General features: G+C 39.7%; 4 protein-coding genes and 1 non-coding gene across 8 annotated transcripts in view; 1 reads left to right on the top strand and 4 right to left on the bottom strand.

The window, feature by feature from the left end:
* ADAMTSL1 (ADAMTS like 1) overlaps positions 1–72,696 on the top strand; it is a 352,419-nt gene extending 279,723 nt beyond the window's left edge. For both annotated transcript variants that reach the window (XM_052701099.1, XM_052701100.1), the window contains 16 exons: positions 1–78; positions 3,802–3,931; positions 17,209–17,419; positions 23,808–23,987; positions 25,352–25,505; positions 26,785–27,925; positions 33,993–34,120; positions 37,277–37,405; positions 43,630–43,809; positions 46,356–46,490; positions 58,140–58,340; positions 60,119–60,299; positions 64,173–64,380; positions 65,620–65,729; positions 66,635–66,855; positions 68,200–72,696. The exon at positions 1–78 is cut by the window's left edge and continues 224 nt beyond it. In XM_052701099.1, coding sequence (XP_052557059.1) covers positions 1–78; positions 3,802–3,931; positions 17,209–17,419; positions 23,808–23,987; positions 25,352–25,505; positions 26,785–27,925; positions 33,993–34,120; positions 37,277–37,405; positions 43,630–43,809; positions 46,356–46,490; positions 58,140–58,340; positions 60,119–60,299; positions 64,173–64,380; positions 65,620–65,729; positions 66,635–66,855; positions 68,200–68,306 — 3,494 coding nt within the window. In that variant the 3' untranslated portion in view covers positions 68,307–72,696. The remainder of the gene's footprint in view (positions 79–3,801; positions 3,932–17,208; positions 17,420–23,807; positions 23,988–25,351; positions 25,506–26,784; positions 27,926–33,992; positions 34,121–37,276; positions 37,406–43,629; positions 43,810–46,355; positions 46,491–58,139; positions 58,341–60,118; positions 60,300–64,172; positions 64,381–65,619; positions 65,730–66,634; positions 66,856–68,199) is intronic.
* An 8,295-nt stretch (positions 72,697–80,991) lies between these two features.
* On the bottom strand, positions 80,992–99,907 carry SAXO1 (stabilizer of axonemal microtubules 1). Its single transcript, XM_052700329.1, has 4 exons — positions 99,720–99,907; positions 89,532–89,711; positions 86,331–86,533; positions 80,992–82,139 (listed from the first exon to the last, which is right to left on the bottom strand). Exons 1-4 carry the CDS (start codon positions 99,905–99,907, stop codon positions 81,190–81,192), a joined length of 1,521 nt encoding a protein of 506 aa, XP_052556289.1. The 3' UTR covers positions 80,992–81,189.
* An 8,117-nt stretch (positions 99,908–108,024) lies between these two features.
* On the bottom strand, positions 108,025–127,688 carry HAUS6 (HAUS augmin like complex subunit 6). Of its 2 annotated transcripts, XM_052700948.1 has the most exons (17): positions 127,422–127,687; positions 127,117–127,212; positions 126,379–126,457; positions 125,362–125,494; positions 124,669–124,816; positions 122,013–122,078; positions 121,836–121,887; positions 121,416–121,589; positions 120,560–120,744; positions 119,894–120,011; positions 119,182–119,266; positions 118,551–118,632; positions 117,194–117,257; positions 116,342–116,527; positions 115,336–115,471; positions 113,357–114,367; positions 108,025–109,807 (listed from the first exon to the last, which is right to left on the bottom strand). In XM_052700948.1, the coding sequence occupies exons 1-17, from the start codon at positions 127,556–127,558 to the stop codon at positions 109,743–109,745; spliced, it is 2,817 nt and encodes a 938-aa protein (XP_052556908.1). In that variant the 5' UTR covers positions 127,559–127,687; the 3' UTR covers positions 108,025–109,742. The 2 variants fall into 2 exon arrangements, with proteins under 2 accessions (XP_052556908.1, XP_052556907.1); XM_052700947.1 differs by lacking the exon at positions 108,025–109,807 and having other exon boundaries at positions 112,547–114,367; positions 127,422–127,688.
* Positions 117,346–117,475, bottom strand: LOC128089824 (small Cajal body-specific RNA 8). Its single transcript, XR_008210696.1, has one exon. It is a non-coding gene; the product is annotated as a small Cajal body-specific RNA 8 (non-coding RNA).
* An 813-nt stretch (positions 127,689–128,501) lies between the features above and the next one.
* PLIN2 (perilipin 2) lies at positions 128,502–141,460 on the bottom strand. Of its 2 annotated transcripts, XM_052700827.1 has the most exons (9): positions 141,324–141,460; positions 139,083–139,139; positions 138,784–138,979; positions 138,073–138,155; positions 137,371–137,656; positions 136,888–137,072; positions 136,058–136,192; positions 135,092–135,382; positions 128,502–129,174 (listed from the first exon to the last, which is right to left on the bottom strand). In XM_052700827.1, the coding sequence occupies exons 2-9, from the start codon at positions 139,110–139,112 to the stop codon at positions 129,040–129,042; spliced, it is 1,341 nt and encodes a 446-aa protein (XP_052556787.1). In that variant the 5' UTR covers positions 139,113–139,139; positions 141,324–141,460; the 3' UTR covers positions 128,502–129,039. The 2 variants fall into 2 exon arrangements, with proteins under 2 accessions (XP_052556787.1, XP_052556788.1); XM_052700828.1 differs by lacking the exon at positions 128,502–129,174 and having other exon boundaries at positions 134,367–135,382.
* Between the last annotated feature and the right edge of the window lie 2,719 nt (positions 141,461–144,179).

Here is a 144,179-nt window from a genome sequence, read left to right as displayed (position 1 = left end):
GTAGATTGCAGGAATTCGACGAGCTCTATGACTGGGAATATGAGGGCTTCACTGAGTGTTCAGAGTCTTGTGGAGGAGGTAAGTGCAATGTTTTAGTGATGCGTGTGCTTTCCCTCTTCAAGCGTGTGTTTTGTTGTGAACACTGATGGACTTGCTGCTTTGCTACATCTATGTGGAAAGCTTGTCTGAAAACTGTAAAACTCTCTTTGCACAACGTATTTTTTACTCAGGACTTTCAGGCTCCCCTTTCAGATCAACACTTAGAACAATTGGTGTACTCGTATCTCTGTTTTCCGGTATCATCTAGTCTCACAGAATGTGCTTACACAAAAACAGCTGAATGTTACAGTGGTCTCATGATACAGGCAGGAATCAAATGTCAGTTTTAGTTTTTATTTCTTGGCTTCTGCTTCGCAAGTATAAATATGTGGAAACAAATAGTACTACCATAGCAGATGCATTTGGTTACTGATATTTTAAGGGCTCAGCTGATTCTTGAACTCTTGTCATTAAGTGCCACTAGCTCTGATCCTCCTGCTAAAGATAACATATGGTAAAAAGTACTAATGGTGTGATTGCCTGAAGCTAGCAGCTTGGCACTTGGAGCATCTCAAAGTTAATTAAGGTTGCAGGTTCTACATATTATAAAATACTAATACACAGTTCCCTGATATTCTTTTTTAATAAGCTAGTTTTTTTGTTTTTGTTTTTTCTAGCTAGTTCTGAAAAATATGCTTCATCCAGTTTTTTGGGTTTTTTTTTTTTTTTTTTTTTAATTAAACCTAGATTTCTACAACTGCTGTCTTTTTACATGAGAAGTTTCTGGCTATTTAAAAAAAAAAAAAAAAAAAAAAAGTTTACTGTAGATAAATGCAGAATACATATTATAAAACTGGAAGCCACTTAGTGATTCATGAATGCTTAACAGATAGCTCTGTAATCACTTACAGACTTAAAGAAAACAACAACAACAACAAAACGAATAGAAAATAATACAAAGGATTTCTGAGCTTACTTTTATCTTGCTGATGGTAGCGTTAAGAGCAATTCTCAAAGAGTTGTCATACAATTACCCCAATTGCTTTGATTCCTACATAGAAAATAATAGATGTTAATCTTTGCTAAGTGGTGATGAGCACTGACTATAGAGTAGCACTTGTCATGAAATGAGTATACTAATGACATTAATGTTTGCCACATTTGCCTTGTGAATACTGAAACATGAGTAACTTGTAGGAATTTCTCTTGAATTTAAGTCATTTATTTGAATACAGTGATTATGTGCATATTTTTAAAATACATTTCACATAGGCTGAACTAACAGAGACATTTTTCTTTATAAACTCAATCTTTCAATTCTCAGCAAAAATTGGTAGCTTTTGTTTTTCTGATGTCAACTCCAAAATTTCCAGATTAGCAGATGCTAAGTCTGATACTTCTGTAGTGTAGGTGCAAGACAGGTCAAACTAATTTTATTGTTTTGGGAGTCTCGAGAGAAGAAATTGGATAGATGCAGAAGTAACCTTTCACCTTGTAGAGGTTGCAACCAGAAGGAATTAGTCATTTAGTCTGCTGTTAGTGGCTGCATATTCCAGGGCTGTCATCAAATATTATGTAACAATTGTTTTGTTCTGGTAGATATAAACACAGAAAAATCTGAGTTGATGGTATTTTGAACGTGAACTTAAACTGCTTAGATTCGTGTCCCACCATTATACCCTTTTGTATTACAATTTTCCATTCAGAACTGGTTTCTTATTTCAAGGAAAGCAATTATGAAGAGGACAGCTCTTGTTCTAATAATGTTGTGCAGTAAATAGTGCTTAGAACTCATTTACTTGAATGAGAAGCAAAATTTATGAAGTTCACACACTTATTTAATAAAGATAACAGAAGTTCTGACAGATAATAGACAGTCCATATAGTCTTTAAAGATTCAGTGATCCATTTGTTGATTTAAAGCTTGTAGCCAATCACTGCATTGACCAATCAAAAACAGAGGGACAGATGTAAAAATTATTTGGAGCGTGTTTTTTTCCTGCTGGAGCAAGCTAGAATATATTTAAGTCATTAGCCCGAACTGTTCAAGCCAGGAATCTCTGGCAATACCCAATCTAATACACTACAGATTATCTAAATTCAGGGGGAGCCTTTTTCTTCAATATCAAGGCTGACAATATTATAGTTTATAATGGAATCTTTAAAATGTAAAAAGTTACAAGAATCTCTGAAAGATAATTCTATTTAGCAGAGTAGAATGCCAGTATAAAAGACCAAAACTGTTGAAAATACAGTCAGAGGTCATGTATGTGGCAGGAATAACTATGGGTAATATAAGTTCTGGGCAAGTTGTATACTAAAAGCTGAAAACAGTATTATCAGAGCTTGGCTATGTGAGCTTGGTAATGCAAAGTCATCTGGTTTGGATGGAGAAATGGAAGAAAAGCTGAATTCAAGACCATCACTTTGGAATAGTCAGCTCTAAAACAGGCAAATGTGTTGAGATAATTTGATAATTATTGGTCAGCAGCTCATTAGTAACACACTTCAGAGACGAGAAATTGAAGCTGTGGAAATACAATTTAAAAATTCTGATCTGAAAAAACAGACTCTTGTACATAAGAGGTGGTAAATTAGCCTTATCTCTAGCAGACACAATGAAGTCACCAGTATGTGTAGGACTCAACGGTTTCTTTCCACGCAGGTAAAAAAAAAGTACTTTCCAAGGTTTCATTGTATCTGGACGAGCTGTTGTTTTCCTTTGTCTTTTTCAATTTGACCTTGCTGTGAGGCTGCACAGGTGATCACTGCAAAGCAGAAAGCAGTGACTTCAAAACAGCGTCATATCTGACTGAGCTGCAATACTTTGGTCCTGTTGGGTAATATGATATCACTGTTTGCATGATGTGCTCTGGCATTAGAAATGGCAAAAGGTGTGGACAGCTCTATTATATTATTCTCAGAGCTCTTGGACTTTCTTCCTATTTTTTTTCACCATTTTGACTTCAAAAGATTCTAAGATATTCTGAAAAACTTAATGTTGATTTTAAAAGAGATGGTGCATTTATGAGTTCAACTGATCTTTTCCTAAATCAGGAAATTGAGGTGAATGTAAAGAGCACATTTCCATCTTGCATGTGATCCAAAGCATCTTAATATGCCTATCTTACTCTCAGGAACAATAAGACAGAGTACCTGGTATGTGCAAGCGTACGTCTTCTGAGTTATAGCCTATTCACCAAATCTTCCAGCTTCTCTCTCATTCCCCACAGCTACCTCTCTCATATCCCAGCTCTCAGATATACCTGGCAGTTTTGCATCTCCAGTGTAGTAGCTAGCCCGTGGAGGCAGAAAAGCAGCCAAGACCTGAAATTGCTTTGTTTTACATTTGCAATTAAAGTAATCTTACAGTTACTTGAAACGTAGTGTCAGGGCCTTCTTCACACCCTTGCCTACCATGCTGCACTCCCAATGAACAGAGGAGTCACTGAAGTGCACTGGTCCTTTCTTTGTCCAGGCAAGATAAAGGGTGAATGAACCTATGGAGTTTTTACTGCTGTCAAGACATCCAATGAAGCTGAGAGCAAAAGCAACTGAAAGCTCAGCATCCCATGCGGAGTTCTGATTAGGCCATCTCTACAGAGACTGGGAAACAAAATACAAAAGAAAGCAGTGTGTGACTGTGTCTGGAAAATTGCAAAAGTAACAACAGAGAGGGAAAAATGAGCAGTGGGGCTCTCTCTCCCTTGGATGTCCTCTCTGTGCTGGGAGCTGGCTGTGACTGTGCATTACTGTGTGCAGGTGTCCAGGAGGCTGTGGTGACCTGCCTGAACAAGCAAACCAGGGAGACTGCAGATGAGACTCAGTGTGTAATAAGCCGCCGTCCTCCACAGCTGCTGAAAGCCTGTAGTCTGGACCCCTGCCCTCCAAGGTATGCTTCCTGTATCTTATCACCAGGTGTGTACGTCTGGGGAATGTAGGAGAAGTGTGGTTATTGGTGGAGCTGGAAAACTAATCTGCAAAGTCTCCGTGAAACTAAAGCACTCAAGAAGGTCCATCTGACTAGAATGCTTGGCTCTGGTCATTAATGAAAAACTGGAACGTGCAAGCACAATGTGTAGATAAGAGCCTGAGATGCTCTCTAGGTTTTAGTACTGCAGACTGGGATATCTGGGCTCAGCAGATCAGCTTAACTCCCTCAGGATTCTTTGTGGTGGGCATAAAGTGAGAAAAGGTAATAAAGGTGAGAAAGACTGAATAATGCAGTTCAGTCCCCTGTGGCCATGAAGGCTGTGTAATGTTGTTAGCCTAGGTGAGGATATCCAGGCTGGAGGCCTTCAGTTCTACTTGGACCTTGGATAGTGGATTTTGAGAATTCCATGGAAATAGCAAAAAAATTACCCAAGTGTGAGGTAACTGTAGTCTGGTATGTTGTCCAAAACCATTTAAACTATGCTGTTTAAACAAAAAAAAACAAAACAAAACAAAACAAAACAAAAAAAAAAAAACAGTAATTATATAAGCTGTGACCCCAAACCAAATGGCCTTTCAGTCTGGAGGCATGGACTGCCTCACACATGCTCTTTCTCAGATTACAGGGGCTTGCAGCCTCTTCAGGCCTTAGAATTATTAACTGGGAAGTGCAAAGCAGCGGTGAAAACAAAGGGCAAATTTCAGACTGCTTGCATATTCAGGTCTTGCTGCCAGATATTTTATGGATTAGCTTAACTTTACTCAGAGTCAAAAAAAAGTTCAGGGACATTTCTGCAACTTCCACTTTCACAGAAGGCTTTCACAACCTGTTCCTTCCAGATCTCAGATTGCTTCCACAATCCTTACCCTAAAAATAGCAATTCTTTGTCTGCAAAGATCCACATCTGTACCTTCTACAACAGAAAATAGCTGTCATGAGGTTCCCCTGGTTTATTTAAGTAGAACGAGGGCTGTCAGATCTTGAAAATATACTGCATACATATTGTCTTATTCCCAGCTGCACACAGGTGCATTTACTCTCTCGTGGTAGTGTGACAGATTTGAAAGAGACTTATTTATAACTTTGGACTGTTTAAAACAGTCAGTGTTGTCCAGGTGATATTTTTTTCTTAGACTACATGTTGGTGGCTGTATGTATTCTTTTTATGAAAACAGGTTATTTCAAAGTGTATCATTATGTGGACTAGTAGACTTTGCTACACAGAGACTGCTGAATCAAATATGGCCAGCATCCAAGAATGATAAGAGACAAAAATAATTGTTTAATTGGGTGGGAAGTATTTGAATACAGTACAAGCGTAGACACATATTTTGATATAATTCACAAAACCATTACAAAAGTTACTTAGCAGGATACGGCAACCCTGAGTTGGTTAAATTGTCTGTGTTGCTGGTGCTAAAACATAAGCAAAAAGTATCTTTGTAGTTGTAAATCTGTAACTGACAGGCAGCAATGTCAATTGAATGAGAGTGCATGGTGACAGACTGACCATCCATCTGTTCTGGCTTGGAAAATAAATATGTACTGTTTAAAAAAGAAGAGAAAAAAGATACATTGACATAGGCTAGTACTTTGGTGATTTCTGTTCAAAAGTCTTTTGAGAATTTTGATGAGTGTTTGCTGAATTATTCTGAGTGTTATTCCATACCATTGTGATAATCATGCTACTGGCATAGAGGTAGTTTAAAACTGCCTTGGATATGTGTTTTACCTCTCCAACTACAAGGTGATTGTGATGAGGATCATGACATGGAGCAATAGCTAAAGCAGGATGAGGAATAAAGGGGGCACAGATTAAGAAGCTTTCAGTTACGCCTAGAGTTGCAACTGAGAAAAGGAGAAAAAGCTCCATTTCTAGTATATGCAAATCCTGTCCTGCAGACCCCTAAGTCTGAAAGAAATTGCCTATCTGCAGAGATTTAAGCAGCACAGGGAGCAAATCAGCATGTGATCTCCAAAATGGTTCTTCTGGTAAGATCAAGAAGACCTAAAAATTAAGATTGCAGACCACAGGCAGTGTGACTAATAGAAAGGGAGGCAAGAAGAAAGGTTGATGTGTTTCCATGTAGCTCCTGGCAAGTCTGCAACCTTCTGAAGTTCTATATATACTAATAGCACTGCATTAAATGCAATTGCATATTAATACTCATTAAGCCAATAGCATTTAGTATGTAAAAATTATTGCTTTATAGCTATTAATTAAAATAATCTTAGGGTTTCTAAAGAGACGAAGTGGAAAGAAAACGGATTTTAGAATTTTCCTCTTTGTTTTAATCATAAGAAGGTGCTTCAGGATTCTAATTCAGGAAATCCTGACCTGGGAATCAGGCACAAATTTAGGCTAAAATCCTGTCCTTATGAATGATAGATACTGCTATTGACTGACAAGTCCATATCTTGAGAAGTAGCTTAGATCCCTGTCACAGAAATTCCCAAAATGTGATCTGTGAACCACTGATACTTCACACTTTTGCTGATGGCTTATAGAAAGAGATGGCAGGTCTCAGTGTTGGCTCTTCCCTCTGTTTTCCAGCTGCTAAACTACATTAACTAAAATATAAGCTAAAAATATAAAAAAAACACACTTTCCTAAAATGGCTGCGATATGCATGTGACTGTTGGGGCATGCAGTTGTTGCATGTAGGAGAGGCAGTGTGCTGAAAAGGCAACTGTTGTGGTGAAGAATGCCATAGAAGACAAGGCACAGTTGTCCATACCATGAGAAAAAGCTCAGAAATCTTGCTCAAGGGAACAAAAATTCCTTCCTAGTTTATTTAGAGAAAGTGGCACTTCTCTACCAGAACAACAGGACGTACTGAACCAGAACATTAAATTCTGTGGCTAGAATTTAATACAATTCAAGACTTCATTTAGTTTAAAAGCGAAAACATTAAAAACTGGATCCCCCAAGCTTAAAATTGCTTCAGTTGGAAATATTTTTGCTTATATAGGGTATTCTTCATATCCTCTCAAAGATTTAGCTCTGTAAGTCTTTCCTGGTCAACAATTCCTTGTGTTAGTTTAATGTACATAAGCAAAAGCATTGAACAACAGAAACTAATCACACTTTCTTAAGTATAAGAATGTTCATACCTCAAGACAGATAACATATGAGTAACCAGTGAAGAGTAATGATTTCTTTTTCATTGTTTTTATCATTCTTTTTGGACACTTAGGATGAATTATGCTAAACAGATCTTCACTGTTACTGTTCTTTTTGCTCCACACTGAGAACAAAAATGTGTAGACTAAAAGACTTGAATACTCACTTAATGTTTCACTTTGATAACATTCTGTGGTATCCTTGTCTTCTTTAATTCCTAATTGTTCTAGACCCTCCTGGAACAAAATATGCTAAAAAACTACAATATACTGACAATATTTTGCATTTATAAAAACTGAAACATGAGTGCAGGTTTAGCACCTGAGATATTATACACTTTATAATTTCCATTGAAATTCTGGCTTAGTATCTTAACACATTTCTGTTCTGACTGAACAGAGACAGAAAAACTAAACTGCAGAAGTCTGTGATCAGATATTTACAGCTATATATAGTCAGCAAAGTCTCATGCCCTATATTTTTTTAGAAGTTTTCCTAAACCGGGATGAGTTTCATACAAAAATTGGAAGACTTCATTTATATACAAACCCGAAAGTAGCTGAACTTCCTGTGGTTTCAGACTTTACTGAGAGGTTTTTGTGTTTTGCTTCATGAACAATGGCAGAAAACGATGAGTCTCTTTTCTCCTGGAAAACACTGAAGCAGAATGTCCCATTCCATATTGAACAGAAAAATAGTGAAGCACCTTGAAGCTGATTCCTAAGTTAATAGCTGAACACAAGCATAAAATTCCACCTTAATTAATTGGTATAGGCTTGTTTGATATTGCTAAAAATATATACATAGTCTGATTCAAAGTATTAGGAGATTCAGAGTGATTTCTCCCAGAAGGAGAGGAAATAAGACATTTTAATTCAGTCATTCAAAAAATCACAGAGTGGTTTAGGTTAGAAGGGGCCTTAAAGATTATCTAATTCCAACCCAATTTACATGGGCAGGGTTTCCCCTCACACCATCAGGCTGCCCAAGACCCCCTCCAACCTGGCCTTGAACACTTGCAGGGATGGGGCATCCAAAGCTTGGATTTTTCTCCGAAAAGAACCAGAAAAACTCTGTCGCAATGTTAGTTTTACTGTTTTCAACAATAAATTGACTCGAGTCCAAAGAGTGACTTTTCTTCAGCATCCACAACCCAAAATTCAGAGATGGTCATCATCTAATCAGATATAATTGCTCTTATTTATAACAGCATCAATATGAGCAGCTTTTGGTGAGCCAAATGACCTACCAAAGGGGGGAATGAGAATGCTGTAATTGTGTTATTAATTATAACTACTCAATAACTTGGTCAATGCATGTTGAAAGGATTTAGTAAACATGTATGGAGGAGTGAAGAGAGAAGCTAAGCAATGAAAGCCAGATGGTTGAAAATGGAGGAAATTCCAGGCAATTTCTAAAGCTTTGTTCTTGCATATTTTCAAAACTGAACTTATATTCCTTTGGAACAAAGAACAGCTGAATGCTAAAGAACTGATAAATAGAAGAAAAAGCAGATGGTTCTAGGAGGAATAGCACAATATTTCACCCCAGCACACTCCCTCTACTTCTTCAAGTCTCTGTATTTAGCCAGGCAACTCAAATACATCTGAGTGGTCCTAATATCTGATTGAGGGGTTAAAATATGTGAGGCTGGGCTTCAGCTCATTGCACGGTATTTTAGTTTTCTTTTCTTTTTTTTTCCTTTGCATCTGCTTGTTTTGTTTTTGTTTAATAAATTACCAGTTATTATTTGAATGTTTCTTTGAAGAATGCAGTATTTCCCATCTGTCTTGTTCTATTTCTCAGATGAAATCAAACTACAAAGGAGAAAAAAATCAACATGTTTTTCTGTTCATTTGGAGATGGGAGGCATTAGGTTGCTGGTAGGTCAAACGTGGTGCAAGATATGCTCCCATCCAAAATATGAAATTAATTTAATATGTGTGGAAGGGATGAAGTTTTCTCTAATGCCTTGGAGGTGACCTCTGTGTGTGGTAGCGTGTCACATGCGTATGTGTTTTGCATCACTTTGCATCAAATATTAAAGCATCTCTGTCTAGTTCATGAAAAAGATTAAAAGATTTACAAGTCATTAGGTTAGCTGATACTGCAGTATAGCCTTACTGGCAGGAGATACCAGTCCCTCTTTTGTTGGAGTCTTTTCTCAGAGTTAAACTCGGCATTAGCAAGGCAGTGGTAGTGTTACTGTCTTTCTTCTTGCCACTAAGAAATTTTCAATCTTTCACAGACTCCTGACTTTTTTTTCCAGTGAGGTGTATTTGAATCTATTTTGAGCTGAAGTGTATTGAGAATGTATTTTATAGCCTCTTGTAAAGTAGTCCAGAGAACCCCCTGGGATCTGCAGTCTGCAACTTGAACCATTGACACAGTAGGTTGGAGGATCAGACATAAGTAATACGCTGCTGAACATGACAGGTAAACCTTTATTTGAAGCCTTAAGGTCAAGAAGCAGCTTAAATGGAAGTTAGTTAGAGAATCATAATTGCACTGTTAAGGCTTGCTTTGCTAAAGACAATGCAGTAGAAAGATATCTAAACATGCTGCTGTTCTGAGATCACATTCTGTAATGCTGTGCCTGCATCACCTGCACATCTACTCTGCACTACTGTGGTAGCTCCCGAGACATAAAACGTGTTAATATGACCTAAAAACATTTGTGTTTTCCCTACTTTTATTTTTTTTTAATTTTTCTTTTTTTTTTAACTCTTCCTTTTGTACTCTCTGTAGTTGTTAAGAGATCGTCCAAGATATTCTTGATGGGCCACCATTCTCTGCACTGTCTGGATGCATTGGGTGTGGTGGAGCAATAACTGCATGTTCCTTGATGTCTGTCACTCAGCAGTTGCAGTGAAGTCCCCAACTGGGCCCACAGGGAGTTCCTCTTTTCAGCACCTCCTCAGCACATTTAAACAGGAAAAATGAAGGAACTTACCAGTTGTTAGGATCAGCAGAATCACTCTGGAGTCTCCATCACAATTTTTTCTCAAATTCAGTTCATTCATTAGATAGGGCTTCATTCATAGGTATTTTCCTCCATTTTAGCTCATAAAATATTAGACTGCAACTTTAAATATTTAGTTACTTATCATGTTTATTTCTTACACTGAAGAGCTTTGAGACCAATTTATCAATTTCTGTTTTAAGTTTATTTTCTTCATAAAGTTGAAGAGCAGCAGTAAACAGATTTTTCTTTGACTATGAGAATAAAGTAAAATTCTTTGAAGAACTAAGGGACAGTGACCCATAATGGTATTATCTGACCCTCTGTAGTTTGTGAGCCAGATATTCCTAGCAATGAGTTCTTGTACCAAGTTAAAATAAAGCACAGTATAACTGATCATACTATTTACAACTATTCTTAGATGCACACATGCAAATACATATGCACCCACATTATCACCCTCATGCACTTATGCTGTATGTTCAAGTAAAACGGGGTGATATTAATCCTCAGCAAGTTTGCAGATGACACTAAGCTGGGTGGTGCAGTTGATAGAACAGAAGGAAGGAATGCCACTGAGAGGGACCTTGACAAACTCTAAAGCTAGGCCCATGTGAACTCAATTAGGTTCAACAAGGCCAAGCGCAAGGTGTTTCCCTCGGGTCGGGGTAATTTCAGATGCATGTACAGACTGAGAGAACTTGAGAGTAGGCCTGCTGGGAAAGATTTAGGGTCCTGGTAGATGAAAAACTTAATGTGTGCTTGCAGTGTGGGCTTGCAGTCCAGACTTCCAATGGTACCCTGAGCTGCATCAAAAGAGGGAAGGCCAACAAAGCAAGGAAGATGACTGTCCCTCTCTGCTCTGCCCATGTGAGGCCTCATCTGGAGTACTGTGCAAAGTCCAGGGCCCTCAGCAGAGGAAAGATGTGTAACTTTTGGAGAGAGAATCCAGAGGAGGACTAGGAAGATGATGAGATGGCTGGAGCTGGGCTTGTGGGTTCAGTCTGGAGAAGTCTGTGGGGAGACATCATTATGGCCTTCCAATTTTTGAAAGGGATTATACATTTGAAGATTATAAACAGGAGGGAAATCAACTTTTTACATGGGTGAATAGTGATAGGACAAGAGGCTACAATTCTGTGATTCTGTGTCTTGGCTTCAGACTTGCGAAGTCTTAACAATACTTTGTGTTCTCTTTGGTTTAATCCCTGTTATCTGCTAAGGCCCTAGCTGTGTAACAGGGATGATCTCTTTGGCTTCATCTACTGCCTAGAACAATGGGACGGGAGCCTCTAGCCATTAGTGCATTACAAACAATAACAGTGACAGTGTACTGTTTCCTTCGTTCTGAAAGAATTATTCACCTGTGTGGAAAGAGGTTTGTGCTTATTGAACTTGCAGAACCTGCCTGAATACAGATGTTCCTCAGTGAACGACGACAGGGCGGCAGCTGTGTATTCACATGCAACAAACTAAGTCAATCACATGCCACGTCAATAATGGCTTCTCGTCACATCTCAACTTGTGTATCCTACATTGGACAGCAAGAACTCTAATTGGAGCACATTATTTCTCCCTTTCTTCACTGCTTTTATCTGGAGCTCTGTCTGTGGTAAAGCTTCCATACAAAAGTATAAAAAGCTTTCTTGAGACTCCCTTAGTAGATTTTTTTGGGGTTGAGTAAGTATACTCAGTGTCAGCTCTTAAATACTGGATGGGAAGAATTGTTTCCTGTGCGGCTATAGGATTGCGATGAGGACTTCAAGGTCAGTTTCTGGCTTTATAGTCATTCTAGTTTTAAAGAAAGGGGTCTAAAAGGTAAGAATTTAACGATAGCTTATTTTTCATTCAGCTGTTAAATCACTTACTGTAAAATCAGATTCCTCCTTTGAAGTGAAGTGTGAGATTGAAAACCTCCACCTGGACATTAAAACATGGATCTATGTCTCTAGGAAGTAATTTACTCACTTTCATGACTCAGTCTGTAATTAGAGAAAACATTACAAATGCATGCAAATTATGCACATATCTCAGAGGAAGTGTGAGATTTAACTAATATTTGAAAAAGGAAGTGCTTGATTCAGTTAATAAATAACTGAAGGAAATAAAGGAAATTAAAATTAAAAGGCAAAGTATTTTTTAATTGGCAGCAGCAACAGAAAAATAAAGCTCAGGTTGGAATAGACCTTAAAGATCAGCAAGTCCAACCACGACCTAACCATACTACCCTAACTCTAACAACCAACTGCTAAATCGTGTCCCTGAGCACCACATCCAAATGGTTTTTAAATACATCCAGGGATGGTGACTCAACCACTTCCCTAGGGAGCCCATTCCAGTGTTTAATAACACCTTCTGTAAACAAGTGACACTTAGTTGTTGTTCAGGGCTAGAGTGACAAAATCCTGTAGTTTTATTTTCAGTATTTCTAGTACAATAAGGGATCAGAACTGTTCTGTGCAACAGGCAGGGAAAGATTCAAAGAATCTCTGCGTTCAGAGAAGAGAAAGATGTTTTTCTTCAAGGGGACACTTTTCACTTGCAAATGAAAGTAATCCATTAGAAGAGGAGCCCATGCAGTCAACACACGTAAGCAGATCAAAGGCCCAATGAAAGTGCTCTGGGAGATGACAGAAGTGGCCTGCATTCACTCGGTAGACTTATCTGTATTAATGAATATTGCAGCTCATTATAGCTGAAATTGGGTGGGAGCCAGTATTTGTATAACAGAGCCAAATGGAGGAAAATAGAGGAGGAACTCAGAGGTCAATGAAGAGTAGAGAATGGAGTATGCAACAATACTGCAAATGGCAATTTTGGTTGCATTAGTTATTTTCTGATATACTTCAAGTAACAGATATATATTCTTAACAGTAAACAACTCTTGCTATCTCTTGAGCTGAAGGAGAGACTGTCTGCCATTAGATCAGGTCAACAAAGAAGATTGGTGGTTTTACACCAGTACTCTGAGCAGTGGGAGGCTGTTCTGTGGGAGGTTGAACAGTGGGAAGCTGTCCAGAGGGACTTTGGAGGGACTACAGCAGACACAGAATGTGTGAAATGTGTGAACCACAGAGGAACATGAAAGATAACTTCAAGTAAGTGAATTCATTCAGCAGAGCGCTGAGAGATAAGCAGACTTGCTGAGTATAGAAAAGTATCTCACAAGAGAATTTCACTTTGTGTGGTAATTGAAACACTGAGATAAATGACAGCAGTGGCCATCTTTGATACAGCTACATTGACCAGATCAGGCCTGATAGACAAATGAGTTGGGTTTTGGCTCATATTTAGATTTGGGCTCGTGCTCAGAGCAGTGACTTCTTACACGAAGGTTGATCAGTGTTTAATGTAAAATACATCAGATCTGTCCTCTGTAATCCCTTTGAAAAATGAAGACAGGAAACTGTTGTAGAGCGGAATATATAATAAAAAGGGGGAAGTCCGGTTAAGAAGTAATACGGGAAGATCTGAGGAATGGGACAGAAATTGCACACATAAATTGCACTCATAATGGCAGACTATGAATAAGTAGTATAGGAAGGAACACACATTTTCAGAACCACTGTGGAGTGCGGTATAATATCCCTTGCCCTTCACCAAAGTAATGCAAAATGATACGCATTTTCATGAATAAATTCTACTCTCAGTCTACAAAGCACTCTCACTCTCTGCTTTCTGTTGTGAAGAAGCAGGGGGAGAGGTTAATACTCTGCTGCCCAGGCCAGAGTTGCTTTGTGCCCAGTCTTCTGTGGCTCTATTCTCCATGGTCCTGCATTTTGGTCACAACAAACCCAGGCAACCCTACAGTCTTGGGAAGGAGTGGTTGGAAAGCTGCCTGATGGAAAGGGACCTTGGAGTACTGCTGGACAGTGAGTTGAATATGAGCCAGCAGTGTGCCCAGGTGGCCAAGAAGGCCAATGGCATCCTGGCTTGTATCAGGAATGGTGTGGTGAGCAGGACCAGGGAAGTCATCCTGCCCCTGTACTCAGCCTCACCTCGAGTACTGTGTTCAGTTTTGGGCACTTCAGTACAGAAGGGACATTGAGGTGCTGGAGCAGGTCCAGAGAAGGGCAACAAGGCTTATGAAAGACTTGGAGAATGTGCCCTACAAGGAGAGACTGAAAGAAATGGGTCTGTTTAGACTGGGGAAAAGAAGGCTTGGAACCTGCTGATCCTTGAGGTCCCTTCCAACCGAAGCCATTCTATGATTCTGTGATTTTTGACTGGGCAAACGGCAAGAATGAAGATTTTTCCTGAAGTCTATACCTTAACAACAACCACAGACAGTTCACAGAGGTTCCAATTCTACTTGCATAACCTTTTTTCTTGGAACTTATTTGCCTTTTGAAGTATAGGATTATATTCTGCTTGAATTTTAATTCTGACATTGGGAACTGCATGCAGAATATCATGTTATTATTCTTTTTTGTATGCCACATTCACTGGAGGAATTAGTTCAGTAAAACAAACGAAAAACCCCAAACCCACCAAAAACAAACAAAAAAACAATAACAGCAACAATAACAATGACTAGAACAGAAGAGCATGCAAATAATGACTGTGTGAAATGAAAGATGAATTATTTGAGCTCCCATTTCATACCACTCTGCATCTCATAACACTCTACAAATAAAACTAACACTCTACAAATAAAACTTATTACATAAAGACTGTATTTAAAAATGGGTTATTATCTTCTACCATACAAGTAGATCTAGAAGTACTGGTACTAATACTAATACTGTCTAGGTAGTGCAATCGCCTTCAGCTATTATAAAATAATCCTACAACCCTGTAACTCTATTCTGTAGGGTCATAGCTGATCTTTTCTGTATTTTTCTAGGGCTGTGTAGTTTTGCCAACCATGTGCAACACCTGTGAGTTCGGTTATTTGAATATCTCTGTGTTACTTGGCACATCCCTACTCTACTTTCTATTCTTTGCTTTGTATCTGTGAAACTCCATAAAAGTCATGGTAAGAGGGAATTTGACCCCACGTTCCCTGAGCACAAGGACTGTCCTATTAAGAGCAGTTGCAAGGGGTTGTGAACAAACTGATATATATGATAGGGCAACAAGTGTAACCCACAGCAGAAAACTAAAACATTATGAAAAAAAAATAAAATCCTTTCTCTTTATTGAAACAAAGCATTTCTTCCTAGAAAAGGAAACACTCTTCTACAGAAACTAAGATCTCCAAAGAGTGTATGCAGACTACTAGCCACTGAGATGTGAACTGCCAACAGAAACGTGCTCTTATACCAACTCATTAGCAAACAATGTGTTGCTGGAGGCAACATCTATTACCATCACTTGAATACATGAAACTTTGGCAACTACCCATGTATGAAAATAGATTCTGAAATAAGAAAATGCTTTCCTTTCAGCACCTACTCAAATGTCTTAGTTTAGATTGTGCTGAAACTAAAGGGTAGCTGATATCCACATTAACTCTGACTGACAATTTTATGGGAAAATCTGGGAAGACCTCTCCTCCAAGATCATTCATATGGAGAACATATTCTAGATTAGCCAGATTGGCTGCCAGATGTCTGGAAAAGTGGCCATGGAAACTTCTAGCTTGGTATGCAGAGTTTGTTCATTGTTAGAAAGGGTTAAACACTTTTTTGTGCTAAAAGCACAATAGTGCTGTGGCACTTAAGGAAGAGAGGGTAAGTTTCACTACCAAGGCTGTTTTTGAGACCAGAGTGTCATTATTGCATAATGCTAATGCTCAGAGCACATCCTGTCATACAATAAAATCAGGCAATGTAATCAGCAGATGGAGTACAGAAGGGGAATAATGTGGCTTTTTGGTCCATTTGCATTATCATCTAGTAAGGAAGAAGTTATTTCTTACCTACAAACTTCTCCATTTGTTCAAATTTATTTTAAAAAAAAATCCATGTTAATTATGTGACAGTAGGTTATTAGGTGTTTTTCCCTAAAGTATTTACTAACATGGTATATCTGAAACATGCTGAACTTCTGACTGTAGACTGTCAGAGTTTTTCCCCTTAACTCTTTTGCAGATTCTGCTTCATGTTGCTGACAAATTTCACAATTTTCATTCATTGTCTATCCCTATCCTGCTTGGAGCCTGAGGGTGTCTTTCATCATAATCACTCTTTTTAGTTTCTGCCTAGTTTTACTGTGTTCAAGGGCATGTTCACTGAGCCTTCCTTATCCTGAATGTTTAGTTTACTTCCCCGGCAGTTTTGGTGACATCATGCAGGAAGGGAAGCTATTCTTCAGGATTAGAGAAAGTGTCAGTATCTGCCTTTTGTACTTTCATTCTGGATGTGGGAGTATGCCCATGTCAGTCTAGTGTTTTGTCTAAAGTTGATGAGAAGACTATTCTCTTTTTTGTTCACTCTGAAAATAGGATTTCTTTGTGAATGTGTTCTTTATATCTCTGAATTGCCTTCTAGTAGAGTACGAAAGAGAGACCTGACACTTCAAGCAATTTTCAATGTGTCAGTGACAGAATTAATGAGTATTTTCAGTACAGCTCAGAACTTAGAAATCTAGCTTTAATGTGATGAACACTGAAATTCAGGCATCAGCAACTCTGTTGATGCAGGATTTGTGCAGCTAGGACAAAAGGGTTGACTCAGTAACAGCTTTTTACTTAGAAATTTAAGAAGGTCTTGCTGCTATTCTGTTGCATCTCTCAAGGCCTTATCTCTCCTTACCTCCCCAACAGGGGAAAATCTGTCTGGAGCCCCACATCTAGATCTTCTGGAAGAAATTGCTGCTCAGGAATTCACCAGTCCTCTCATAAATGTTGCTACTAGGGTTTTTGTCTTTTGGCTAAAGACAGAAAAGAACCATTAAATCAAGTCCATTCACTCTTGAAATACATTAGCCAGGCTCTGGCTCATCAAAGACTTTTAATTTAGGACACAAAACTAATCTTACAGTATTACAGACTGAAAGTCCAAGGGCTTTTGACAAAACTAAAATGCAGGGGAACAGTTAATACTCTTTTTAACCTCATCCAGCAGCTACCAGAAGGTTCACCTTGGTCAAAGGAGGAATCTCTTTCATGCACTGCTTCTTCACTCCATCTCCTATTATAAAAAGATAAAAGATCAAGGATACATTATTTTGCGCTGAAGTTTTTCTCTCCTGACCCCTTCACAGATGGGAAATTGGGAAATGGAACACCTGCAGTCTTACGTGTGGGGTCGGATTGCAGACACGAGATGTCTTCTGTTCTCACCTACTATCAAGAGAAAGTAACGAGACTGTGATTTTAGCAGATGAATTGTGCCATAAACCTAAGCCATCGCTTGTACAAGCCTGTAATCGCTTTGACTGCCCGCCTTCCTGGTATACTACAGAATGGCAAGAGGTAAGAATGTATGAGGTAATCTCATTAATTACTGTCAAAAGCAGTCACTGAATGCATTATCAGTGAGTTGTTTTTTATTAGCCTATCAAGAAAATTCATTTTCTGTGCTGATAAACTAGTTAAAAAATTAGAAGTGTGTCTTTTTGCTTTTCAGTGAAAACTAAATCAAGGTTTTAATTGGCAAATAATGATTGTTGCTACTTCTGAAGCAAAATTAAGTGATAACATTTAATAGCCGACCATAGATACCAGATGTGTTCTGTGATTAATGTGATTAATGGTCAGCTGGATTTGGATGAGTAATGCCAGGATTTCTAAGAATACAAAGCTACAGGGATCAGGAAGGAGAGAATCTCTAGATCTTGCTGACTATTCCTTTTATTCTCATATAATTTATTTTAGAGCAATAATCTCTCCTCATCCCTCAAAGTCACAAATGAATCTTGGGTACTTCACTTTATGAAATTCATTCCTTTTTACACTATTACTGAAAATTCCTATCTACACAGTGGATGTGCACAAAGCTCTTCACTAGGCAGCCTGAAATGAATTTATTTGCTGCCATTTGGTTGCAAAAGAAAACACTTAAGCAATTCAAAAGACCTAAGGGTGTTTATGTTGGATATAATCTTCATAGGAAGAAATTACTCTGTCCTGCCGAAGAGAAAAAAGGGAAAAATCACTGCACAGAGGAGGTATAAGCAAAAGGCTTATTTAAACCTTCAATTCTACTGATGTAAAGATTCATTCCCTTCTATTCAGAAAACCACAAGCACTTGGCACTGTATTTACATGTGACTCCCAGTCTCCATCTATAAAATCTACCATTAACTGAGCAGCCAGGGAGATGTTAATGTAATAATCTAATGAAGCTGTTAAATTTGTGAAACTGGACTTCACAGGAGATCTCTGGATTTGGGCCATCCCAGCAACCAAAATTTATGCCAGCCTGATGTTCTGTCAAAGCTAGATGACTAGCCTATGGTTTTAGTCCATTGTTTAAAACAATTGAGCAATATTTCTTACTTTATTGCTAATTTGTCTATCAATATTCACATACACATATTTGCTTAGTTGTACTTTTAAATATTACTAGACTTTACTCACACATAAATGCTGCATTTCTAAATAGCAAGTCATTTTTTACTAACGCATAACAAAATAAAGATATACTGTAAGGTGTGCCTGTGTTTGTTAAAAAGCCTATAGTTGGCGGCAGTCCTTAGAGAAAACAGTTTTCTGCAAGTTTATTTGAACAGTCAGAAGAAACATTCATTATAGTACACTGAAAAATTGATGCTCTGCTAAAAATGGCCATTGGCTGTAGGCCAGTCTGGAATGTACAAAAATAGCTTCTGCGAGAAATATTTCCAGATAGACTTTTTTTTCAGGATTTGAATGTCTTCTTCAGCAGCGTAAACATACACATGTCTGCCTGTCTAAAGCTATGTTTGAGGCTTATTTTATATTTTCTTGGGGACTCTCAAATAACCAGCCTTTTTGCAGGAGATGTAGCAGATCTTAGGAGCCCAATTAAATATAAAGGCTTTAACAAACATATCAAGCAGGAATTAAATTAGACAGTTCAGGTTGCATTTTATGCGTTAACCGCTGACTTCTCTGGACTGGGTGAAGACAGAGGATCTGTACTGCAGTTCACTGCTGTGGCTTAACAAAGGCCACATTATAGCTCCTCTGCACTTTCTTCCACATGCTTTGCAGGATGCTCAGCTCTTTAGATAGTACCTCACCATACGGGTACTGAATATTTCTTGTAATTAACTTTCATTAGGAGAAAATGGCATAAACAGTGCAATTCTGGACTGAAAATAGTCATCTGCCTCTGACAGGAAGAATATAGAGCAAGAAAATGCATCAAAACGAATTTCCATCCTCTCATTTTCTTAAAGGTCTTCTGTCTTCTTTCTCTGCACCACCATCTTCTGTACTGTAATTTCCACCCTGTAACAAGACCAGGCCTGGAAGTTCTGTCAAACAAGTTTCCCATGGATTACCTCCATGTGAAAACCTGCATCATCAGGACAGTGCATTGCACTGTATGATTATTACAACCACTTGACCCCTGGGACAAGCCAGGAACATCTCTGGATGTTGATAGCCAAAACTTGACCTGGAGGTGAACTCTGGCTGTACAGCAGGCATACCAAGGCAGGAGGCTGCTGAAGAGGCCTGCAAATCTTGCAAAGAACTCGCATTGCCCCGGGTCCCTGAAAGATGTTTCTACATGTGTGGAGGGTCGTGCAGAAAGGTGCTTTCCCATAATAAGAAAGGTCCAATGAAGTTTAGAAATAGACAATAGAAAGCAACATCTGTTCTCCTCATGGCACAGATTGAAGACATTTATTTGGTCTCATCTATGGAGCTCATCCTTCTTTTCCAAGCACTCTCTCAAAATAGATTTTAAGCAAACAAATAAACAGGAGATTAAAACTGCAATACACAGTATTTTCTCTTCTAAGGCTCATTATGCTTGTTGAGGAAGGATTCTTTGAATTAAATGCCTTTAAAAGCCCTAGTGTTTCTGGCAGATAAACACAGGATAATTATCAGTGTAGTAACATTACAAGTGATTTTTAAAATATCTCTTTGCAGATCCAAGACTATGTATTTTTAAACAGTTTTATTTCTCAGCTAAGTGCATTAGGATGTTTATCTTGTTTTCAGTAGTGTGTTGCTGCAGGAAAGTGGATGTGAGCTTTCATTTTTACAAGCCTTTGGAAATATCTGTTCTTCAGACCACAAATGGGAGACATCCATTAATAAATCTTCGTCTTTCGTTATTTTATTAGTAAGTGTCACAGTCTGAGTTTTTTTGTCTTGCTCAGTGCTGTCTTCACTCCAAAGATAGTAAGAACAATAGCTTCACAGCAGAGCTAGCATGGGAAATCTCTTATCCTTTTCAGATATTTTCCTAGCTGTTTCTCTCTGTATTGTAAGATGTCCTTTCTAAATATACTAGTGATAGTCCTTAGAAACCAACTGAGAGAAATGCATGTTTTCCCTATTTAGATGCTATATCTCACTGTAGAAACATAGACAGAAAATTGATTTTTGAGAGTAAAATCATAGCTTGTGCTGTTGTAGACCCATCATAAAGGGATGAGCAAAGGGCAGTGTGAAATTAAACAGCTCACTCCTCACCTCTGTGTGTAAGTAGGACTGGCCATAACATTACACCCTTTCAAAGATTCGGCCATTGCCAAAGGCACCTGGAGGGGAGACCATCTTCCCTGACTCCTAAACTTTGAAACCGGTATCTTTGCCTAAATTCTGTGCAGTAAATGCATGTGAGAAGATGCACATAGACACATGCTGAGACTCAGAGATGGTTGGCTTTTCATCTCTACTTTTAGTGGTAACTATGTTAATTGTAATTTTTGCAGGCTGTTACATGAGCAGAATAGATCAAAGCAATGATTGTTTTTGGAGAAGCCGAGGTTACAGTTCTGTCAGCAGTTTAGAATGAAATGAGTCAGTACTTCTACCAAAGGAGATCATAGCTTCTGTGGAGGGCTCTTTCTTGCCCTCACAGTGCCTATTCCTTTGCAATCTCTGGAAGTGTTGTGCAGTCAACACGATGATCTGGCAAAAGCTAGGCAAAAGTATAATTGACTTTAAGCCTAGACTAACCTTCCACTTTGGCTCATTGTGCAACTGCACAAATACTTCGCTGGCATATGGGAAAAGGCAGCAAACACCAGCTATGAGTGGCTAGCAGAACAGGATATATAGATCATCTTCTCTGGCATCAGCCTTATGTTTTATTAAGCTAATTGTTGAACTAGGCAAAATTGTGTATCAGTGTGGGTAGATGCAGTTCTCAACAGATCTCCTCTGAAAGGGATATAGGAACTGGGTCTGCTCAGACACTGTGGAAGGTAGGAGGGAGACACAGTACAAACACTTTACCTACCTGGATAGGTGAGGTGAAGCCATGGTGCACCTCTCCTTCCTGTGACACAAACACACTTCTCTATCATAATAGTGCTGTGAGATCTTTCTGACAGCAGAGAAAGAGAGAGAAAGAGCACATTGTTCAGATGGGATGTGTCTAAATAAGGATCCTCTCAAGAATTACTGCTTCATACTATCTGTACATCCAAACAGACATCGTAGACATTGCTCTCATTGGTCTACTCCCTTTCAAGAAGTAATGTGAGAGCTGGAAGCCTCCACTAGAGAAAAGACAGCAAAGATCACAGACAAATGAAAAGGTTCCAGGAGTGAAAGATGGGCACATGCACAGCTCCAGAGCAGTAATCCAGTACTGTCCTAGAAGAGCATTCCTGAAGACCGAGAGGAATCTTGTTACAGTATTTGGCTCTCTCTGTCATTTGGCATGGAGTTTGGTATTGAGTAGCTAGTTATTCTTCAGAGAACAAAGAAGTGTGCGTGACTGAAGTGCAAGAAGCAAGAAAAGATCTGCTTTGTCTTAATTTTTTTTATATCTTAGAAATGGAAGGGCAGGGAGACTTCCTGGGATTTGTTTGACTGACAGAGGGAACATGCTTTTGTTGTGTTTATACAGTGCCTAACATATTTTGGCTCTAGTGTATGGCTGCAGTTCTTAGGCAATCTTGCAATAATATTTTTAATCATAAATCATATTTTTCTTGATCTATTCTCTCCTCAGAATGAATTGTCCTTGAATGAAATGCTGATAAATGTTTTCTTTTGCTGAAAATTGAAATACTGTCTTACTTGTTTTAATTTTTTGAAGCTTTTGAGCTTTATAGCATTCTCAGTAGAATAAAAGCTTTTTTTTACCATTAAAGGGCAAACTAAAGATAAATATATTTTTCTTCATGGTGTTCAAGTTTGCATTTCCATTCTGTCTTTCAAGGAAAATGTATATCCTAAAAAAAGAGGTTTGTGTTGAAGTTTATGCAGCTCTCTCAGAGAGGGATCTTTCATAGATTTTTTAAATAATTCCTGTCATCGATCATAAATCATAGAATCATAGAATGGGCTGGGTTGAAAAGGACCACAGTGATCATCTAGTTTCAACCCCCATTCTATGTGCAGGGTCACCAATCACTAGACCAGGCTGCCCAGAGCCACATCCAGCCTGGCTAGATGTCTTTGTTTATCTTTTAATTTTTCTTCATCTGGCTTACTACTTCTTGGACATAATTCCTATGTTGTGAACTATAAGCAACTTCTGGTAATTTCAGCATAGTGCAAGCTCTTCCTCCTCCTCTGACTGGAAAAGAGATAAACTGCCTGGAATGCACAGAAGACTCATGAGCCTCCTGCCATCCACAGCAAAAAGTTAGTCAGAAAAAAGGGCTGAGCCACCAAGCTTACAAAAATGATTCAGGAAATCTATTAAATCTGCTTGTTCAAAATTTCCTGCCCTGCATGAGTAGAAAATGGATACAGAGGGGGGATATTTACATTAAAGAGAGAGGGGAGGTGGGTTCTCTGGATATTAATCAGCCAGATTTAGTTTTACTCAAATAAACCTTCCTCCTTACCTTTTGAAAAGAGCACGCACTGCTGTCATGACAGCCATAAATATAAAAGGGCTGCGTGGTTATTTAATCGTTTATTATACTAACCTTATAAACCAATTGTTGAGGCCAACAGCAGATTGCAGCTGGAATACAGCTTTCACATGATTTAGAAATGAGAGAAATGCTGCTCTGCAAGAAGTCTTCAAAGACAGGAATTCAAGTCTGGACAGTTTAGTTTTGACCTGCACTGGTAATAGACCTCATGACATTCAGAAATGAAAAATAAGAAAATTACAAACAGAAGAAAAGGCGAAGTGATGAACTAGGGAAACTTACTTATCACACTCAGATTTCCATTTGTTTTTCTCACTAATGTGAACTCTTTTTTAATAAGCTGAATTTGAATAAATATTTAGATCATAGCTATTATTATCTAATATACATAATAAAATCCTGGAAATGAATAAGGTCTTGAATTGACTTCTTCTGGAGGAGACATTTCCATATTCTCTCACCCTGCCAATAGCACAGTTGGAGCTCAGACACAAATGCTTGAATCTAGATCCTCTGCATCCTGTGCAAGTACCTGATTTTCCAGTTGACAGAGAAAAGGGCAATTTTTCCTTCTCCATGTTGCATTTCTGTACAAATTTCTGAAAACAAATCTTTCAGAAATGCTGATGCAGGTTTTGTTTGCTTGTTTTTCATTTTATCAAAATATATTTTTTCCACTTCCCAAAATACTTTTGGCATTTTAAAAAGAAATCTGCTGTGACATCTCTTATATTTTTTGTTCTATTTTCTGCTTGTCTATAACTAGGTATTGATCTCTACAGAAACTCACTACTAATTTTTGCTGCAATTTGACATAGTGCAAATGTGATGCAAGGTGACTGACTCTTTTCTCCCAGTGTTCACAGACATGTGGAGGCGGTGTCCAGAAGCGAGATATACTTTGCAAGCAGCGTCTGGCAGATGGAAGCTTGTTAGAGCTGCCAGAAACCTTCTGCTCCATGCCGAAGCTGGTTTCCCAGCAAACCTGCAAAAATGAGGACTGTCCTAATGAGTGGCTTCTTTCTGACTGGTCACAGGTATGCTGTTTGTATGCATTAATATTGTGCTGGGTTTTGTGATTATGTTTCTCAGTCACATGGGATGAAGGAGCCAAAAGTGTTCAGACTGCACAAGGCCTGTTGTGCCTAGTTTTGTCCTGTAATCTGTACTTAATACTCTAGCAGGTGACATAATAATCAACAGCTTGGTGGTTATTACCTCATCTCTACTACAGATGCAATTAAGCCTTCCAGCCAGAACAATTTATGCCTTCTTTCTGGCATAAACACAATCCATGCTCAAAACAGTAAGTTCCTGCCTCTGTACATATACAGCCTTTTCATCTGTTCATCCAAGACACCCATGAAGTGTAATCTTCACTTCCTCAGGCTTAGTGTTCTTCCTTCCAAAAGGAAGGGAAAGGTAAAGGAATTATTTCAGTCTTTTGTAGGTATACCACTACCATCTCTGTCAGGCCTGTCACTCTTGGACACTAATTTTGTAATGTTAGCTGGTTCCTTCCTTCCTTCAATTTAAGGATGGCCAAAAAATTCTTTCTACCAAAGCCTTGCATTCCCAGGCTTCCTTTCCAGTTCCATATGGCTTAAGAAAAAATTTCTTTACATATATGAAAAACATGAAAAACACTCCCCCTCTTGCAATCTAATCTCTATTCTCCTTCATGCAAAGAGGTAGAGAATACCTTAATCCTGAAAGAAACACCAGTCACCTCATAGAGCCTACCTGTAGCCTTAATATGATCATCTATCTTGACATTTTATTCAAATAAGCAGTTTAACTCATGAAGTCTGCATTAAGACACACTCATTCAGGCAGTGAAGATGGCAATTCTATTCCTAATCATCTTTCCTTCACGCAACATGGTTTATGTTTACATTCATACAACTCACATTTCTGTATGTTGGTACACTTCAAAATGAAATCTGACTTCACTCTCTTTGCCATTTGTCTTAAAGACTGCCTTTTTGCTCTTTTCATCCTCTGTTTCTTTTCTCTCTCTCACTCCATCTCCAGTGTGGTTCACAAGGATGTGTTACCTTGTAGATACAGGATCTAAAGCAGTGGGTTTGTATCCCTTACAGGCTTTTCCCCGGCTTGCCAGCACTTTTACATGTGGACATCCCTGTGCAACCCAGTTTATTCTCAATTATTATGATGCTGTACAAGTAGGAAATAAAATAAGCCTGCTCAAATTTTCCCAAGCTATAGCACACATATGCATTGAGCACTACTGTCTAATATTAAAGGGTTTGAACTCTTTTCTGTGGATCATAACTGATAACCACCAGATTGAAGTAACTCATTAATATCTGAAACACGCATTCATGATTTCTACTACATCTGTAAACATCATCCCTAATGTTTGTCATTCTGTTTGCAGTGTTCAGTGAGCTGTGGAGAGGGAACGCAGAGTCGAAATGCTATTTGCAGAAAGATGCTGAAAACTGGGGGTTCTATCATCATCAATTCCTCCCTTTGCCCACCTCTGCCATTCTCATCCTTGATCAGGCCCTGTGCACTAGCAACCTGTGCAAGTAAGTGAAGAATAAACTTAGGAGTGTGTGGGGAAAAGGGGCTTGAATATCCATCACCAGGAAATTCATGCTGTCACATGCTTCATAACATTCTTTTGCACTAGTGTTGCTCAATATTCGTGGAGTGGCTATTGCAGCTCAGTTTTTCTATAAGCCACAATATTCTTTTTAACAATTATACAAATCACTGGATAAAATTTATAAATCTTAGTGTGGAGCTGACTCTGAACCAATTGCTAGAAAGGAACTAGTCCTTTCTGGAAGAACCGGCTCAAAATTTTGTTCCAAATCTAGATCTAAATTTCACAACTGCAATGTAGAGGCTTAGCAATGCTGGATAGCAGCCTGAGCTACAAACAAACACTTGGTAAGGGATGCTTTTTTAAGATAATTTAAAATAAGTATTTTTCATTTTGTCATTCAGAAGCCTACGTGACTTGGAATTCCTAAGTAATCATGCAGCATAGGTTGGATGTATTTCATGTTGGTATTCCATGCCTTTTCTGTTGTCCTTTACAAGAAGTGAAAGGTCTCCCTGTCTGATCTTCCCTAGCTTGCAATAAGACAGCTGAGTATGTGAAAGATTGAATGGCAACCCTGCTTCAGCTTGGAGCAGACTATGAACTCTGAAACCTATTAAATGTTGATTATGTCAGGGAGAAAAAAAGAATTCAGGATTCACATTCAGAACAAATGATAAGGCCAAATGTGGTATGGTATTAACTAGCAGGACACATATGCTATTTTGTTTAGTGCTTTGTAACACAAATATCTGTCATAAAGATCTGGAAACAGAATTAAAGCACTTTGATAGTATCTCCCCAGTATTTTTAATCTTATTCCATAGATTTTTGTTCTGTTCAGTGTTGTTCCTTGAGTTAGCAGTACTTTCAGTCCTCTTTACTCATGTGATCTGCAAGATTGTGTTGTGTTTCCAATCTGGGATGATAAACATTTATCTTTTTTTATTTGTTTATTAAACAATAGTCATCACTGAAATACGTTAACAACAAGAACTATCTTTACACTGGATTTTTCTCCTTTTCATAAAGTTCTTGGTCCTCGTGCGTAGGTTTCTGCATGCATCATGGGCAAGACTACTTTTGCATTCCTGAAGTGAGTCTTGTTCTTCTTACTGTGACTGTCCCAGCTTAATGCTCAGCAGCTGGTGGCCAGTTTCTCCTATTGTCATCTAATGGGTCAAATGCTGCCAGCACCAAAGTAAACTGCTTGTTTTGCTTAATGGTACCACATACTAATAGTATTAATGATATTTCAGGGCACAACAGGCCAGCTCATAAGCAAAGTCCTCATATTGTGGCTGTAAAGAAAGTTTACATCCAGACAAGGAAGCAGAAGAAGCTACACTTTATTGTGGGTGGGTATGCCTACCTGTTGCCCAAAACCTCCGTTATTCTGCGATGCCCCACAAGGAGGTTCCGGAAGTCAATGATCTTCTGGGAGAAGGATAATAAGAGACTCATCAGCACAGCTCACATCACCATTGCACCCTATGGGTACATGAAAATCCATCGTTTGAAGCCTTCAGACACTGGGATATATACCTGTATAGCAGGGCCAGCCCGGGAGCATTTTGTAATTAAACTAATAGGAAGCAACAAAAATCTCGTTGCTGGGCAGCCAGCTGGCATTAGGGAGGAAGAGACCATGAGAAAGGCCAGTCTGAATGAAGCCTTGCGAACACAGGAGAAACATATCAATGGTATTCTCTTCAATGGGAGCAAGACTGAAAAGCGAGGGCATCCTGCTGACCCTAGTGGCTGGTATGACAATATTGTCTCAAGGTTGCTACAGCACAAGAGCTGGCCAGGGGGAAATCTGGAATTCTGGGAAGCCCAGGAGTCCACAGAGAGAAATGTGTCCTCAGAGGAAGACCAGAGCCAGGAGTATAGCCTGCCATATACTATGGTCACAGAGCAGAAACGGTTGGATGATATCATAAGGAATTTGTCTCAGCAGCCTGAGGAGCTTAAAGATATTTACACTGAGCAGCTTGTTGTACAGCTGGCCCATGAGATTTTCAAGAGCCACTTGGAGCATCAGGAATCTGTCCTCAAAGCATCAAGACGAAGAGTTGATTCAGCTTCCATGGAATACCCTTTCCACAGACATGTTTCTGGATTTACCAGCTCCCTGAGGACATCATCTGCTGAAGCATTTCTTCCCACACCTATGAACCCAACGAATGGCTTGCACAGCCCTCATCAAAAGCCTGCCATCCTCCGAAAGATTTCAGCAGCACAACAGCTTTCTGCTTCAGAGGTTGTCACCCACCTGGGACAGACAGTGGTTCTAGCCAGTGGCACACTGAGTGTGCTGCTTCACTGCGAAGCAGTGGGAAACCCAAAGCCCACCATCAGCTGGGCTAAGAATGGAGAGGAGGTGAAATACAATGATAGGTAAAATAAATTATTTAACTTTTCAGAAAACAGTTAATATTTTTACTCTTCAGTTTCCATGTCTTAAGGCCAGTCAGTCCTATGGGCAAAATCAGTTTTTGCTATAGTCTGATTTCATAGCTGGAAGAAAGGCTTATATATGTAGTGGCAAGCAGGGCAGTGTAACTGCAGCAAGGTCTGGATGCTGAATCAATCTGGTATGGCAATCCAGACTTACTTTTGTTTCAGTAAATAAAGTTATTTTAAAGTATGGAAATAAGTAAGTTCTTAGTGCAGTCAAAAAAACTCTCCAAGTCTGGAGGCTGAGAGCTTTGCTGTGCTTTCCTATGTGAAGGTAGAAATTTCTGATACGAAGATTGGTTCTGGTGCACACTGATGAATGATATCTGGTTTATTTTCAGATTTCAGAGCTAATCCACAGGATAGATAGGGCTGTTTTGTGACTCTCTCTGGCATTGTTTTAGACTGGTTCCAAATTCAGAAGGATATTTTTGAAGTATACATTTTCATTGCTGATCACAGAGGTACTTGAAAATAAATCTGGAATTTAATTTTCTGTCAAGCATCATGCGGTATTATTCCCTGGGGAAGGGTTCATCCTCTGTTAGAAGTGCATTTCTCACAGTGTTCCAGCAAGGTCTCTCCAACATGGAGGTAGTGAGGCATCTGTCTTCCACACGTGTATCCGTGTGTAAAATTTCCCCAGGATAAAACTCAGTGGGCACTATAATCACCATCCCCTGTGGATGTTCTGATAGAAGGTGAAAAGCATTCTAAAGGACATAAAGGGAATTTAATACCATTAGAGAGTGGCCAGGTAGAAGGCAGCAAAGATGATAAAGAGCCTAAAGGTGAAGACGTACGAGTAGCTGCTGGGGTCCCTCACCTTGTTCAGCCCAAAGAGGCAGAGAGGCAGCACTGAGCCCTGCCCTCTGGTGATAGTGATGTGGAATGAGGGAATGACATGAATTGTGTCAGGGAAGGTCAGGTTGGGGATTAGCCTGTTCCCTGAACAGGCTCCTCATGGCAGTGATCACTCCTATCAGCTGCCAGAGTCCAGGAAGCATTTGTACAACTCTTAGAAATATAGTTTGAATTTTGTACAGTCCAGAGTGGATCCAGGAGATGAATCCTCTATGATCCTTGTGGTTCCCTTCCAAGTTGTCATATTCAATGATTCTATGATAGAGTAGGGAAGCATCTTTTGAATTTGAGGATGGTTTCAGATAAACACAATTGGAATTGTATTAAAGGACAAAACATAAGCTGGCTACTTCATCTGAAAATAAACACTAGTCCACATCAGTGGTTAATAGTGTGGAACCATACTCTATGGCTATTTTCAGCTTTCACTGTTATCTCAACATACTTACGTATATGCATTACTATTCTGATATGAGTTAGTGCATCCTCACCTGTACAAACTTTCTGTGTATAGCTGCCACTGAGGTTTAGTTTGAAAACCTGAGTAATAAAGTACTTCTATTTAAGTACCTCAAAAATTAGTACCTTTTTCCTGCAGATAGCCTTTATCTTCAGATCACCCCAATTCATCTGCAAGAGCACACAAAAAGAGACTTTCAATTCTAGTTGTATACTTATCTGTGTTCATACCATACATTTCGCTCATGTATATGCTTCAGATTTTTCTACGTTTGTGCTGTTCTGTGAGGAGGTGGTATGTAAGTATAGAAAGGTAAAGTGTGGATGAAGCAGTGGTATTAACTGACATGATTACAGTGAAACAGTCCAAGGAAAATTGCTAGGAGCAATTTCTGCACAGGATGGTAATCTCTGTTAAGACATCTGAGTGGGTTATCTTCAGAAATGAGGAGAGACAGAGTCAAGGTAAAAATTAGTTCACATTGCAGTGCTTATGATTTGTCAGTGCAATCTTGATTTAGTGAAGATAAATTGCTTCTTCTGCATAGTTACATGATTAGTTTACTAGTTTCTTTCTCACTTTGGCAGCCTAGCAATTCCATAATCACTGCTTTCTCTAATGTACTGAATGTTTTGGTTCTTTTCTCTCTTTCTATGTCTATTCAGTATAATAGGATTCACATTAAAAAATTGAAACTTTTGCAGGGGAAAGGGAGACAAAGAGCAGGAATGTATGTCTTAGAGAAATCACATGCAATCTTGATTGAGACTTGGGCCTATCATATCACTTTATTTGGCCATAGTCCTGTAAAAATATATTCTTGGCCCCCCAAAAGTTGCATATATAAACTTTCATTGCCACTGATTACATCCTGTTGGAACAGTGCCATTAAGGGATTTTTTTTTTCTCTATTTGAAATGATTGAAAGGGAAGTGAGGTTACATAAAGTCCGTGTGTTGTTAATTCTGGACACTGTGCTCATGAGGAAATTGCATGTTCATCTCACAGCATATAAGCAGCCACAGCTACATAGCTACAGAGTTATTTTTGTTCAGTTGGTGATAAAACACTCTTATGATTTCTGAATGTTTAGTTTGAATTATATATTTTTTTATTTTATATTGCCTTTCTTTTCCATTCAGTTTGGCTGATATAAGATTAAGCTTCATGAATATTCTGAATAACCAGTCAACTATGTTAGCTTACATTTTCTATCATAAAGACTCAGTAAAGCATGGTTTATTTGCAGTTTAGTTGCATTAACTATTGACCCCTCTTCTTTAATGATTGAGACAGAAGGATTTTATCAAATTCTTTATTTACCAGTTATATTTCCCCCAGTTTGGTGGGTAGGAGAAGAAATGAGCAGTGCTCTGAGCTTCAGAGATATTCAGCATCTTAGAGTTAACCTTACAATTAATGCAAGTTTAGAAATTATAGTGCATATAAAAATTGGTTTATGAATGTTTTTCTGGGTTCTTCACAGCTGTGATCTGGCTTTGGTTCAGAATGCTTTTACTGGTTGCCAATCAGCTGTGTAAATGAAAGCCACAGTATAAGCAGTCTCCCACTGTACAGCGGTAAGCTACAAGGTCATCTGTGTGTGGTGGTGCATAGTAAGCTTGAGCTGTCTGTCAGCTCTGCAGTTTGTCTTCTTTGTGCTCTGCCATCCACTGCCTGAAAAAAAAGAACTCAAGATCCATTGAGACTCTGGCTGTTTATGTTTTGTGCTGTGATTTTTAGAGTATAAGCTACCATTTTTAGGGTAGATGATGACAATCTGCAGTGTGTATTATCTCATATGAGATGAAGACACTGTCACAAATCGCAGTGGATGTTGTCTTGACATGGCAAGGTGTCACAGAAATGAATGACTGTCCATTGCTTGTTTCAATGAGCAGTGCAATCCACCCTAAAAGTATTTATGACTCCTATTACGTTGCTCCACTTGCAAAAAATGAATTTGTTTAGCTTTAGTCTCTGCACAGTCCCAACAAAAATGTTCCCTTTCACTTTTCAGTAAAGCTATGTGGTTCCAGTTAATCTTTGACTTCAGTCTGTGTATTCCATGTGAATGCATAAATAAGACCTCTTTTTAGATCAAAATTTCAGGTGAATAACAGCATCTACTTTGAGTGCAGATTCAGAGCATGCTAGTATCTATCCCAAAGCCTGGACAATTCTATAAATGCTGGAAAATGTTTCATTTCAAAAAGAATCAGATTACTTTCCTTAGAAAACTATTCTAAATGTGAAAATATTTGGGGGATTTGTATTTTTTTCAGTGAGCATGGTAAGACATATCTCTTCCTTTCTTCCATGAATGCTGCAGTTTCCATCAGCGGTGACCCTTTGATATTTGGTAACTCAACATTTCTAAAAGAATGTATTTTCTTAGTACACGCGAGAAGAATCTAAATAACAGATGGTACAGAGTCTGAGCTAGGTGCTTGCTAGATGCTCTCTGAATTTGTCACTGATCTAGGTAATGTAGAACATAATTTTTGTCTTGAAGACAATGCAATGTGGAGAAACTGAGATGAGACTGATTAAACATTAAGCTGTATTATTTTAAGTCCATAAATTAGATTCTGAAGACACAGTGGTGACAGAAAGAATTGCTGCAGCTGGTATTTTTGACACTGCTGACAAGCAACTGAAAACCTAACAAAAATAGCAGTCTATGAGCAAATAGGGAAACCAGCCAAAAATCATTCTATACAAAGGGAGACAACAAAGGATCTACTTTCAAGAAAAGCAGCTATGCCAAATTGTGACACACAAATAACAGAATTATTGAAAAGAAGAGGACCTTTATTTTCTAGAGAAGGACATTAAAAGTAGATTGAGAAAATGATAAGTTGGGTCTGGTTTGGAGTTTTTATTTTTAAAACCTGTTGTCTATATGGCCCATTTCTATTCCTAAAAAAAAAAAAAAAAAGGCTGAATTTTGGAGTAACTTAAAGTACCAGAGATTTACATCAGCAGCACTGATTAATGGCAAATAAATAATCTTTTGTGTTTTTCATGGACTAATACTAAGAATCCTCTTTTCTCAATTGAGAGAAACTTTCCTAAATGTATTTTTAGTTGTTTATGTTTATTTGATATAGGATGGACTGGTCAGCCCTGGCAGTATATTTGCAGATATGCAGACAGCACATGCACAGTTATAACTATTATAAACAAGTATAATATAACTGGGGTAGATTCTGAAATTCTGTGTAGAGACAGGACAAGTAAATACAATACCAGAAAATTTACATTGGAGATACTGATGCATGCTAACAGAAGATTTGTGAGTAAAGAAACGTGCTGGCTACTAGCATTGTGAGCTAGCAAAAAAAGCAAAAAAAAAAAAAATTAAAATTAAAAAAGAGCCCTGATATAAGAGGTGTGCAGGTGATTATTTCCACCTCTGTGGCATTTTTGCTATGCAAGCAAAGATGCAATCTTAGAATTGATTAATGTTTGTACTGTAAATGTGCATTTTACTTCTTGCAAAACTTGATTGACATAAGGCAGCTCTCTCCTCTTATTATTATTTATTATTATTATTATTATTATTACTCAGAAAAGGGTGAAAAAAGAATTTCAACTAAATTCCTTTTCTATAATATATTTTGATGGATGGCCCTAATCTGGTTAGCTACCACCCACAGTATTTTGCAAGTATCTCCTGTTTTTCTAGACTAGAAGACAACAGCTTTTATTTAAGGAGACTTGGGAAAGAAGCTGATCAGTTCCAATATCTGAAAGTGGATTTTTTTTTTTTGCTTGTGTTTGGTAGACATATTACCCCCACTCTTATCACTGTCAATCACAGCTGTAGCTAAGAAGGTCAGTGTATAAACATGGAGCAACTGTTTAAAATTTCTGATGAGAAATTTAATTTATCTTTATGATTTAGCAACAGTTTCAGCTACAGATTAAAAGCAATAATCACAATATATCTAACATAAAAGTATGTGAACATTGATGAGAGCCCCCAGCCTGAATTCTTGCTTATACATCAAGAACTCATGAAGTTACATCACCATAAATACTGTGAACAGAAACACTTCATCATATCACTAAGTCTGTATTCACTAAGGCAGAGACAGTTGGTTCAGCCCAAGGAGGTGATGAGTATTATTTTCTGTCTTCACTACAATAGTAACAAAGCTACTAAGTTTGAACAAACTGCCTAGCAATCTAAGAACCTGGAGCGTATTTCAGATTTTGATACTAACTTGTAACTTATGAAACTTTATTCTGCCCAGCTTTAGGAGGTTGTATAACTTTTTCTTTTGCAATGTGATGTCTTTTTGTTTACTATTGCTAATCCTGCTTTGCCAAACTGGAAGACAGAGAGGCTAAGCAACTTGACTGATGCCACATATGAAGTAACACAGCAGAGGAGGAGGTCTCACATGCCACAGCAGATGTCCTAGGCACTGAGCAATCTTTCTCAAATACATACAGTAACAGTAGCAATAGTAGGAATTAGGCTAAAATATAGTTTTAGTAATCACAACTCACAGCTGCAATGTAGGATTTTGAATTAATTAATTGTATTTTAAGTATAGTTCTAAGGCTTGACCCTGTAAAAAAGATAAAATCATGTAAATATGTAAAAATCCAACTAAATATATTAATTCTCGCACAAACTGAGACCTTTACCTCCTTTCTGCTTTACCCCAGGATGCTGCTTCAGCCTGATGACTCCTTGCAGATTCTAGCACCTGTGGAAGCTGATGTTGGTTTCTATGCTTGCAACGCATCTAATACTCTGGGATCTGACTCTGTGTCCATTGCTGTCACTCTAGCAGGTAATAATTCACTCATTTTGACTCATTGGTGCCTGCCACTTGTGTGATTCTGGACAGAGATAGTTTGCTGGGAAATAGACGGGTCTGGAAGATGAGTGGGGAAAGTGAATTGACAGAGTTACATAGTTGTAAAAACAAAACCCTGAGTCAAAATCTAACATTCACAGACAGTTCATGAGATCTGTGCTCCTACAAGAGATCGATGCTTTTTCTCACTTGCTAAGTCGGAAGTGCACTCTCAAGACAGTGCGCTTATCCTTATAAGAGCTTATCCTCTTTATTCTCAATTACGAGCAGTGCATTCCGAGATGTCCAATTTGTATGCTTTGTTTTAGACCTGTTGCTGGTCTTTTCAAGTTTGACAGACTGTCCCAAAAACTTAGTAAGATGTAAGTTTAGGAAACTAGCAAAGTACTAATGCTGAAGAACTAGCCCTATGTCAGATCATGCCCTATATTGTGGCAAAAACATGACTAACGCCCTCAGTTGCTGGTTAACAAAATGCTAATTTCTGTGTTTATATTTCACTAGTAACAGTTCCTTTCTACTAAAGATAAATAGCCTTTGTTAGTTTAGATGGCAGTGCTAAGGAAACCCCACCCAAATAAAAGACAGCAGAAAATGGAAGTAGTGCATATATCCAACTTCTAAAAAAGCAGGTTATTAGGCATTTGTCAGCAGCCTCACAACCACCAGGAACACAGCAGCAAACATGAATTAGAAGCTATTGGGTAAAGACAAAGGGATAAATGAGAGTTGCAGTTAAGGACTGTGACAAGACAGATTGCAAAGAAGCAAGATCCTACTTATCACAAAGACAAAAGGAAACATGTTAGGAATGCTAGAAAACTAATTGATTTTTCATACCTTCCCATTTAATTGTACCCACCCCTGAATGGGGAAGCAGTTGGAGGCCTCCACTGTATATATACATATGGGTTTTTTTACACCAAACACAGAATTTCAGACTGGACAAACATGAAGAAAATCTAAGTATGCAGCTACAGATAGCACTGAAGTTCTCGCAATTAGTAAACCAACCAGAAAGAGGCCAGAAGGTGGCCCATAGAAGGAAAACATCAGAATCACTCAAGGCAGAAAAGGGAGAGATATTTATTACATATAGACAAAACAAGAAACAAATCTTTTTGCACTATTGCAGATCAGGAATAGCTTTATTGAAGCCAGGATAGCAGGGCATTGCTGCTGTTGCTGCTAAGCTATTGCAGTGATATACTAGGAGCAAGTGACAATTTCTTTTTCAACCTTGATGATTCTAAGATTCTGTTTCATCTGAAAATACAGCACTGAGATGAAAACACCCCAACCCTACACCATTTAAAGCAATGTTGTCATATTATGCCCATTCTGCCAACATATAATCATAGAATCACAGAATGACCGAGATTAAATAAGACATCCAAGATCATCCAGTCCAGCTGTTCACATATCATCAATATTTCCCACTGAACCATGTCCGTCTGTACAGCATCTAAATGATTCTCGAATACAGCCAAGGTCAGTGACTCCACCACCTCTCTGTGAAGCCCATTCCAGCACCTGGCCACTCTTTTGCATAAGAAGTTTTTCCTAACATCCAATCTGAATCTCCTCTGGTGCAACTTGAGGCTATTCCCTTTAGTCCTATCATAGTTACATGGCACTAGAGGCTTGACCCCCACCTCACCACAACCACTCTTCAGGTAGTTGTAGAGAGCAGTATCATCCCTGAGCCTCCACTCTTCCAGACTAAAGACTCCAGCTCCCTCAGCTGCTTCTCGTAAAGTTTATGCTCCAGACTCTTCACCAGCTTTGTTGCCCTTCTCTGAACACACTCCAGGACCTCAGAGTCTTTTTTGAAGTGAGGGGCCCAAAACTGAATGTATTACTCAAGGTACAGCCTCACCAGGGCTGAGTTCAGAGGGGCGATCACTTCGCTGATCCTGCTGGCAGCACTATTTCTGATACAAGCCAGATGGTTTTCTTGGCCACCTGAGCACACCGCTGGCTCACGTTCAGCCAAGTGTCAACCAACACCCCCAGGTACATTTCTTCTACACAGTCTTTCATCCACTCTGCCCCAAGCCTGTAGCATTGCATGGGCTGTTGTGGCAAATATGCAGCAGCTGGCATTGGTCTTATTGAACTTCAAACCACTGACCCCAGCCCAGCTGTCCAACCTGCCCAGATACCTCTTCAGGGCCTTCCTACTCCCAGGCAGATCAGTACTTCTGGACAACTTGGTGTCAATTCTTGTCTTGCCTGCAGAGCATTTTGGCTGGAACAGAGGGATGCCTTAGCATAAGTATGCCACCTCTACTACTATATTTCTTCTCTTTAAGGTAAACTTGAGTGTCTCTGAACTGTTTGTTCATGCCTCTACAATGCCCTTTCAGTATAAGTTGCAGAAGACCACTAGAACTGGTGATGGTTCATGGTTCCATAGCTAACTCCATGCAAACAGGCACAATAGTGTGGGAAAGCCTTGACCCACTTGTTCACCATCATCAGTTTTGGAAGCGCACTGAAACAGCCTGAATGGTTTGTTGCATATGAATTTATCTTTGTTGAAGATGGTGATTAAAACATTCACTAACAGCTTTAGATAAAGCAAAACTGGTTATCTGGTAGACATGAGCTTTCTCAACTTATTATTATGAGAAAACTTTTCATTTATGGTCAAGTCTTCCCAATTTCACTCTTTCATCATAAGTTAAAGAAAACATGATTGATGTGTAGAAATAGTCCATGTGTTTCTCTACACCTTCTGCACTGCTAAGGGAACATCAGTCACCTCTCAATATTCTTTGTCATCCTATGTTTGGCCTTTGGCAAATGGTGAAATATTAGTTGCAGCATCAGGCAAACGTCTTATTACAGTTCCAATTGTACAGATGTTTATTGATTCAGCTGGTTCTCACATGTCCGCGTGTCTTTAATGCTCTTCTTCCTCTGCACTATTCATTTTCTTTTTTTCCTTCTCTCAAAACAGGTTTTCTGATGGAATTCAATGCTTACATATTTTAAAGAGTAGGTAGGCTTATACTCCAGCATTGTCCAATATCCATCCTGTCCTGTGCAGCTGTTTTCATAGAGTGTACTGACCCTCTGTCCTCTGTGTTCAGTCTGCTAAACCTTGGTCCTTCTTTTATACAGGAAAGCCACTAATAAAGGCATCAAGAACTACTGTGATCAATACTGAATTACCTGCTGTCACTGCTGATATTGGAAGCACAGTGAAAACAATCCAGAGAACAAATGTTACCATTAGCTGCCAGGTTGCAGGTGAGAAATTACTTGGTCTTGTGTGCCGTGCTTTCGGTTATGAGTTTCTATGCAGATCTTTGCTGAATTGGTGTCTCCACATGCAACACAAGCTGTGTTAAATCACAAGGTCTTTGTAGGACTCAGACAAATTTCTCTGCTTCCAATAACTCATATCATAGAAATTGCCCTCCTTCTTACCAATTCCATCAAGACAAGTGTAGAAAGACTCCTAAGAAAATTGATGTGGGACAGAATGGCAAGTCTCTTCATCAGAGTTACATAGTTTCTTGTGGTTGCAACAAAGCAGATTGGCCTTCTTACCTGTTGGGAGTATCTGGGGAGAACATAGAATCAAGTCTGATTTATTTCCTCATTGATTGGACTCTCCAAGTAAACTGAGAGACCTGGTAAAAGACCCAGGGTCAGATCCTTCATTCATTACACTTTCATGTATAGTACACTCAGAGAAAGGAGAAGCAGGCAGCTTACAAAACACAAAGGGAGCCATGCTCAGTGTTGCACAAACATCTGCTGTGTATGACTGCATGAAGTTTCATGCTTTAGTTTCTCATCTAGCATCTACTTCAGATGATTGCAAATGAACATCTGCACTACAAATGTACAAATATCCTGCTTTCTTTATGGCACCAAACTACTTTCTTTATGGTGCGCTTGACACAGTGGAAGGAAGGGATGCCATTCAGAGGAACCTCAACAGGCTAGAAAGGTGGGTCCAGGTGAACCTGATGAGGTTCAGCACAGCAAAGTGCAAGGTTTTGCACTTGGACCAGAGGAATCCCAGGCATCCATACAGACTGGAAGGAGTGGTCCTGGAGAGCAGCCCTGCACAGAAGGACCTGGGGGTCTGGATAGATGAAAAACTTAACATGAGCCAGCAGTGTGCTCTTGCAGCTTGGAAGGCAAATGGTATCCTGGGCTCCATCAGAAGAGGGGTGGCCAGCAGGGACAGGGAGGCTGTGGGGGTGACTTCATTGCAGCCCGTACTACCTAAAGGGAGCCTACAAACAGGAGGGGAATCAACTCTTTGAAAGGGTAGATAACTGCAGGACAAGGGGGAATTGGTTTTAAGTTGAGGCAGGGAAGATTTAAGTTGAACGTCAGAGGGAAGTTCTTCACAGAGAGAGTGGTGGGGTGCCGGAACAGGCTGCCCAGAGAGGTTGTGGGTGCCCCATCCCTGCAGGCGTTCAAGGCCAGACTGGATGGGGCCCACAGCAGCCTGGTCAGTATTAAATGTGGAGGTTGGTGGCCCTGCATGTGGCAGGGGGGTTGGAGATTCATGATCCTTGAGGTCCCTTCCAACCCTGGCCACTCTGTGATTCTGTGGTTCTTTACACTTTCTGCTTACTTTAACAGAGTGGTTGTGAGTTTCTCTTCATCAGGTGCTGCCAAAAACGCCATTACCCACATTCTTATGTACAAGGAGTATTTGATAATCCCTCCTTCAGCGAAGTATGCATGACAACCGCGCGAGCAGGCTAGGATCTCAAGCGTTCATTTCTTTCAGTGATGAAATAAAAGTACAGGATTATTTTTGCAGTGGTTCATAAAGAAATAATTGCAGTAGTCCTGTTGTCCTCTGTTCATAAATGCTCCAGACTGATTTCAGCATTCAGACTGATTTCCATTTTCTTTCAAGGAAGAAGAAAGTTAAAGTAGTGTAAACAGTTTCCCTCAGCCTCAGTTTCCCACCCATGTATAATGGAAGGGGTAGGGAAACTTCCATAAGGTCACAGTGTTCGTGGCAAAGCCTAGAATAGAACTTGTATTCCCTGTCTCCCAGTTGAATATCTTGTTTTTCACATAGTTAAACTAATTTATCTTAAATATTAAGCAATATGATTCATAATAATGTATGTAATCTGGGACAGATTGCCCTGGGAGGTTGTGGATGCCCCATCTCTGGAAGCATTCAAGGCCAGGGCTGGATGTGGCTCTGGGCAGCCTGGTCTGGTGATTGGCAACCCTGCATGTAGCATGGAAGTTGAAACTAGGTAATCATTATGGTCCTTTTCAACCCAGGCCATCCTGTGACTCTATGATTCTGTTATTCTGTTATTTTAAGTTTAATGCTTTTTATTGAGATCTCTGCATGGCCACTTTCACTGACAATGGGCATTACCAGAATGCAGGGAAAAATTTTGTATTGCTCTTTAACTTCTTATGAATGGCATATGCATTGTCAAAATCTATGTTTTGGACTGAGACCTATAGATATTAGTTGTAAATCAAGGGAAAGCAAAATTATCAGATTAATTTGCCTCTGATCTGAATTATCTTGGACTTAAACTCTTCCCTCATTATATAAGGAAAATGGTGTGGTTTTCTCCAAGCTTGAAAAATCAATCTTGTTTCATTTATCATGACTTTGCCACTTCACCTATGGAGGTGAAATGTTATTTTTAAAACATAACTCAGTGATATCTTGAGGTACCTTCTAACTCCTGCTATTCTGTCATAAGTGACTGTGGTAAAGCTCAGACTTCTGCAAAACTCAGGCTCTAATGGTGCACCCATCAGAGTTGTCATCACAGGCAACTCTGCAGCTGCCTGACTTCTAGCTTTAGAATTTTCCCTAGTTTTCATAAAAACAACTGTCTTACTGGAGTAATTCAAATGCAATAGTTAGTCTTACTTCCAAATAGGATGCAGGAGCAATTTGGATCATACCAGTGTCACTAGGAAGCTTTTTGTTGACTTCAGTACTTACAGCATGGAGATACTCACTTGGACACCAGAAACTTCAATCAGCCAGGTCCTAGTTGTTATTGACTGTGGAATTAGATGTGAAAAGATAATTTTGTTTAAAAAAATCTTATTCTTAGGGCATTTCTCCATGGTATCTTTCAAGGCATGAAACTTCTAATAGAGGCACAAATCTGTAAAGTATCATGTACCATTAGCTTTTTTGAGACAGAATAGATTTTCAGGAGTGAATTAAAATCCTTTCGTGTGTATCCTTCAGGTTTTTCATCTCTCCTATTTCTTCTGTGTTTCATCTACATGCTGGAACCTGTATTTTTCCAGTTCTTTCCTTGCTTTATGGTCCATATTTGTTCCTCAGCTGTACTAGAATCTAATATCTGTCATAATGTTGTTGCATGGAAAACAAGTTATCACTGCTAGATTGTGTCATTATTCCTTTCCCCAGAAGGTCGTGTTTTAGCAGAATCATCCTGATTGATATGCATGTTTCTACTTGATGCATACTCCAGGTAGCCTTTGTTGTGCTGTATGTGTGTACAGTGATAGAAGGAAAATCTGAAGAAAAATAAATGTTGGGAAATTATTAACTATTTAATATCTTACTTGCCCAGCAAAGTAAGGCTTGCTTCCATCTGGCATCTCTCAGGCTTTCAGTCTCTGTGATTATTTCTGCAAAGCAGATGCACTCAGTCTTCTTTCCTCTCTCTTGTTTACCATTACCCAGCAAAAATGATTGAAATGCTCTTGCTACCCCTTGTGGCAATGCAATGTAAAAATGTATTTGCTTGTGCCTTTGCTGGCTGCCTCTAATTCTTGTCTTGAAATATTTGAGGCTTATATGTTATCAGAAATGGAAGCACAATGGAAAATGAGTCTGCTGCTCCCTGACATAAAGGGTGACTCATATTCTTGAAATCACACTGTAGGAAGATGGTACAGGTTGATTTCAAGACATCTTTGTTTAGCATAGGAGCTTCACATTAAAGACAGAGGAAGAAAACCCTTTGTACTTTGGCAGTCAGAGAAGGGTTACTTTAGATGTGGTAGACATCGTGTAAGTATAATGCATCTTTTATAAACTGGACAGAAATACACTGGTCTTTACTCTTAACCCCTTGTTGGTTCTTCTAAAGTAGTAAATACGAGAAGACTCTGCCTTTCTGGATTAAGATTGTCTGAGCGGCTGTCTCTGAGATTAATTTTTTTGTTTCTCTGACTTGACTTATTTACTTTAGCTCTCTGCTCCTGAGGACTGTAATCTTGAGTTTTCATTGTTCCTTCCCCTTCTACTTTACAACTTGCAGCATTCCTCATCCCCCTTGTTTTTCCACTGTTTCCACTTACTTTCCTTTACTTTCAAGCACATAAAATCTCTACCCAAATCTTCAAGTTGGAAAAAAAGAAAAAAAAGCTCTGGGTTGAATTGAAGAAATCTCAGTTTTATAAACATGGTACTGATTCATTATACTTCTATGCCAAAGTTTGTTAACAGTCATAATATGAAACTGTGTACCATAACAAGTTCAAACTGTGAGAAAGAGTGATTCATCCCTTCTCTAGTGTGGCACTGGGAAGGAGTGCTGGGATGTGAGTGTTTTTCCAACTTGGGCTGCAGAACTGGAAGAGTCTCCATTTTCTTTCCTTGTCTCTCTAGAACACACCTCTTAAACTTCCTTTGCATGCAGTGGAAACACAATAAACACGTGGGCTTGAAAAAAACTCAAGGTTTGGTGTTGTTTGCTATCTAGCAGTTGTCTGAACTCCCCTGAGGACTCTGCCTGGATGCTCTGGAATTAATCAGAGCATGATTTTAAGTGGTGGTCTGCCCACCCATGCCACGTAGGTCAAAGAGTAGCAAACAGATGGAGAGCTGCGTTCTGGTCCTTTCCCAGCTGAGAGTTCAGAAACAGGCCAACAGAACAGCCTTTTTAAAAAGTTGTGTTACAGAACCATAAACAAGGGTAAGCATTTGGAAAACTGCATCGCAGACAGAAATTATTAATACCTTTGAAGAGTCCAGATTACTTTGTGTTATGCACCCTCAAACAAAGGTGAGAAAAATTCTGCAGTTTTTTACAATCTATTTCCTGCTACTTTCTGAATGTGGATGAGACTCTCTGCCCTTCAGACCTTCCTGACTGCCAAGCTCAGATGTACTCATTCCAGATGTCTTGGCAGAGTCCACAGGTAATTCTGGGAGAGGTGGAAAAAAGGCCGGAATGCTTTGATGTGGAGGAACAGGGAAAACCTCTCTTTCCCACTTCCATCTGCACATGCTTAGTGAGGAACCTCCAATCATCCGGTCACTACAAATGCAGACAAATGGGTGTCGTTCATAGTGAGCACAGACAAAAGTATTTTTGGTGCCAGACCCAGTGCCAGAGCCACAGAACTGACAAACAGATTGGCTTTTGGTTTGTGATGTGGATGTACAACCAGTAAGCTACTGGCAGTGCACAGAAGAATGTGTTGCTGTAAATAAGGCAGGAAGAGATTTAGGTGGGCAATATATATTTAGGAATAGTTGCCTATAAGCATGCCCTTACTCTACAGTAAACACAAAGAAACTACACATTCATGTATAAGAGGTTAAGTGCCTACTACTTATGGAAGATGCAGCAAATGGGAAACTGCTCCAGCATTTAATGGGGTTAGTGATACGCTGCTCCTCACAGCCATGGGTCCATAAGGTAAATGCTTCCTCCCAGGCACTACTACACACATCTATCCCACCTACTAAAATTTCCAGTTCTATTCATGTAAACCAGTTGTTTACACTGAATTACCCAATCTAGTACACATGTAAGTTGATGGAGCTATCCCTATACCAAGGAAATACTTTTCATTTCAAGACCAGCAGCCTTGCTAGCTTGTGTCAGAGTACTTTCCTCCAAGAAGGTGCCCAATAGAGATGAGCCTTAGATCAAAGCACATTAAAGAAAGCAGTTTTTCCTGTAGTGGGTTATGAATCTGCAAAAATCTGTTGTCTGGACACTCCTGGCTAGACCAGTGAAACTGCATTTCTGAAGATGTAAATGCTAGTTTTTTGCCTTAGTTCAGAAAGGAAGATTGGAAGAATTCGTAGAAGAGCAGTCTATGGAGGGTTCCTGAATGCACAAAAATGCCTTCTGGCTGAGGAAGTTCCTAAGCTGAAAGTAGCTGGAGGCTGGAAGAGCAATAGCAGGAAGCATTGTGAATACTTGTCCTGCTCTTAGTCTTCCTGAGGGACTAGGTTAAGTCTGCTGTTGGAGACAGGATTGTAGGCTAGATACTAGGCTTTGTTATCATCCAATACTGACTTGCTTTTAAGAGTGATGAGTTCAGAGTGTACTTTAACAACTTTAGAGTATTAATAACGAAGACAATGATAAAGTTGACTAAACAGTTCTGAGCTGCAAAAAATATCAGTTGAAAGTCATGTTAAGAGCTTATTTTAATGGCTCTGTCTTAAACATTTTGTCTGTATGACAGCAACCTCTATGTCTTATATGTGTTATGTGTTGTCAATGTTTTTCCAGGTGTTCCTGAAGCGGAAGTTACTTGGTTTAAAAATAAGGTCAAGCTGTCCCCTGCTCACCACCTGCGCGATGGGTTGCTGCTAATTGCGAATGTTTCTCTGTCAGATCAGGGGTTATATTCCTGCAGGGCAGCCAATCTACGTGGGGAGGTAACTGAAAGCTCCCAGCTGTTGGTTCTTGGTAAGTACAGAGTATTTTGCTTGTGAAGCTGTAGGAATATAGCTGATGGCCTAATTAGCCTTCAGAATTAATCAGAGGATGTGAAAAGAGGGAATGACATAGAAGCAAGATGTTTCAGGCTAAGGACTACCCCTTCCAGGGTGGAGATATTCAGTTTCATTATTTCACACATTGATGGTGAAGAAAATGATTTATTAATTAAGTGACTCTCTTGAAATGAGAATGATGCGGCTTTTTTTGCTGTGTTTTGCTTCACTGAGCGCAGCATTTCTTGTACATAGCTGTGTGGTACTGACCCATTTTATACCAAACAGGTGCATAAACACAGTGCATTTTTGAAAAGTGCTTCCCAGGCTCAGTAAAGGGTGAAGTTTACTTTTTCTTGAGTTTCTAAATAACAAGCATAAAGCCATTCTTGGTGATTTGAAAAGACAATGTCAGCTGTGAAGTATGGGTAGAAGTGTTACCTGGTGGTAAATGAGTGTGTGGGAAAGGGCTTTCCTCTCCTAGTAACTCATCTCTATCATTTCTCCCTGTCTGCCAGACGAATGGTCCAGCCAGACACGTAAATGCATACATTTGATGTACGTTTCACAGTGAAGTAACAAACTGTGAAACATACTCCATGCTACCACTACAAAACCGTTAAAGCATCAGTGCAGCTCTTGTCTTTTGTGACTAGAGTGAGCATAGGTCTTGCAGATGAGGTAGCTTACAGATTGAAAGTGAGTTTTCTGACAGTTTCACAGGTAACAGTAAAACTTTAAAGTATTGTGGGATTTCACTATGAATCCAGATTGGCTCTAGAAACTCAGACTGAAAAATTCTGGAAAAAAAAAAAAGGTCAGCTAGGTTTCAGATTATAGATCAGAATTCCTATATGAATTAAATTAAATACTTTTCTAATCTTTATAAATGTCATAGTTTTTAAAGACGCAAAGTTACTCTGAGTTATGCAACCTGCTTATGTTTCAGGTAAATCTCATTTTTAGTTTCTTGATGGAAAGAAATTGTTCAGGTGGAAAGAAATTGTTCGGACATCCACAGTTCATAATTCTGATGTTGAATGTGCTCAGTAGCAGAAATCTTGCTCAGTTTGTGCTGTGGTCTTGTTGAAAAGCAGTGAAGCCATTACTCACTTAAATATTCTGTAATTTCTATGACAAAAAAGAATTGGGAATCAAAAGCAACACAGTCATGTTTTTGAATAGTATTATAGCTAGTAGAATGACAAAATCCTGCAATTCTCAGTGTAGAGTGATCCTCTTGAGCTCTTTGAGCTTTTAGTCCTTCGGAGCTCTGCCTAAGTATACCACAGGATTTGGCAGTATTTGGCACTGTATTTAATCAAGGCTTGATCCGGTTTGTAGCAGACATTAAAAAGTTTTGCACTGACTGCCATGGACATTGGTGTGGTTTCTATTCTGTATAAATTTGCTCTTTCTTCCAAGCTGCTGTATCTCCTGATACACTCATTACATTTGAAAAAGGACAGTCAAATGGAATGCAGTGGTAGCCTTTAGACAGACTTTTTTCTTGTTTTGTAGTCATATTGATGAAGATGCTACTTTAATACTTTCTCTTGTGTTTTACCTAATATCAGTATTTTAGTTTTTCTAGCAGTTTCCCAAAGTTGCTTTTTGCTATTTGAAATAATATGGCAGCATGGCCACTAGCATAGCAGTCTGTAGTGGCAGTTTTTCTTATGTCCTTAAGATGTAAGATGTAATTAAGATGATAACCCCAGGCGACGCTACAGGCTTGGGGCGGTGTGGCTGGAGGACTGCGTAGAGGAAATGGACCTGGGGGTATTGATTGATGCTCGGCTGAACATGAGCCGACAGTGTGCCCAGGTGGCCAAGAAGGCCAATGGCATCCTGGCTTGCATCAGAAACAGCGTTGCAAGCAGGAGCAGAGAGGAGATTGTTCCCCTGTATTCAGCACTGGTGAGGCCGCACCTCGAGTACTGTGTCCAGTTTTGGGCCCCTCACTGCAAGAAAGATATTGAGGCCCTGGAACGTGTTCAAAGGAGGGCAACAGAGCTGGTGAGGGGTCTGGAACACAGGCTATATGAGGAGAGGCTGAAGGAGTTGGGAATGTTCAGCCTGGAGAAGAGGAGGCTCAGGGGAGACCTCATTGCTCTCTATAACTTCCTGAAGGGAGGTTGTAGTGAGCTGGGGGTCGGCCTCTTCTCTCGTGTCATCAGTGATAGGACCAGGGGGAATGGTTTCAAGCTACGGCAGGGGAGATTCAGGCTGGACATCAGGAAGTATTACTTTTCAGAAAGGGTGGTCAGGCACTGGAATGGATGCCCAGGGAGGTGGTGGAGTCACTGACCCTGGGGATGTTCAAGGAGAGACTGGATGTTGTGTTGAGGGACATGGTTTAGTGGGAGCTGTTGGGAATAGGTGACCGGTTGGACTGGGTGATCTTTTAGGTCTTTTCCAACCTTGGTGATTCTGTGATTCTATGATTCTATGTTTTCTGCACTTAGCTTTCTGCTAAGTGATGTTGCTCATCACTTCATTATCCTAATCTGTTACCAGAGCCTCCACGACCCCTTCCTTACCTAGAAAATTTGACAGCAGTGCTTTCCAGCATTGGGACCAGCCTTCCTTCAGTGTTGACCTCTCCTTCAGGAACAAAAATGACTATCAGTCCAGGGAGCTCTGCTCTAATAGGTAAGTTTTATTATTATTTTTTTAGATTAAAGAAGGCCTTTTATATTACAGGGTTAGATTATTTATGCAGCCAGCTGGCTGTCTGGCGATGGAGTCCATTGGCAGTCATAATCATTGCCAACTTGTTTCAGAACTCAGAAAGTCTTTGTTTAAAATTCATTTAAAAATGGCATTCCTCTTATTAGTGTTATCCCCCAAAGCTGCCTGCAGAATAAGGTCTCCACTGTGCCACACTTAATAACATTCTGTAAGAAGAATCTGATCTGAGAGGCTGGCAATCTTGCTCAACACAGTACATGGAAAACTGATGTATCAGTTGATCTAAGAGAATAAATATTTGTGGTTCTAGTTTTCCTTCTGCATCTATGCACCGTTTTTTCAGTCTGTCTGCTATTCATACTCTGTATTACTGTATGTCCTTCTTTTCCAGAGCGTTATCTGTAGCTTTGCCTTTGTTTTTTCTCTTACAAACTCTTTTATGTCCTGTTCATTTTATTCTTCTTTGTTATACCACCTAACCCATGTGTGCACAGAGCCATGTAAGGAAGTAATCCCTGGTGAAATGCTTTTCTTCTTTTCTCCATTTTCTTCTGCCTTCCATGTAGCTTTCTCATCCCTGTCTCCATGATAAGCGTAGTAAACTCTTTTCATATCAATGGACACTGTTTGTTTGCAAAGAGAACTTTATCCTCTTTTAAAGTTCAGAGCATGTTTATTTTAAAATTTATTTTCTCCCACTGATCTTCAGCCCCTGCTGTCAGGCTCAGACAAGCAAAGACCTTCTTCAATAGCTTTGTTAATACACGTTCTGAAATCTTGTCAAATCCTGTGGTTTCAGTACAATCTTATACTTTTTGAGATAAGAGTACAAGTCCTCCAGCAAAGGATCTGTAGCTGACTTCAGAGTTTAAAGCTCTGATATCTGTACCTTCCCAACCATCTTAACTAACATTTAGTAGCAATTTTAAGATTTTCTTTTCACAGTAGAGGCTTTCTATTTATGTTTTCAGTTTTGTAGTGTTTTCTTTTCCCCACTGCTGACATCTGCATACATTTGCAATTGCTTGTAGTGTATAGCTCTGTATTACATTTCTACATGTACAAAAACTGGAGCAAAATAGCCCTTACTGGGGGGAAATATCTGAAGTTATTAGCATTGAATAAAGCAGTTTGAGTAAGTTTTATTGTATTCGTTATTTTAAAACTGGGTCCTACTCCCATTTCATCCATTTCCTCTCACATTTGCAGAGAAATCTTTAGTAGTTGTGGGGATTTTTTTACTGTGTGAAAGCTGTGCTTGAACTGTCAAGGGTGTCCTGCACTGCCTGTATATAACCTCATTTGTCCATGTTGCCCTGTACCCTGCCCTTCTGCTTCAGAGGCAAAAGACTCCATGAATCTTTAAAGCAAGATATCTAGCTAATTTCCTTCTCGATGCATATCTCTCACCTTCATTAAAGATTTATTGAGCTGAATTTAAGGCCAGGTGTTTATTAAAATCTGTTGAAAGTTTCTGAGATTTTTTCTGTTGGAAAACTCAGCATGGAGTGGGCTATCCAATCAGTTAGAAAGCTACAGACTAGTGTGCTGTACCAAGTTATATCATCAAAACAAGGCCATGTCTGAGGAGGCCAACTCTTCATTTCCATGTACTAGAAGGGTACACTCTTCTTCACCTGTCTGTTCTGCCCAATGTATCTAAAGAATGTCGGTTGTTTTTCACATCTCTTGCCAAGTTCAATTCAAGTTGCACCTTGGCTTTTTGACTCCATCCTTGCGTACCCAGACTGCATCCCTGTATTCTTCCTAGACCAACAATCCCCACTTCCACTGCTAATACTTTTCCTTCTTATCTCTCAATTGGACAAGCAGATCCATGCAAAGACATGCTGGTATCTGCCTCCTGTGCCTGATTTTATTCTGGGGGATGGAGAGCTCTTGCACTCTCAGAAAGATGTCCTTGAAGTGCTGTCAGCTCTATTCTGTTCCTTTGTCCCAAAGGACAGTTTCCCAGATCTCTTCTAACAATTCCTTATAAAGACAGGAGTTTTTACTCCTGTAGTTTAGAGTCTGACTCCACTCTTTACCCAGCCCACATTCCTCAAGATCACAGACTCAACCAAGACATGCAGCCCAGGCTGCCTCCAATCTTAACTTCTTTTATTATCTCTCTCTTCCACATTGGTGTGCACCAGGTGCAGCAGTGCTTCACCTCTATTGGGTCTGTCCAAAACCTGAACCAGAAAGTTTTCATCAATGGATAACAGAAGTCTCAAGGACTACTTGCAGCTTATCATATTGTTTTCCCAGCAAGTATCCAGGTGGTTGATATCCCTCCATCAGAATGAAAGCCCGAGAGTATGATGCCTCTTGCAGCTGAAGCAAGAAGGCTTCATCAACAGGCTCCCCTTGATCAGGCAGCCTGTAGTAGACTCTGACCATTAGCTGTCCTTTTTTGGCCCTGCCCCTAATTTTAACACACAAGCTCTCTATCTGTTCATGGCTGTTTCTCAGGAGCAGCTCTTCCAAGTCTATCTGCTGCTTAAAGTAAAGAGCAACTCCCCTACCTCTCCTAGCTCGCCCATCTCACTTATAAAGCTCACAGCCCTCAGTCATGGTATTCCAGTTACGCAAATCATGCCACCATGTTTACGTGACAGCAATAAGACTGTAGTTCTCCAATTGCACTATGGTTTCCAGTTTACTGTGGTTATTTCCTATGCTGCATGCATTGGTATAGAGGCACTTCAGATGGGCTTTTGGCAGCATTACCATCTTTGAGAAACCCTCTCAAAATCCTCTGGAAAAAATCTGGGGCTTTCCACCACTGCATCCTAAAGCAACAGAGTTCCCCAATTCTTCTGTGTTACTCAGCAGCATATTCCCTTCCTCTGTCAGATCTGTTTTAAAGCCCTGGTGATGGGCCCTGACAGCTTGCTGCTCAGTACATTCATCATAAGATGCAGCAGGTTGAGGACCCCTATTTACACCTTGTTCCTCTAACTTAGCTATGCTATCTCACACCTTGTCACGGGCAGGCTTGCTATCACCTCTTCCCCCCTTAAAGCCCTGTCCATGAGCCCTGGGCCAGAATTCTTTTCGCCCTATGACCTTGGTGGATCCCATCAGCAGCCATCAGCCCAGGTGTTGAATAAATCGCCCCATAGTTGAAAAAGCCAAAATTGCTGTTGAGGCACCGGTCTCTCAGATATGTATTTATCAGATGGGTTTTCCTGGTCCTCTCTGTATCCTTCCCTGCCACTGAAGGGATAGAGGAAAATACGACCTGTACTCCCTCTCCATCCACCAACTGCTCAGTCTCACAAAGTCTTTTGTGATAGCCCTCAGTCTTCTCTCAGTGACTTCATTGCTGCCACCCTGAATTATGAGTAAGGGACAAGAATTAGAGGGGCAAACCAAACTAAGGAGTCTCCTGGTAATGGCCCTCACCCAGGCACGAGGGAGGCAGCGCTCTTTCCTAATAGTAGAGTCTGGCCAGCATGTAGGGGCCCTCTGTTCCTTTCAGAAGGAGTTACCCTTCTTTCCTTTTTGGCAGAGGCAGTCTTGAGGTGTGAAGATGACTGCCTCATCCTAGATAATCTCCTGGGTGGATCTTCCATCACATCTTCACTTACTTGTCCCTTGAGTTCCAGAGCCCCACATGTATGTGCACCTGAAGAGGCAAGGTAGGCAGGGAGGCAGTTTTCCTGTGATGACAAGATGCTACCGTTATGTAAATTCTTAGCCTTTGTTCTGTTTTTATTCTTTGGATAAAATGAACGTGTTGCCAGTCCTAGTACACAATGGCTATTCTAATAGTATGAGGATGTGACTGAACCTACAAAAAAAGCCAACGTGTTTAGCTGATAAACAGATTCTAATCCCTTTTTTTTTGCATAGGCTTCTTGGAATCTGAGCTGTGCTTTTGTACCTCTGAACACGAGCAGTAACATTTCTCTACCTTACAGAGACATTAGGATGGTGAAAACACCAAAAGATACTGATCCTGTCAGCTATTCCAATACTGGGAATGCATAGTTTTCACATTCCCCATGCTGTATCTATCCAAACAGGAAAAAAATTAAGTCCCTATAGTTAGGATATATTGAAAATCAGATTGAAGTTGGATGATAAAGTGTACTTTTTTATGAACCAAAAAGTATAATCAACTGTAAAAAAGGAAATTCTTTTATTCATTGTGTTCTCCTTGGTGACTTACATACCAAATCTGCTCAATGCACAAATCAGAACACAGCTTTACCGACAGCCAGGACTGCAAATACAATCTTGAAAAGCAGATTTCTTTCCGGTTTTATGCATTATCCCCAGTGACCAGACAGTTAACTGTTATTTCACTGCTGTTTCAGAAGGCAGAAAAGCTGGACTACAAATTCTTGTCTTGCAGATATCTACACTGCTTAGTAGTGAAGCTATTCTTAAAACAAAAGCTACATTTTATTTAAAAAATACAGAGGATTCCAGTCACTAGGAACAGTATTTCCTTCTCATTTCCTTTTCCAACAATAGTTTATTTCCCTATTTTCTAGCATTGTCACTTAAAAGCTCATAAAAGGCCCCAGAAAGCAGAATAATTTTAGTAGCCATCTTACTTTCAACAGCCAGATTTTTATTAAGAATAAATGGTTTACTCTGAAAGGACCAACTGCATTAGAGATAAGGAAATGAAGTTCACGAGGGTTTTCAATCTAGTCCTCTAGATTCTGTGCTGAACAGAAGAACTGATTTAGAACTGGCACACGTGGCCTGAGAAGAACATAATGATGTTGTCCATACATGCAGAGATGAGAGCAGGAAAGCCAAGGCACGAATGGAAGTGCACTTGGAAAGGAATGTGAAAAATAACAATAGGGGGTTCTACAGGTACGTTGGCCAGAAGAGAAAGGCAAAATAGAGTGAACCCTGTTCAATAAATTACAAGTGAGAACTGGCAACAACAGTTATAGAGAAGGCTGAGGTACTCAACAAGTTCTTTGTCTCAGTCTTCACTGACAGCTAGGCTTCCCATCTCTTATATCCCTGAACATCTGAGTAGGAGCTGGGTAATCCTTCACACTGTAAGAGCAGAACAAGTCAGAGACCACTTCATAAAACTAAACGTGTCTTGAAGCTAAACTAAATGTCTGTGGGGCCTGATGACATGCATCCCCTGGCCCCAAAGGAATTGGCTAACGTGGTTGCCAAAACTCTCTCCATCATATTCAAACATCATAGCCATCAGGCAAAGTCCCTTGTATCCAGGAAAAGAGAAACATCACTCCCATTTTGAAGAAAGGGAGTAAGGAAGACACGGGGATCTATAGGTGGGTGACCCTCACCCCTGTGCCTGGGAAGATCATGGAACAGATCCTTCAGGAAGGTATTCTAAAGCACGCATGTAAGGTGACAAGGTAATCTGAGACATCCAGCACTACTTCAGTGAGGGCAGTTCATGCCTGACCGATCTTGTGGCCTTTTGTGATGGCGTGATAGTAGCATGCAGGCTCTTGTTCATAGCTGGAGAAAATTCATAGCTAATTGTGCTGACTGTGTAGACAAATAGCTTATTGTAGCTGAGAATGTACTGTGTCAAATAGTGTTATTGTTCTCTTTGTACCTGCTGTAGTTTCATGGAAATAAATTGGAGGCATTATTTCAGACTGACCTACGAATGATCCTATGATTTCGACTCTTTTGTCAGAGAACTGCTGTGCAGCTGGCTAGTTTAGAAGGAACAGCTCAAATAGTGCCACACTCACAACTAAACTCTTACCACAGTGCCAAAAAATGTTAGTGCTTCTATTTACTACTGTGTGTCTTGCTCTTGAGCCATAACATCTGTAAACATAACACTTATTTTTATTCAAAATCAGTTTGAAAAGCAGTAAGTTAACCAGATTAACATTAACTGATCTCACCAGTATGAATCTCCTGCAATATTTTATTTTGCTTTAGTCAAGCAAGAATATCTGTTTGAAACATTAGTAATTTCTCTTTGCTCCTTTTTCTCCATCCTCTCCCTACCTTGAACCTCTTCTAAATTTTCCTAGGTTTTTGGAATTACTGCTACAGTTGGAAATTGTATGTAGTAATCCAAAATAAGTTGCGATCTGCGTAAAATGTCAGTAAATAGAAAACCAATGTTTGTGCTCCCCTAAGGAAAGAGGCAGCTGCAGAAGTTGTGCAATAAGAGTCAGATAAAATTATGACAATCTATGAAGTTATTATGCCACAATATCATTTTTCCCTTCTCCTCTCCCTCTGTGATAAAGTGGATGTCGTGTTTGAAAAGGGATTCTAACACTACAGGATATTTTTCGGGGGAAACTTTAGTTTATATTAATCAGATTTCCACTGTGCTGAAGTACCACATATATCCATGGAGTAATTTGCCCAGTTAATTTTGTTTTCCACCGCCTTCCATTTTATATCCATGGAAACACTGCTTCCTTACGCTCTGAAAATTCCTGGGTAAGTTACGTTTATATAAAGGTAATAATGAAAATGCTGCTTCATGTGTAACAGTCTTCCCTGCACCTGACTGTCCTCCACTTCCTCTTCTCTGTGCTTATTACTTTCTTTGCAACACAGGAAGTTTCCCGAGCTTCTGAAATCTCCAAATGCAGCAAGTTATCAGCTCAATAAAATAGCAGCTTGGACTGGTAGCTGTGTTGTTCTGTCTCCTTGATGGATTCTTTGTGCTACACTGCTGTTTCTCGGTACCTGCTTCATGTGACTGTTTTAAGTGTCCTTTTTCTCCTGCAACTGTAGTTGTGCAGTTAGCCTGGAGTAGTACCAGCAGCGGACAATTTAATCTGAAGTATATTCCTTTTCAGTTGGATAAACACATTAGTTAGCTGAGGAGGCTACTTCTGCAGGCTGTGTTCACTCTCATAGGTTTTGTTTCATCATTTACCATTTCTAATTTTTTTTCACCCAAATCCTTAGTGCTACAAGATTCTTAATGTGTACAGTTCCACTTTTCAGAGCTTTTTAGAAAACAAGTTGTTTTACTAGAGCTTGAAAACTCTTTTGTTTTTTTAATGGGCCCACCATGTAGTTGTATATTTGGGAATATTTTTACAACTTCTCTTGGGTTGGGAATGGGCCTAGCTCAATTTCTATTGAATACAGAGTAAATTTACAATGCTATGTAAACGATATCTAATAACAGCAACATGTGTGGCACCGGGTAACTAATTTAGATGTTTTGAAAACAGTATGAAAGCCATGTCAAATGTTTAATATAGTAAGATTCAACTGCTCCTTTGGAGCCCTAGATGGTTATTTAAAATACCTTCTTTTTTTTTTTTTTAATGCTACTGTCATCAGTTGAATTGGCTTATTTCTAAATACATGCCTTTCTTTATAACATATGAATTAATCTCATTTCTCTGTCTTTGTTAAAAATTAGGGCTATGCTTGTATTAACATTAATCCTTTTTTGGGTGATTTCTAGGATCACATTACCCTTTGTGAGTTTTATTTTACCCACTGTATGAAAGCACTGAGAAGTAAAGTAATATGCATAAAACCTGAGCAAACAGTGTTAGTCAGAATTTACACTGTCTACTGTTGGGAAAAATCTTTACCCTTTAAGAAAAATTGCAAAGGTTTATCTCTTAATTTTGCCACTTCAGCAAATCAGGTTTCGCACAGGTATTTGAAGACTTCCAGACATGATCTTACCTTACCTGTATTTGCTTCGTTACCATTTTTAAAAGTTCATAGAATCCAGGAATGTCCCAAGTTGAAAGAAACCCACAGGGATCATCCAGTCCAACTCTGGTTCCACACAGGACCACCCAAACTGAGACTGTATGTCTGAAAGCACTGTTCAAATGCTCCCTGAACTCCAGCAGCTCTGTGCTGTGACCACTGCCCTTTGGAGCCTAGGCCTTGACCACCTTCGAGTGAAGGACCTTCTAATGAGTCCTGTCAAATTTTGTCCTATATGCTAGGTACAAAAAGGAATTAAATTTAGATTTAGTGGTTTAAATTTGGGTTTAATACCATAGGTTTAATATGCATTTCTCATTTCAGTCAACCAAGTTAAATCAGGTGTGACTTTCATCATTGAATCAAATTATTCCAAAGTAATGTAGATCAAACGTCCCAAGTTGCATGGAGATGCAATGAAGAATGAATGAAGAGCAATGAATATAAAACTGGACTTTAATGTACAACCATGTATTGAATGTTAATACTGATGAATTCAGACTGCATGTTACAGTGTGTGTTCATGTCCGGGCTTTTCTAACTAAGCCTGTCTCTTAAATAGGAAATAATATCCAAAGATGAAAGTCTAGATTTGAGAAGCTAGAATTCGATTTTCAGCTCCACTGCTGGCACTTGATTTGGCCCTAAGTAAGAAAGTATGCATGCATTTTGGTGTCACACTGGAACAGATTGCCTAAGGAGGTTGTGGATGCCCCATCCCTGGAGGCATTCAAGGCCAGGGGGGATGTGGCTCTGGGCAGCCTGGTCTGGTGGTTGGTGACCCTGCACATAGCAGGGGGTTGAAACTAAATGTTCATTGTGGTCCTTTTCAAACCAGACCATTTTGTGATTCTGTAATTCTACGATTCTCCATGCACCTGAGTCAGATGCAGGCAGAAAGGAAAATGTACCAGACAGCAGCTTCAGGGCTGCAATTGGAAAGCTAACCAGAGCCCAGACTGCAGGTCTGTTTCGTTTAAAGAAATTTCAAATTTCAAAGAATATTCCTCATCCCACGTCTTCACTCAGAGTCCATCTTTAATAAATTTTGGAAGGACTGTGATTGGTGAGCAGGTCAGTAGTAAAATAGAGAATTGTTTGTCAGACAAGTACGAAAACGTGGGAATAAATGTTAAGAATTTTAGGGATTTTGAAACACAGTTCTGTATTCTTTTTCCTTCTATTACAAACTTTATTTAGTAACTGCATTATTTATTTGACACTTTCACCATTGTTCCCATTCAATTCTGCTGACTTAAGAATTCCTTCCTTATAGAAAGAATTCTAGAGTCAGTAGCATTAACATATGCTACTATTGTTCTGTAATTTAAGCCTGCAAATGAAAAATGAGTGTATACATGCTACAGATTTTCTTCACTTAGCATTAGCAAAGTACCCCAGAATCTTTCTACGACTATAGTCATACAGTGAGCGTTGCAGAGGTATAACAGGTCTTGAATTTCATCTGCACTGTGCGTTTACTGTTTCCTCTCAATAAATGATTTGCAATGTTGTGAAATGTTCTTCCTTTCCCAAATATCCTTCTGTTGTCCTCAAAATAATAAGACTTTTCCAACTAAATTATGTAACTCATATTAGATTTCTGTTTTTTTTCTCCAGCTTTTGCACATTTGTGACTGCTTCATCCTGGCTTTGAATTAGTTCAGAGTCATGGAAGACTTTGAAAGGGAGGCTAAAGCAGTATTTTCTTTCTCTAAGAAGAGCTGAAGAAGGTCCCTATCATGCCACAAGTTTAGCTACTCAGAATTAGTCCTCCCAGATTTTTTCTCCCTACTTCCCCAAGGGCTCTGATGTACTAACAGTCTGCAACAGTTTGTCTGTTTAGAAATAAAGCCAGTTGTTTTTTTCCTCAGGCTGTTTGTTAAGCTTTGGAAGGAAAAAGCCATCAGTATTGATGGGGATGGGTAGGAATAGAGAATTAGGTGTTGTGAATATGCATTAAATTGCATTAAAATTATTACTGGGAAAAGGATATTAATGGAAAATTTTTTTTTATTATACTCTTACTGGATATGCATAAAACATTATCCCGTTTCTAATGTGTCCATACATGTGGGAAACATGTAGGAAATCTCGCTTGCAAAATGTGATTGATTCTTGTTCTGCATACAAAAATCAGGAGTATCTATTGCATATGAGTCTCACAGGTGTTAGTAAAGTTTTATTGTCAAGGAAAAAAATGTAATAATTACTCACTGGTGTAACATATTTAGACACTCTTAGTTTTTTCCTTTCCTCCTTCTCATATTATTGATTACTGGCTGTTGCTTTAGCTAGTATCGCCGTATGCTTATCATGAAAGAAGAAACAATATGAAAACAAGGGAAATAGTATCAGGAAAACTACACTGATCTGACTGGCAACAACATTTTTAGAAGACAAACAGGCATGAGCTACAACTAGTTGCATACTGAGGTTGATTTCAGTTGCTCTGCATTTAACATCAAATTGATCTTTCTGCTTTCTTCACTTATCCTGTGTAGACTGTTTGCAAATGCCAACAATAAAACTGAATTCACAGCAGCCCTTTGTCAGTTGTCATGGCTATGTGCTGACCTGAGGAAATCTCTGCAATTCTCTTAGAAGACATGCAAACTATAAAAAATTACGGTACCGTAGGGAAAATCATGCAGCCACTTATTGTTAAGTTTGTCCATTTCCTAAGTATTCCTTTATTTTCCTTTCCTTTTAACATAGGCACCCTTAAACCAGTAAATCAGTTAGGCTGATACCTTTCACATCACTCATTTTGTTAAGAATGAATATCTCCTGGAAACTGGATGACTTGCTTCTCTGAACAAGAGCAGGAAAAGGTTTAAGTATTCAGAAAGGACAAAAGAAATAAGGTAAAATGAAGCATAACAGGAATAAATAGCTTACAAAAAAAGTAAGAAGGAAGTCAGCAAAGAAAGCTGTGTCTTTGTGGTCAGGAAGTGCAGCATTAGGAAGAGAACTGCCAATAGTGAAATTGCATTAGACCTTGCCAAGGAAACTAAAACAAATAGCAAAGACTCTTTATCCTTTTAAATAAAAAGAGAACAAGGCAAGAGAAGTGACCACTGTGACCAATGAGCACTCTCTCCATCTTCCTTTTTCTTCTTTCATTTCTTTTCTTTTTTTTTTTTTCTTTCTTTTTTTTTTTTTCTTTCTTTTTTTTTTTCTTTTTTTTTTTTTTAAGATTTTGCTGCATTAGTTAGTTCTTTGCCAGGGAAACATTGCCACTGTAACTGTGTGTATTCCACACCTGCTGGGGACTCCTTGCCCTTGGTAGTATGCATTTAATTCAGAGTGAACAAGCTCCACACAGCAGTTTCATCTGGCCAGCACCCTGCGTTACTGTGGATGCAGACCAGTGGTGTCAGCAAGAGGGAAGAGAGCTAAGCTGCATATGGCTAGTTGCCAGTGGGAGATCCAGTACGTATCCTTCTGATGGAAGTCAGCCTAAGATGTAGATCCAGGTATTATAGATGCTCCCTTTGCCTCTCAGCATGCAAACTTCTGATTTTTAATTTATTACAATAAAAAAAAAGAAAAAAAGGTGGTTAAAATAGGGTTGCTGGAGAATGAGTTCTATTTGAGGTATTTTTCAAACACACAGCTTATGATAAGTGTGCAGCCTCACTATCCCATTTTTCTCAATAATGCAATGAGGATGTTCTAAAATTATGGGAGTCTTAGAAGGCTGACTAAATAAATATTTCCAAACTGATCCAGTATTTTCATGTGACTGATTAGCTTTTTGGAGGTGTGGGGTTTTTTTTCAGCTGAAAAGAAGGAATATTATTCATGTTTTTCATTCTAGGAAAATGAGAGTGAATTTGAATGCAAGTGACTCCTTTATTTTGACCACGTCAAGTAATTTTGCAGTATGTTCAGTCCTCAGCAGGGTTATGTCATGTTCTTTTATTTTAGGTTGTGCCGTGGATGGCCATCCAACTCCAAATATCACCTGGCTTTACTCTGGAAAGCCTCTCACTCTAAGGCATCGCTTCCTAGCAGCAGGACAAATTCTTCAGATACTCAACATCAGTGATGCTCCTGAAGGAGAATTCAGCTGCCTTGCTCAGAATGAGGCTGGTTCACTCTTACAAAAAACTTCCCTGGCAATACAAGGTAACTGTCCAATTTCTGTGCTTCTCCCCTGCGAAGCTTTTGACATTGACTTCCCTGTGTTGCCTTTCTTGTCCTAAATTTCTTGGCTCTAAAGCCAAGACTGTGATGCAAAGCAGGAAATTAATGTTTTGATATTCCACCACTATGGATATAAATTTGCAGGCCTAGCAAGAAACTTGCAGCATCTTCGGTTTCACTTGCTGTGTCATTTTCCCAAAATGACAGTTGATACTTCTGGCCTGCTCGGCAAATAGCATGCTTTGCTGATTCAAGTTATACCCATGGCTGCTGCATTAGCCTAAAATTCCAGACAGAAGTGTCACAGGTCAAACCTCTAAGATTAGAAACCCCTCTGTTAATCTTCTAAAGTCAGCATTACACAGTGCTCAAAAACCCTTTGCTTGTAAAACTGCTGTAAAAATAAACTGTGTTATTTTTACCCTAGAAATTAACTTAAGGTGACGAATCCACTGAACTGAGCAGTGTGAATGGGTTGGAACAGAATATACGTCTCTCATTTTTTGCAGTTGACAGGGGTGGAGTGGAGAAGAATTTAACTTTTCCTTAATTTTTACAATAAAACTTCTCAGAAGTGCTGCAAATCCCTTGTTTGCCATAGGACCAATGATCTCTGTGATTTGCTTGTTGAGATACACACTGTTGTAAGATAAGACTATTAACTGCAGCTAGCCATGACTTCTCTAAGTCATACTCCTTTACAAATATAAATGATTAAGAATTAGTCCTGTGAATTGTTGCTGTAAAAGTATGCACACTGTATTTTTGAATACATGGATTTGAGCTTGAAAGTGTGCTTTACACATGTTGAAGCAGATTAATTTTATAAATCCACTTCCTTTCTTTTATTCTCCTACTTTGGGGTGATCCAGTCTTTCCAATGGCAGGATCTAAGGACTTCCCAGAAGACTCACACAGTCCTTCACAGACATGTGAGAGCAAGAATGGGTCTTTTTAATACTTGGCAGTATCTGCTGAAGGGGGATCTTCAGCCTCAAAGCTCTCACAGAGTGAAAGGCAAGGTGGGATTGTGTCATCCTTACAGCCCTTGTATTCTCCCACCACAGTTTTGATATTTGAGTTTGTTTTAATTTTATTTTAACTGACCTTCTGAAAAATCATGACAAGATGTAGTGCCAGGAGGATTAATAACACCTTTTTCATGAACCAAATGGAAAATCTGGCTGAATATAATAGGAAGAAATCCCTAGGCACTCTAAACTCAATTTAAGGGGGGAAAAAATCCTCATCATTTGCATTTGAGATGTGTACTGTACATACCAACTTTTGAGGGTTTCTGCAGTATCATATGTATGTTTGGTTGCATACCAGGAGCTTACATGTTTGCCAGTGTCATGGTGCCTGCTCTCATTTTCCCAATGGCTTTCTGAAGTTCCTGAATCTATTCCACAGATAGCTAACAGATAGCTAATTACCCACCTAAGTTTGTATAAATGCCAGGATTTGTAATGCCCCACATCCCTGTCATTTGGTATCACTGACTGCCCTAGAATGTCATTCACCTTCTATGTCTTGTGCTTCTGAACACAAAAAAAACAAGGGGGGATTTGTCAGAAGATATGGTCAGTGCCTTATATAAGCTGGAATTCTGCTTTGTCCATTGCCTGGTGTCTTGCAAGCGTAGTTCCTTTCACGAGACACTGAGTCTAAACTTTTCATCCTGGAGAACAGCTATCTTTTTTCTAAGGATTTCTCACTGGCAGTTTTTAAATGTTAACATGACTCTCGCTCTTTGGCAGACTACCAGTGGTCAGTGGACAAGCTGATGTCTTGTTCTGCTTCCTGTGGCCACAAAGGAATACAGGTGCCCCAACTGAGGTGCTTACTGGATGGGATTGAAGTCAATATATCCAACTGCAAAAAGAAGCCCAAGCCAACCCTGCAGCCCATCGCATGCAATAGGAGAGACTGCCCTTCACGGTTTGCCTTTATTATACTAAAATGTCATATATGCTTTTAAGATGTACTTCAAGAGTTCTTTGCAATGGACAGCGTGCCCTTATAGCTTGCTGCTGCCTATCTAGGACAAAGTCATGGCTGAACGAGAATTTATGAGTGCTTAACATAGACATTGGGAATTTTTACCAAGATTTGTGAAAAATGTTGACAGTACATAGTATATAAGGAGTGGAGGGTTGGACTCGATGATCTCTGGAGGTCCCTTCCAACCCCTACAATTCTGTGATTCTGTGATTCTGTTTATCCCTGCAGTAATTCGGTTAGAAAAGAATGAAGGAGATGTTGCCTACTGTTTATTAGCAAAGGTCACAGCTTCATGGTACTTTTGAATTTTCTCTGATAGTGTGAATAGTCAAGAATGCTTTTCAGCATTTTTACACTAAGGTAGAAAACTGGATTTCCATCTCACTAGTCATTTAAACTTATAAGCTTAACTATCAGCTGATGTTACCTAGGCAGGAAGAGGTGGGGAACAGTGCCTTCTGCTTATTGCAGTACTTCATGAAAGAAAAGACTTCACCCTAAATGAAGCCTTCAAATATTGTTGTATGTTGCAATAGTAATGTAAAGAAAGTCATGTGCTTATAGTCCTCCTCCTACTAAGAAGCAGCAGATTTTTAGGCCCTTAAAGGTTAGTTCCTCACTGGAGAAAAAGCAGTGACATAGTATCTTTGTATTTTAGTAGCATAAATTAAATACTCTTCACTTAGCAATGACTGAAAAATGAACGGAAGAAAGTAAGCCTTAGAATTAATAATCTGGACCATTGGAAACAAATCTGGGCCTGGGTCCCATACCTGTCCTGTTTATCATCTCAGTCAGTGACCTGGAGCTGGGGACAAATTACACTTGTATGAATTCTGCAGGTGAATTCTGCAAGCATGGGAGAGCACTCAGTATATCTAAGAGTGCAGCTTGCTATCAGGAGAAGCTTGAAAGAAGTGGGCCAACAAGAACATTAACAGGGACATACACTGAGCACTCAGAAGGATACTATTTGCTACCGCCATTTAGGTGGAGTAAAATCAATAAACCATCACTCCATGAGCCTCATCATTCTCCCCATTCAACTCACCCAGACTATTAACACTGCACCTTGGATATTAGACTACTGAGGGAGACAGTCTCAAATGCTTTGAGGTGGACTGGGCAAATGACTTCCACTGCCCTCTTCTTGTACTCTGGTCTGGTCATTCTTTCCCTGTAGTCAGTCAGGTACCCTCAGAATTTTCTTAGGGATCAAAGTAAAATCAACTAACTTCTAGTTCCTTTTATATCTTCCTTATGGCATTTTTTTTTTTGAAAATAAGGGAAACATTTGTCTTTCTGCAATTGTCAGGACCTCTCCAATGTCCATAACCTTTCAAAGGTTATAGTGAGCAGCCTTGTAGAAACATTGCCCTGCTCTCTCAGCATCCTCACCCATCTAGCCCTAACACATACACTTGTACAGTCTAAGTTCTCTTGGGTAATTTCAGCCTTATCCTGTGTCAGATGTAAATGTTACGCCTGTTCTGAGCTCTGCACACAAGAACTGCAGGATCATAAGATCACCCAAGAACTGCAGGATCATAAGATTTTTCTGTCCCACACGGCTTCATACCACTGTATTCCAACAGCAAAACAGGCAAAAAGCTAGAGTTAAAAGCTCCTCTGGGATTCTTGTTTTCCCTGAGCTTCTGTGTTGCCTGAATATCAAAACAAGCAGGACTGCAGCTGCAGCTATAAAGCTGAGAGTTCCCTTAGCACAGTGGAAATGTCTTTTGCAAATCCCATTGGACTTGGTGGGTATGAAGGGGGTCAGACTGAGTTCTGCCTCCTTTTAGATACATGGTTTCCCTGTAATTCACTGCCCATGTAATCCCTCACTTTTCAGTTACTTGTAAACAGAGTTACAACAGCTTGAAAGACTTTTGACTGTGTTAACATCTTTCCCCTCTTCTGCTGCATCCACCCCACAGAACGCACTGACACTTTCCTCCTTTCACACCCTTTGGTGTAAAGAAGACTACATCCCAAGATGTCTGATCTGAAAATCAGTTTAGTGCTCGACTCTCACATGTTTAAAATGCCCAAGTTCTGCAAATCAGTGACTCCTTAGTAGAGATTTGTATAAGTGGGTTTTTTTTTCAATTTTTCTGGTTTTTCAGTTTCTCCTCTCCCTTGTTTTCACAGTGGACATAGTGTGTTTGAGTAAACAAATACTTACAAAGTGGTCAGGATCTCAAGAGACATTTGGTACAACTTCTCATTCAGCAGAGTTATTTGAGACTGGCATTTATATTAAAGAACAGTCTAATCTGATGTCAGGAGAGGTGCTAAGCAACCTGATGAGAACTGAGCGGTCAGATTTACCAGTCTGGTTGCGTCTTGGGTATATGGCAAGGTTCTGTTTAATTACCTTTTCTATATATATTCCTACCCATTTTTGCAGGCAACTGTTTTTTGAGCTGCCAGCTGAGTCATAAGAAGGAAACCAAAAGAGATTTGGTGAAATATAAAACACGCTCATTAACAGCAGTTTGCATTAGTGATGGCAGTAAATTCCATGGAAATAGTTTATGTCCTTTTATACCTTTCCTGAACTGTAATGTGACCCATACTCCTGTCTCAGTTCCTGAAAAAACGTTGAGACGTATGCTTGGAAATTGAAGTTGATTGAAATGCAGAGCAGAGCTTTACAATGGAGGGATGGGAAAACTTCAATTTCAACCTCACCAAACAGCAAGAAAATAGTAGTTGTGTCTTTATTTTCTTTGTCAGAAGTTTATCTGTTTATATACTTGTTTCTGAAACTACAGGAGTTAATTGCTTGCAGAACACTGAGGAATAGTAACGGATGCCTTTCCATAGGCCTAGAGAATACCTATTGCCTGTTTTGTGAAGTAATCATAAACATTGCATAGGAGGATGAGATGGACACTATCTTCCTCCCAGTAATACAACACTTTTGCTGGGAATCCTGAAACTTAATGACTGCTGACTTAACCATAAATCTCCTCAGGGAACAAATAATCAGTTGTGTCAGTCATGTTCCTATCAATACCTTCCAAGTATAGTGAGTCTTCCAACTAATGATAAATTGTCAAGATTGTGTTAAGAATTTGTGCGTTTGGACATAATAGTTTGGACAAATAATTTGGGTAATTATTTTCTGTCATTAGAAGTTTTTTATTAGTTATACTGGATTTTTTAAACCCCTGATAATACGGAGTTGACAAACGCACAGTCTGAGCTCAACAGGAAAGTCAAAACATATCCTTTTTGTTTTCTGTACACCAACTCCATCCTTGCACAACCTTCGGGCTTTCCTGGATTATCTCAGCTGTCGGGGAGATAACAGAGCAGGCCAACAGGCCTTAGAAACTTCTTGGCTCCTCCTCTGCCAGCAGTGAGTTCAAAGTGCCCTGAGAGCTACTCCATCAATTTTACAGGGACAGTTTTTCCTGCCAAGGAGTGGAAATGGGCCATAGCCAGTGACTGCAACTTGTTGTGAAGGCCCCTGTTGTGCAGTGGTGTGAGAGCAGCCATGCCAAACCACCGTGACTGGACAAAAAATATTTACTAAGCTTTTAAAAACAACATTAAGAGGAAAAAGTGGATTCTGGGCCCAGAGAACCCTCAGAGAGATACTTAAATAAAAAATGTGCTCTTTTCTCAGCTTTCATCTTATAACCAGTTTTCAATGGCCATTACAGAGGTCTGAGTACAGTACTGTGATGCAAGTCATTGTTAGCTTACTTTGGGCCAATACATTAAGTCCTGTTGACACTGATGATACTGCAGACAGTGCACTTATTTGCACATTAGTGCATATTTGCCTTTCTCTCACAGGTGGATGGTAACATCATGGTCTCCATGCACACGGAGCTGCGGTGGAGGAATCCAAATGCGACGAGTGACATGCCAACAACTGACAGCAAAAGGCAATTCTGTCCCAATGTCAAATGAAGCCTGTGCTCAAGCGTCCAAGCGCCCGGTGGACACACAGAACTGTAACAGGCAGCCTTGTGTTGAGTGGGTGGCCTCCTCCTGGGGCCAGGTAAGGAGCATGCTAGCAGTCTGAAAACAGATTCATTCTGTGGGTGAGGAAGAGATGACAGAAGACGAGAATCTGTGGTCTGCATGCTGTACTCTGCAGGCTTTTGAGAAGGCAATTAATTTGCTTAGTGCTTTCAACTTTGTATTCGATACAGTGCATGTTTGAGTCTCTGTACCTTCAGGCAGTCCCCAAAAGAACCACATGTGAACAGGATTTCCACTGCAGACTCCTCTTTTGTCCCAAGTGGAAAGGTCTGTCCCCAGACAGGTTACAGATAGGTTACAAGTCTGGAAAATAGCATACTGCCTTCTCTAATTCTACAGGTGCTCTTTGAACCTATGGAATGTGTTTCAGTTTAAGTTTTCAGGAGTCAGATCTGATGGCTGTGGTAGATTCGGTGGAGCGTTTACAAGAAAACAGTTCTAAAAGATTCTAATGTTGTCTGAGAAACTTATAAAATAGAAGAATTCACTTTGTAACGAAATGCAGGAGAGATCATGAACCTCCCCCTTCCAAAACTTCCTTCTTCCTCACATTAAAGCCCCTTTCTTCAAATCCCTTGTCTGTTCTGGAATATAATGGCCAGATACGCATCAAGCAAACTGTTCACTGACTGTTGATTTAACTTAAAACAATAGAAACACATGCTTAATATCCAGAATTAACTGTGATTTAATTGAAGGAGAAGATTAGAAGAAATAAACAGCAAGTGTGAAACTGATATGCTTGAATAGATTAGGATGGCTTCATTGCTGAAACATACTTTCAGATATGCTGCTTTCGACATGGTTTCCTTTCTTGTCCTGCAATATTTTTTTTTTCCAGTGGAATATTTTTTTGGTTCAATACGTTCTTTGTTATTAACAATTTGCTCATAAATTGTGGTAGTACAAGCTGCAAAATGCACAGTAAAAGGAATGTATTGAGATTTCCTGTATGGATCATTGGCTCTTGGCTAATGATGTGAGAGCATTTGATTTGCCCTACAGATGTATTTAAGATTGAACTATTGAAGAGGAGAGGGTAATGAACCTAGAGAGCAGATACAGAAATGCTGTTTCAGTATAGCTGGAGGGGGTGAAGTAGGACAAATGATAATTGTGTGCTTACCTCCAAAGTGTGCAGAACTGCAGGAAATTCTTGAAAGCTGCACAGTTACTGCATGGGAGTATGCACTTTATTTCACCAGCAGTCCTATGAAACTTTTTACTTCCATTAAGCGGTTTTCTGTTTTCACAGTGTAATGGGCCTTGCATTGGGCCACGACTCGCTGTACAACACAGACAGATATTTTGCCAGACAAAAGATGGGACTTCTGTGTCATCTGATCAGTGCAGTGCCTTACCGAGGTAGGACAGAAATATCGTACACCACTGTTCTTTGAGAGATTTTGAATAACCTGGAGGTTTAGCAAACATCTTTTGGGTTTTCCCTATGCAGCAAAGTGGTCATGCTGCAACCTGTTAAATTATGCAGCATAAACCTCAGCAGGCTTAAGCCAAGACTTCATTCATATCAGCTCCAGAGGTAATAAATACATAAATAAAAATAAAATTAAGAAAATAATTTTAGAAAAATGCACAAGAGCAGGCTAACAATTGAAGAACTGGCATAATAAAACCTAACTAAAGCACTGTGCTATCTCTGAGAGCAGGAGCACATTCATTATCTGTTAGTGATGAACTTCCAAAGCTTCCAGTCTCCCTATCTCGCAATTCAACACGAGTGCTAACTGGATAAGAATGACACAGCATTTATTTTTCTTCAAATAAATTCCACTGACTTTATAGAAACATACTTATTTTCCATTAGACTGCGCTGAAGGAAAAAAGAGATTATATAAGAACATTTTTTGTCTCCTGTTGATCGCAGACATCAAAAAGTAACAAACCTTTGATGTGTTTGAACGGGTGCTACTTCATTCATTACACCTTTTTTAGTGGCATTCTGCTGCAGCATTTATGGGCTGGTGATATTTAGGTCAAACACTCCAGCAGTTCAAATTTTTGTTTAACTCCAGTTGTCCCATACTAGTTGACGATATCTGAGGGTCTAGCCTGTGAGTGCAGTTGAAAATTGCTTTTCAGTGCACTGAGCTTATTTCTGCTTGCACACAGTGAAGATAGGGCTCAGAATAAGTAATATTTGGGGCATGCAAGGCTTGCAGTACCCAGGGCTTGCACAGTGCCAGGAGTGGCACACACTTCTCGCACAGTGCAGTAAGTGACTTTTGTCCCTTCTCTTTTGCTCACAGGCCTTTGAGCACTCAGAACTGCTGGACTGACATCTGTGGCGTGCATTGGAGGGTCAGCTTGTGGACAGTGTGTACAGCTACCTGTGGAAACTATGGCTTCCAGTCCCGGCGTGTGGACTGTGTGCACATCCGCACCAACAAACCCGTGCTCGAGCACTACTGCTCCTGGAGACCACGGCCAGTCAACTGGCAGCGCTGCAACATCACGCCTTGTGAGAACAGTACGTTTATGAGCAGAGGGGTGGGTGTGAGGAGGGGGGCAAGCCTCTGGGTCCTCCATGTGGAGTCATGTCTCCGAAATGCAGTTCTGGGCATCGCAGCTCAGCTTTCTGGAGAACCTCTAGCTTGAACACATGCAAAACACATTGTCCAAAGCTCAGCATCTTGGTGGGAGGGCATGGTGCCTGCTGTGGTTTGTTGGCAGCAGTGCTGACACCAGGGTTGCATGCCCTTGCTAACCATTTAAGACGGCTATGCAACCTTAGCTTTCTGTTGATGCTACAGCTAGGAGAAAAAATAAAAGTCACAAACAGTGTTCACTGTATTTTAAATAAGTCTAAATCCACTGTGTAGGTTAATGCTGGGAATTGTTGACATGGAAGCTGCTTGCTTTCAGGTGACAAGCAACAAATTGTGCCTGCAAGAGGAAAAGAGAAGTTAAAAATATATATTTTTTTTATAAAAAAATAATTAAAAAGAAGAAGCAGCAGAACAGATGCTTTAGTTGTTGCTGAGCCATGCTGCACAGAGCCCAGGTTGTTTGAGCTTCTCACACTGCCCTGTTAACAAGGTGGCTGGAGGTGCATAAGGAGCTGGGAGGAGCCAGAACCAGGACAGGGACCCAAATTGGCCAATATTCCCATACCATGTGGTGTCATACAAAAAAGTATGAAACACTGGAAAGTTGGCTGCAGAGACAGCCACTGCTCAGAGACTGTCTGCATCATTCAGCAGATGGTGAACAAGTGTGTTGTGTATCACTTGTTTTGCAAGTATGCATGTATAATAATATCATTACAGTTATTTTCATTTTCCATCTTAGTAAATAGATTTTATCTCAACCCACAAGTTCTACTTTGTTTTTTTCCCAATTCTCTTTCCCATCTCACTGGGAATAGGAGGAGTGGTGCTAGTGGGTGTCATGCTAAGCTGCCTGCTGGCTTAAAGCACAAAGAGTTAGAAGGGAGTTTCAGTGATCATCTATTCCAGCTGCCTGACTTGAGGTTTTTAGAGCTGCCCTGCTGAAATGAATTTCCAGTTTCATTTACTACTTCATCTTCTGTTTAACAACTGTTACAAAACTCTAGAGCATCAGATGGCAAACTGTGCTGAGTGCTGGAGCAGCTTCAAAAGCCATTCTCACACTCTGAAAGCCATAGCTGCCCACTGCATTCCCCTTTGATCCTTTAGTGGCTCACAGTCCCCACTCAGTGTCTGCAGCAAGTCAAGGTCGTGCTCACAGTGAGACCTCCCAGCATTAAAACTGTTTTGAATTGCTCTCAAGTGAGAAAATCTTTCTTTCACTGCTTCATCACCATCTCTCCTTTTTGTTTCCCCTTTGGCAGTGGAGTGCAGAGACACCACAAGGTACTGTGAGAAAGTGAAGCAGCTCAAACTCTGCCAGCTCACCCAGTTCAAATCACGCTGCTGTGGGACTTGTGGAAAAGCTTGAAGGTGAATGCGATGAAAATGGAGGAACAAGGGGATCTCAGCTTTTGCTTCACTGAGGCAAAGACTTCTGCAGAAAATAGAACCAGAATGGAATTCTTTTTTTGTTTTTTTTGTTTTGTTTTGTTTTGGGTTTTTTTTGTTTTTCTCCATTTTATTTATTTATTTCCCTTTAAAAAGGAAAAAAGAGAAGAAAAAATGGAAAAAGAATATCCTTTACCAAATTGTTGTTGTAAAGGGACATGACAAATTTTCCCTTTTAGATATCTGGGAGATAGAATGCAGCAAAACATGGTCATGGAGGATAGATCACAAAGATTCAATGAATCCCAAGCCACTGGGCCTGAGAGGAGTGGGGTTGCCCCATAGTCCATGTATACACTTGGGAATACACCATCAGATAAATGGAGAAGTGGATCAAAATCAAAATATAGCATCACATTCAACCACCAAATCAAACAAATCAAACAGTCTGATACATGGTGGGGCAAACAAAACAAAGACTAGACATTCATCAGTGCAGTATACAGACCCTACGTTTGTCTTAGACTAATTTGGGTATATAAGCATATGATACTGCTTTATAAATCTATCAGTTACACCCAACATTGGATTTATTTTTTCCTTTCCATGTCCTTCTCATCACAGGCCTTCAAATGATCAGTGGGAGATCTTGTTAATCTTTGAGAATCAAGTCTGGTGTCTGAGAAAGTTGAGCAATGTTTTGTAATGTGAGTGAGTCTAGAAGACATCTGAAAATGTTCACAAGTTGCATTTGTGTGAGGGGGTTGGAGAAAAGAGTGTTGCCTTCAGCATAAAGGTGATGATGTCAGATATTATCTAGGAGAAGGAAAGAAAGTATGATCTGCTACAGGCAGGCTGTAACACAAACCTGCAAAAGCTGTCTTGTACAGAACACAGGCAGGAAAGATGTGGAAAAGAGAGCTGCTTCGCATCCTAATTCCTACTAATGCTTACTAAGAATAGGTAGGAGTACCAGTACCCAGAGTTAAGAAACTTTCAGAGGTGGCATTTTGATAAGAAATTTGAGGAACTGGGTTTTTCTTTTCTGCTAACATGGATATTTTCTGTCCTGATGGCCAACCCTTTCAGAAAAGTAGTAGATATTTTCTGAAATTGCTGGCTGTTCCTACTCAGTAGGACCAGAATAGATTCAGCATCAGCCCCAGAGGACTAACACTAAGAAGATTTTTAAAATTTGCTCCTCTATGGCTGTTACACAACAAAATGAATGCTGTAAAGCTGCACATTTATAACCCAGGTACTAGACTCTAAAGAGATTTTCTAAAAAGTGAGCCTCAAACATCACATATTGCATGCTGTCTGTGAACCTTTCTCCCTGGTCAGTTGCAGTGGTTATTCATCCAGTGAAGTGCTTCATCCTTTTAGTTCCTGGACAATCCTTTCTCTACTCTGAATAGAGCCTTAAAATTAGAAGAGATTTGCAAAGGAGGAAGTTTGAGCATCATAAAAAATCTAAAGGAGATCTGTCTGGATGTGAGGTCTTGGTTCAAGACCATTTCTAAATTAAAGGCTTGGTTGTGCCTCATCCCCCGTGGGGCTCAGGCCTTGTGATGCATTATTGAAATGCTGTTCAAGTGCTGCTGTGTTACAGCTTCCATGATGTGGCTTTTTCAGCAAAACTGGAGTTCTCAGGTCAGTGTCATGTTCAAGACACTGACCTGTCTCTGGTTGCTTTGGAACACATATGTCAGTGGTAGCTCTCACTACAAATGGGTCTTCAAGAAATAGTGTTGCTAAGCTTCAGTGTAACTTTTTATTTAAAAAAAGAAGAATGTCTTTCTATGTATGTAAATGTATATCTTTTCTGTATATTTATTAGGATTTCTTGTATAAAAAGTGCAATATTAATAATTGTACATTATTTTGTCCAGATAAAACTATTTGTTTGGGTTTTTTTTTTAAATCTCCCCAGAATTTTGTTCCTCTAAAATCTACGGTAGTAGGGAAATTCTCACTTGCTTTTAATTGAGGATCTGCTTCACTGTGCACAGAGTGCTTTCTAAAATATGACATGAGGAAAGGATGATATTTTTAAAGGATAAAAAAAAGGATTAAAGGATGATAGTTATGCATGGAATGAAGGACAATTCCTTAATACTAATAGTAACAATAATAACAAGAAGAACAATAAGAATGTGGTGGATATTTCTAATACAGTAGTTAACAAAAAGCAGCACAGGGAAGTACTGACATTTGTTTGACTGCAAAGCATATTTATATTCATGTTGAATGGCAGCTGTGTAACTGTGCCCAGGATAAACAAGGTGATTAGATCCGGAAGAGCAGTTGTGTCATCTCTGCACAGTATGAATTTAATTTCATATATTTGTTCTGTGAATTGTGACTTGGCAGCATCTCAATAATATAAGATTTATGGATTATTTTACAAAAGGAATTTTTCTTTCTCTAACAAGAAGGCAAACCAGCAAATTTGTATTTATATAATTTTTGTACAGGTAATGCAGGTTACTTACTTAACTACTGCTGTCTGATATGCTGTTAATATTAAGTTTAAAAACAAAAGCCAAACAAGGAGCATGCTGTCCTTATCCTGTATTATAGTGGTAGCAAACAGCTGTTACATTAAACATATATGATTACCATCACCCTCTTTCCCCACAGCAGGAGCTACCCTGTTAATGTCTCCAGACATTAACATTCTGCACCCAGTCTTGGAGAACTTTTTGAATTCTTCATCACCCTTGCTTTACTCTTTTCCATCTCTACAGCTCTTTTAGGAGTAGATGGCCTTCGCTGGTCCTAGGTTCATGGAAATCAGTAGAAGTGATTTTTCATATACAGGAACTCTCAAAGACATTTTGTAACTCTCCTCAGTAATATCTGGTGTGAAGCAATCCCCACAACCTAATATTCAGTTTTTTCTTATAGATCTCTGCTGCCTTCAGTAACTGAGCTTACAACTTCTTGAAGCATCAGGAATACGCTTAGAAGAAAACCTAGTCATGATCAAAATTACTGGGGGGCGTTAGGGAGGGTGGGAATAGGAATAAAGCAAAGACATTTTCTCTTAGAAAAGACAAACACAAGTTTTGAAAACTAAGTTGATTCTTCCATCTCCGTTTTCAAACAAACTTTATAATGTATCTTCTAAAAAGGAACAATGAATTTGTTTTGATTTACTGAGAATTTACCCAATATGATGTTCCTAGCTGTACCTGTTGAGATACCTGCACTGCAACGAAATAATACCTCACCGAAGCACACATACAATTTTAGGCCGAAGACAAGCCCTGAGACTTTCAAGTGACAGAACTGAATGAAATGAGAATTTGTAATGGGAATTGGTCATTCATTTTGAGTAAAGCAAGTTGAAAAGCTGGTGTTGATGTAAAATGAAAAGCAGACCAGCTTAGATTCTCCAGAGAACAATTATTCCCTTTTTATACATATGGCTCTTGTTACTAGTCAAGTCTGAATGCTTTCCGAACCTTCAAAGCAAGCTTCCAGTTTTGTTCTCCCTACTAATTTTCACTGAAAAAGAAAAACAATTGTGCAACAAGCAGAGAAATGCAGTGCTGAAAAGTTCCTGACAGGAGACTTTTCCCAGTCTCCTGTTCTGTGGAAAAGTAAGCACATCTAAGCTACTCCTTTAAAGCCACAGAAACCATGGGGAGAGCTTTCTGAAGTAATCTTGGAATGTTTTTTCCTACTATCTTCCATCTTGTAGGGTGAAACTTACTGGTTCAGCTTCTTTCAGAATTTTGACTCTCTGGCCTTCCCTTCCCATTGCTTAAGCTAGTTTATCTGCACCCTCTCTCATTTTTTGGTTCTTGTAGTTGGGCACTCACTCCAATGCATAAATAGCACCAATAGCTGGAAAGTAGTCTTGAATGATTTGCATCCCCACTTCATATTGAGGCTTCCGCTTGCAATAGCTTCACATTTTGGCTTGTCCACTTCATAGCAGTATTGCTGCTGGCATACCTCGTCTATTAATATTAGCAAGATTAGAACCCTGATTTTTGCCACTGGAAATACTGTTGTATCACCAGTGTGGTATAACTCACAGAGCTCTTCAGTGCGTTCTTTATTTCAGCTTTTAAGTACTAGATGTAGGGGAGGAACTATGGAGTGACATTAACATTTGAAATAGCTATTACAACTTGTCAGCTTCTTTTTAGAGACACCGACTTGGTTAGTGAAATATAGATTACTGAATCACGATGTGCTCTAAGAATGACATGTGTCAACATTATTACTGATTTCTATCTACTGCTTCCATCTCACCCTCTTTCCAAGTTATCCTATTAAAGATAAAGTTAATGATCACCATACTATATGTTCTGTACCCAAACACTGATTCATAAATAAATTTGTTTCTGTACCCATGTAATCTGAAACCTAAATCTGTATAACAAACAGGTGAGCCAAGCACTAGCTGTATTCCAGACTTTCAGGACCATCAAAGTCCTCCTAACATCTTAACAACTGTCAGTGAGTCACTAATCATTTCAGCTAGTTCATACAAAGTTAACTTTATTCATTCGGTTTCAAACTGTTTGAATGCCAGATTTTCACACAGAGTACCAGTGTAAACAGATGGGAAAATCAGAATCACAAATGCTTGCTATTGCCCTGCATATCAGCAGACCACAGTACAGGAATCAACATTTTTCTTTATCCTCTCATTTAAAAGTATACATGAATTTATCAGTGATCTTATGTATTGACTGTCACGCTCAGTATTTATTTATGAATACAAATTTTTTTTTGGCTTGTTAGCATTTTCACCCACATTGTTTTCCACTTCCACCCAACTTTTTCCATTTTTTTTAGATTTGATCAAAATCAAATCTAAGACCTAGTCATATGCCTAGCCATTTTTCACCACATCTTGCTATAAGACTCTTACTTTACATATGTATTTATACTTCTATAGGTAGATCATAGAAATTATGTTCAGTAATTTGTAACCTAAAGTGTTATTTGTCTACATTTATAAGAGGAAAAGCAAAGGCACAGCATTTCAATTACATGTTCCTATGCTCCCCTACTTTTTCAGAGATACAATTTACTTATTCTCAACTTCATACATTGAGACATCTATACAATAGTAAATTTTATTTTGCCTTTACCCCTCTGAGAAGGAAATACAATGTGAAGTCTCATCTTTTCTTCATTGATCACTGCTGAAGACTGAAACTAGAAAGTCCATGAAACCATAAACTCCAGGCCTTCTCTTTGACCACTGTGCTTATGAAATCTAGAACAGCCCATACTGAACTATCAGATGTGTTTTGGATGCCAGAGGCAGCAAGGCTGAGAGTTAATAAGTGCTTTAGCTTTAGAGAAGTATCATTGCCCAGAAAAGTTTTTTTCAAATGAAAAAAAAAAAAAAAAGAAGAGAGGGAGAGAAATTGTCAAAATCAAGTACAAAGAAACTCATGCATTGTATTTAAAGCCCATCACCAGTAGTTGCTTCCCGCTGGTCCTTACAAAATCTTATGCTCTTATAAGAGGACTCTATGCTTTAAGAAACTTCAAGACTAACACAGCATATAATCGCTTCTAATCAGTTACAAACAAACAAACAAACAAACAAACAAACAAAACTTGTAAGTACTGTTGTTGGAGATAATGATAGCAAAGTATGAGCTTCCTATCAGAAGTGAAAGTATCTGACATAAAATGAAAGATTGAAAGTTGAAATATATGCTTCCAATGCCATCAAATATTACAATCAAATGTTTTTCACTCTCATGACATTTTCAGTAGTGCACTTCATATTTTTTTTTTAATGCAGGAAACCCACAGGTTGCCCAGAGAGATGGGAGAAGACCCATCCTCGGCTTTGAAGGTCAAGCTGGAGGGGGCTCAGGACACCTTGATGGAGCTCTATGTGTTGCAGGGGGGGTTGGACCAGAAGATCATTCAAGATCTCTTCCAACTCAAAAAATTCGATGATTCTATGATTGTAGGACCTGCTCTTCCCTTGCACTTGTCAACTTTACAACAGTGCCTTTAGTACTGCTATTGATGAGCATGTGCTGGCAGACCTGCAGACACTACAGCCACACAGAAACATACAATTGCATGGGAATGTCTTCAATGCCCCTTTCTGAACCTACCAATCTGTACAATGTGCAAGTCATTCTGCCTACTGTCTCCTGTGAATTACAATGCTCATCAGTCCATGAGCTGTAGAAGATGGGAATAAGCAACCCATCCCTCAATCATTGCTCCTCAGCACTTCACTTCGCCCGTGCCAACAGCCTGCAGCCAGTACTGCCCCCTCATTTACCTGCACAGCTCCAGAGAGCTCTGTGGGTCTGGCAGCTGACCAAGTGCCCTGCAGCCAGGGGAGCAAGAGGCCATTCAGCTGGCTGGAGCCAGGGATAAGGTCTGTGACAGATGGGGCTTACAAGCCAATTCAGTGAACAAGCTTTATGCTACTTCTTCACACTACATTTTCCTATCTTTCGTGCCAACATTCCTCTTGCCACTTAGGAGAGAACAAAAACAAAAACAAAACAAAAACAAAAACAAAACAAAAACAAACAAAAAAGAGCATTTCTTAAGTCTTTAAGCACTTTGCAAAGAAACACATTAGATTTGTGTAGACATTAATAAAAGTATGCAGTTTCATGTGGCTAAAAGGAAAAGGGGCACCAGAGGATTGTGCTCTTGCTACACATGAACACTGTTTGCTCAAGTTGCAGCAGGATGTGAGTGACTGTATAGTAAGCACAGTTATGCACACATGATTAGGATGACGTGGGCATGGGAAACCACTCCCTGCTCCTACCCTCCTTGAACTACAAAGCAGTTTGCCATTTCTAGTTCTCACACGAGGTCTGAGCTTACTTTGCAAACTCACTATGGAAAAGCACAAAAACAAAACTTGAACCGAAACTTGAACCAGACAAGCTGTCAACAGCCAGCTCTCCAAGTGAGGAGTCAGGGCGGGTTTTTTTTTTCTTTTAAGGAAATGTTCAATGCAGGCATGTCCAACCTGCAGCCCGTTGGCTGCATGCAGCCCAGCCCAGCTCACTCTGTGACCACCCTTGCCCTATCCTGTCATGGCAGCAGTTCTTCCCGCCAAGCAGCCTGGCCTAGCCCCTCAGCACAACCCCAACTTTGGTGTGCTATTAACTCTACCTGGGCTGAAACCAGGGCAAAGTGCAGTGATAACTCAACCGACAGCAAATAGGTTTATGCATTTTGATACGTTGGCTATGCACAGTCCTGTGAACAACAGAAAATATGCAGCCGTGCTTTCCATTTTGATAAAGCAATTTGAGAAGAACTTTCAAGATGGCTGAAAAAAATCAATTTTTCATTGCAATGCCATTTTTGGTAGACTTAAATACATTACTTCTGAATTTTCAAATTGAATGTGGAAAGTTGTAATCAAAAATCTGATTGTGTTTCTTTACCAGATTTTTATAAGCCCTTCTTAACAAGAGAGAAATACCCCTTGCTTCACAACCACATCTTATCCATATCATCACTTTTGGGAGCACGTGCATTTGTGAACAACTGTTTTCCAGGATGAAGTACAGGAAAAGTAGTGGTTCTACTCTGACAAAGTCCTTGAGAGCTCACTGAGAATTGCAGCCACAGACCTTGAACCAGGCTGATACATTAGCTTCTCAAAAACAAGACCACAAATCCCACTAGATTTTGTTGCCCTCTTTTTTAAAAATGTTTTAATTTAAATAAATAAATAAATAAAAATTTAAGCAAGTTTTGTTGCTTATGTACATCAACTGTATTACATATTTTATGAGGGCTGCTCCAAAAGTAATGCCTTCTGTTTATTATGTTGGCTTACAATGGCAGAGGCAAGATGGTGGTATGGCAGTAGAGGCTGAATCTTCCCACCAGTATTCCATTGCATCTTGTTGCATGTGACAGATGGCAGCAGAGAGGCAGTGTGATACATTGGCATCTTATATAGTAGTGCATCTTATGCAAAGATGTGTGATTGAATTCCTCCATCCAGAAATTATTGCACCGATTGACATTCACTGATGCTTGCTGAATGTTTATGGACACAGTGGATCTGAGCACAGTGAGGTGGTGGGTTCTGCATTTCAGCAGTGGTGACAGTGACAGCGGGTCACCTCCACTGGTCCACACTGTTACAAGCACAGCATGCAGGCTCTTGTTCATTGCTGACAAAAATACATAGCTAATGGGGGTGCTTATTTTTAAAAATAGCTTTCTGTAGCTGACAATTTTCTCTATTGAAGAATGTTATTGTTCTCTTTGTAGCTATTGTAGTTTCCATAGAAATAAATAGGATGCATTCCTTTTGAAGCAATTTGTGTATATATATATATATATATATATATATATATATGAGATTCAGGACAACTCCTCTTCACTCAGGGTAGCCCAGGATAGCCAAAAGGTTGTACACCCATGGGTTAATGGTTCTGCTGAGGAGTAATTTGTTTTGGGCTGCATGGGGAGCTCCCCCTGCGCTATTCAGTAGGCTGCTGGTTTTGTGGGCTTTTTAAGCATAAATTACTTCTTTGAAGAAATAGCCTATAAGGTTGGTAGATGCTTGTTAAAACACTTCACTTAGTGAAACTCTGAAGGAATCAGTTTTCACTAATAGCATACAACTTAGTGATTTTATTACCGAAAAAAAAAAAAAAGAAGAAGAAGAAAATCTTGCTCTTAGCCCACTAAATACAAATCACAGCGAATTACATTCGGCTGGGAGGGTCCCATGGGTGTGTTTCTCCTTGAGCAGAAAGCAAAGCATGGCATGGGTCCTTTGGTTGGGGAAAGCAGTCCCCTGAACCACATGCAGTGGCACTGGGCAGTGCCCTCCTCTGACGCCCAGCTGGGAATACGTCCCTTTGCCACCAAGCAAAGCACCAGTGAGATTAAAGAAGCCAGAAATAAAAGGCCCTGTATGCTGTTAACTCTTTAATATATATTTTCCTTCTCTCCCAAATGCATCCTAAAACATCTGTGCAACAGATATCCAGACAGATGGAGAAGTGAAAATCAGGTTGTTCCAAAGCAGCATTTTCCCACAAAAACAAGAAGAAAGGCACAAGCCACCAAATTACTACTTCCAATGTGGGAAAGTGGCAAAGAATGGGGAGGAAGTGGGATTTGTAATAAGATCAGCCAAAAACAAATTCTGCTGGTGGTACTACAGAAACTTCTTTGTGAAAGATCTCCATCTCATCAAGCCCACTTGGCATTTCTCTGCCTAAAAAACTCTTTGCAGCTGAGATGATGTGGCTCCCTCTGGGGGGTCCTTTCCACACATCAGGAAAGTTAATTTTTTTCTCTCACAATTGAAGGGTTTCCTTTTTCATACATTAAGTCCAACTGCCCGTGGTCTCTGGAGAACCATGGCCAGTATTGGTATTGGTTCTGTCTGTGCTGTGAATATCCTCAGCTCTTGCTGAAGAATATTGTGTCAACACTTTTTTCTTAGTTCTGAAATATTTGAGAGGCTGGTAATTTGCTTTCTATCTCTGGCAATCTGTTGCACTGGTTGAAGCCCTTTCAAGAGCTTATAAGCAGACGGGTATGTAATTCTACAGCCTCTACAAAAAAGCTAAGCCTGAACTACCAGACGCGTGCTTCCTTGCACATGGAACTCCTTCACTAAAGATGGTCATTTGTATGGTGCCTCATTTCAAGTGAAGGAATTAAATAAACTTTAATCTGACTAAAGCACTCTTTTGCTTTCAGCCAGATTGGCCTGGTGATAATGCAGTCAGACATTGCTGATGTTGTTGCCAGCATGGGAGATAATAGGAGAAAAAATGCAACTGAAGGTGAAACTGTAGCAACCCAAGCTCTAAACAGTTTTCATATCTGTGGAACCACATCTTTCATCATTCAAGTAAACTCATTATGTTCTCCACTGTTATCACATGATGATTTTAATGAGTTTTTTATATACTTTGAGTCAGAAAAGTCATGGAATCATAGAATGTCTTGGGTTGGAAGGAACTTTCAAAGACTACCCTCTCCATCCCCCACCTGCCATAGGCAGAGCCGCCTCCCAACTGCTCAGGTGCCCAGGAACCCATCAAACCTGGCCTTGAATGCCTCCAAGGATAGGGCATCCACAGTTTCTCTGGGCAGCCTGTGCCAGTGCCTCACCACACCACCCTCACCACCACTGAGTAAAAAATTTCCTCCCCAATCAACCTTGTTTTTTTGCTATTAGACCATGTAAAAGTTTGTCTCTCTCCAGTTTATAAGTTCCCTACAAGTGATGGAAGAACATCTCCCCACAGCCTTCTCCAGATCAAAGAAGGCCATCTCCCTCAGACTTTCTTCATTCAAGAGGTACTTCAGTGCTCCGATCATCTGTTTGGCATCCTCTGAACCCATTCCAATAGCTTCACGTCTTTCTTGTTTTGTGGGACGATGCACTTGGATGCAGTACTGCAGCACAAGGGCAGAACAGAAGGGGACAATCACCTCTCTCATCCTGCTAGCCACCCCTCTTTCAATGTAGTCCAGGATACTGTTGGAATTCTGGGCTGCAAGAGCATACTGCTGACTATATCCAGCTTTTCATCCACCAGAACTTCCAAATCCTTTCCCACAGGACTGCTCTCAAGGAGTTCTCCCAGACTGTATTTGTGTATGGAATGGCTCTGATCCAGTTACAGTACCCTTCACTTGGACATACTGAACCTCATTATGTTTATGTGGAACTACTTCTCCAGCTTTTCCAGGCCTGTTTGGATGGCACCCCTTCCTCCCATTGTAACAATTGCACCATTCAACTTAGTGTTATCAGCAAATATGCTGAAAGTACACTGAATCCCACTATCCAGGCTACTGATAAAGATAGTAAAGCATGCCAGTTCCAAGTTAGAGCCCTGAGGGACAGCACTCATGACCACACTCCACCTGGACATAGAGCCAATGATCATGACCCTCTGGATATGACCATCCAACCAGTTAATTATCCACTTAATAGTTCAGCATTCAAATCTACATCTCTCCAATTTATATATAAGGATGTGGTATGAAATCATATCAAGGGTTTTGTAGAACTCCAGGTAGACAACATTAGTTGCTCTTCATTTGCCCACTAATTCTGTAACTTCATCATAGAAGACTACCTGGTTGGTCAGTCATGATCTGTCCTTGTGAAGGCATGCTGGTTGTCTCAGTTTACCTCCTCAACTCACATATGCCATAGCTTAACTTCTGCAAGGATCTATTGATTGTCTCAGTCAGATCTCAGACATGAAGCCCATCAGCCTGTAGTTTCCTCGGTTTTCTGTTTCAGCCTTCTTTAAAATGGCAATGATGTTTCTCTTCTTCCAGTCACCTGACAGCCACAGCTTTTCAAATGTGATGGAAAGTAGCTCAGCAACCATGTCAGACAGTTCCTTCAGTTTCCTAGAATGCATGTCATCTGAACTCATAGACTTGTACACACTTAATCTCATGAGGCAGTCTCAGTCTTGCTTTGCTCTTCCAGAGGGATGGATTTTGCTCTCCCAACCACCACCTAGAGGTTCAGAGATGGGAGAGACATGGAAAGAAGCCTGACTGTGAAACTGAGGTAAAGAACTTGCTGAGTATCTCTGCTCTCTTCATATATTTTGAAGTGACTTTTACCTTCTCATTTATCATTTATCTCCTTTGTCAATCTGTTCTGACCAATGTACCCATAGAACCCGCTCTTGTTATTTTTCACATTCCTTAGTAAGTTCAATTCTGTGTGTGCCTTTCCTTTCCTGATCTCCTCTCACATCCAGACAGCATTCCTGTATTTCTCTCAGACCACGTGTCCCTGCTTTCACTACCTGTGCATGTCTTACATTTCAGCTTCCCAGCAGACATCAGAGTGATTGAAATCCCCCATCAGAATGAGAGCCTACAAGCACAATGCCTCTTGCATCTCAAGCAAGAAGGCCTCATCAATAGGATCCCCTTGAGGCAGCCTGTAATAGACTCCCACCAGATGTCCTTTATTGGAAATTTTCTCTTACAAGTCCTCAAAATATTCGTGGCTGTATCTCATAGGCTGCCCTTCACAATCTACCCATTTATCAACATTCATCCACATAGAGAGTGAGTCCGCTGCCCCTCTTATCTCTTCTAAAATGCTTGTAGCTCACAATCATAGTACTCCAATTGTGTGATTCATCCCATCACATTTCTCTGATAATGATTAGGTCATGGTTTTCTAGTTGCACTATGGTTTCCAACAGCTCCTTATTATTTCCAGTGTTGCATGCATGGTGCAGAGGCACTCCAGCTGGGCTATTGGCTGCGTTACCCCATCTAATTACAAATCTGGGACAAATTTGAGGTTTTCCCTGCTGCCCCCTTGAGTGAAAAAAATAAATCTTAGAAATTCTTTACTTGGTAATTGTGCATGATGTATGTATGTGTCTTTGATGGAAATGAAGAACAAGGTCAGATCTCAGAATTTGCTGTCCAGCTGTTACTTCTATCTGTGATTTCGTAGCAAGTAATACACCTGAAAAGGTGGTTCTACCCCTGTCATCATGGAAGTGCCTGAATTCTTATTCTAACAATTAATCACACCATTGTAAGTTATCTCTCTTGCTACCTCCTGAGCAGGTTATCTCTTCCAAATAAAAAGTAGTTCTTGGAAAAAAAGAAAAAAAATATACAGAGAATCAGTTTGTCTTGTCCTTGGCTTTTAAACTTTTATACAACTGATTCAAAAAAAAAGCCTTTGAATCAGCATGTACGTATTAGTTTATTTTTAAATCTTTCCAAATACAAAATCATTTACTGGTTTTAAAGAATGTTGCAAAAAAATCAAGATGTTGTTTGTAGCTGTTTCAGAGAAGCCCTGCTCTTTGAATCCATTCCCCAGAAAACTATTTCCACTCTCTCTTTCAGTGGCAACCTTGTGGACATTCTTCTTCAGAAGCAGGGACATAGAGTTTGTGACCATCAGCATTGGTTCCCTCAAAGATATATCCAGGCGGGTTTTTGTAAGAGGCTAAACATCTAACATTACCCTTTGGTGTGTAGCTGGTAGCATAGACGGTTTTTGCATTTAGTGGAATGTGAGGCCTAGGGCCTGGCCAGGGAGGTTTATAGCTTTTTGTAAGCATGAATGGTTGAGGCAGATAATGAGTCCGAAAGGTAGTCAAGAAATCCATTGGTTTGGCTGGGAAAGTCAGCTCAGGAGCATGAGTGATAGGCTTTACTCTCTTGCACATCCAGGGCTTATAATCTTCCTTCATTGTTGAAGAGCTGTTAAATGGTTCTGTACTTATATTATTCTGGGCCAATGGTAGACACACCTTGGCTGGCTTGCCATTTAGATGCCTGAAGTGTAACTGGGTAGTGGTATGAAGGTCCATTTTCTCCATAGGAGGAACATATTCAGCAGGTTTTTTGGTAAATATAGGAGGCTGTGGCCAGGGTTTGTATTTTTCCTGAAACTCAGTTGAAGAGAAAAATGGATCATGGAATAACTTTGGCTGGTATGGTTTTGCCAATTTGGCTGGTGTACCAGCCAGCCCCTTGTAAGAAATTTTGTTAGTAGTGAGGCCATTAAATGGGACCTCACTGGGCTTGTATTTCTCATATTGATGGATGTAACGTTTCTCCAGAGGATGTAGCACATAATTCGCTGTATAATTTGTCATATTCTCAAAGGGAGCCTTGCTCTTCTGAACCAAATTCAGAGGTTTGAAGCTTTGAGTTGCAACAGGTCCCCTGAAGAAATACTCATCTTGAACAACAGTTCTGTGGTCAAATTTTGCTTCTGATGGGTGGTACCCATGATCTGGTCTGATCAGCTCTGTCTTTGGTTCATCCCACAGCATATAGTCGTCTGAAACATAGGAGAAATCTAAACATTCATCTGAAGTTCTTTGACAAGCTTAGGCGTTTAGAACGTTATAGGTTTTTTACACTTTCTACTGTAGTAAATATTTGTTGGAGTCATAAAGGTTGACAAATCGTGTCAGAAACCCACTGAAAGAGCCTCTTTAGAAAATTTCTACTGCCTCTTACAAGTATCTAAGAAGTTTCTAAAAGTATCTACAAAGAAAAGACATCAACTGTCATGAAAATAATTCTATACCCAATGCTTGCCCGCAGAAATGGTGAAATGCAAAACTGGAAAATTTAAATAATGTTCTAAGTCTTTTAGAGATGTTTTCTTCAGGTAACTGAATGCTGTCCTCATTCTCAGTCAATCGGAAATCATTAATATGGAAGTACCATGGCAAGAACTCCAGACTCCTTCTGCATTTATACTGTGGCTAGTTAGAGAACAGGCAGAGTATGCCTTTGTCTCCAGGAGGCCATACAGATGTCTCCTTAGTATTAGTAGGACAAGGAAAATTGAATGTCTGCCATTCCACTCTAAAGACCAAGTTGCAGGGCTGCCTTTCCTCTTTATACCTTCTCGTAGGATGATCTGCTTTCCTAACTGCACAGATGTGATCTTCCTGCTGTTGGCTGAATTTAGAGTTTTGCAGTGTATCCTTGTGTCAGCAAGCTTTTGTGCTCTGTGGCATTTATTCTGCTTTTGGCTTTCCTCTCTGTCATCAGCACAAGCAGGAACCAAGATGGAACTAATATAAGCCTCCAATTCTTTGTTAATAGCAAGCTGCTAGAATTTGCAGAACAAGACTGCCCTGACCTAAAGGATTCTATCATATCGCTGAGATGGCTCCTACTCCTAATCCTGCTATCTAAATTCATAGCCAAGAGAATTTCTAGGAGGCATTTTAAGGTTATTCATATCTTCCTTACTCAGCAGTACAACAGGCAAAATGAGGCAGTCAGACTTAAAAGATTTACACTCATTCACATTAGAAATCTATTGCAAAGCTGCCTAGCTCTCAGAACAGTGCTGCAGCCACAAGACCATCTTTTTTCCTTCCTAGCAATCTTGTGCAACTTCCCCTGGAGATCATTATGGTTACTGGTAGGAAGTTGAAATGAAATAGTTTTGGAGCAAACCCAAGCCTTTTTTTTTTCATTTTTCCCTCCTTTCAAACCACACTGGGAGTCATGAGGCAAATAAGCTTCCAGCTGACTGCACAGGAAGGAAGTCTGGATTTCAAAGTACTAGAAAGTAAATGATGCAATGAGGTATCAGGATATTTGAACTCTCCAATCCAAATAGAGTTATTCCTTCTGAATAGCAGTGGCCACAGTACTGCACAAACACAATTATACAAAGGATGTGTTCATTACAATGTGAAGTTGACCAAAAAAGTCCTTTCTTTGCCCCAGTTAGGTGTCTATTTAAAGTCCTTCTGGTTTAAATCAAGGTGCCCTGCCTTGGAACAAGAGAGGAAAGAGCAGCCACAGGAGCTGTGCTCCGCCCAGCAAGAACAGTGGGTCACACACAGGTCTTTGCAAGACGGTGGAATGGAAGATGAGGCCTGTCAGCCTGGGGAGTTTTCTGCATTCTGTGTCCAAAATCCTTCCCCTGCTGAAGCCAATGAAAAGTCTCCCAGACTCCGTGGGACAGCATTCGATGCCAAACCAGGAGATAGACTGTCCTTACGTGAACAGCTAACTAGTACAGGCAGCTGAGAACGTGGGCCCATACAACAGCACCGGCACTCATTTCCTGCTGACAGTGGCCTTCTGCTCTGCAAGTTCCAGCACCATCAGAGAACCCCAAGTGCTCATGTTTCTACCAGGGGAATAAGAGAGGTCTAGGCATCACCCACTGGTGGGATCCATGCCTTATGCCTCTGCTCAGAGTTCATCATTATTCTAGAGAGAAGTTTCAGTATGGTGAACCAAAAGTGTACACATACACAAAACGTTATAGGGGATCTGCTATCTAGTGTCAAAAAATGAGAGCTAATGAGACTGGGCATGTCTCTGAGCAAGGGCTCATTAAGAGATATAGCAGTTCAGATGACAACCACCAAAAACTACCTATATTTCCCCATCCTTGATGGAAAATACCCAGTGCATTCTGGATGTAACCACAGCTATTACAAAATATTCAAAATATAACAAGTGAGTCTGTCTTCAATTTTAAAAATGTACAAGCCCTACACATTTGGAGACCTCATAGGCATTATGAATTCATTTTATTTAGTGTAAGACAATAGTGCTACTACTCCTTCAAAATATGTTACAGTTTTATTGTAAGTCTAATTCTTATCCCATAGATATTAATAGTTTCCCATGTAACACAATCTTGAAAACATTATGGGGTACAGAAAGGAGCAGAGGATATGAACCATATGTTTTTGGAAGGTTTCACACTTCACACTGCAAAGAAGACAGTGCTAAAATTAGATTACACACCTCCAAATGGATGCAAAAAGCTACACCTGCAGGTGTGAGAATTTCAAAACCTCAAGATGCAAAGTTATCTGACATGAATTGTCAGATTGATGTAATAGCATCATCTTAAATCCAAAGTTTTATTTGGGACATGGTGTGTGTAGCGGAAAGGAGAATAATAATACAATTGGAAAGCTATTTTAATGCCAAAGCAGCACGTTTATATGTTTTATATTGAATTTTTGAATTTTGATAATTAATGGAATAGCATGCTACAAAATTTCACACCTTGAGTGGCAATACCTAAAACCTAGTAATATTCAGAGAACAACACAATGAGAACTTACTCTTTTATAAAACTGGGCCTTTAAAAGTGAACTAATTCAGTATGAAACTTGATCTTTCAGGTGGTTTGGATGAAGATTTCCATTTGCAGATTTGAAAAATACTGCAAATTATAACCAAATGTGGCTTTGTTACATTTTATTAGAGCTCTGGAGTAGCAGTTGAGGTATTGACCTAAACATTGATAAAACACAAAGATACACATATGATCCAGATACAGAGATGTTAAGAGTATCTAAATACAGAAGGAAAGATTCCGTTTGTGCAAAGCAGCATTTCTTTGTTGGCTTCACTGAGGCTATTCCAATGGACACCATCTGGTGATGTAGCCTATACATAACAAAATGTTCAAACTTGTGTAAATGTGGGTATTTTACACCTGTGGGTCATAGTCTTCATAAGGAAATTCATTCTAAATAGACAGTATTTCCTGTATACTTAATGTAAAAATTCCAGTTCCTGAAATTGTAAACATGCAGCTGTACCTAAGTCTGGCTTTCAGTCATTGCAGATGGGTAATCATAACACTGCATGATTGCATTCATATACCTTCAATTTCTTTACTTCCTTTATCATTCTGAGTTATAAGAAAGATTTGTTACTGTATATTGGGATAAATATCAATGCCAGCCACCAGGTTTTATATCCATACTGCACAAGAAAAATGAAACAGCAAAAAATATTTTAAGAAATACAATAATGCTATCTGCTTAGCAGCACTGAGTAGCTGCAAGCTGTGCAAAAGGGGGCTCCTTTTGACCAAAACTAACATTGTTACTGTGGCTATACAGCTGAAATCTTTCTTCCAGTGCATGCAAATGAGAAGTAATGCTGGTGGAGAGGAGGGAGCAAAGCCCCCTAAAGCCTAACCATCTACAGCTAGCTGCTGCTACTGAGAAATGAGGGCACAGTTAGGTGCACAGTTCACTGTTTTACCAGGAGAACTTGAGTGCTTTGGACATCTGCATGGAGTCTGAATGTCCGTACTTCCCATACATGTCATATTAACTCTGCAGCACACAAAAAAAATTGATGCCATGCTTCATGACCTGCTCAAACCCACTGAATTCTGCACATCTAAAGTGTTTAATCCACTGGCAAAACAACATTATGTTCAATATATCCTAAAAGCAACACTGATTTATCCACATTCTGGAGTTCAGGGGGCCTGTTTCTACTCAAATGCCTGCAGGCCTGCCAGACATGGAAAAGAGGTGAACTCACAGATACCCAATGTTGTCACTAACATGAGGCTGACAGCCCCACCTTGTATCTCTACGTGAAATTTTTGTGAGTCTGCAGCACATCCAATCTGTTGGTGCACCTGCACTGAACTGCACACTGTTTTTCAACCTGCCTTCTTCAAAAATGAAACTGCTTGTGAAGTCCTGAAAGAAGTTGCAAGAATACATACCTTTATAAGTGGATTTTGTGTTCATCTTGGCTGTGGAGATTTCTCTTGTCTCACAGGGGAGGCAAGGACGTACTTGACAGATAGGGTAGGAGTTATAGTCTTGTTTATAAACAGAGGTCAAATCCATGCTCTCATCACTCTTGACATGCTTTTCAGGTTCTTTAAGTTTCTGTGGCAACACTTCATGAGCTACATAATCTCTCCTGTGAATAATAACATCATTAAGTCTTGGTTTAAGGATAGAATTATGCTCTTCTCCTGGATACATACAGAAATTAATACTTCCCCTTGTCACCACAGACTAATAACATCTGGATAGCACACAAGCTGTAAAGGAAAAAAAGCAAGCTCTTCAGTTTTGGAAATTTGGACTGTGAAAAAGGAACTTAAGCAGCTTTGGACAGTCCAAAGCAGGCCAGATCTGTCAGATTCCCTCTTCTCTCCACCCACTGAGGTTTACAGTCTCATACAAATCTCTCTCTGTTCTACACTGGAGTAATAGAAGAAGACATAAGCTCTTTTAAAAAACCCAGTAATTACTACAGGCTACCTGGTATGCTTGGCAGAGGGAAAAATAGCCTTCTTAGGCAATGTACTGTACAGCAATTCAGCTGAGGATGGGAAGGTAGTAACAAGTTTAACAGCAAGACAGTTGCCGTTGTTGAGGAGTTGCAGGAGATAAGTATCAGCACAGCCAGGCAGTCAGCTTTTTTTCATGTACTATTCTAAGATGTTGAGGTATTGTGTTCAAGGATTCTCTAGCAGTGGGAGAAATTTTCCACTCTGAGTATTGCAGTACAACAGAAATTGCAGTGGAGATAACAGAGGACAGATTGATATGCTGATAACTCAGCATTCCTACAACCAAGGCACCATAATGAATGGTACTGGCTGCAACTCCTGCACTTTAATCAGGGAGGCTTGTTGCTTCTATGTGACACCTATCAGCAAAGGCAAGAGTGAGATAGTTCATGAGTGTGTCCATGATGACAAAGAAGGTGACCAATAAGATCAGGCAGAAGCTTTTGTTAGGGGAAAGTGAAGCTGTCAGGTTCATGTTAAAAGGTTGGGTTCCTTCTTGATGCATTTTTTAATTTGGGCCAGATCTTAGCAGATCACCCTATTAGAAGCAAGGAAGGGCCTTGAAAGTTCATTCCTTCAGGGAAATGGGCATAGTGCAAGTGCAGGGATTTCTGCTGAACAATACAGTGCAGCAGTGTAGCTGAGAAGCATAAGCAGACCAGCACTCACAGCATCACAGAATCACAGAATGGCCAGGATTGAAAGGGACTTCAAGTATCATGAATCTCCAACCCCCCTGCCACATGCAGGGCCACCAACCTCCACATTTAATACTAGACCAGGCTGCTGTGGGCCCCATCCAGTCTGGCCTTGAACACCTTAACATGAGCCAGCAATGTGTTCTTGCAGCTCGGAAGGCAAAAGGATGGGGCAGCCTGTTCCAGCACCTCACCACTCTCTCTGTAAAGAATTTCCCCCTGACATCCAACATAAATCTTCCCTGCCTCAACTTAAAGCCATTTCCCCTTGTCCTGCAGTTGTCAACTCTTCCAAAGAGTTGATTTCCCTCCTGTTTGTAGGCTCCCTTTAGGTACTGAAAGGCTGCAATGAGGTCACCCTGCAGCCTTCTCTTCTCCAGGCTGAACAAGCCCAGCACCCTCAGCCTGTCTTCATAGGGGAGGTGCTCCAGACCCTTGATCATCTTTGTGGCCCTCCTCTGGACCCTCTCCAGCAGCTCCCTGTCTTTCTTGTACTGGGGGCTCCAGACCTGGACACAGTTCTCCAGATGGGGCCTCACAAGAGCAGAGGAGAGGGGGACAATCACCTCCTTGTCCCTGCTGGCCACCCCTCTTCTGATGGAGCCCAGGATATTTGGGCTTCCAAGCTGCAAGGGCACACTGCTGGCTCATGTTAAGTTTTTCATCTATCAAGACCCCCAGGTCCTTCTCTGCAGGGCTGCTCTCCAGGACCACTCCTTCCAGTCTGTATGGATGCCTGGGATTCCTCTGGCCCAAGTGCGAAACCTTGCACTTTGCTGTGCTGAACCTCATCAGGTTCACCTGGACCCACCTTTCAAGCCTGCTGAGATCCCTCTGAATGGCATTCCTTTCTTCCACTTTGTCAACCGCACCACTCAGCTTGGTGTCCTCAGCAAACTTGCTGAGGTGCTCTCAATTGCATCATCGATGTCATTGATAAAGATATTAAAGAGTACTGGTCCCAGGACAGACTCCTGGAGGATGCTGCTCATTACCAACCTCTACCTGGACACAGAGCCATTGATGACCACCCTCTGTCTGCAGCCTTTCAACCAATTTCTTATCCATCGAGTGGTCCACCCATCAAATCCACATCCCTCCAATTTGGAGATGAGGATGTGGTGGGGGGCCATGTCAAAGGCCTTGCTCAAGTCCAGGTAAATGACGTCGGTCGCCTTTCCCTTTTCCACCAATGCCGTCATTCCATCATGGAAGGCCATCAGATTGGTCAAGCATGACCTTCCCATGGTGAAGCTGTGCTGGTGGTCTCGGATCACATGCTCATGTGATCAAGCATGTCATCCAGGAGGATCTGTTTTATGATCTTCCCAGGCACAGAGGTGAGACTCACCGGCCTCCTAGTTTCCTCCTTACTAGCCACCAGCCCCTAGATTCCGGGGTCCTCCTTGCTCCCTTTCTTGTAAATGGGAGTGATGTGACCCTTCCTCCAGTCATCCTCCACTCCAGAGAGCCAACCTTGAAGTACACACCATAGCCCTTTTCCAATCATCAGGCTTTACCATGTTCGTGCCCTGTTGAAAACTACTCATTCAGGTTACACATGCAAAGTCTCATACATAACACAGAACAAAAGAAAAATACTCCTCTAGTATGATCCATGATTTCCAAGGCAATATTCGTGTTTGTTTTCCAAAATACAATGTGGACAAACTCCAAGATCATGACTCTACCACTGTGCTCCATGTATTCTCCAGTCAGATCACATCTCAAACTTGGGAAAGTGCAAGAAAAATGACTGCTTGCCTCCACTAGCACAGCTAATTACAGGTGTTTGTACAACACCAGCATGTAAGTCTTCACCTTTTCCTGGAGACAATCATTTTTGTTTTCTCAATTACTCATCTCTCACACACATATTCTCCAATGCACAATCCTTACTCTTATTCACTACTTCTCATACTTTGTCACTGAAGTGCCTTCCATGGGTGTCTCTGCCGTCTTGTATTCTGCTTTTGGTTTGAAAGAGTCTCTGGGAAGAGTGCTGGGATAAAGAGGGTATTTCTCCATGTACTCTGACAATGCACATGGCTTCTCACTCTTCTCAAAGGGCTTGGTGAGTAGATGTGGACAACGGTGACATCTGCAAGGGAAAAAGTAGAATAAAATTTAGTGTCTTACTTTTTTTTTTATGACAGCAAAAATAATGGATTGTTTCTGCTTTCTCCTGTAGCCTGCAGCCACGAAAGACTGTGAAGCCAATAAAAACAACCTAAGAAAAACAAGTTCACCTAGATGAAGAAAAAAGAGCACATTAATCTGAGATAAGCAAAGTACCTCATTTTGTGCTGGACTGGAAATTATATTTAACATTTCTTTTGTTCCATTTCTCATTAGTTTATTCTACTTTGCACTCATATTGAGCTTAGTTGAGTAGATAAGTGATAAAAAAGGGTTACATGATGGGAATATCTATTCACTCACGTTTGGGCATGACTGGTCTGACAGGCACAAGTGCAGAAAAATAGACACGTGAATTATAATGATCTGAATATGCTCCCACTATAACGAGGTATATTTGTCCCAGGATCAGCCAGAGCATCATAAAGGTATCTCCTGTGGAATTCTCTCCAAGGTTTGTACTTTGATATGCATGCACTTAGCAGTCTTCTGGACACCTATGGAATTGCTCTGAAGACTAAAATAATGATATGAACAATTCCATCATCTTCTTGCTTTTTACTGTTCTCTCAGTACTTTACAGAATCTTTTTTTTCTCAAAAAAAGCCTGTAGTGAGCAACAGCGAAAGTACTTCCATCAGCTTCAGTAGATCAACATCATAATGCACCAGGACAGTCCTTGCTTCTGGTGAGAGGTCACTTCTAACAGAAGAAGCTGTGGTGCAGCACATATAACACCCTAAGGTGTTAGGGTAGGAGGACAAGGCTTCTGTATGAATAAGAGAGTCAACAGAAGGGTGAAGAGAAGTATCTAATCATTTGCCCTCATGAAATCATTTGCACCTAGAGTGCTTCTTTCCGTCCTTGTGACCCTTCTGAAAAGCATTTGGTGACAAAAACTTCCTAACACAATTTGCACTGTCTCTTTCTGGCCATATTTTTGGTCTTTCAGAACTCCTAGGAATTATTCTTCAGCCTCCAAGGGAAAATGATCTGCCTGCACTTTCTTCTTCAGGTCTACTGGTTTCACACGCTTCCCATAAGTGCATTTTCCTACGCCTACTCTCTTAAAGTCTGTGACACAATATGCTAGTCTTAAGCTTGGCTTTGCAGAGTGCCCTTATGTCTGCTTTTTATGACGGAATTCACTCAAGCACCTCATTCACCACCTTCCAAGCGCTGTATATGCAGACAGACAGTGTATACGGCCAGTGGCAGCATTTTGCAAATCAAGATTTAATGACACTTCATTAATATAATCAGATAGTATCCAATTATGGCTCACCCACATACACAGGGCTTGGAAGGGCTCTTGCAACACCAGGTTTCCAAATATTTTGGAGCAGAGGCTTTGTGCAGCTCCCTGCCTATGGTAAGCAGGCTGTGCTGTAAGCACTGAATCCTGTGCTCTGAGGACTGAGCCTGCCCCCTGTTGGTACTAGCAAGACAAAGGATCCTGCAGATCCGCATGATGAGGGTAGGTAACCCAGGTGCCCCTTCAGAAGACCTCTCAGCAGTAGAAAGGGAACAGGTTTGCTGAACCAGCATTTATCCACTTGCAAACACTGCTGGCAATGCAAATGCTGGGGTTCTCCTGAAAAGCCCTGGATGGAATAAATGCCAGGATCTCCAGCAGACACCACAGCTGCCAATCAATTTGTCTTCAGTGGGGACCAGCATAATCTTGCAATATAAATGGCTTTATACCTCAATCGTCCATTCACTTTCTAAATATGTTTCTGCTTTCCCTGCTGAACTTCAAGCATGAAACAGCATGAGATGTTACAGCATCAGAATGAGATGTTACAGAGTTATTTATTAGGAAAAGAAATTTTCCCAGAAATTAATCCTTCATAACATGGCAGAAAAGCAAATCTGAATCTTTTGTCTGCCATTATTTTGTATTAAATTGTGACGCATGCCCACAGATATTAGAGTAACACTAACAGAATACAAGCAGAATATGATAATCTTTGATAACTCACTACCACTATATGATATACATAATGAAATCTTAAATTATACATTCAGAAATATATTCTTGGAAATATTTTACCAGAGATTGATGTAAATAGCAGAGACTCTTAAGAACAAGGAGTGGAAGAATTCTAGACCTTGGAGTTTGCTAAGCTTTTCTAATCCTGCTGGCATAATAAGTATATATTAAAGAACTACACAGTTCTCCACTACTGAAGTCACTGTTATGTGGCTGAATAAAAGGGACATTGCCTTACAGTTGCTGGCGTTTCGCTTTTGTCAAACTGCACCCTCTCTTTTAAATGCCATTGAGACCGACATTTTAATACTTCTAGTCTTGAGTGTTAAGATTTTTTTTCTTCTTTGGCTTTTCTTCTTCTCTGAAGGATCCTGTTGAAATCATTCTTTATTATGGTCTAACATACTGAACTGCATAATATTTGTAATCAAACATGATAAGGAAAGGCATAGGTTTTGTAGGCTAACTAAGAGTTATGGAAGAAATCTGCTTGTTATGTGTGAGGCCTCAACCATGTGAAAGAGCATGGCTTGAGGAATTGTGTTTTTTTTTCCCAAGTCAATAATCAGTGCCCACTTCCTTGTATCTATGAGAGCTCCATTGCTGCAATACATTTTTAGGTACAGTTTTCCTAAGCAAAAACTAACATCAATGTAAGTTCTGTGTTCTCAAGACAAAATAGCAAAACAAGACTTGAAAGTACATTAATGTAATGATCACTTATGACCTGTGGTAGGCGTGTTGGTTCTCCTACCAATTCTGTAGATCTATCTCAGATTTATCTAGATTTCAAAGGTATTTAACAAAATATATGCAAGCCTGGAGGAAGGATTAAATAAAGACCAAAAAGACAGAAACTGCACTTTAAAAAGCTTAGTATAGAGAAATAAATTAAACATAATTGGTTACATCACACACTGAGCTGTGTGCTGGCTGAAAAAGGTCTGGAAGGCAAAACATTCGGAACTAAGAAGTTATTTCCACAGGAGATAGTGTAACTTGTTGCCACTGGCTAGCACATGTTTCTGTCTCACAGACAGGATATTTGTAGCTTTCCGGTGTGGCTGTTTCCTCCACGTTTAAGGATGTTGGATTTGGTGGACAGCAGATCATATGTTGATTAGTAATTCATATTTCTCTACAGATTCTTGCAGTGCATAAAAACAGCATCCACTCCTGGCTCACGAAACCGAAATCTTCTGCCCATCCTGCTTGTTTCCATCTCATAAAATGCAGCCAAGCAGTTAACAGTGCGTTGTATCTGCATGGCTCAGAGTACCTCTGATAGTCAAAGCAAAATGGAAATCAGATAAAAATACATTTTGAAGCCTTCAAGAGCTACAAAACTTAACTCCCAAATAGGAAAATGAACTTTGCACTCCCATGTTTTCAAAGGAGTTGTGTTCATTTAATCAGAAGCTGAGATTCAATACATAAAGAATTTATCAGCTCATGTTAAAATCTTGTTTGTGCTAAGAATGGTTAATAGTTAACCTGAAGCCCAGGACCAGAGCCAAAGTATTTGATTTCAGTTTCACCAGGGTCTCCCCAGTCAGCACAGTTCTTTCTCAGCTGTAGATGAAATACAGCATTCTGCAGAGATGGAGGAGGAAAACTGTGGAGTACATGAATTTCTCAAGATTAACTTCTTAGAAACATCTGATTTTTAAATGTCTATGGTTACCACGGAGGACTGAAAGTACAGGTGGAATGGTGATTTCTATTATTAAAATCATAATTTTATCAGTTATGGGGATTACTACTGCCACAGAGGTCATGAATGCCATGGTATTACTAGTTAAGAGGAAAACACAGGACTCATAAATGGCTGAACTGTCGTTCAGGACAATATGATTTTCCTTTGCAATCAAATCTAGTGATCAGATCAGCATGTAAGTAGTACATATTATAGCACTCCCTTGTTCACATAATCTGCTTCTTGCACCTTCTCTGGCTTTCCACAAGTGATCAGATTGAATCAATATCATAGAAATCTCCTGTCTGTGAGGAACTGTAATACTGTCCAAAGTAAAACAGGAATATCAAAATACACCAAAGAAATGGGATATGTTCTGTAGCATGAACTGATGGCCAACAGCAAAGAAAATCACTGAACACGAGTCTTTATTTGTGCAGATCTCTTCCAAGCAATGGAGATGAAATCAGAGGCCTGACTGCATTACAGATGGATGGACAGTAAATAGATGTCTATGAAGGGGAGTATCCATTTGCAAAGTATGAAAGCATCACATTTAAGTATTGCATATGGTAGTAGTGTCAGAAAAAAATGAAATCATATTGCGGCCAAGGTATATGTAATGCACAAGTTTCTGCTTTCAGACAATGAGCTGTTCCAAAACAAAAAGTAAATGACAGTAAGTACTAGAGATCTTGTGATCATAACAAAACCAAAACTTCATCCTGACACCTTTGGGAGGTTAACTGAATTCCCACACAGCTCATAAGCTTTTTCCTTTCCGTCATAATAGAATGTTGAACTCTCAATCCCAGACTTCACTTGTTTCTCTGCACATACATTTACCCATCCTATATTAATCTGTTAGGATAGATGGATCAGTGATAACCTACAAATGAATGTAAGTGGAGGAAGAGAGGTTTGACACATTTGCATGTACATTAGTCTTTGATGTGAGTCTAGGTAAAAACTTTAAAAGAAGAGACACACCCATACGTAGATGTTCAGCATTTAACAGTAGGAAAATAATGAAAGATGAGAACTCAGGGTCCACCAAATTCACCTGCATCAGAATGCCACCACTGGAAACTGTCAGTGATGTCAGTAAGCAGGCCAATACGGTGGAAGAGGTCAAAACTTTACTGTTAGCTATTACATGTTGTTGGTTGTGTCCCTTTCAAAATCCACATGCACTAACTGTGGTCATCCTTTTTAATCATAGAATCATAAAATCACTCAAGTTGGAAAAGACCTTAAAGATCATTGTGTCCAACCATGACCTAACGATACTACCCTAACAACCGTTCACTAAATCATGTCCCTGAGCACCACATCCAAATGGATTTTAAGCACATCCAAGGATGGTGACTCAACCACCTCCATGGGGAGCCTATTCCAGTGCTTAACCAGCCTTTCTGTAAAGAAGTGTTTCCTAACCTAAACTTACCCTGGTGCAACCTGAGGCCATTTCTCCTCATCCTGTTACCTGTCATCAGTTAGAAGAGACCGATCCTGCTCACACTATAAGCACCTTTCCGATATTGGAAGACAGCAATAAGGTCTCCTCTCAGCCTCCTTTTCCCCAGACTGAACGTCCCAGTTCCTTCAGTCTCTCCTCATAGAACACATTCTCCAAGCCCTAAACAAGCCTTGTAGCCCTTCTTTGGACCTGCTCCAGCACCTCAATGTCCTTTCTGTACTGAGGTGCCCAAAACTGAACACAGTACTTGAAGTGAGGCCTCACCAATGCTGAGTACAAGGGCAGGATGACTTCCCTAGTCCTGCTCACCACACCATTCCTGATACAAGCCAGGATGCCATTGGCCTTCTTGACCACCTGGGCACACTGCTGGCTCATATTCAGCCGACTCTTCATCAGTACACCAGTCCAGGGAAACCTTCTGTACTGAACTCACTATAATCCTCATGGTGACTCCTGCCCTTATTCACATTGTTATCTTACTTTCTGCATCTGATACCAAGAAAAAAGCTTTGATACAATCTTCCTGACAATCTCATCTCAAATGTCCTTGATGAGCAAATGCTTTACTGTTTCTTTAACAGTAATCAATATCATTTTAATAATAATGAATGCAATTTAGAGGGCTTTGTTGATTTACTCATACTTTAGTATTTGAACATTCGTAGGAGATAATTTGTTAAATATATTTCTACCTCTTTCATATATGTGCAGCATATATTGTTAAGCATATTGTCATATTTAGAGTAGAAAGGAAGTTTTAAAGATCTTGACTGTCACTATCTGTATGAATCCTTCTTTGTTGTTGTTGTTGTTTTTGGGGTTTTTTTTGGCTCAAAACTTGCTCTCTGAGGTATTTTTTGTGATAAGACTGTAGGAGATGAGAGATGGGTGTCATGTGGCAATCAACATCACTGTGTGGACAATTTTACTTTTGCAAGCATTTCTTTAGAGCTGTTTGCCTTTGGCAGAGATTGCTCAGGAATGTTTACTGGCAGAATATCTAGCCTGTGACCAAATAACTCCTGTTTGCTATGGGAGACTGGGGGATACCATTGTATCCTGTGAAGGCAAGATACAAGCTGATGGCCTCGCTGCTCCCTTTTATCTGCTGGCAAGGCCCAGAACAAAGGAGTTTCGGCTCCCAGATCCAGAAGCTGCTACTCCAAGGAGAGCTGACTCAACCACTTTGGATTTATAAATAAGTTGGTATTACCACTGAGAAGTTGCCACCACTGCCATGGTCACCATCATCTTCAATGGAACAACAACAGTTAATGACCCACCACTACTGAATTCTGAACTATGAACCACGCTGGATCCATGTGGTGACTATCTCCCTCTTGCTTCCCACAAAAACTCCTTGCTTCTTCTTTCATATCTTTTCTATCGCCCTCCTCCCCTTCCCCATTACCCTAATTCATAATAGTGTCCATCCTCCCCTTCCCCATCTCCCTGATTAAGATCTGTAATAAACTTGTAGGACCAACATTTGAACTATTGTTTCTTAATCTCACCCTGGGTATACGGATATCAAAGAACCTCCTCTCCCTCCTATAAATTGGAGGGAGAAACTATCTCAAACAAAATCTGTGCAAATGCAGGAAATATTGTAGACTACATAATTATTATTTTGTCAGAATTCATTCATCCTATCTTGGAGGAAAGAACAGAGAAACCGATGCCAAAATTCAGTTACAAGAGTTCCTGGAGCTGTCATTGTGAGAGCACATACTAAACATTTGTGGCTGCATTACTTTTGGCAGCTGACCCAAGGCATTAGCAAAAGAAAGATCCAACCAGACAAATAATTACTATAAATTATTTGTGGAAACAGTATTCTTTAAAACTGGAATACTCTCTTGGTAGTAAACAGGTTGATAGCTGTGTCCAGGGGTGCTATATTTGGATGGTAATGGGTTTAACTCTCATAGAACGAATACAATGATCTCAGTGTTCACCAGCTGGGAATTAAGCTTCTTACCCCTCTCAACCAAGACAGCAGACATAGTGTAATTGTATCTGTCATAAAGTACTACAATGTCATCCTTACTTAATGCCTGAAAGCTCTCAAATTTCAGGACATTAACACAAACACTGCATATCACACTTTACGCAAATTCATCATGATAGGTTTTGTAAGTTTCTACAGCGTGATCTACTGAAGTCTTTCCCTGTGTTTGCACACCCACTGCACCTAATCAGCAGTGATGGAGCACATATCTCATTCACATCTTAGATTGTATAGTACTACCACACATCAAGTAGAGGCATGCACTTGATATTCGTCTGAGACGAGACAGAGAGCAAGAAAGGCATTTCATATAAACTAAAAAATAAGTGATTTACATACTGGCCCTCACAGAATTAATCCGTAGCCACAAAGATGAACTAGGTTGAGTAGGCAGTGTTAATGCCCCAGATGAAGTAAGCTGCTTGGATGTTTAAAGTCAATACTACTACCACAGATAGTTGCCAACCAGCTGTGTAGGTGTTTAGGATGCAGACCAGCTGAGTGAACTCTAACTAGGGTGGCAGAGGCAGAGACAAAAAAAGGACAACTTACCCACTCAGTACCACGCTGTACAACTGCATTTCAGGGCTATCACGGACCACAAAACAGAAGCTTTAAAAGCGTGATAAGCAAGTATCAGATGAAGGCAACTTCCCTTCTAGATTGATGTTAAGAGCCAATTGTACAGATGTAATATTTTATGTTGTCTTCTTGCGTGTTCACACTACAGAGGAACAAAATTCATGCATATAACTATTCTAACAGTTTGGACTTCATAATTTACAAGGGCTGCTTCAAAAGTAATGTTTCCTATTCTACCACAATGGCTCATGATGCCAGAGGCAGACACTGGAGATATGGCAGCAGTATTCCCACCAATATTCCAATACATTTTGTTGTTATGTGACAGATGGCAGAAGAGGGGTGGTAGGACAAAATGGTGTCTGACATGGAGGTACATACAAAGCAAAAAGATGTGGGTCACATACACTGGTGCAGATTTTTACACGCACAGCATGCAGGGTCTTGTTCATCTTTTTCATCCTAAATCCAGTAACTCCTTTCCAATTTGGCAAACTAACCATAATTCATGACTGCAGTGGTAATAAACACTGATGTGGCAGACAGAGGGGGAAAAGCAAGAGAGGAGTTCACAGAGAAACAGACACTACACATGAATTCATGAATTAAGATTACTAACATAAATGAATTAGCCTACTGTGAGGGTTGGAGTTTGATTGCCTTTAAGGTCCCGCCCAACCAAGCCATTCTGTGATTACATGACATTATTATATTTCTGCTCATAGCTTCTTTGTCAGTAAATCTCACTTCACCTCTCAGCCCCACCCCAAAATGAGTTACCACTGTCTTATTTTTACAAGCGGAGGCAGAAAAAAACCAAGTCACACTGCAAAAGCTGCCAAAGACAACTGTATCCAAACCAATGCCTGCTGAATTCTGGTCCCATCATTCTGTTCCATGCCCTTCATGTTGCTTTTCTTTCCCAAACACTACACCAAAAGAGTACCACAACTCTAACTTTTTGACAGTAACAAAATACAATCAGAACAAGCCTAAGGGAGCCAATTTCAGTACTCTTTGTTCAGTCTGCCCTGGACACTTAGATGTGAAGATCAGCAAGCTGTGTTGTCATAGCCTCTGCAGCCACTCTGCCTAAGAAATGCTGCACTCTCCTGCAAGCCAGGAGTCAGAGTCCAGTCACAAAGGCGGTATGACCATTGCTACATGGGACGGATGCACAGCTCTAAACCAGAACACATCTAACTACACTTAATGGAAGGGATCTCCCTATGCAAAGCTTCAGAAATACTACTTTTCAAAAAAATAATTCCACTGGTCCATTTCTTTTTTATAAAATGGAAAATTAAATTCTTTTGATCTTGAGAAAATACAGTAATTTTAATGGAGAGGCGTCTGGAGAGGTCTTTAAAAACTGTTGTAGACATAGAGGAACTGAAGTTATACCTTTTACAGGTAACTCCCTTTTACATTATTGAAATAAGGAGCTATTCCTCTGCAGTTAGTAGATTTAAACCGGTGTACAAGAGGACTCACTTAAGAGAAAAATAACTTCCTGTGTTCTTTTCACAGGACCTGATCTTAGTGGCACGGTAAAAATGAATGCTTCTGCAAAACATATTCTAAAAGCATGATTTCACCAACAGATCCAGCACTCAGGAAGCATAAAGAGTGCTGATAAAACCAGATCTCCAACACCTGTTTGCTCTGATCCATATCATTAGACTAATTCAGTTGGAAGCAACTTACACAGGACATCTACCCCAACTGCCTAGGCTCTTCAGGGAGAGAGAGTAAAGTTAAAGAAAATTAATTAAGGCATTATTTAAATGCCACTTGCACGCTGATGCATGGGGCATCAACCACCTCTCCAGGAAGTCTGTTCCAGTGTTTGACCATCCCCATGGTTAAAAAAAAAAAAAAATTCCAAATGTCCAGTCTAAAGCTGCCCTGTGGCAATACTTTGCCAATCCTGTGCATCATGCCTTTCATAACCAAGAGCCAAGCCCAGCACCTTTCTCTGCTTTCTCTCCTCAGGGGGCTGCAGAGAGATATGAGATTACTTCTCAGCCTCCTCTTCTCTGGACTGAGCAACTCTAGTGCCCTCAGCTCCCCTCACTCGACAAGCTTTCCTGCCCTGGTGCCTTCCTCTGGATGCTTTCAAGGACTCTGACATTCTTTTTATACCGCGGAGCACAGAACTACAAGTTGTATTCAAGGTGAGGTGTGCTGTACTGCACGCACCCCAAAATTCGACTTGCCGTCTTGGCTGCAAGGACATGCTGCTGGCTCTTGCTGAGCCTGATGTCACTGACACCCAGATCCTTCTCTGTTGAGCTGCTCTGAAGCCACTCATCTTCCAGTCTGTGCCTGTGTCTGGCACTGCTCCACCCCAGGTGCAGAACCTGATATTTTCCTTCATTGAACTTCATGCTACTTTTTATTGCTCAGTGCTCCAATCTATCGAGACCCCTCTCCAAGGCTTTGTCACACCAGGGAGTTTTCTAATGTCTAAAGGCAAGCCAAGAATGAAAGGGGTAATGAGAGGAGAAGAAGATTTACAACTCACTCACTCCTGCATTACATTTGTTTCTCACTCTGAGAAGGCAGTTTTCCACCATCTCTACTCTTGCATTAAATTTACAATCTGAAGTAAGGTAAAGCCTGGTTAGCAATACAGCAATAAGTCTGGCAAAACAAATTGTAGAGAATGAAGAAATAGAAGTGCAGGCAAATTTTGGATGTTGAAAGAAACAGTCATCTGCCTTACCAGGACAGAATATCTTAAGCTATAAAATATTTTGATGGAGGCAAAAAAAAAAAAAAAAAAAAAAAATAGAGTAAACTAAGCCTAGGAAATTTTAAGGCTTCTCTCTGAATGAAAAAATTCCAGCTATAAGGAAGCTGTTGGAAATCCTGAAATTCTTAACATGTTTCCATTTCTGGAACAAACAGCCATTTTTTTGCTGTTGGTGGATGAAGAGTTTTCATAGTTTCAAAGAATCAGCCATTTTGGGGAGAGTCAATTCTACCCTTTAATAACATGGCTTTTGCATTCTGACCTGTTTGATTAGGCCACTGGAGTTTCACTAGTTCCAAATTAAAACTAAGTCCATAATTACTGAGAGCCTTTCTTGGTCAATGTTCTTTTATCCTAAGAAAAGAGACAAACAAGAAAATATCATGTACATGCCACAGAGGGTTTTTTTTTTTTACTTCAACTCAGAAAAGGCCTACATTTCAGGTGGAAACTCCAAGCAGTCTCACTTTCTGCCAAAGATACAAGCACTTGACATCAAAGTGGACCTATTCGTTGTGGGTTCATCTAAGCAACAGTTGAACAGTGGTACCTACCATATCTTGTGTATTTATATACATTTGTTACAAGTACAGGAATGGTAAGTGAAAAAATTAGCAATAATGCACCTCATGTAGGAAAATTTGATTTGGTTTCTGCCATGATGATATCAGGTAACTATATTATTATTGCATGTGGCTATCTGTGCTCTAGTTCTAAAAATACAGATAACAGTTGATAGTCTCTTTATCATGGACATATGTGGACTAACAAGGTAAGGTCCCAGAGAGAGAACTATAGCACCGAAGAGTTCTTGAAGAATTACAAGTTTTCCTTGCATCTGTGCCATCAGTAGTACTAACAACTTCTACCAGGCTGCAGCACAACAGAGTATTCAGTCATGAGGCAGTTGTTTGAACATTTAAACAAAGAGCAGTAAGAATTATGGAAGGATTGGAATTTGCATGAAGTACTTGCTCGTATACCTTAAATTTTGCTGAAGGATATATGGCTCTCTAAAGACCAGCCTAACTTCTCTGTATACTTGTTAATCATACATCTGAATAATCATTGATTATACAACGGACATTTACGCAGTTAAAAGATTATGGCTTTGCCTTTGTCTAGCTCTATCAGGGCATACTAAGAGGGCTAGTTTTTGCTAATGTGTGTGCTAAAATTTATCACCTTAATTTCCTAAAAGCTTTAGAGAAACAGAAGATACTTACAGATCAAACCTGAGATGCTCTTAATAATGGTAAACTTGCACAGCGTGAATTCCACATCCTTTTCAACAGCCTTCTGTAAGAATTTGAGTAGTAGAATCCCTTTACCAGAAAAGCTCTTCTCGGATTGTAAACAGGATTTGTAAGACTGGACAAATTCACCTCTGACAATCTTTAGGCTGGTTTAAAAATATGTTCTTTTTTAATAATAACCAAATCAAATAAGAGTCACTGTTATGATTCAATAGGGGAAAAATACATTCTTTTAACTAAAGCTGCCACAGTATTTTCTGGGTTCCCCCACCTGAAAACTGCAGCTTGTATATTTCGTTGAAGATTTTAGCTTTTAAAACTTTTTCCTTATGCAAATGTATACTCTCAAGCACAACATACCTAACACAGAAGCCAAAGTATTCCAGGCTTCCCAAAAATATGGCAAGAAGTGCAGTGCCCAGCACCACATTTGGTTTTTTGGCCAGAACAGAGAACAAACTAAAAACATGAGTGCAGGGGAATTACATATGCCTTCAGGCCATGCTCCTGTTCCCTAGGACATACAGCCACCCTTGGGAGCTCAGATCCAGAGCAAAAAAAGAGCAAGGGTGGGCACCACCAGTGCTAGGTCACGTCACATTACTTTCCCTTTGGATCAAGGCTTCAGCAGCACCATGGGTCTCTCTGGACTTCTCTCCTGAAAATGTCTCTGAGTGGTGGACCTAGATCATATGATACTGAAGACAGTAAGAACCTCTTAATCTATGTTTGAACAAGACACGATGGGTCTGACCAGGTTTTGTGTGGCATCAACAGTGCATGGATATGGACTGCAGTTTCCTGATTGGCTGTACAGAGGAAAAGGAAAAACAAAAAGAGACTACCACAAGTCTACCAGAAGCAACAGATGCCCACATACCCTCACCTTACTCAGAAAAGGAAATTAAATTAGCAGCATTAGGCAATGGTACTTTATGCCTGTTAGACCTGCAAACAAAGACTCAGTGTTGATTCAAAGATGCATAGGAGATGCAAGAAAGGAAAATGACTTCTTGTTCTTTTTCTTTTGCTTTGCCAGATTATTGTCAAAGAAAGAATCAGCACTGGAAATATTGCACCTTCCCAGCGCAAAGATCTAGTCAAGCTGCAAAACACTTCAAATCCTGACTGCAAGTTTGCACCGCTTCCTTGTGGTGCTGTGAAATAGGCCTTGAAGCTCTTCATGACAGGACAGATCATCCCATACAGCAGTTCCTGCCCCACTGACAGGCCTGGACCAGAAAAGGTAGAGGCCAAACACTCTGAGGAGGAAGATAAATATTTTCCCTTCATTCTTCATGTTCAGCCCTGTGCAAGATCTGTAGGACAATCCTGTTGTCTCTTTTTCCTGAATAGTCATTAGAGCAAGTGTCTGAAAGTGAAAGTTTCCCTCTCTTCTACTGAAAGAGATGGAGTGCAGTGTTGGCAGCTGTAAATGTGGAATGAGTTCTATTTGAATTTGAAGTAAAATAATGGTTAACAGGTTGTTCACATCAAATCCAAGTCACTTTTCTCTTCAAAAATGATTAGCTATTACTAAAAATGGAAGTCTAGAAACCTTAGATCATCACAAGTCATTTCATGGACAATAGGTTCACAGCTGTCACAAGGAAAATTAAGCTCACCCAGAAGCGCTCTTTGTAACTCTCTTGACTACATCCAATGGCACTACAGTTAACTAAACAGAGTTGTCACACTAACCTCATACACCGAATGTGTTACAAGTAAGAGACCAGAAAGGGACAAGCTGGAACATTTGGCAAATATGCCTTGTTCACTGAAGTTGAAAACATGGTTCTGCAGATTTCCCGTCAAAAAGACTTTGCAACATATAAGAGGAGGGAAAGAAGCTACAAGCTGAAAGCAGATGCTCTCAGAAGCACCAAGAGATTGAGAAACATGCTGGGAGCAGAAACAGCAGAGGAGTTATTAAAATCCAGTGGACTTTTATGATGGAGTGACTATATCAGAGGACAAGAGAAAAAAGGAATTGATATCACCTACCTCAACTTCTGTAAGGTTCTGACATCATTCCACAGAACATCCTTGTCTTTAAATTGGAAATAGATGGGTTTGAAGGTTGGACTATTCAGTAGATTAGGAATTGGCTGGATGGCTTTATCACAGGATTCATGGTGAATGGCTCAAATTCCAAGTGGAGCAATATCCCTTCAGGATCCACCAGTGCTGTTTAACATCTTTATCAACAATCTAGACAGATCAGAGTTCATCCTCAGCATATTTGTGGATGACACCAAGCTGAGTACTGCAGTTGAAAGGATAGAAGGAAGGCTGCCATTCAAATGGACCTGGACAGGCTTGAGAAGTGGACCCACATGAACTTCATGAAGTTCAACAAAGCCAAGGGCAAGATGCTGCACCTGGGCCAGGGTAATCTCAATCAGTACCAGTTGGGTGATGAATGGGTTGAAAGCAGCACTGCAGAGAAGTTGAGGTTGTTCAGGCTGGGGAAGAGAAGGCTCTAGAGATACCTTTTTGCAGCCTTTCAACACATCAAGGGGGCTTATAAGAAAACTAGAGAGAGACATTTTACAAGGACATGTAGGGCAAGCAGTAATGGTTTTAAACTGAAAAAAGGGAGATTTATGTTAGATATAAGAAAGAAGTTTTTTACTCAAAGGGTGACGAGACTCTGAAAAAGGTTGCTATGAAAAAGCTGTGGATGCCCTGCCCTTGGATGTGTTCAAGGCCAGGTTGGATGCCCTGTGATCTAGTGAGAGATGTCTGCCGACAGCAGCAGGATTGGATTGCATGATTGCTAAAGGTCCTTTCCAACCCAAACTATTATATATCTATGAATATTTACTACAATAACAATTCATTTATTGCTACAAGGGGAAAAATAACAACAAAAAACCCACACCTTTGTTTTTCTGGCCACCACAGCTTACTTTCCACAAAATATCTGCCAGGGCTACTGAACTCCTTATTTTTCAGTCAATATTTACTTAGCCTTCTCATTGAAAACAAAAATTCTTTCTGAACCATACAATAGGAGAAGTGGAGAAAGAACTGAAACTGATGCCTATTGCCACGGAAAATGTCACCCATATTTAACTGAAGTCTATTGCCAAGTAAATTAATTCTAGGAAAAGAATGAAACATTTTCCTGAACTAAAAGGCAATATACAATAAATGCAAACTAATTTAAGCATCAGCTCTACCTGCTTTGATTTTTCTTCCAAAATAAATGCTCTTGAAAGGCCACCAAGTGAAACCCTAACACTGAGGTTTAGAAATAAATGCCAACATTTACAGAGGACTGGCAGACCAGGCGCAGCCTGACCTACAAAGCCACAAAACTACTTGGCATGCAGAACTTTGAAATGTCGGTTTTCATGCTGTGGCCTATGGTAAACTAGTTGGTTCCAAATATTTAGCAAAGTATCTCTGTATTTATCCAACAGTAAGCAGCCAAAATATTTGTGACTAACGTTAACCTGCTGCCATCTTCTGGTGAAAAATTCAGAATAATAAGAAACAAGGGCCAAAAACAATCAGTTCTTGCGAGCTGCTGTTATCTTGGGCTTTTACTTTATGGTAAGCAGATAGGTCACGACTCATGCAGTAGAATTACTTTGAGAGAAGCAAGCTGTTTAGAATGGTTTCCTATGAGATCACAAAACAGTGATCTCACAGAATAAGGATCCTTTTCACAAATCCCCTTTTCACTGTGCCAGACCTAGAATAATCTGAACAGTCTGTCAGAGAAACAGTGTCTTCAGCAGTAAGTGGTAGCTATTATTCTATCTGTAAAAACAAACCAATCCAGCAACAATAAGATATGCTGCAAAAGATACCTATTTACATTCTCTGTAAGTTGAAGACAAAAAAAAATAGAAATAAAAAAATCAGGAATTCAATACTAAACAGTCAAAAGAAGGTTATGTTAACCAAGCCAAGAATATAAATGGGTGCACTCTACTCACTTCTCCTACTCGTGAATCTTGGCAGTTCCTTGTGTTAAATGTATGCAGCACAGAAATGCTCCTGACAGTATGACACATCCTAGGATATGAGAAACCACTGCGTCGTGACTCCAAGGGGAAGTCTAGGATTCACAGCCCCAAGTCATTTCTTTCCACATATGCAATAAGGAGCAGCAAGCACCTCATCATACTATGTCTAAACTGAGAGAGGGGAGATAGGTGGACAGCTGTATCAGACAGAAAGACATCAACAATTTGCAAATCTTTGGACCATTTAAATCCAACCAATCTATCGTAACTAGATCACAGAGATCACAAGCACATCAAACTATAACTTAGAGAGCCACTATTTCAAATATTTACAACAACACGGTTGCAGAAAATATTACTCATAAGACACTACTGTTAGAATTCCGCTGAGTATCAAATATTGCCAGGGGTACAAAACTCAGGTCTGAAAACTACACTGGCAAACCACGTAACAAAAAGGCAAACACATAATTTGCAGGTGGCTACCAAGTTTCACAAAAAAAAAAAATACAGTACTCATATGCAGTGCAGTCATTTTCCTTAAGGGAATACAGACTTCCTGGTGCACTCACAAACATGCTCTGCCATAGCCCTTTCAGGCAAAGAACAAATTCTAGAAAGGAAATTGAAAATTGATTAAAGACTGCAAGTTCCTAGCTGACTTAAGAAAGCCAACATACGTACAGTACCTGTCTTCAAAACCCTGCCAAGAGCAGTTATCTGTGCTGTTGTAAACTGAACTTATTTTTAGTAGAAAGACTCAGTCAGTCTGATTGGAGGATTAAGAGAATGACCAACTTCTCTCATTAGAAGGTACAGTTGTTCAATGGCCCACGAATTTATTTTTAAGCAACTTAATGATGCTACTTTTCTTTGATATTCGTTCTATCCTCAAAGTTTCCTTCTTCAGAAGCTTAGGGCTTTAATACTTTATTCCATTTTCCAGAACGCCACGCTTCTACATTGCCATGTTCTGAAACTATTGGAACGTCTAACACCACAAAAACTCTTCTTGATCCATTTGCTTTACCATTCAGTAAACAGAAATTTTGAAATAACAGATTAATTTTGTTCTCGTATCTACCCACAAAAAGGAAGAAAATTTTGCCAAAATGATAAGCTGTAAATTGATGAAGTGAGGTTTGCTGACAATTAGCAATCCCCATTATTTGAGAAACAATGCTTATAGACATATATTGAGTAAAACTCCTCTTGGTCTTTACTGATAAAACCTTGGTATTTTTAAAAGCCGTGGTCTTTACTGGTAAGACTAGACTTCAGCAGTTCCACTCGCCTGCAAGCAAACAGTGAAAAATTCCTAAGATGCAAGGCAATTTTATTTTTGCTATTTTATATAGAATCAGCAAGGTTGGAAAAGACCTCCAACATCATCCAGTCCAACTGTCCACCTATCACCAACATTTCCCATTAACCCACATCCCTCGGTACAACATCTAATTGTTTCTTGAACACCTGCAGGAATGGTGACTCCACCACCTTCCAGGCAGGCCCATTCCAGCACCTGACCACTCTTTCAGACTAGTATTTCCTAAGATCCAGCCTGAATCTCCCCTGGTGCAACTTGAGGCCATTCCCTTTAATCCTATTGCTAGGATATGGGAGAAGAGGCCGAACCTCACCTCATCACAAACTCTCTTCAGGTTGTTCAAGGGAGAGAAAGGTCACCCCCGAGCCTCCTCCAGTCTGAACAATCCCAGTTCCCTCATCTCTTGATATTTGTGTTCCCGACCACTCACCAGCTTCATTGCCTTTCTCTGGACACACTCCAAGATCTCAATGTCTTTCTTGAACTGAGGAGTCCAAAACTCAACACGGTACTCAAGGTGTGGCCTCATCAGTGCCGAGTACTGAGATACTGGAAATTGTTTAATTTCTGTGATGATCTGATTCCATGCGCCATATTCTTAGCCATTACTACTTAATTCAGAACTGCCAATGTGGCAGCAACCCACATTACGGTTGGATTTTTCGTAAGACAGGCCACACATTATCTACATCCTATTTAGCTGCTCTTGCAAAGTATCTATCCTAGCAGCTTGTGTAGCTTCTGAAAGATTAAGTGCCTCAAAAGCAAACATATACATTATTTGGATAGAGTAAAGGATCCTTTTCAATCCAGATCCAAAAGCTTTAAGTTTAAGGCCTTCATACCAAAACCAACACCAAAACAGAATAATTAAATCACTGTTGCCTTTCTTTAACACAGGTCTCAAAGTCAAATACAAAAGCTTATCAAATAAAGGAATAATGCATACAGAATGAAGAATGGAAGGAGCAGAAGCACTTGCATCTTACAAATAAGACAAATAAAAATACTTTAAAAATGCAGGTTGGTAGCAAAAAATACTTCTCTTTCTGGAGTACATGTATTTATTATTTATTTGTTATTCATCATGTGTAATACATTCCAATCTGACATGAACTCTGTATCAGCATCTTATACATTCCCTCTTTATAATTTTACAGCTTTAAAACAAAGTTTTGAGTCAATATTTTTCCCCACTTCATTTTTTTTTTTTTTTTTTTTTTTTTTTAAACTTGCAAACATGAGAAAATGGATCTTATGTTAGAGGGCATAAAACTAATTATTGCATTGAATGTCTGCATTTGCAGACATTCAAAAGACACAAGTACTAACAATTCTTGCTGCTTTCAGTAGTCTCATCTATTTGCAGAGTTCTCATCTTTTTCATAATTTGCGCATTTACAGAGGAAGGATAACTTTCACTAATTTAAAGCACTCAAAGTTAGTAGTATGTATTTGAAAGATGTATTTGAAACCACACTTGTGGCCAAAAAGTTAAATGCTCTCCTCTTAGAGAGGCAATCCATGTAAAAAGAAAAATGGGAAGTCTCTTTGCCATTTGTATACCTCTGTGCTATGAAAAACAAAAAAGAAAACCAAGAATTACATCATTCAGTACATCCCATATGGAAAAAAGTATTTATAATTTTCCATTTGTAACTTAAGAGCAGCGAATAACATCTGTAGCACTAATGAGTAGTGCATCTTGCTAGCAGGGAACTCCCGTTCCAAGTTCCTTTCCCCATATTCTTACATACCCACAGGAGCACAGCTGACAAACGCACGTCTTCAAGGATGGCACTGAGTGCAAAGGCACAGGCGACACTGGATGCATGTTTGGTAAGAAAAAGTTACGGATCAGTCTTTCCCAGCAGATGCTCTACAGCAGAAAACCTCTTCAGCAGCAATCTCTTGAAACAATTATGTCAAAAAAAATCTGGGAACTTCGAGAAGCAGATCATATTGTCAGAGCACATCTGAACTGATCAGCTCCTTCCCTGGCTTGCGTGACCAAGCTCCTTTGCTAGCATCCTGACCAGTGCACTGTGGTTCCTGCTTTCAAGCATTTTCTGACCAGGGCACAAGTACTTGGTCAGTTTCCTAGGAAGCCTTTGTAAAGTCACCACCACCAAGCTCTAGAACTCAGGTCTGCAAGCAACACAGCTGCGCCTATTTCAGACAGCTGATAGCTGTAGTCTCGAGCTGTTCAACAACTAGATCAACATGGAAATGCACTGTCATAATGTTATTGTCAGTTACTCTGCAGTGTCATAAACATAAATGTATACATTACACACAGTGTACAGATTTATATAAGTCTACTACGGAATATCTACAATCTGAAAATAAAACAGCATTAACTCTACCAGAAATCATAGTTTGAAACTTCAATTTGAAATTTTAGTACAAAGCCTGAAGGAATTGTACCAAAAATTCCACTTCAATTGGAGAAATTTATTAAAGAAAAAGGTCTTTATCAACACTGGAAACTGATGGTAATGCTTGACCATACGTTTCAAGAGGAGAGAATCCAGAATAGGCAGTGCGCAAAAACATTTTCCATTTTAAAGGGGCAGGACAGAGACACCAAATATTTTGCGATTTCTCCTTTGAGACGTTATGTAATTTTAGAAAATGGAAAAACAACATGCTCAACATCTATTTTCAAAGCTGTGTTTACAAAGGAATATATAATTTTGTACATAAGTTTTGAGTTGTTCACAGAAAATTAGTATGGATGACTTGAGACACAAGGGATCAAAGCAAGCAACTGACACTGACAAGAAGTCTGGCACACAGGCCTGGCAAGAAATAGGAGTGCAACTTATCATCTAGACAGTGCTTGGAGAAATTACGAAGTACTCAAGTGCACCGTGATTTTAATACTACCATTGTTCGTATGTTTTACAAGTTTTTTAATAACGATGGTGGTTCCTTTGTGCTCAGCTTCTCATTCAGCTTCTCTTTATCTGCAGGAAAAAAAAAAATGTATTGGTTAACATTGCATAATGTTCAATTAACTAAAGAAATACTGTTCCTAAAGTATCTGCATGTATTAAAAAAGTAATAAAATGTTACTTCCAATTTTGATGGCTGTGAAATGTTCAATTAACTGACAGGAAATACTGTTCCAACAACATTTAGCACACAGTGAAAAAATAGGTATAAAAGAGCACTTCAAGTTTAAGTCTGATAAAATCATCTGTTATCAGTACAGTCACAATTTCATGTTACTAAGTTATTTATATAGGAGAATTAAGTGGAAAATATACAGCATGAGCATTTATGCTCAATTTTAAGAGAAAATTTGGAAGCCTAGATAAGAAAGTTTGGAAGAAGCAAAGCATTAAGGGTTGCTGCCCTGGACTTCAGGAGAGCTGACTTCAACCTCTTCAAAGATTTACTTGGAGGCATCCTTTGGGCTACAGCATTAGAAGGTAAGGGGCCTATTAAAGCTGGTTGACACTTAAACACCACTTTGTCCAATTTTAAGATCAGTGCATCACCTAGTTTCTTACTGAAGTGTAGAGTAAGAAACTGGGGAAAGGTGGCAAGAGGCCTGTGTAAATGAACAAGGAACTCATGGATAAAAGGAAAGAAGGCCCATGAAATATGAAAAAACAGTCTGTCCATCTAGGAAGAACATAAAAATGTTGCCAGTGCCTGTAGGAATGAAACAAGGAGGGCTAATGCCTGCTTGGAATTAAACCTTGCAAAAGAGGTGAAGGATAACAAGAAAGGTTTTTGTTTTTTAAACATATCAACAGTGTTTAAAAAACTAGGGAAAATGTGGGTCCCCTACAAAATGAGGTAGGTGCCTGGTAACAGGGAACACTGAGAAGATGGAGATTTTCAATGATTTCTTTGCTTCAGCCCTTACAAAGACTGCCCCTCAGGAAATTCCAAACCCCGGAGTTAAGAAAGACAGTCCAGGTAAAGAAAGATTCCCTGTTGGTCAAGGATCTGGACAGAGAACACTTAGCTGAAATCAGTGCACACAAATCCATGGGGCATGATGGGATGCACCCATGTGTGCTGAGGGAGCTGGCAGAGGAGGCTGCCGAAGCACTCCCTTATTGATAATCTTTGAAAGCTCTTGGCAAATGGAAGAGGTGCCTGAAGACTGGAGGATAGCCATTGTTGCTCCAGTCTTCAAAAAGGGCAAGAAAGAGAATCCAGGAAACTACAAGCCTCACCTCCAACCCTGGAAAGGTGATGGAACTTGTTCTGGATACCCTCTCCAAGCAATTGGAAGAGAAGAAAGTTATTGAGATTAGTCAACATGGATTCACTAAGGGGAAATCGTGCTTGACGAACCTGGTAGCCTTCTGTGATGTCATCACTGGCTGAGTAGATGCAGAGAGAGCAGTGGATGTAGTTTACCTTGAGTTTAGCAAAGTGTTAAACAGCATCTCCCATAGCATCCTTCATATGACACCTAGAAAGCGTGAGATAGATGAGTTGACTGTGAGGCGGACTGAGGACTGGCAGAGGTAAGAGGATTGTCATCAATGACACAGAGTCTGGTTGGAGGCCTGTAAATAGCATAAACCCCCATGAATAGGTGCTGGGTCTGGTCTTGTTTAACGTCTTCATCAATGATCAGAATTAAAGGATAGAAACCAATCTCAGCAAGTTTGCTGATGATACAAAGCTGTGAGGAATGGCTGACACACCAGAAGAAGGTGCTGCCATTCAACAAGACCTGAACAAACTAGAGAGTAGGGAGGGAGGAAACTAATGAGGTTCAGTAAGAGTAATAATAGCCTTGCATGTGGGGAGTAATAACTGCAGACATCAGTACACGGACTGGGGAATGACCTGCCAGAGAGAACATCTGCGGAGAAGGACCCGGGTGTTCTTGTGGACCATAGGCTGGCCATGAGCCAGCAGTGTGCCCAAAGCAGGCCAACAGTACACCAAAGAGCATTAAAGAGCATGGCCAGCAGGTCGAGGGAGGTAATCCTCCTCCTTTACTCTTCCCTGGTGAAGCCACATTTAAAATATTGTACTCAGTTCTGGGCTCCCCAGTATAAAAAAGACAAGAATCTTGTAGAAGGATTCCAACAGAGGGCCACAAAGATGATAAAGGACCAGTAACATCTCCCATAGGAGTAAAGACTGAGTAACCTGAGTCTGTTCAGCCTGGGGAAAAGATAACTGAGGGGAGATCTAATTCATGTTAATATATACATATGTCTGACCAGATGAGACCAGGCTCTTCCTAGTGTTGCGCAGCAATAGGACAAGGAGTAATGGCCTAAAACTTGAACATAGGAAGTTCCATACAATCATGAAGATGAATGGTGATGAAGCTATGGCACAGATCACCAAAAGAGGCTGTAGAATCTCCTTGTATGGAGACATTCAAGACCTATCTGGATGCCTACCTGTACAACCTATTGTACGATGCCCGCTTAAGCAGGGAGTTGGACTCGATCTCTTGAGGTCCCTTCCAATCCAGGAATTCTGTGATTCTGTATCAAGTAGCCTTTTACATTGGCAGTAGATTAGACCAAAGTATCATCTACTCAGTGCTTTGATATGGAAAAAAGCAAATGGCACTGTCACTGTCACGCACTTACAAGATCTCTTCACAAACCACTATGTCAAAACAATACCAAAGTACAAGTCATACAGTACAAAGTGGGTATCAAAAGAAAGATTTTGTCTTCAGAAGTTAGACTAAGTTATCCTTCTGAAAAATATCTTACAGAGCAGTATCCAGCAGATGCACTGCAGCAGAGTTTTGTTTCTCTTACTAAAAGTGAAGTAAACTAAGCAATATAACCTAAGCCACTGACGTTTACAAACAATGTGAGTCCCTGCATATAGTAAGTTTTCCTTGTCAAGTATTACTTGAAAAAGCATCACTACCTTTTGTGTGGTTATTTAAAGTGGTAATTCTTCACAAAAAGCATAAATCTCACTGCTCCTGAGACTTCTAGTATGACACTAAAAGCATACGTTTTAGTAGTGTATTGCCATTACCAGCCCATCTTTATTTACGTACATAAAAGTTAACTTTGCGTTTCTTAAACCAGTGCTCTAGTGGTTAAACAAAAGAGGACATATAGACTACAAACACGTAACCGAGAACTCCACCAGTTTATATTGCCTACTATATATTCCTAAAGAGTTACACATACTCAGGGTAAACGTATTATTTCAAATCAACTTTGTGAATTCTCAAGATATAACTTCAGAGGACTCTGCTGCTAATGCACGTAGAGTGGTTTTTTTGTTTGTTTTTGTTGTTGTTGTTTTTTTAAATAGCTGTAGGTTTCTTTAGAAAATCAGACAAGTATCTTTTTTCATCCTTGAAAGACATACATAAAACAAGAAAAATAGAACACATATGCTTTGCTTTTGTCCCATCATCTATAAGAAATAAGCATGCAAATAATCTTTTGTCCAACACTTTTACAGGAGGGTTCAGCTATCAGATGACACATGTGGTAGTATAACTGGTGGCAAAATGGACAAAAATCTGGTTGCTAAAGTACATGGGCACTTACCCTTCAATTTATTTATCAGGTCTAATGGGATTTCATTAATTTTTGATGCCATTTCTTCTAGGTGTTCAGAGAAGACCAGCAAAGATGGCAGGGAAGGATTTTTGTCAGGAAGAGATACTGGTGATTTTATCTTGGCAAATTCTTCATCCAAGCTGAAGCGTTCTACAGACATTTGCAAATCGCCTCTTTCTCCTTCATCTGGAGAAAGACTTATGTCTGAGAAATTACTTAAAGATTCATCTCCAATAAACACCTCATGCAGTTCCTGTTCTTCTCCAGATACACTTTTTTTCAGCATTTTGTATCTGCTGAGCAGGGAATCTAGATTTGGCTTTAAATTAAGAATATTCCCGTGATGTACTGTCTTATGTGGTATAAATACACTACCTAAAAAACCTAATCCAGATTCAGACATCACAAATTTATTAGAACTTCTGCTACTAAGCTCTTCTGGAGTAGTCTTATGCAGCATCCCAAAATCATCAACTTCACAGCTCTTAGAACTTAACACTGGAGACGCATTCCACAGCAGATCTTTATCCATTAAACCCAAAAGGTGATCTGAGGGTACAATATTCACTTTACTACTGTCTTCTGAAGAAATACATGCAGTATTCAAGCTCTTCTCTACATACATGCACGGTGATTGTTTTGTTTTTCCTATAAAACTTTCTCCAGAAACAGCGTCCTCTAATTCTTCTTCACTGTCCAAATCCTCTAGTATCTCAGATGTTTCTTCCCAAATCATAGGTACATTGATTTGACTTATCATTTGCTTTAGAACTGCAAATTCTGCAGAACTTCTTTTGGACTTTTGTTCTGACAATGGATAATCAACGTTAGGTACAGCAGATGAAGAGGAACCCCCATCTAAACTAATGGCTGCCTTATCCTGGATTGCAGGACTAGCATCCACTGGAGCATCTATTATTTCTTCGGTTGAAACCAGCTCTGCATTTGACAAGTCTTCAGACTGAATAGCTTTTCTCCATGAGTTTCTAATTTCAGAAACTAATGAAATAAAAACAAATAAAATTTTTTAATTTTTTTCACACTCCCAACCAAACTTTTCTACTGTCCAGTTAATAACATAAGGAAATTAGGAAAAAAATATATATATAAATTATATAAATATAAAATATTTATAAATATATTTTATATTTATATTTATATAAATATATTTATATTATATAAATATATAATAAAATATATTATATAATAATATATACAATAAAATACATATTATATATATATAAATATATTTATATAAATATAAATATAAAATATATTTATAAATATTTTATATATATTATATATATAAATTATATAATGTTATAATGTTATAATATATATATTATAATATGTTATAATATAACATATTAATTGTTATTACATATATATATTTATATATATATGTAATATATATTATATATATAAACATATAATATATAATATATAATATAATATATATATTATATAATATATAATATATAATATATATTATATATATTATATATAATTTATATATATATTATATAAATATAAAATATTTATAAATATATTTTATATTTATATAAAATATAAAAATATTTTATATATTATATATATAGTATATAAATTATATAATATATATAGTATATTATATATATATATATATATATATAACAAGTATAAAGACGTTATTACATACATACATACATATATATATATATACATACATACATATACATATGTATATACATACATATATATACACTTGCCTCACAACAGAAGGGGATTCTACACAGGAAACATCTATGCTAGCGGAAACATTTATGCAAATTTACAGTACTTGCTGATCCTGAGCTACACAAGTGAGACTTTAGGGTTACATGCAGCTTCAGTGAATTTTTCTTCATGTGTGAGACGTACAATGCCAATGAGCTAGCTACATTTCTCATTAGTGATAGCATATAGTATAAACAGCATTTTAGACTCACGCAGATTTTCTGGAGTTCGGTGAATTTGTTTCCTTGTCAAAAATGGGTTAAAATCCAGAAAGTCAATGAGATCATCTGATGCTATTCCTCTTCCTGCATCACTCTGAGGTGACTCTGATGTTATTATTTTTGCAATCTGTAGAATATTACAGAAGAGCAAATTCTGAGAAAGCATAACTTCTTTACTTCCGTTAGCTATGACTCCAAGCAAATCACGTTCTCTTAAGTGACTGGATTAGTTTGGAACCTCCTGATTATTCTGCAATTTACTACTCAGGCTTAAAACGCGACCAGTACTCTACAAACACAAAATGAAGTTATGGCAGCAAAATCAGAATTTGATTAGAAGCTCCCCCATGAATCTACCTTTAAAATGAAAACACACACTCAAAAGATATTTGAGATACTGGTCAAGAATGGTGTAAGTATAAAGGTTAGAGTTCCAAAAATAGAACAGACGACAACTAATTGCCCTCTTTCACTGAAAGATAATTTAATTTTCAAATCAAGATGTGGTGAACGTAATAATCATTCTTCTACAGGAATTCCTTTCCTTTTTTAACTCTTAAGGTGAAAAAAAAAAAAAAAAAAGAAAGAATACTTAAATATTTGCTAAAATTCCCAAAATCTGTTAAATGTTTGAGCCACAGAATTCAAAAACAAAAAGGACTTTCAAATTCTAAATACATGCAGTGGTTCAGAAACTAAAGTATGGAAGGTGTTAAAAATCACATTATGATTCTTTTGGAAGTACTATTCACGTTGCAGTGGCTTAGAAATATTCTGTGCTTTATGCTTTCAGATTGTAGTTCATTGGGACATCATCACTCCTAAAACTCAGTGGCAACTGTCTAGCATGGGAAAAAAAAAAAAACCTTTTACATACACACATGAAAAGAACTACTTTACAAAAATATTTGCAATTTCTTTTCTGAACAGATATTTATTAAATAAAACAAACAAACAAAACAAACAAAACAAACAAACAACAATAACTTTTCCTAACCTCTTCTGCCAATTCTTCTCTAGCTTTCTCAAGAACATCCTTCTTTTCAAGAGGAGCATCTCTCTGGGTAACATGACCTTCTGAGTTTTCCCATGATTCTGATAAGGTGAGCTCATCTTTTCTATCCTCCGAGATCCTTGGAGGCATGGGCTTTTCTTTCCCACTATCTGGTTCACTATGCAAGTCCTAGAGAAATATACAGTAGTTATGAAAAGTTTTAAATTCAAGTCTCAGAAAACTAGCATAAAGGAGATGCTGCACAAATTCTGAGAGCAACAAACTTGGCATTTATATCAGCAAGAATATTTCAAGGTTTTAAATTCTAACTAAATACAAGTTATTGTGACACTCATTTTATTTAAAAAAAAGTAGGACATAAGCAGAGGCTACAATGAAGTGTCACTACTGAACACAGACAATATCAATATCATCTGCAACTACCTTCAAAAAGCTGGAAAGAACAACAGTACAATGGACAACTGTACATACTGTATCTCTGAGATACATATGTATCTCTTGTTTTTGGACACAACATAAAGGAACTTCCTAGTCTGACAATTGCTCACAACAAAAAAAGTCAATTCTGTTTTCACAGGCAGGAAATCTGTGATACACTGGATGTTGTACTAGAAGTCATAATCAAGTTCCCGTATTTCCTACTGCTTGCCTATTTCTTAAGGAAGTTCATGGCAATTAGTTTTCACAGTTTAGGAATGACTCAGAGGAATAGTTGTACTGCTTTAAAAAAAAATTCACAGAAAAACATACTAAGTCCAGGCTTCAAGTAACATCAAAAGTAAATATTAAAGACATTTAAGTTATTGGACAGGCAATAAATCACTTAAGAATAACCTTTTCAGTTAAGAGGTCTTTGTTTTCAGATGTTTCTGACAACTCTGAAGATTTTGAAGAGATCCTTAAAAAAAAAAAAAAAAAAAAAAAAAGGCCATTTTAGAGAAAAACAAAACAAGTAGCATACAAGACTTAGTGCACAGCCACTACACACCTGTGTGCCCCGTATCTGTCCGTTACGATTTCCCTCAATTCGTTCCGGTCATCAGAAGGCAATTTTACTATAGGGAGAACAGGTGACAACTAGAGCAGATTCAGCTCTATTTGTGTATCAGCCTCCCAAACTTGGTAATTATGTAACTTTTTCCCTTAATTAGCAAAGTGAAAGAGAAGGGGTGTTGCAGTATATTTTATAAACAAGTCTTCCATATTCTTCTAACAAAGGCGACTGGAAAACCTTCTGCAGATTTGATGTTCTTCCCCCTAAATATTCATACACACATCACCTGACTACCACATACTCAAGTCTAACCATTTCTGATTATTGCAGCATTAACGGCAAAGCTCTAAAATGTAACATACAGATCTCACTTCTTAGGAAGACAGCCTAAAATATCAATACTTACTCCTGAATGTCTTTACAATCATAAAGAGAAAATAATCCACGCTGTAACAAATCACTGAGAGAAATTCCATTAAGCAATTGGACAATTTTTGAGATTCATATGCAAATAAGCTGCTGATGTCAAAGTATATGATATCAGCATTGTTTTTCTTTGCCAACTCCCTCTCTTCTAGTAGGCAACATTCAAATATTTGTAGGATTTCAATCTTGTGATACGTTTATTAAACTTTCTGGCACTAATGAAATATTGTGTCAAAACCCATTGGAAGACTTCTGGAATTTTGTCTTGTTTTAACCTTTTTTTTTTTTTCTTTTAAATTATAATAAGAGACAGAAAAAAGTTATTTTAGAAGACACAAATCTGGGATTTCTCTTAGATTTGTTTGTTTAGGCTGCTTTATTTGTTTTTAAACACAGAAACAAGGCTCCCAGGAATATCTGTTTTCTTATTCTCAGACTATGATGAAAATACATCTACATCAACCTAGTCTGAGAAGAATCACCCAGTCTCCCCTTTGCCTCTTAAAACTTAATTGAATGTAGTTAAAAAGTTGCAGCTAAAATCTTGCTGTTCAGCTGCTGCACACTATCAGCCAGCAGTTGCTTACCAGTCTCCAGGTGCAGAAAGCCATAGTTACTTTACTTTTTACTTACCCTATCAGGTGGACATAACAAGCAAGGAGAGCATTACTGAAATATTCCACTTATGCTCACAAAATAAGTTTCCATCATTTCCACTGATGTTGGCTGTTAGTTTGTTTTTTTTAAATCAATTTCTTGTTAAAGTCATACCATCTAGTTGGTGTTAACGATGATGAGACACTGGTGGTTGATTCACTGTTCTCATAACTTATCTCCCAAAGGTCTAGAATATCTAGAAAAGCAAGTAAGTGTTTTAGTATTGCTGCTTCTTTTGTTGTTGCTGAGCCTTTGTGGGCAATACAGGTAACTCACACCACAGACGTAGAATATTCACAGGACAGGCTCCTCCAGTACTTAAAGAGAAATAACTCAATATAGCCACTGCAGATGAATCTTAACCCATTTGCTCATTAAGCTCCTGCAGGCACAGATCCAACTAGCAGCCAGCACCCATTTGTGCTGCTCCTGAATGCCTGTTCGAGAGGGAAGATTCCACATGCTCCCCTGAATGAACTATGTTGACAAAATGAAAGGCAATTATTCTACGTATTCATTCACAACTAAATTACCAAAGTCTAACAAGGAAATCTGCAAACAAAAAGCAGGGAGTCTTAATATTGGTGATAGTCTGATGTAGTAGATGGTTGGGCTGCGTTGGATGATCTTGGAAGTCTTTTGCAACACCTGTGATTCTACAATTCAGTGATTCTGGGTTCCATGAAAACTCATAAAAGTTGAGGTGGGGGTGGGGAAAAAGGAAAAGCTTCTCTAGTTCACACACCTGAATCTGATCCTGGATTTTGAGAAAAGATATAATCTTCACAATCTTTTTCTGCTTCTGATACAGCCTGTACCACACCCAGATCCTTTCAAAAGAAAAATTACACAAACAATGAGAAAAAACTGTGTAACATCAGCAATTAACAGGCAGTTATTTATAGTAGCTTTTCTGCAAATGAGAAGCCAGGCTCAACATGCAGCTTTTGATCACTACTGGGGCAAGGATATAACCTTAGATTTTTGTACAGATGCGAGCGTCAGAATGGAATTTCTATTGTTCATCAAGGAGATCCCTTTAAAGGGGAAAATACAATTCAGTAGATGTCCAGTAATAGCACATAAAAGCTCAATGTCTACAGCAGAGGGAAAAAGAAGTATGTATTGTTGATATATAAATTAATCAACTCTTATTTGTGCTGTCAAGGCAGTTCCACCCACTACATTAAATGAAGTCACACCAGCTGTCACTAAGTTGAGCATATTTTCTTTGCAAAGAAAAACTACTTCAGAAAGCAATCTCTGCTATACTGTGCTATACTCTGCTATACTTCACTAGAAAGCAATCTCTGCTATACTGTGCTATACTCTGCTATACTTCACTAACCATGAAGTTCAACAAAGATGTACAGCATCATACGACAACGAAAAACACCAGCACAGATGCACTTCATCCCTTCTCTTCCCCAGCATCAGATCAACTGAGCACTACTTACTAAATCCTGATTGCAGAGTGAAGACCAGCCAGGAGAGCGTTCCCACTTCATTATCCACTCTTTCTGTCTTCTAGAATTTGATTTATTCAAAATAAAGCACTTATTTTCTATGCTTTGTCTGCAAAGGAAGAAAGATCATTATGTTGGAGTAAAAATTATACTTAAAAACACATCATAATAACAATCAAATGTTCCCCTTATCCTACAAAACCTCTGATATGCAACAACACATTTGTGCTTGCACTAGAATCTAACAGAAATTCACAACCTAAAAAACAGCTGCTGCATTGTCTTTATGTTTCCTTACAGTGGAAGAACTACATTCAAATACATGCTTAAACTTTCCCTGACTCAGTTTCAGATAAAATTTTGCAATCTCAGAACTTATTGATGCAATATTGAAAAAGCAAATCAGCTAATTAACCAAGTCTCCAGAAACAAACCCCTACAGTATCTATGGAGCAAGGGAAAAAAAAAAACCTGAAGTTACTTAATAACAAATTCCAGTTTAAAAATTATACGGATGGATCAAGACAAATATGAATTTGTCAAACCAAACCTACACGTTCCCACTATAAGCAATTCTTTCAGGAAAGACTCAAGGATAAGATGACATGATTTACACAATAAACAACAGAGAACCAGACAAAAATTCCAGATAATTACCTCACTGCTTCCAAATGCAATAGCATTTTACTTTGTAACGTAGCCATATTCACAATGGGCTGTAAGTGGTTTTTTGAGTCAAACGGATACGATTCATCTCTTAAAATTCTTAGGGCTTCATTTAATAGTTGAATGACTGTTAAAAAGTTCAGCTTTTCACCTTCATATAAATTTCCCGTACACACCTTGAAATATTGCAAGCAAAAGGAAAACGTGTTACTGAACAGTAAGAACACATCAGTAACAGGAAGTTTTGTCTTCTGTATTCACAGCAAGGATAATGTTTGCACTGTGATTCACAGCCCGTACTTTGATTCGGTTCCAACTGTTTCATTTAAAAAAAAATCTGAAAAAAAGGAAAAAACTCCACACCCCTGATTTAAGCCTCAGATTGGTTTTCTCAAGCATAATCTGCTTGAAGGCAGCCTAAAAAGCAGTGTGAACTAAAAATGCATAAACTAATGGAACTATTCCATTTAATCACTGCCTCAAAAGATAGAGCAGGCCTAAATACCACCCTGTACTCCATGCTGGAAACAAAATCAATTTGGTACTGTAGTTTAAATGACAAACTTATTTTATAGTCTCAGTTGGGCAAAAATTCAAGTATTGACTAGACAAACCTAGCAATGCAGTTACTGCATGTCAAACTTCAAAAGAAAACAATTCAAAAACTGCCAATACAGAACAGCAGCATAATCATACAAGCTTTTACAATCATTTTACATGTTTTGTTTATCCTTGCAACCATCTTTATCATCTGTGAAAGGTATTTAATTCTAAAGTAAATTCTAAAGTAAAAAAAAAAAAAAAAAAAAAAAAGCAAAACATTTTAGCATGGACAAAAATTACTTACTGCTTGAGTTTCGTTTTCAAGTTTGTCAACCAACAGACGTGGGATACTGACAACAACATTACTTCCATCGAGAACGATCTGATCAACATGACCTCCACATACAGACTCTACAATTTCCATTTCCTTTTTCAGAGATGAAAAGGTTTCCGTTATCAATGTCCACATACTACGAACCTTAATGATAAAGAAGGACAAAAATTCTATGTTAAAACACCTATTATAATAACATAATACAATAACAAAATAGCATACAGGCAGAAGAGACAGCTAGGTAGCATAACCACAGGTAGACAAGTAGAAATACCAGTATGGCGATAAATATTACACAAATATTATAAATATGGTGATCATCTGCCACAAAGGGGGGGAAAAAGGGGTGGGACAGGGTAGTGGAAGGGGCAGGAAAGGTCAAAAGCTCACCTTTTGAATTCTCTCAGCTCTGTCTTTTTTGTTTTGTTCCTTTGATTCCATCCTACATGCAAATGAAAGAGAAAAGTTCAAGTGGATTACAGTAAAATTGAAGTCAATAATACTTCATATAAATTAATTTTAAAATTGTTTTATTTATCTAGTGTAGTTCCAAGGAGAAATACTTACTTCTGCAACTGTTGCTGGAGGTGTGCATATTCACATTTCATCTGTTTTATTTCTTTAATTAAACACCTAAAGAAAAAAAATTACAGTCATCCCAGATTCTCAAAACTCCACGCTTTTGTTTTGCTGCTTCCAGAATTTTACTCACTAAATGATTATATTCATTCCAGATCTGAGCAATTCAGTTATTTTGGAACAACGTAAAAATTGATATGAAAGATCCTGACCACAACCCTGAGAAGAAAGACAGCCAGAAAAACCACTAAAAATTTGTAAATTAAGCTGTCATATTCCCCTGCAGTAGCTTAAATTTTATTAGACCCAAAATGTATTTTTTCTAAAAATTTCTTTGTTGTTTATCAGTATAAACTTTTAAATATATTCATCAACTGTACATGGCCCTGTTAAGACCAGTCTTGAAAACTGTGTAGGAAATTCTACCACCTCTTCAGTGTTTTTAACTGTTTTCACATGAGAAACTTTTTTTCTTTGTATATCCAGAGTTTCCCCCCTGAAGCACCTTGTGCCTCTTGTTCTGTCATTGTAAATTGATGTGAAGTACCTCCATCTCTTTTTTAGCTACCCTTTAGATAAGGGAAAAGTACACCCCAAAACATAGTGATCTATGTGTGATTAAATAGTGATAGTGATTAAATAAACCCAACTACAACCTTTCCTCATGTGTCAAGTTTTCAAAAGTTCTAAGCATGGAGTTTCTGTTCAAGAATCTCCTTAGTTTTCAATGTCTCTCTTCAATTGGAGGTACCAAAACTGAACACAGTATTCCAGGTGCAGTATAAGTAGAGCAAACCAGAGTGAAATATATCTATCCTATGTTCTGCTGCCTGTACTCCTTTTCCATACAGAATGCTATTGATCACCTCTGCTGCCAGAGCACTCTGCAGGCTCACGCTCAGGTTGCAGACCAACGAAATCCTCACTGCTGGCTGCTTTTGGTAGAGTTGCTTCCCCATCAGTAATTCACCAGATCAAATGGCTGCTTTGTTCAATCCCAAATTTCACATTCATCTTCATTAAACCTCATACAGTTCTTGTGAATCAAATCCAGCGTGACCTGTTTTTGTTCTAGCATGACTAACTGTTTTCATAAGGCATCAACTGCAAATCTGACTGCACTCATCCCACTCATCCAGACTCTTTATAAAAGTGAAGAATAAGTCAAGATCAACTCCACAGGAACTCCAATCATGATGAGCTGCCAGTTAGCCTTTGAGGTATTACTACCCTTTGGGTGATTTAACTGTATTGCTGCACACCTGAAAGATACTTCTATATCCTTATCTGGAACACAGTCACCTTTTATGCTACTTATTAACTTCTGAATTTTAAAAGTTGTTCACCATTTCAAAAGGTTGGTTTCCTGTAGTGCATGCTTTTTTTACTTCCATTTAACAGGATGGACCATTTCTGAGCTTCAACAATGGTTTCTCTGAGAATATCCTGGAACCTCTCAGCTCCTCTTCCTTCCAAAAAATACCTCATAACAGCTGCCAAGTAGAAACCTGCTCTTAACCTCAGTGTCTTTTCAATTCTAGTTGTCTTCCTCTCATTCCCTTGGATCTTAAGTTCTGTGATCTTGGCTGAGCTGATGATAAAGCTCCTGTTCACAGTTATGCCTCCAGACAAGTCTCCCTTAAGTCAGTCAATCCAAAATAATTCCTACTCAGCACACCCAGTGACTGTATTAAAGTCATCCTCAGTGCAGTACAGAAGTTGCCTAGTTGCTTATGCACCACTACATGGCCTTTCCAGCATAAACTGAAGTCATCAGTATGAACTGGGGTCTGGAGGCCTGAAATGTGTTTCATTTGTCTAAGAAGGCTTTATGAACTTTCCCTAATCAAGGAATGTTATACACCACCTTTCATGATGACATCTCGGATTTTGATCCAAAGGCATGACATGGACTGGTCTCCTTTTATATAATTAAGCTCCATGCACTGAAACTTCTTTTTATCTACACTACAATCCCTCCACCTTTTATGCTCTTTCCTAAAAAGCTTGCAACTGCCCACTACATCTCTCCAATCATGTGAAGTATCTCACCTAAATTATGTAAATTCCAATGCAAATCTACTCTATGCCTGTATACAGAGTTAATTATTATTTCTAACCAAACTGGAAGCATTTCTCACGAGAAAGAATAAATCACTGAATATCCCAAGTTAAAAAGGATCCCCAAGGCTCACTGAGTCCAACTCTTGGCTCCACACAGCCCCACACAAAATTGAAAAAAATATTTTTGACAGTGTTAGGCAAAGAAAGAACAGCAAATTTTGGTGAATTAACTAAGAGTTACACAAATAAAATCCTACACCATAAAGCAAAGACTTCACATTATATTCTGAAACTGTTATCTTCTCATGTAAGATCCTTCAAATAGCGCCACACATGCAGAATTCTATATGCTCAGTGACCAGGTAGTTGCATCTTCCAATATACAGCATCTCCTAACTGAAGAAGTAATTGCCTACAAATAGTATGTTAAAATTAATTAAAGGAGGCAAATGTGGAGCAAAGTAATGAATTCAGCACAACTCACAAAGGAAGTGAGATACATCCTGCTCAGATCCTTTCAAAAGTACACACAAAAAGTCAGCTTTTATGAAAATACTGTTTCTTTAAAGGCATTACTCACTGGGATGTTTTCTTATATTTTCGGATGATATAATCCTTCCTCAGTAAAATCTGCAGAAGTTCATTACGTGCCACTCTGCATCTTTCATCTGCCTTACGCAAATCCTCAGGACTGAAGCACGCAGCTTTAACAAAAGGTATTTTGCTGTCTAAAAGAAAATTAATATTTGGATTGCATGATTCACTTTTAGGAAACAGATAACTTCCTAGTCTCCCTAATTTTAATTAAGAGAACTATATGTAAGGTTGCCCATTTTACCTGGACTGAAGCAGGCTATGCAGTATACTATCTTTTCTGACAGCTTTCTCCATTCCCTCCTTCCCCCTCACACCTTTTTCCTGTTCTTTATGCCAAGAAACCACAAAATGTCTACAACAGGTAGTCTACATCCTTCAGAATCCTCGCATTGTGAAAAAGAGCACGTAATAAAAAAACACTTTTGGAGTAAATCATCATGTTGATGCACAGTCAACATTATGTACATGAACCTAGGACCAAGATCTGCAAAGTAACAGTAAGCCACGCAGTCTGCATTGTTCTATGAGTTCTATGCAAGCACACAGCACCTTTGTGAGAGATTTTCAGCTAAGCAACTGACACAGACCTACTTTCAGCTTTTGGCATGCATTCAGAACTTCAGACATTAATTGACAGTGATAAATGAAATAACATTACTGTTCCATAACAGCTTACCTGCAGAGCTCTTTTTCAGATCTTTAACTACTACATATCTTGCAAACCGGTACATTAAGTGAATAAATTTATGACCAGTAGAATAAAGAAAAAAAGAAGCTGCAGCTTGAGGAATACCACTTCCCTCTTCATTCTAGATGTGAAATTGATTTTAAATATACAATTAGTCAAAAAAATAATAGCTATAAACAGCCACCAAACATTCTTGTGCAAAGAACACAGAAGCACAACATCCTACTTGCTTGCAAGTCCAATGAAAACCTAATCTGCTTTGTCACTATATCTGATGGTTATTCTACTCCAAGAAAGAAACTAATATTTTCTGAACATTCTTCTATGACCCATAGTTCCATACAAAAAAGTATGAAGTACAAAAAAACATGAAGTACATAAAGATTTCTTAAACAAATGCAGCACCAGAAGGCTTAAGAAGTCAATGATACCTAAAACAAGAAATTTTGTTTTGTCTCTTTAGAACAATGCCCTTAAACTTTATAGTCAAATTTCCCTGTATGTAAAGAGCAATCTTAAGTTTTTAAAGTATTTGAAATCACTTTTAAATAATAAATACCTTTCCATTTAACTTTACCAAGTATCTTCCAAGTTAGAGCAAATTACAAGGCTGCTCTGAAATTATTAGCTCCTTTTATCTGTTCTATTTCCAAGGAAATAAGCAGGAGGCAGTACTTTCAGAGCAACCTCTGTAGTTCCATCCATACAAGCATCATACAGGCTTTTGGATCTCTTCTTACACAGGATATTATGTGATTCCATAACCACCGAATATGATCAACCAGAAGAAATACATAGCAGCTTTTGCATCCAAGATTCAACCTCTGTCGTAACACAGCTTTTACTGAGGAAGGATATGATACACTACACAAAATAAGGCATTAACTAAAACCTATTCCTTTGATTTAAAACTCAGTTATGTTCTTTCAGAGCAAACAACAACAAAGAAAGAATGACGTCAGAGAAACCAACAGACAATCAGTTTCCACTCCTCTTAACACTTACTGAAATTTCTTTCAGCCATGAGCTGCACAGTTTTCTGAATTCAAGATCTGAAGGTTTTACATCTGGAAACATACAGTTTCTTTCCATTTTAAAGAGGCAACAGGAGAGGAGAGAGGAAAAAATATATTTTAATATATCTTCAAGTATTCAGTTACATTGTTCATACGTTGTAAACAAAGTTTTACCTGTGATGCCATCTGAGAATGACGCATGATGCCCAGACCAAAAACAACAAGAAGCATATTAAAACAAGATTTCTCTTGATGTGAGAATTATGGACTTATTCAGAGAGAGATTTGTCTGTACTTGTTTTAGACTCAGAAAAAGCAGCCTGAATGCTTACAGCTTTTGTATCCTTCCCCCCACAGTTTATTTAATCGGTAAGCTACTAAAGCAATTCTGTCATACCAGAAAACATGAAGACGGGATTCTTATCACACTGAAAATTTTCAGCAGCAATCTCTAAACTGGGAGAAATTATTCAGTGTTTGGTGCGGAAAACAAAAGGCAGAGACAGATTACTCTGCTTCTGCAGAAACACTAAGTTTATCAAAGTACAGCCGCTGTGTCTAAAATAAGTTTCCAAACTACAGATAAAGGGGAAACAAATCCACTGAAAGAATGCCATTTTCCCACAGTACTCCTCAAGAGACCGCTTTTTCCCTTCACTAATTGTTACACCATATTCTTTACGACGTGCACAGCACTGAACAAAACAACACTGAACAAATCACTCACCTGAAAGTGTTTACTGCCCGCTGCTTGTCCAGCTTAGTGAACAAAAACACGGCAATAACGTGGAAAGTGCTGTAGCTCGGCATGTCAAAGGCAGTCCTAAAAACACACATACAGCCACATGACAAGGAGCAAAGCAGCCAAGCTTACAGAGCGTTTAACCCATCACTTAAGAGTAACACAGAACGTTACTTTATATTGAAGTATTACGAACTGTAACTTAAATACTGAAGCAATCCCGATGCCTCCACGCCACACCTTGGAGGCCCCCCGCGCCCTCCTCCACCCCGGCGCTCCCTCGGCCTTACGGTCCCAGCAGCAGGTTGGTGCCCGAAGCCCCTTCGGCAGCCTTCGGATCGAAGCCCAGAGCCAAAAGGTAGAGCCAGAGATGCTCCCTCTCCCAGTTCCACTCCGCGCCCACGGCGCCCGGACGCCGCCGGAACATCTTTCTCTTAAGGAGCAAGCAGAACTGGAAGCCGGGCCACGGCCGCCTACCCCAACGGCAGCCACGCCGCCATCTCCCGCTTCCCGCCCGAACTCGCCGCGCCGCGGAGCCGCGAGACCACGCGCAGGCGCTGATTGGACAGGATCGAGCCGCGTCCTGTCGGTGGTGACGCCGCGCTCCGAGTCCGTTAGGCGCGCTGCATGCTGGGAAGTGGAGTCCGGGCACAGCCGGGAGGGACGGCGCATGCCTAGAAGAGCCGAGCTGCGAGGGCCTACCGCGGGGGTAGCAGCGCCAGGCCTGCAGGGCCGGGCTGCCCTGTCGGGGCCTCCCTGGCTTAGGTGATCGTATAACCTCACCGCGAAAACCAAGTAAAACTCGCACCGACAGCAGGCTGTGCAGTTCAGTCTTTTATTTCAAGGCATTTCTGTGGCCGGACGCGGCCGGGGAGGCGGTGCCGGGCCCATCCCCAGGCGCGCTGTCCCTGCCGACGCGCGGCCCCGCGCCCAAGCGCGGTTGTGATCCCCAGAGAAACGCAGCGAGCGGCGTCCGCCCGGCACCGCTCACTCAGAAAGCGCTGTGTGCTCTCTAGCGCGGCTTCGGCATTTCCTAGCAAGCAGTTAACCCGGTGTTTGTTTAATTGTGAGAAGGTTACTGCTGACAACAGAAACACCCCTACCTTCAATTCGCTTCTTGACTTTTTTAACCTTTTTCTTATCATAAATCTGCTTCTACCTTACCCTTCTCTATTCCCTCTCATTTCCTAGTATCTTCCCCCTCCATTTCCAGCTGCCATCCTTACTTCTGCTCCACTTCCTTTTCAAGCATTTAGCCTCTCCTGCTGAGGCCTCACAACAGTCAGCATCGGGATGGCCAGCAATTTTGCATGCAGGAGGTAAAGCGGAAAGAAGGAACATCGTGGTGTACACAAAGCACCCATGCCAAAGGGACCCATCTCTATGCTGTTAGGGCATAGAGCCCAGAAAAATCAACCTGAGAGAATCTGAGATGGCCCAAGTCTCCTGCCCCTCCCAGCAGCATAGAGGTAGATGCAGAAGAGCTTTTTTGGGAAGACTGGAAGGAGAAGTTGTGGGGCAAATCCTCATAAACTCCTTTTGTTGGCAGCCCTTTATGCAAAGCACTGGGGTGTTCTCTTGGCTGTTGCCAACTGGAAAACAAACAGCTATACAAATAATTAGCAAATTCTAGAACATTGGATATGCTCATTAGGCTATACCTGACTTGTAGAACAGGAGCTTGACACAAAAGCTAATAAATTAATTTAGCATGTAGTCCTTGGAAAGAATAGTCAGCTTTGATGCAGCTAGAAGAAACAGCTCTGATTTAAAAAAAAAAAAAAAAAAAAAAAAAAAAAAAAAAAAAAAGTAAGTCCAAAGCTAGGTAGATTTGACTTTTAAAAGGAGAAACATAAGTTAAACGTGGCAAGAATACAATGTATCAAAAATACATTTTCCTCTTTCTCTTCATTCAGCTCTTTGCCCTGTAGTATATGGGCCATTTGTGCGTGAAAAGTCTTGCTGATCTTCTTCGTCCAAATCCAAGATGTCTGGGATATCATCTGACTCTGAAGACAGGTCTGTAATAGTGAAATCTGGAACCTGTGTAGGAACAAAATTTAAAAAAATTCAAAAGTAGAACTAAATAAATGTTGTACTCCTGACTGAGATCAAGAGATGAACATGCTCAGCATTTCTTGAAATCAGACTCAAAATACTAAACACAGAGTTAAATATATTCAGTCACAAACTTGGTATCAAGGCCAAATAAGCTATAAATCAGTTGCTTAGAAGAAAGGATTTTATAGTAGGCATGGAATAGAGCTAAACAGGCTGGATGGGGCCTTGGGCAGTCTGATTCTAGTAGGAAATGTTCTGCCCACAGCAAGGGTTGAAACTGGATGTCCCTTCCATCCAAACTACTCCACAATTCTGTATTTGGAATGAGTAGGGCACGTCACCATGCTCAGTAACTGTCTGATCAGTGATAATTTTCTCTGTAAGTTAGGAACAGGATATTTCTATTATTTCTGACCATGTTGATCCTATTGATCATAGGGTGATCAACCTCTCTGACTGAAGTTGGTGTTTTCTTAATTTCCTTAGCACATACGCTGTAAGTTAATGTAGTTAACCCCATTAATGTAAGATGTTCACATCCACAAAGCAATTTTGAACTGGAATGTATTGGTGCAGCTGAGCAAAACAGGGTTTGTCTCAGTATTATTCATCTAAGTTTTGAACATGCTACATTCTTTTAAAAGAGAACACATTACTATCTGCATCAGTGTAGCCAAAGCAGTGCAAATTCCTGATGTTTTAGGCTTGCTTAGGTAAAAGACCTTCACTTTTATATCACTTTTGTGTTTAGTTATACTCTCATTTCATAGTTGATAAGAAGTTGGAACAAACTAGTAAGTCAATGTATGCAACAGAGAATGAGATTAGATAGGACCCTTCTTCATACCACTCCTCCATAAGATTGTTAGATCTTCTTATATGGACTAGCACAAAGCTTACAGAAAACTTGTATGAAATTATGCAAAACATACATCAGCAGTTTTGCTCTCTTACAAACCAAAAGTTAATGTCAATATTAACTTAATTTTGAACTCATATCTTCTTTTTCTTGTTATTTTTTTTTTTTTTTAGAGCTGAGTCACTAGCAATTTGAGAGGTAATTCTTACTTTGTTTGCTTTCAAAACAAGAACTTGTCTTTAGTCATCAGAGATTGTAGTATCCAAAAGAGATTTTCAGTCCAAGTAACTTAACAAAACTTGAACAAAGCACTGCACAACACCACCAACAAGCCATACATTGAATATTTGCTGATTATGCAAATAAAGAACATATCATGCTCAAAAACTAACAAAATTAAGTTCAACTTTCTGTTTTTATGTCTCTTTTTAAAAATCAGTTGCCTTAGAGGAACGTTATTTTGGATGGTTTGAGATTTTTTTTTTCTTTTGACTAAAGAGCTGTTTATTTTTAAAATGCAGAAATGATCTATCAGTTGTTCCTAAATTCTTTCACTATTTCACTAGCTCCATAGTATTACGGTAAGCTTCAGTTTAGAAAATACTAGTCATGTCTACAGAATTAAAGAGATTTCAAGAGCTTTCCACTTTTTTTTTTTTATTTCCTCCAGTTTGAGGCAAACTAGCTGGGGCCCAGCAGCAAGTCTTTTGCTTACACAAATCTTTTAATGTGGATTTTGCCAATATGTGTGCTGCTATGGACATGCTTGTGAAAGCTTTCATACTATGGGGAGTTTTTTTTATGAATGTTTGTCTTTAATATTTTTCAGCCAATGATGATAAGCAACAATGGCAAGTGAAAAGGGAAGTTTCAACTAGCATGAATGGAACAAGATTCCAAGGTCTCTTCCAACTCAAGCAATTCCATGGTTCTGTAAAATGTCAGAGCTCTGTAGCCCAAACAAAACCCTTGTGTTTTTTGAACTAAAAGTATACTAAGTTGATGATTCTAAGTTTCTGTGTAGTGTATCTGAACTGTTTGATATATGCAATAATTAAAAAACTAGTAAAATTACAGGGAAAATTTATGAGCAGGCTCTTGTTAATATTTTAGGCTTTTCTCCTTCCATTTGAGTTTTCAGCAGTTATTAGAATGTTAATCATTTTCAGTCCATAGGTTTTCATATACTGCTGCAAAAAACCTATGACTTTGGAAGATATCTAAGTCATCCTTAACTCTAGTGGGCATTTTAGCAGACATTCTTTCAGGCTGTGCTAGAAAAAGGCAGAAAATTTTATTCTGAGTATTGTAATTAATATAGTCCAAGGATAAACCATCTAAGATTACCAGCAAGAACATATCCACACAAGTTAGTGTTGCAGTTCAGTTCAAGCATCCAGTGCACTCCTCATTAGGAAAAATCTAATAATTTAAATCCAAGAACTTGCATTTGATATAATAAATCAGGATCATATTAATTCACCATTACTTAGCCTTCTCTTCCACCAACCAAGGTTCCTAATTCCTTAATATTCTGTGCACTTGCTTTGTAAGCAGGTTAAAAAAGAAACCACAGTAGAATGATACAAAGTTTTTGTACAGTGTTTTGGCACAACATACTGTCAGCTCAGCCGTTATATAAATATTTAACCAGTCATTCCTCTGTTTGTGGACACTAGCTGTAGCTCAGCTGTAAAAAGTCAAAATAACTTACACAGAAGCCACACAATAATACACAGTGAGATGAACGTTTCTCAGGACTTGACAGGACTTGACTTATTTCTTTGCTTTCCTATTTTTGTCTTCTTGCTGGTCATTAGATAACCCTCTAAAAGAGTACGATCCTGAGTGCAACTTAAGGCAGAACAGAAAGCTTACTGTTGCAGTAATATCAATTACTGCTGTTTATTTCTCACTCTTCAGACAGTGAGCCATTTATATATCTTATTTGATTCCTCTTTTCAGTTTGAAGGTCCGTAGCCATACCTGAGCTTTAAAAAATATGCATAAAAATGGAGATTCCCTTCATTGAATGAACAGCTGCTTGCAAACCTGATTAGCCCTGCTCTCCTTCAAAGCATTGCTACAAAGGGTGCATCCTATAACTCTTATTACAGAGATTAAAAAGAACTTGGTCAGTACTTAAAACAGAATTAATTGCTGAAAGAATTACAAGAGGCTTAACTCAGGTTCTAGATGGAAGGATATCTTGCTGCCTCATATTAACTTACACTTGAAAACCCCTTATGCAAAAAACAAGTATTTAAGGCTGAAAATTCTAGAATCCTGATCTATAGTCCTCTGTCATTACAATTTTATTATATTTTTTTAAAATTCCAAAAGTTTTAATCCACTCCCATAAGAAGGCCAGAGTGTATATAACTTGTTCTAGTGCTCACAACCATACCAGGAAGGAGGCATTGGTCCGTGTATAAACATGCCACCTAACTGCATCTTTGACTAGGGGACAGGCTTCCCTTTGACAGGGAACTCCAGCTTTGCATCACTCTACTTGATGACCTCTTTGAAACCAAGACCATTGCTGCTACATTAAATGATTGCAATGCACAGAGCGCTAGATTTATCTGGAGAGCTCTAAACCATGGCATCTTATTTCTGAATTACAGTAATTCCCTTGCAGAGCAAGGAATCACAAGACTTACTGGTGAACAACTCCGAAGTCTGGAGTGTTAAATTCGTATCAGTCAAGTTCAAAAGAGCATACGTAAAGTTAAAGAAACTATTTATACTGGCTATAGGGAGGCAGCAGCCAAAGCAGGTAGCTGGGAGTTTCATACTCAGAGAACACTTAAAGGGAAGAGAATGTTGACTTTTGCCTATATCCTTTTTAGTCAGTGTAAGACCATCTGCAAGTTCACAGCTGAGATCATTAACAGTAAACACCAAAAAAAAGCAACAATAAAGCAAAGACTGAATGGAAGGGTACACAAGAACTCAAAAGGAGGAAGGAAGACGTTACTTATCTATACACACAGACACGCACAAACACATTTTAATGTCTACTTTTGCATTGCAAGCTTGCTTTCTCTCAGACCCAGCTTGAAAGAGTCACAGAACAGCAAGTTACAAGTTTTGCACACCATTCAAATGGAGACAGACTTTGGCTGCTGAAGCATTTATTACTAAAGTACAAAATGAATTACAAAAAGTTGGCTACAAAAAAAACATACAACAGCAGGCAGCTGGGTACAAACAGCATGAATCTTGTCTTTATACTATGTTATGAAAAATACACTTTGATAATGATTTAGTCAAGTTGCTGTGTAATACAATTGTACTGTTAGTAAGAACACTGGCACAGCATTTAAGTAACTCAAGCTGACTCAGTCAGAAACCACACTTCCTGCTATGGATTTCTGCACGTATTCTCATGTATTAGGTAGCAGTTCATTTAAGACAGCCAGATACAAAATAATAATCAAACGCATAATCTGCAGCAAATACAGAATTTAAGTACACTTAGCTAAAATACAAAGCTTTTAAATGCATTTCATAGCACGTAAGGCTATTATATGCTGGGTTTCTTTCTTTCCCAGCACATCCTTATCTCTAAATTTTGAAGGATGGACTATTTGGTAGATAAGGACTTGGGTGGAAGGCCACAGCTAGGAGGTTATGGTCAATGGCTCTGTGTCCAGGTGGAGGCCAGCAATGAGTGGCATTCCCCAGGGGTCTGTCTTGGGACAAGTACCTATTAAAGTCTTTATCAGTGACACGGATGACTGGATTTAGTGCACCCTCAGCAAGTTTGCAGATGGCACCAAGCTGAGTGGCGCAGTTGATATGGTAGAATGAAGGGATGCCATCCAGAGGGACCTTGATAAACTTGAAAGGCAAGCCCCTGTGAACTTAAAGTATAATAAAGCAATCCCAGATATGAGTACAGTCCGGGAGAACTTCTTGAGAGTAGCCCTGCCAAGAAAGATTGAGGGGTCCTGGTAGATGAGAAATTTGATGTGAGCCAACAGAAAGCGCTTGAAGGCCAACAGTACCCTGGGCTACATCAGAAGAGAAGCCAGCTGGGTGAGGGAGGTGAGCATCCCTCTCTACTCCACCCTTACAAGGTCCCATCTGGAGTACTGCATCCAGCTCCGGGGCCACCAGCACAGAGAAGATTCTGAGCTTTTGGAGAGGGTGTGGAGGAGAGCCACAAGGATGATCAGAAGGTGGGAGTACCTCTAATATGGAGACAGGCTGAAGGAGCTGGGCCTGCAGCTGTGGGGAGACTTTGTTATACCTTAAAGGGGAATTATAAACAGAAGAGATATTTTAACTCTTTTTTTTTAAAAAAAAAAACAAACAAACAAACATTGGCAGATAGTGATAGGAGAAGGGGGAATGGTTTCAAACTAAAGGAAGGAAGACTTAGATTAGATGTCAGGGGAAGTTTTTCTGCTTAGAGGGTAGGTGAGGCCCTGGAACAGGCTGTCCAGAGGTTGTGCATGGCCCGTCCCTGCAGGCATTCAAGGCCAGGCTGGATAGGACCCTGCAACCTCGCCTAGTGCTTGACCTAACTGTTGGCAACCCTTCCAGCAGCAAGGGGCTTGCAACCTGATGATCCTTGAAGACCTTTCCAACCCAAGCCATTCTGAGATTATTCTGATAAGAAATTAAACAACAAATGAAATGCTTTTAATTGCAATTTATCTAATTTAGAATAAAACTATTAGTACCATTAATAAGCAAGGTGAGGTTTCTTGACTTTACAGACAAACAAGGCATCCTGACAACTGTAAGCTGCCAATTTTTAGGCACTTAATCACATCTGTTTTAGAATAGCTTTACAACTCATTTGTGGGAGAGTCTCTTCTCACCACTCCATGTTTTTTCTCCAAGACTTTTTGACAGCTACAGTTGTTAAACATCACTTGTTTGGCCAGTCTGCAGGGTACACACATGCTGTGCAATTTACTCATTATTGTGTTCAAGCTGTTTGTCTTTCTGGCTGGAATTTTTCTCCCCTTCACCTTCGTTCTCAGCATGCTGAGGGCCAGGCAGTTGTGGGTAAAAGGGACCTACCAGCCAGTTGAGCGGTGTGTTGTTAACAAGATAATCCATCACATCATCCAGAGACTCCTTCATTTTCTTCAGCTGTCCTTTGCTAGTAGTAAGAAAGCTGTCTGATAGTTCCTGGAAGGAGGATGCTGATCGGAAGATTTCGTAGACATCACCAGCCATTGAGCGAACGCTGTAAACCTGATCCTGCACACTCTGTGGCAGCCCCTGTATGCTCGTAACCAGTGTGAGGCAGGTGGTCTGAAGCTGCTGAGTGAGACTCTGCGCAATAGCTAGAGTTCTTGACTCAATGTGCTAGAAATAAAAGCATGACAGCCCATCAGTATATTTTTAACGACTATAACTAGCTTCATGTTGCTCAAGAGACAAGGGAGAACAAAAAGGGCAAAAGATGTAGAAGATAATGTAATAATGTTTAAGAACAAAGAGTCAGAGATAACTTGAAAGTACTTGATTTTTTAATGTTCAAGTACTTTGTGGAACAGAAACACTGACAGCTTCTTCCTAGCAAAGATAAGCAATCTCTTGTTTCATCTCTGGATAAGAAATGATAGCAAGTAAATATATTCTAGTCAATGAGCCACTGTTCAAAGCTACATATGACTATTCCTCAAACTGCTTTATACTTACAAACTGCTATTTCTGGTCTGGCCATATAAGGGAATCCCAGCTATCTAGGTACAGATATCTAAACAAGCTCATATGTTGAGCAGGATGACTACTCTTTTGAAAAGACAATGAATCCAGTAGAGCTTGCAGAAAAGTAGGCTTGTTTATGAATCAGGATGTCTCCTACATTTCATAGTAATCACTAGCAGTTGTCCTGGGCTTCAGCATTCAGAGTCCACATTTGCTCATAAGTATTCTGTGCTGTTAAGATGTTATGCACTATACAGACTGTTAGCTTGCCAACATCACCTCGACAATATGCAATGCATTTATTTCTAGTTTAGATTTACATCTATTTACCTCAGCACTATGCGATTCATCACCATCATTTTGACCTGTATTTTTCTTCCATTCTACCCAGGATTGATAAAGCTTTTCCTGAGCACCAAGAAGTTTCTGATTGGCACTATTCATGTTCTTTCTGGCATACTCGATCTGAAATACAGCCAAACAAGGAAGTAAAGAAAGAGTCCAAAACAGTTTCATTAGGGCTTTGTAACCCTTTAAGCATCTGAAGTTTAGGATAAGTGACTTTGGGGAATGTAGCACATTGCTTATCTTCAAAGAGAAAACTAGAAAACTAGAAGCAGTTTACTTCTCTGTCTACCTGAACTATTTTACACTCCCCCAACTAGCTTCCCACACAAAGGAATTGGAAGTACATAGAAGGCCACAACTTTATGTACAATTCCTGTTGTACATAAGGTATGTATATCAGATTACTGAAGTACCCAGAAATGCTTAAACACCCACAGCAAGAAAAGCAAGTGAAGCATCCTACTTTTTTTTTTTTAGCATAGAAGAATTAGTTAAAGCACACTGAAGTGTTTCCAAATTGCAAGACATTATCTTAGCTAAGTTGTATCAGAACAGTAATACCTTTTTTAACATGTTATTTCTATTTCTGCAGTGTTCAAAATTAAAAGGAACTGGTAGTTTGTTTGCAGATCACTTTGACGTAGGATCTCTCCTATCTGGTTGTGAAAAGCACCAAGTATGACGTTCTTAATATTTTGAAAATGCATTTAATCAGGGAGCAATCCTATTTTCCCATGTCACTTTTTCTCAGTACTCTAACCCTACACCAACATTTCCAGCATTTTACACCTAAAGCAAAAGCTTAAACTTACCAGACTAACAGTGTTGTGCAGCTGAGAAATTGTCTCCTGGCCTTTTTGTTTAGCATCTCTCACTTTGTTTAAGGCTTGTTGGTAGGCACGTGCACGGAACTTTGAAGACAGAGATCCTAGTCGAACATAATAACTTGGCTTTTGGACTCCAACTTCAAAACCTTCAACTTTCGCAGCTTCTCTTTCTGGTAATTGGAAAGGAAGCAGATTGATCAGTGGAAGAAAACTTTAGATTAGCAAGATAAAGTGTTTGCTTAGTAACAACTGATTACTGGACTTGCTCACAGTCTCAACTAGAGGTTTAGTTGATAGAATTCTAAAGTATAGGGACCTAACATCCATTCTACTTGACTATCTATCAACAAGGCAGTTTGGGAAGCACATGCTCCCTTCTCCATTACAAACAACTAGTAAGCAGATGATTGCTTATTTTTTTCTCCAGTGTAAGTATACCAACAAAATTAAATCTTGAAATGGTCTTACCTAGTTCTGCTTCTGTTAGTGGGAGATACTGATCTACAAGGGTCTCTGATTTAGTGAGAGCACTGTCCATTCCACTGCTCATCATTTGCACCACACGACTTCCCAAGACAGTGTTGATGCCACCATTGACAACAGACTTAGTCATCTCTACACTGTCTTGCACTGCTTCTTTAGTCTTGCCCACAACTCCAGTGATTTTGTGAGCAACAGTTTCCTTGGCACCAGTCATGGTGGTTGTTACAGCTTCTCTGGCTCCAACAACTACACCCTTAGCATTGGCAACAACCTGCCAAAGAAAATATGTTAGTTCACAGAAATAAATAAAATTTGCTAGGGAGAGCTACGTAACCTTAGAAACAATTATACTAAAACTAACAGTAACATAAATCACACATCCTCTTCATACTGCACAGGAAAAAGATACTTAAAAAAATAGATGTCCACCAGTGAAGAGTAGCTACACCTATGTTAAATAGTGGGCTAACTTCTTTTAAGGAAAAGAAAAAAATAAAAACAGGGCTCAGTGACGTTCAAAAAGCAAGAAGCTGTTCTATACAAACACCCTTTATCTCCTCATGGCTTCTAATCTGTGAAGCAAGTGTGGTTTATAGAAACTCTCCTCCTTGCATTTTTAGAGATAGCAGAAACTACAATCAGTATACATGCTCTTCTGCTTAATATATGTACATGGAAAGGACTTACCTTATCAGTGGGTTGATTCAGTATAGGAAGTCTCTCTTCAATTTTATCAAGACCTATACAAGCATAGTTGTTGGCAACCACAACTATAGAAAAAAAAACAATGATTGATTTAAGATGTCAGTTTGTCTTAATTCCAGCTGATATTTCTTAGAATGGCTCTCACACAACAGCACACACAAAAAAGCTTCTCCCCCCTTCTCATTGAGATTTGAGACAACTAAGCCTCAAAAAGAAGACAGCTTTTATCACGCCCTAAGCAAGCTCACTAGCTGACACAGTCTTAGACCTTACAAGCAGCTGTTGTAACAAACCGAGGCTTCTGCCAGAATTAGGAAACTGGTTGCAAAAGTCTTGTGTTTAAATTTGGCAACTGTGTCACAAGTTGTTCTCTTGAGAGAAAGTACAAAGTAGAACTTGAAAACAGGTGAAAGGTGAGGAAGGTGTTGAGCAAGAGACTACTTAACCACCCTGCAACTCAAGAGGAGCCAGTCAGTTCAGTGTTACAAAAGCTTGAATTTGCTTAGCATTTGGAATTCCCCCTCCCGAAATCATACCCATCACATAATCAGTTACATCAGTTACTCAACAAGCAATGCAATAGGTTCAGTCAGCACCAAACCAGCACTACCGTGTTTAATCGTAAGCACATCTGGATATAAAAAAAAACAATCAGCTGAATTAAAGTTATCAGCAACCCCATATTAGCCTTACTCTGTGGTTCCAGTTTCTGGATGATAGGCATAGCACTAGTCATGGCTACTGAAGTAATTGTCTTCACTCCTTTCTCTGCTATCTCACATACTGACTTCAAATAGGGATGGTTATCCTTTGTGGTTATGTAGGCTGTAGACACCATATCATAAGTGGAGCTCACCAAAGGAAGGTTTGCTACCCTCGATACAATGTTCTGTTTAAAAAGAAAGAAGCTAGTTTACTCATTTTTCTAAGCTTGATAGTTAAAAACAAACAAACAAACAAACAAACAATCTACTGCGCTAACTTGAACTTACCTGTTGTGGATCAATTGCTGCTAATGCCATTTTTTCAGGTCTTGAATCTTACAGAGCCTACGACAGGAGCATATCAGAGTTAGCATATCCTCATAAGCAACTTTATCTAAACACCAGGCTTTCAAACTGGCAAAATTCCTTTGTAATCAATCCCAAAGATAAAGAGGATTAAAGATGTGAACTTTCTTGCAAGCAAGAGCTATGTTTTACTGTATTAATTTGAAGTTCAAAAACCTTTGTTTCTTAAGTGCTTTCTTCGGGTTAGGCAATAGAAGAAAGACACAGGCTTGGTGCAGAGTCACTGGAGGACTGTATGGAAGAAATGGACCCAGGGTGTTGGTGGACGCATGGCAAAACATGAGCCAGTGTGAGACACCACACAAAAAGCTTTTGTCCCAAAGATTACTGTGGAATGCAAGGACAACTGGAGGTGTCTCTGCCTACACGGGGTGTCAGGAACAAGGAAGATAACCTTCAAACCAGTCACATTCCAGACTACTCCCAAGATGTGGAGGCACAGCCTTGTGTGGAGCCCTTGGCTTATCTGATGTTGATAAGCCTGCACCAGACTATGCAGTATATATAAGGATTCCACAAAAACAAAAACTTCTTTTTCCTGTATTGTATGTTCCCAGAATCACGGAACATCGCAACATTGGTGGGAGTTATCGCTGCATTCATATGATGAGCCCTTGCTTTTATTTGTGACCTTTTTACTATCACTTTCTTCATCCTTCTTCCCATCCCCAGGCTTAAATAACCAAGAATTTAATAACAAACTGGTCGGGCAAATATTTGACTTTATTTTGAGTCTTAATATCATGTTGGATATACGTATCATGAATCTTCTTGTTTCTGATAGTTGAAACAAGACAGCCAGTAGTGTGCCCAGATAGCCAAAAAGGCCAATGATACCCTGGCGTGTATCAGAAACAGTGTTGCCAGCAGAAGCAGTGAAGTGATCATTCCCCTGTCAGCTCTCATGAGACTGCACCTCAAGTACCATGCTGTTTGGGACCCCTCACTACACGAAAGATACTGCAGCCATGAAGCACGCCCAAAGAAAGGTAATAAAGCTGGGGAAGGGTCTGGAGAACAAGTCTTATGGGGAACAGCTGAGAGAACTGGGAATGTTTAGTCTGGAGAAGAGGTGGCTCAGAGATGATCTTGTAGCTCTCTACATAATACATGAACGAAGGTTGTGGCAAGGAGGGAGTCAGCCTCTTCTCCTGTGTGACTAGCAGTAGGACTAGAAGGAATGGGCACAAGTTGCACCACAGGGGTTCAGGTTGGACATTCATAGCATTTCTTCTCAAGAAGAGTAGCCAAACCCTGGAATGGGCTTCCAGGGATGTGGTCAAATCACTGTCCCTAGAGGCATTCAAGAACTTAGATGTTCTACTAAGGGGCACGGCAGAGTGGGGAATTATAGGTCATAGGTGGATGGTTGGACTGGACGATCTTTGAGGCCTTTTCCAGCCCTGACAAATCTGTGATTTTATGACACACAAGAAACAGGAACTTCAGTACAGCAGTTCATCGGAGAATTACAAAAAAAATTATGACACATGGATTCATTTATTTTTCTAGAGAAATGCACATAATTGGTCCTAACTGTAGAACCAGTTAGGAAGAAAAGCCACACAGCTGTTCTTAAACTAATAGTTCACTAAACCTGTAATTTAGGATGCCTGAAGGAGGGATGAAGAACCTGCCATGAGTAATTTTACTCATTACTCACTCCAGTTAGCGTAATTGAGTCAAGCTTGAAACGTGAGCCATCACCGTGGCCCAGATCTTGAGAACACTTAGACGACTGCAAAAAGCACCAATAACGTCAGTACAGTTCTCACTCAAGTTACACCAATAGAGGCTCACACTGTTCACAAGCTGCCTCGCTATAACGTGCAGAATGAACGCAGAGAGGTTGAACTAAATCTGTAGAGACACACTCGGCAAGCCCGGGACCCACACATCTCCACAGCAGCAGGTCCGGATCGCCCCCACCGAGCAGGCAGGACGCAGCCAGCAGCGGACGGGCACCCGCCGCCCGCGGGGGCAGCAGAGCGGCCGACGCGATGACGGAGGCAGGGGGGCGGCCCCGCGAAGCGGGAAGCCGCAGTCCCCAGCGAGGCCGGCAGGCAGGCGGCCACCGAGCTCAGCCATGTTGCGGAACCGGCCTCGAGGTCGCCGTGGGCTCCCGCAGCCCAGGACGGCCGACGAGAACCGGGCGGTACTCACCCGGAGAAGAAACGCGCCGTCACAGCCGCCGCCGCCTCGAAGCTCGAGCGCCGCCGCACAGTACGGAGGCCGGGCCGCGTCCCTCCTTTTATGGGGAGCGGCCTCCGCTGGCCGCGCGCTCCCGCGCTCTCGCGAGAGCAACGCCTCCCCGAGCCGCACGTCACCGCCGCCTTGCGCCCCGCCCCGCGAACGCGCGGTGCCACGGCGCCAGCCTGCCGCCCCCGTCGGCCTTGCGGCGCCCGCAGCGAGGCCGGTCGGTTGTTTGACTGCTGGAAGTCACCAGCAGGCGTGGGGTGCGGAATTACCAGTGTTGCGATCGGGCATCTCAGCAGGACGGTAGATTCTAAACCAGAACGTAAATAAGTACGTTTTATTAAAGGAAACTCTTGTTCAGCCGATCTTTCAGAAAAATCAGATCTTTGTACCTTAATGCACAAAAGGAGCGGAAGAAGCAGCCCTTCAGACCCTTGGCCAGGCACAAGATCCACAGAGAGCAGAGCCAGGAGAGGACGAGTCACGCATGAAATGCTCACTCTCTTGCCACGTGAAATCTTTCAGTTTGTACATTTGGGCAAGGAATACAGCAAAAGATTGGGCTGCACTAGTCTGAAATCAGGAACTAATGTCCACCCAGCGCCTCTCGCCCAGGACCACCCTTCCTGGAACCGGGAACAACGGCAGGCCAGCCAGATTGCAGGAAATGGCTGCAAACTCAAGCACATTCTTGGTGTGCTGAAACTTCTAGCAGTGCTTCACTTTTAACCGATAAACAAATCTCCAGCTGTGGGACACCAAGCAGGCACAGAAAAGCATTCCAGGCAGCGATCCAAAAGCGTATGTACCGTTAAAGTTGCATTGGGCTGGTTGTTGTGATAGCAACAGGGAGTCGGATCTGCATGACACAGTAGATTCGGATCTCCACTGCCTAACAATGCTACATGTGATACAAATATGTATCACATATATGAACAATATCAAATCAAGTATGTATCACATATGAACAATAACACGTCACTCTTGCACTGATATTTTTCCTACATTAAATTTTAGCTTCCTTGCTGGAAAGCCTTAATTTTTAAGGTGAAACTTTTTAATTTTTAAAGGTAAAAAATGATGAAAACTGGTTTATCTCTAAGACATAAATACCAGCTTTCCATTATGCTCTTTCTGATCCCTTTTGCTGCATCCTAAACATAACTCAGCCAAACAAATCCTGATTTAACAGCTACTGCTCGAAACAAGTAGACTTCTCCTTCTTCTCGCCAATGTTGGGGCAGCAAGTTCTTCCAACACAGAGCATTACAGTAAGAAGTGACATTATCTACCCAGAATGGAGAAAGGTGGCACCTTTGCTCACTGGACTGACTAGCAAGGTCCAAGCTCTCTACATAAGGAAAAGAACACCTCTTGCAAAACCTTGCAGCAAAATATGTGGATCATCTCTCCCTCTTATTTGCCTATTACTCATGTTAGAATATTATAAAATATTCATTGTCCCAGCTAACAATACAACTACTCACCAACTCATGCCCCACTAGCCACATCTCACACCTGCCAACCAAAGACCAGCAATCCCCAAGCAGCAGTTGCACCCCAGCCAACTCCCTACAGCTTGATAGGCCTCCACATGAAGGCTAGAAGGCTATCACAGAATCACAGAAAGACTAGGGATCTTAAAGACTATCTAGTTCCTGTGCATTGCACAGGACACCACCCAGCAGATCAGGTTGTGCAGAGCCTCATGCAACCTGGCCTTGAATGTCTCCAGGGATGAGGCGTCCACAGCTTCTCTGGGCAGACTGTGCCATTGCCTCACCACTTTCTGAGTCAAGAACTTCCTTCCAGTAACTAATCTAAACCTTCCTTTTTTTAGTTTAAAACCTTTCACCCTTGCCCTATCACTATCTGCCCTTGTAAAAAGTCAGTCTCCTTCCTGTTCATAAACTACTTTCAAGTAATGGAAGGCTGCAATGAGGTGTCTCCAGAGGCTTTCCTTCTTCAGCCTAAGCAAGCCCAGCTCCCTCAGCCTTGCTTAGTAGGAGAGGTGCGCCTGCCTTCTCATCATCTTCGTGGCCCTCATCTGGACCTTCTTCAATAGCTTCATGTCTGTCTTGTGCTGGAAGCCCCCAGACCTGGACAGAGTACTCTATGTGGTGCCTCATATGGGCAGAACGTAAGAGAACAGTCACTTCTCTCATCCTGCTAGCTACCCTTCTGTTGTATAAACTGCACCACTCAGTGTTGTATCATCAGCAAACTTGCTGAGGGTACACTCGATCCTGCTATCTAGGTAATGTATAAAGGTGTGAAAAGCACTGGTCCAAAGATGGACCCTTGGAGAACACCACTCATGACCAGCCTCCTCTTGCATTGTCACTGACTACAAACCATCCAACTAATTCATTATCCACTGAACAATCCACTGTTTGAATCTAAATGGTGAAGATAAAGACATGATGTGGGACCATGACAAAGGCCTTCACAAGTCCAGGTAGATGACATCAGTTGCTCTTCCTTAGTCTTACTAATATCCACAGTAGGAAGCCACCACTATATTGGTCAGGCACAATATGCCATTGGTAAAGCTGTGCTGGCTGTCACAGATTGGTTCCTCATCATGCATGTGCCTTAACAGAGCTTCCAGGAGGATCAGCCTGTAGTTCCCTTGGTCTTCCTTTCTACGTTTCTTAAAACTGTGAGTGATGTTTCCCTTTTTCCTGTCACTGGGAACATTGCCTGACAGCCATGAATATCTGAATATGATGGAGAGTGGCTTGGCAACTATGTTGGCCACTTCCTTTAGAATCCTGGAATGTATGTCATTGGGCCTCATAGACTCATACACACTGTAATTCA

Source organism: Tympanuchus pallidicinctus, unplaced genomic scaffold (genome assembly GCF_026119805.1).
Source record: "Tympanuchus pallidicinctus isolate F22 unplaced genomic scaffold, pur_lepc_1.0 scaffold4, whole genome shotgun sequence".
Lineage (NCBI taxonomy): Eukaryota > Metazoa > Chordata > Aves > Galliformes > Phasianidae > Tympanuchus > Tympanuchus pallidicinctus.
This window is presented reverse-complemented; position numbering and strand designations above follow the sequence as displayed.

Bases quoted from the DNA above. Each gene is read 5' to 3' on its own strand.
- SAXO1 (XM_052700329.1), bottom strand. From the start codon at position 99,907: ATGAAGTTCAATGAAGGAAAATATCAGGTTCTGCACCTGGGGTGGAGC. The intron at 89,712-99,719 runs GTGCGTGCAGTA...TTTCCCTTGCAG, and splicing joins ACGGCAAGTCGAATTTTGGG to ATGTCACCGTTGTCCACATC. The intron at 86,534-89,531 runs GTATGAGAAGTA...TATTATTCACAG, and splicing joins GAAGGCACTTCAGTGACAAA to GAGAGATTATGTAGCTCATG.
- HAUS6 (XM_052700947.1), bottom strand. From the start codon at position 127,558: ATGTTCCGGCGGCGTCCGGGCGCCGTGGGCGCGGAGTGGAACTGGGAG. The intron at 119,267-119,893 runs GTAAGTAGTGCT...TTCTTTTGAAAG, and splicing joins CACTCTGCAATCAGGATTTA to GATCTGGGTGTGGTACAGGC. The intron at 114,368-115,335 runs GTGAGTCTAAAA...TTATTTCATTAG, and splicing joins CCGAACTCCAGAAAATCTGC to TTTCTGAAATTAGAAACTCA.
- PLIN2 (XM_052700827.1), bottom strand. From the start codon at position 139,112: ATGGCATTAGCAGCAATTGATCCACAACAG. The intron at 138,980-139,082 runs GTAAGTTCAAGT...CTTTTTAAACAG, and splicing joins CAGCAATTGATCCACAACAG to AACATTGTATCGAGGGTAGC. The intron at 137,073-137,370 runs GTAAGACCATTT...TCCAATTACCAG, and splicing joins ACTAACAGAAGCAGAACTAG to AAAGAGAAGCTGCGAAAGTT.